At 42.7% G+C, this 144,179-nt stretch overlaps 2 protein-coding genes across 3 annotated transcripts; one reads left to right on the top strand and one right to left on the bottom strand.

Annotated features, from left to right (window-relative positions):
* Nucleotides 1-29,669: 29,669 nt before the first annotated feature.
* On the bottom strand, nt 29,670-31,447 carry fancf (FA complementation group F). The gene has a single exon (XM_078414862.1). The coding sequence runs from the start codon at nt 31,363-31,365 to the stop codon at nt 30,268-30,270; it is 1,098 nt and encodes a 365-aa protein (XP_078270988.1). The 5' UTR covers nt 31,366-31,447; the 3' UTR covers nt 29,670-30,267.
* Nucleotides 31,448-50,603: 19,156 nt separating this feature from the next.
* gas2a (growth arrest-specific 2a) lies at nt 50,604-135,764 on the top strand. 2 transcript variants are annotated; one of them, XM_078415493.1, is made up of 8 exons: nt 50,604-50,891; nt 52,311-52,466; nt 69,548-69,669; nt 86,029-86,170; nt 91,590-91,653; nt 109,037-109,175; nt 110,187-110,294; nt 129,536-135,764. In XM_078415493.1, the coding sequence occupies exons 2-8, from the start codon at nt 52,325-52,327 to the stop codon at nt 129,782-129,784; spliced, it is 966 nt and encodes a 321-aa protein (XP_078271619.1). In that variant the 5' UTR covers nt 50,604-50,891; nt 52,311-52,324; the 3' UTR covers nt 129,785-135,764. The 2 variants fall into 2 exon arrangements, with proteins under 2 accessions (XP_078271619.1, XP_078271618.1); XM_078415492.1 differs by lacking the exon at nt 50,604-50,891 and adding an exon at nt 51,684-51,815.
* Nucleotides 135,765-144,179: the final 8,415 nt, after the last annotated feature.

The following is a 144,179-nucleotide window of genomic DNA, read 5'->3' as shown; positions in this document are numbered from 1 at the left end:
ACAGTTTCAAAGTGAAGGAAGATGAGAGAGGGTTGGAGGCATTATTGCAAACCTCTGAAGGACAGGCCAACAAAGCGTATGGGATGCTAAACCTTATAAATATTAAATACAAACAGCAAGATCTAATGCTACATCTGCATAAAACATCGCTGTACCCCAAGTGGATTATTTCTGGAAACCGCTGCAGTGCAGCGGAGCGCACTGCAACCGCACAGTGGAGCAGCGGTAGAGTCGCTGCCTTACACCACCAGAGACCCGGGTCCAATCCTGACTACGGATGCTGTCTGTACGGAGTTTGTACGTTCTCCCTGTGACCTGCGTGGGTTTTCTCCAAGATATTCGGTTTCCTCCCACACTTCAAAGATGCACAGGTTTTTCGGTTTATTGGCTCGGTATAAATGTAAATTGTCCCCAGTGTGTGTAGGATAGTGTTAGTGTGCAGGGATCGCTGGTCGGCGCAAACTCGGCAGGGCCAATAGGTCTGTTTCTGTACCTCTAAACTAAACTAAACTAAACATTTTTTAAGGAAGGATATTCAGCCTAAAGAGAGATTGCAAGAACATCTATCAGAAAGGTTACAGGGATGAGGGATTAGAGTCAACAATACAGGCATTGGAATTTGGGCCTGTTTGCCTGAGGGGATTTGCAGGAGTGCTTGATTTATAACCAAGAAGGATTCTGATGGAGTAAGTAAGATAAATCACTTCCAATGAGTGAAGAATTGACCAGATAGCAGAGATTTAAGGTGATTGGCAAAAAAGCAAAAAGACAACACATGGAGAAATTTTTTATGCTATAAGTTATAAGAAATTTTTGGTCAGCCTGCTGTAGGAAGGATGTTGTTAAGTGGAAAGAGTGTAGAGAAGATTTACGAGGATGTTGCCTGGATTTAGGGAGGGCCTGAGCTTTAGGGAGGTTGAGCAGGCTAGGATTTTATTGCTAGTTGCACAGGAGGATCTTGTAGAGTAAAGAATCACGAGGGGAATACATACAGTGAATGCATTGAGTCTTTTACCCAGAGGACTTACCCAGAGGTAAGAGGGGAAGGACTTAGTGGGAACCCGAGGGGTAAATTTTTCGCATAAAGGGTGGTGGGTATATGGAACGAGTTGCCAGAAGACGTCGTTGAGGTAGGTGCAACAGCAACATTTAAATGATACTTGGACAGGTATATGGATAGGGAAGGTTTAGAGGGACGAGTGTCGATGGGCATCTGGTTGGCACATGGGACGAGTGTAGATGGGGCATCTTGGTCGACATGGGCAAGTTGGAGTGAAGGGCTTGTTTCTGTGCCGTATGACTCTACGAGTCTAATTTGCAATCTACCAGCAGTTCAGAGGTGGTTTGGTTCAAGTAGCAATTTTTATAAATAACGGGATAAATACTTGGAGAAGGAAAAATTCCAAGGATGAGGGAAAACAGCAGAAGTACGGGACGAACGAAATTGTTAGATTGAAGAAGCCAGCGCCAACACAATGGGCAAGACTAATTTTATGATTTTAAGATGCCTATTAATGTATGATATGTAAGTGTGAAAATTTAGGCTCTTATGCTAAATTTGCAGCAGGTGCTTTGGAAATGTGATTTGCAGATACCAGATTATGTTCAGTTTTGTCAGTTTGTGGGGGGGAGGTGCAAATTCTCTTGATCTGTGTTGTGTTTGCAAGAGGAATAAAAGCTAGCCTGGACTGTAAGGAACAGCCTTGGCTACTGAAGCAATAGGTGTTCAATCAATGTAGCCACATGATGGCTGTCTGCTGGATCAAACCTTGGATAAATCGATGCCACAACCCGTCTGCACGATGTTAGTGAGTTCATTTGTTGCCGTGGGAACGCGGGCCTTGGGAACTTCTCCAGTCACACGGTGAGCTCTGGGAGGTTCCCCTCATTCTCGGCGTGACACTTTCCCTCATGGAGAACTTACTTTCGTCGAGCAACAGATGGTGCATTGACTTTATTTGTTATTAATAAGAAATAGCATTTCCACAGAGCCACCACAGGACATAGGTTTCAGGTGAGAGGGGAAAGAAAGGTTTAATAGGAACCTGAGAAATAGGAACTTCTTCACACTGAGGGTGGTGAATATACGGAATGAGCTGCCAGAGGAGGTATGTGTAAGAAGGAACTGCAGATGCTGGTTTACACCGAAGATAGACACAGAATGCTGGAGTAACTCAGCAGGACAGGCAGCATCACTGGGGAAAAGTAATAGGTGACGTTTCGGGTCAGAGGAAGTGCCAGAGGAGGTAGTTGAGCAGGTACTATAGCAGGATGTAAAAGACAGTTGATCAGGTAGATGGATAGGACAATTTTAGAGGGATATGGGTCAATTGTGAGCAGGTGGGATCAGTGTAGATGGGGGAAATCTGTCGGCATGGGCAAGTTGGGCATAATGGCCTGTTTCTATGCTGTATGACAATGATTCTGTAGCAGCAGTTAAGGTTTTGTGATTGGCTTTAAACTGCTGTTGGTTTTTGATTACAAAGACATTTATACAAAACACGGGATGCAAAAGGAATTTTGGCCTTAAATAGAAATGAGGAAATCATGAATGGCTACAAGACCAATTTCCCTCTGGGGATGAATAAAGTTCTATCGTATAGTATCGGAACACTTCAAGACTTTGAAGAAAAATCATAAAATGCTATTGTCGCTGCTAATAACTTTATAGCTTTTTGAACAAGTCTGCATTTGTCTCGGGGACCATAATTTGGAATGGTCAATGCAAAAGTGGCATTAAAATCTAGTTTGAAGAAGGGTCCCGATTAGAAACGTCACCTATCCATGTTCTCCAGAGATTTTATGTTTAGTTTTAGACATACAGCATGGAAAGAAGCCCTTCGGCCCACCGAGTCCATGCCGACCAGCCATCATTAGTTCTATCCTACACACTAGGGACAATTTTCAGAAGCCAATTAACCTACAAACCTGCACGTTTTTGGAATGTGGGAGGTAACCGGAGCACCCCGGAGAAAGTCCCCACATTCACAGGGGGAACGTACAAACTCCGTACAGACAGCACCCGTTGTCAGGATCGAACCCTGGTCGCTGGTGCTGTAAGGCAGCAACTCTACCGCTGTGCCACCGAGCCGCCACAACATAATTGAAGTACTGTAGAAACTTAGATTCCCAGACAGCAATTGAATATTTCTTCAGGAGATTTTGTAATTGGCTCTAGAGAATTTATTTCACAAAGTTAGTATGATCAAAAATACGCTATCAAAAGGCTAGGAATTACATAGGTTTTATATAACAGAAGCAGATCACTTGGCCCAACACCCATGCATCCAATTTATTCATTATTAGGAGTAGGTTGGACTGAGGGAAGGAATAATTTAATGCAGTTGTATAACTGATAATAGGAATAATGAACTAGGCACACAGTAGAATTCCAACCCTGTGATCCTGCTTGACGATCACCTTTTAATAGTGATTTTTGAAACGTCACCCATTCCTTCTCTCCCGAGATGCTGCCTGACCTGCTGAGTTACTCCAGCATTTTGTGAATAAATCGATTTGTACCAGCATCTGCAGTTATTTTCTTATACTACCTTTTAATAGTCACCTGATTGCTGTCTTTTTACTCCTTTCAGACACCTTATGGGAACAAAACTTCAATTAACGAAATATGCCATTTAAAATATATCAATGAATCAAATCTTTGGCAAGATAAAGCAATCTGTGCGTTCATCTGACTATTACTTAAACCGAACAAATAGATGGAGAATTCCACTAATTCTGTATTCAAGCTGGATTTGACTTGCTGCTGCTCTCTAGTGGCAGGTTAGCTACATTACAGTTTCTTTTCCCCAACACTGGCTGTTCAGTGTGATCTCTTTGAAAGGGTAGCTGGGAATCATATGAAATGTAACTTCTTAAAAATATATTTAAGGTTATAATTTTTAGAACATAGAACAAGGGGCCACAGTTTAAGAATAAGGGGTAGGCCATTTACTAAAAATTCAAGACCAAATCTATTCTGCCTGCACATAATCCATATCCCTCTATTCCCTGCATATCTATATGCCTATCCAAAAGTCTTTTAAATGCCACTGCTGTATCCGCCTCAAACAAGACATTGTGACTTCTTGGTGCAAACTCTCTGAACAGCTTGCTTCAGTAAAATCCCCTCATTCCCCAATTATTCATAGAAAACTTTGCTTCCTGATCAAACCTAGTCCTTTTAGTGTAAGAAAATAACTGCAGATGCTGGTACAAATCGAAGATATTTATTTCACAAAATGCTGGAGTAACTCAGCAGGTCAGGCAGCATCTCAGGAGAGAAGGAATGGGTGATGTTTCGGGTCGAGACCCTTCTTCAAACCTAGTCCTTTGATCAGTCCTGGCATGTCAACTCTAGCCTTCCAATGAATCGCTTTGGTTCTCTAGTATTAAAGATGCTGATGGTGCCCAACCCAGGTAACTATTTGCGTGCTCATCACAGAGGCAGATCTACAATCACATAATACAACCGCTCCACATTTTTACACTGTAAACGGCTCGATTGTAACCATGTATCGTCTTTCCGCTGACTGGTTAGCACACAACAAAAAGCATTTCACTGTACCTCGGTGCACAGGACAATAAATTAAACTAAACTAAACTAAAATATCCTAGGGTTTCCAGAATTGTATACTTCTGTTTCAAATGTACATAAAAACTATTCACCAATTTTAAATCAAGTGTCTTCGGATGTTGGGATGCAAAAGTATAATTTATATAACCGATGCGGAAGAGATCAATTTAGTTTTTATTTTAAATCTTTAGATTTTTCTTCTTCCATTTATATATTAGGAACCAATTACCTCAGTCTAAGTCCCACTGGGGATATTTAGCTTCTTTTTTTTCCATTTTTAACTGCCTTGCACGTGCAATATGCTAAAATTAAATGATTAAATAAGAGATGTTCCCTAAAGTGCGATGGGTTCATTTCTGCCGAGCTCAAAGGCAGTGAAGCACACGGATTTTAATCGCATCCTTCGACAAATGCAAAACCCTTTATTTAATCCGAACCTGCTCTGTATGTGTGGGATGTCCTGTCCCCGTGGGACTGTTCCCTTTGCCTCGTGGTGTCAAAATCGTGCAGTTCCGCCTTCCGGCTAAAATAAATAAAATTACAGGGTGGAAAATCCAGGCTCACAACCATAAAAATAAATACAGCTTCAGCAGCCATGTTAATGTGTAAAGTGTCCCTCTGTAATGGTCTTACTCAATGCATTTCAAATTCTATGAACAGAAAAGATAACGTCCTCCAGTTGTGAGTGCTGTGCTTGCTTAACTAAGGACTTAAACTGAGAAAATTGCTTCTGTTGTGCAGTTACCGACTGGTCTCACATTCATATTGCTCATGTTTTGCGTTAGGTTTATTACCGAGACAGGAATAATCCATTTGCTGCAAATTTGGCTAATAAATTAAATCTGCTTCTGGAGCTGTAACATGCTGTGTGGTTAGAGAAGCTGGATGCTTCTCCCCAGAGCCAAGCAACAGCCTCAGCTCTGGCAACTGCCTTTCCATCGCCTGACGAGATTAATATTTTAAAACCCACCTACCCTCTCTTCAAGGAAGCAGGATGCTCAGAGTTTGCAAATGCAATGCTAACATTTATTTCGAGAGGGCTAGAAAAACTGGAATGTAATGCTGAGGCTTTATAAGGCACTGGTCAGCTACATCTGCCTATTCTTCAGTCTGAAGAAAGTCTCAACCCGAAACATCACCCATTCCTTCTATCCAGAGATGCTGCCTGTCCCGCTGTTACTCCTGCTTTTTGCGTCTATCTTCAGCCTATTCCAAGGCCCTCTTGGCAGTTCTACCTTTTTCCAATTTTAGGGTGAACATTGAATTCTGCTATTTACGTAACCCTTGAACCCCCCCCCCTTCTGTTCACTTTTCTCCCCCACAACCTCCACCTCTTCCCCCTATACCCCACCCTAGACACACACCTGTTTTTCCACTCCCCCTCCACCTACATTACTTCCTCTGGCTTTGCAATTCACAACTCCAGTCCTGTCTCACACCTTCTCACATCTCTGGCCTTTGTTCAACAATCAAACCCCCCCTCGTCTATGTTCACCTAATACCTGCCATGCTTTGTCCTGCTTCTCCAATCTTCCAGCTTCCACCCCCCCCCCTCCCCCCATCACAATCAGTCTAAGAGAAGAGTCCTGAACCAAAACATCACCTATCCATGTTCTCCAGGGATACGCATGACCCGTTGAGTTAATCTAGCACTTTGTACCTTTTTCTTGTAAACCAGCATCTACAGTTCCCTCTTTCTACCTAATTTAATTCTCCACAAACTTGAAATCATTCCAAACGTATCTGCCCATGTACTTGCTAATTAGCAATGGCTCATTGTTAAGCAATTCTTCAATTTTCTTCCTGTTGATTAAATCCATATTTGATCCTAATGCCCCCTCCTAATGGCCCCTTTTTGTAACTTCCTTCAGCCCACTGAGATATCAATGGTTCCTGATTCTGATCTTTTGTAATCCATGCCTTTAACTGCTAGGACCCTCTCTAACCCTTTCTGCCTTTCAATTTCTCTCTCTCTCTCTCTACCTTAACATTGGCTCGAATGTCTACCTGACCAAGTACTTAGGCACCTGCTCAAACATTTCCTTTTGTGGCTTTGCCTCATTTGTGAGGCACCTTGAGAAGCTTTGCCCTGTTGAAGGCGCTCTATTAATGGACCCTTGTGTTACTGCTGCAGCCGAAGTTAGATGACCCAAAGGTTTTCTCATTAGGATTGGAAAAGCAGCAGCTAACCAATAAAGGAGAAATTCCGGGGGTTTGATTAAAATCTTCATTAAAATGGTCCTCTGAGATTTGTAAAAACGGACAGAGGGAGAAAGGGTTAGACTGTGAATTCCATAGATTAGTGTTAACAACTGTGAAGGGTGTCGCATGAAAATGAATGCAGTTAATCAACAACAGAGCCTTGAAGATGATTACATTTGAATGAGTCAAGACTAAATTTGGTGAACGTGGAGGGTACTGCGATCTATTAAATTTACTTCTTCCTAAACTTACACATTAACCCACAGATCTATTTCTTATGTGACCATTTATTTCGGTGAAATTAAAATGTTCTAGTTTAATGGTAACGTTTTCACTGTCAAAACATTCTAAACTTTTGAAACCTGAATAATATTTCATTAATATTTATACTAGCAATGCTTAAATTTTAGAATATCTTAGAGAAAATGAATATTTATGATCTTGATACGCACTTGTACCAATTGTACACTTAACTGTTATTTAGTGAGTGAGTCTATCTTCAATAAAGAATATCTGTTTAAAGTTCAACCTGTCTAATTGTCTATATTTGAAGAAATATGTAGAAAATGTGTAGACTCTACAGCGCCCATTTGAAGATTTGATTATATTTCATAGCTCTCTGATGCAGAGATAAGCATCCGATCAACTGAGATAAGTGGGCAGAAGTCATAATGTTGATGAAGATTAAATAGACATGTATTGAGGCAACTATTCATAAGTTGTGTCACCTTTTAATGCAGAGGTTTTTGCTTGAAATCGTTAAATCTTATTTGAAAAACAAATTAATGCACTGCAGACCTTTATGGATTTAGATGATTTATTTGAAAATGGATTGTGAATCGATTATTCATAGTGAATTCATAGTGAATTGAAAGCTGTTCTGTGCTGTGGTGTTTTTACATATTAAATAATTCAATTCTAATATAAATCAAGAGTGAAATTTATTAGAACCTGTAGTTTTTACATTTTTTTGTGCATAGCATAGATGAATATCAGTTACTTTAAAATAAACTGTGCCTTCTATATATATTTTCCTGACACGTTTTAGCTAACACTCCAGAGTACAAACAATGAATTATCCAGACATCAGCTAAAGGCAGATATTGCTGTTGGAATTATTGCCTTCCCTTAACCCATAGAATGCACTTAGACATAGAAACAGAAAATAGGTGCAGGAGTAGGCCATTCGGCCCCGAGCCTGCACCACCATTCAATATGATCATGGCTGATCATCCTGTACCTGCCTTCTCTCCATACCCCCTGATCCCTTTAGCCACAAGGGCCACATCTAACTCCCTCTTAAATATAGCCAATGAACTGGCCTCAACTACCTTCTGTGGCAGAGAATTCCACAGACTCACCACTCTCTGCGTGAAGAAATGTTTTCTCATCTCGGTCCTAAAAGACTTCCCCCTTATCCTTAAGCTGTGACCCCTGGTTCCCAACATCGGGAACAATCTTCCCGCATCTAGCCTCTCCAACCTCTTAAGAATTTTATATGTTTCAATAAGATCCCCCCTCAGTCTTCTAAATTCCAGCGAGTATAAGCCTAATCTATCCAGTCTTTCTTCATATGAAAGTCCTGCCATCCCAGGGATCAATCTGGTGAACCTTCTCTGTACTCCCAGGGCCGTCTTAACGCATGGGCCTGATGGGCACTTGCCCGGGGCCCCACGAGCATAGGGGCCCCATGCTGATCTGTGTATGTTAAGTGACTTGCAATAAATAAATACTACTTTAAAAATGTAGGTTCAATAAGTGCTTTTTTCACAACATTTTCGGTCCCTAAGTGCTTCTCACAGCGATCTGTAAGTGCTTTTCGCAACAATGTAGCACCCTAAGTCCATCGCTAAGTGCTTTTCGGTAAGTGCTTTTCGCCGGCACGACAGGGGGGGGCTGGTAGGGAAAGGGGGGTGGGGGAGAGTAACGGTAGGGGCCCCAGTACACTGCTTTGCCCGGGGGTCCATAATGCTGTAAAAACGGCCCTGTGTACTCCCCCTAAGGCTAGAATGTCTTTCCTCAGATTAGGAGACCAAAACTGTACACAATACTCCAGGTGCGGTCTCACCAAGGCCCTGTACAACTGCAGCAGAACCTCCCTGCTCCTATACTCAAATCCTCTTGCTATGAATGCTAACATACCATTCGCTTTCTTCACTGCCTGCTGCACCTGCATGCCTACTTTCAATGACTGGTGCACCATGACACCCAGGTCACGTTGCATCTCCCCTTTTCTTAATTGGCCACCATTCAGGTAATACTCTGCTTTCCTGTTCTTGCCGCCAAAGTGGATAACCTCACATTTATAGTGGATAACCTCACATTTATAGTGGATAACCTCACATTTATAGTGGATAACCTCACATTTACTTATCGTTATCTTGGCAATTTAAGGCAAGACAAGGCAAGTTTATTTATATAGCACATTTCAGCAACAAGGCAATTCAAAGTGCTTCACATAAAACATTAAAGAGCAGTTAAAAGCAATTAAAAGCAGTCATTAAAGAGAATAGAAAATAAAAACAAGCTAAAATAAAATAAGACAGGTATAAAATACAAGAGTAATAGTTACAGTGCAGTGTAAGAAATGAATAATTATTTGATTTAATAAAAGGCAGCGTCAAACAGAAATTTAAGTAAGAGATAATGGTTGAATTTGCAAGGGAACTTTATGGGACAAGTCTTCAGGCAGTATCTAAAAACCGTTCTAAGTTGGGCATTGAACACTACCTTATCTTGACACAGATTTAAACTCTCTGCATTTAGCCAGTGATGGCCGAGGGAAAAATTGGCACAGTGCCTAAGTGTTCAACAAACAATTAAAATGTGAGATAGCTATCACCATGAGGGAATGTATCACAGTAATTATGTTACTAGTATCCAGAATCCAAGGTTTTTTATATGAAACCTAAAGTTTATATCCCGTCACGGCAAGTAGAGAATTGAAATTAAACAATTAATTACATAGTCTCGAACAATTACTACTGTAAATTCCTGGAAAATAACAATAAAGGCAAGAGTCACTGATACACCTTCCCTTCACCCAGAATAACTGAGTGAAACATAAATGAAGCTAAGGTTTTAGGTACATTGGCCATCAGTCAGGGTACTGACTATGGAAGCCAGGAGGTCATGTTACGGTTGCACAAAATGTTTAGTTTTAGTTTAGTTTAGGGATACAGCTTGGAAACAGGCTCTTCAGCTCACCGAGTACGTGCCGGCCAGCAATCATCCGTACACTAGTTCTGTCCTACACACTAGGGACAATTTACAGAAGCCAATTAACCTACAAACCTGCATTCCCTTTGGAATGTGAGAGGAAACCGGAGCACCCAGAGAAAACCCACGCGGTCACAGGGAAAATGTGCAAACTCCACACAGACAGCACACGTAGTCAGGATGCCCACTTTTATAAACCAGTCCAACTACCTTATTCTACAAGTATTGAAAATCTTGAAATTAGAAAAAATATATTAAGGCCACTTCAGAATTAATTGGATCCAGATGGTCACGAGTCCCTGGAAACATGGTATTTCCAATTACTGCACAAACTCACAAATACCTGATTTCACTGAGGGAAATCAATAGTCACAAATAAAACAATCAGAATCATTGATTTTTCTTCCCTCAGCAAAATCAATAGGGTGATATTTACTCCGTGATCTCTGTGTGCAGTAACAACTTTTACCCATTTCCCCATGAATTTCAGCATTAATGATTTTACTCAACTGATAGATAAAACCTAAGTTAGAACTGGAATACATTTTTGGAGACACAAGTAACTGCAGGCACTGGCTTAGGAAAAAAACACATAAAGTGCTGGAATAACTCAGTGGGTCCAGTAAACCTGGAGAAAATTAATAGGCAAGTTTTGGGACGGGACCATTCTTCTGAAGATCCGAAGAAGGGTCCTGACCAGAAACCATTTGCTCCATAGATGCTGCTTGACCCACTAAGCTACTCTAGCACTTTGTGTTCTTTTGGGGAATGAATTTCTATTCATTTTAACCATGCATTCTTCAATTCTGCAAAAATGTAATTCATTGAAGAGAGATTAACTTCAGCAACTCCGATTGAACGAGTAGCTACACAGGTGGAGTTGAATTTTGAGCCTGAACACTAGCCTGTAAAATGCTCCCTTTAGATTATATTTAATCATTCAAGGCTCCAGCCTGGTGGGCAGGAAGTATATGTACACGCCTGGAGTAAAGTGCTTGCTGAGGCATGTTTGGCAGCACCTATGTCTCTAAGTCGGGACAGTGGCGCAGCGGTAGAGTTGCTGCCTTACAGCGAATGCAGCGCTGGAGACTCAGGTTCGATCCTGACTACGGGCGCCGTCTGTACGGAGTTTGTACGTTCTCCCCGTGACCTGCATGGGTTTTCTCCGAGATCTTCGGTTTCCTCCCACACACCAAAGACGTACAGGTATGTAGGTTAATTGACTGGGTAAATGTAAAAATTGTCCCTAGTGTGTGTAGGATAGTGTTAATGTGCGGGGATCGCTGGGCGGCGCGGACTCGGTGGGCCGAAGGCCCTGTTTCCGCGCTGTATCTCTAAATCTAAATCCAAGTCAGAAAGGTGCAGACACAAGACTCACTCCAGGGAGTTAAGAACAAAGCTCCTGGTTCTTAGTCCAGTGTTGTAATGACTGTATGTTTTCTGAGAGAATGCAAAATCAGTGGGATGTTATGTTATTTAAGTTATGTTATATACCAGATCATTATTGGATCTTGCCATTATTTGTCGCCAATAAACAGATGGCTTACAATTCATAGATCCAAGATTGCCCCTTTACCTGAACTTTCAACCATGCGGAGATGCCCTTTTATGTCTTCAGAACTACTTACATTGTGATTAAGCTGCTTTGCAATAAGTTAATCCGCTCGACTTTTATGTTTAAATGTCATTCAAGTTATTCCCAATCTTTAATTAGCTCAGATCATCACTGATGTACATTGACCCAATTGCCTACAATTTCATCTTGGATCAACAGTTTAAACAAACTATGCTGTGGAAAATAAAAGACACAAGATGCTGGACCCCTCACCTGTGACCACCTATTGGCTGCTACGCTTTGTCCTGCCTCTCCTCTCGCCCAGCTTTCTCCCCCGCCCCACCTACAATCAGTCTGAAGAAGGGTCCCGAACCAAAACATCACCAATCCATGTTCTCCAGATATCCTGCCTGACACGCCGAGTTACTTCAGCACTTTGGCCCTTATTTAAAAAAATGTCTGTAAAACTGCAAATGCACATTTATAATTGAGATTTTAAACTGGAAAGTGTGCAGAGAAGATTTACAAGGATGTTGCCAGGATTTGAAAGCCTGAGCTATAGAGAGAGTTGGGGAGGCAGGGACATTATTCCTTACATAGGTGTATAAGATCATAAGGGGAATAGATAGGGTGAATGCTCATAGTATTCAACCAGAGTAGGGGAATCAAGAACGAGAGGAGTGTGTAAGAAGGAACTGCAGATACTAATTTAAACTGAAGATAGACACAAAAAGCTGGAATAACTCAGCGGGACAGATAGCATCTCTGGAGAGAAGGAATGGGTGACGTTTCAGGTCGAGACCCTACTTCAGACAGGTGACAGGTTTCAGGCAAAAATTGAAAGATTTAATTGGAACCTGAGGGGAAACGTTTTTACACAAAGAGTGGTAGGTGTATGGAATGACAGAGGATGGTGGATGTATGGAATGAGCTGCCAGAGGAGGTTGTTGAGGCAGATACTATAACAACATTTAAAAGGCATTTGGACAGGAACATGGATAGGAAAGGATTAGAGGAATATGGGCTAAACATGGACAAGTAGGACGAGCACAGATGGGGCATCTTGGTCGGGATGAGCAAGTTGTGCCAAAAGGGCTGTTGTATGTTGTATGACTACGACTCCATTCAGTGGAATACCAATTGCTTGAGTTGAGGCACTGAAAACAAATCTCCCCAAGAATTATTTTTGCTGTCACTGCTGACATTTCCCAATTGTGATGTTTCCTAGATTATAACATACAGTATATCACTCCCAGAACACACAGGATATATGCAATTGACATTCTGCCGTTTACACTCCATTTATCTTCATCCATCTGAGTACACTAAACAATTACAAATGCAGCTGAACTAATTTCTGCTCTGCTCATTACTGAGATAAATCAGTTTGATACCACAGTGGAGATCGCAGCCTTGATTCACGATGAAAACATCAGTCACCATGATTGATTAAACGCAAGACTAGTATATATTTAGGCTCAGAATATGTTAAAATCAATCAAATCAAAAGGTTCACATTCTATATGAAATAATGAAAGGCTTATATAGATTGGATGTGGGGAGGATGTTTCCAGTCGTGGGAGAGTCTAGGACCAAGGGCTCAGCCTCAAAATAAAAGGATGTGCTTTTAGAATGGAAATTAGGAGGAATGGCTTTAGCCAGAGGGTGGTGAATCTGTGGAATTCACCAAAGATGGTGGTGGAGACCAAGGCATTGGGTATTTTTAAAGCAGAGATTGGTAGGCTCTTGAGAAGGAAGGGCATCAAATGTTACGGGGAGAAGGCAGGAGAACGGGGTGGAGAGGAAAATATAGATCACCAATAATCAAAAGGTGGAGCAGACTCGATGGTCTAATTCTGCTCCTATGTCTTATGAAAATTTGATTTTTAAAAACTGGTTAGAAAACAGAAAGAAAAAGAACATTTTGCTGGCAATGCCCAGCAAAAAAGGATTAGTCATATAGTGCAGGAAAATTTAGTGCAATACAACAACAGGTTTTGAGAATTGACTCTATAAGATCAAAAGGTTCATGCTCTATATGCATTTCCAAAGTAAGCTTTTGCTGTCATTCCTTTCCCTTCCTGCAATGTATCCTGGCTATGGTTTCAGTAGTTTGTGGGTGCATAAATACTTGAAGGGGGCAATGATATAACAAAATACCAGATTTTCTTTTCGAAAATAGCACCACTTCGTATTTTTATTTAAATTGTAATTGTATACAAAATTGGCTTGCTGGTAGCAATCCGAGGTGGTTGAAGAGGGTTGTTTCTCAGAATGAAGTCATATGATCAGCACTGTGCCATAGGAATCCACTCTGGGTCACAAATCCATTATATGTCATCTTTAGTAACTATTAAATTCAGATTTAATAACTATTTGATCATTAGTTGGCATGATTAGTAAGTTTGAAGACGACAACAAAATTAGTGGTAAGGTGGATGGAGGAGAGATTGTCCAAGCTTGACCTTTTGGTTCACAAGTCCGTGCTGACCATCGATCACCCGTTCACACTAGCTCTATGTTATCCCACTTTTGCATCCACTCCCTTCAAACTAGGGGCGATTTACAGAGGCCAATTACAAACCCACAGGTTTGTTTGGAAATAGGGAGTGGTACAAGAGGATTAATGTGAAATTTGGAATTGATCTGTACTGTAGAATTCCATAGGGTAGCATTGGCCTTGACTATTGGTGTTGAACAATTGGTGCTAGATCTTTACAGTAGTCTCCTTCCATATTTTTATTCCATCGATTTCAATGAAACTAAATGTTAGGAAGGAAGTGCAAAGGGCAGACTTTGCATGAATGCTTTTATGTTGCTAGCCTTTCTTCAGTTCTGCCACTGGGTTGTTCAGGCACCAATCACTGTCAGCCCTCCTGTGACTTGCAGTGGGAATATCAGTCAACCATTGTCTGGCTGGGATGTCAGTCAGTGTCAGCCTTGCTTTGTCTCATTGCATAAATCAGCACCTCTGGGACACCATGTGAATACATGGCATGTGTTTCAGGAATCCTCTGTTGGTGAAAAATAAGGTGAAACTTTAAAGTTTGCTTTTTCAGTTCATTTAAGATCAGAGTTGCAATTGCCTTGAATTTCATGCCTGAAATAATAAGTTACTATAGCCTTGTCTGTGATATAATTTTTCTCCAGTTGCGAAGATTTGCTTTGTGCAGTCTGCAAATTTACTGATTTGGAGTTGAATTTATTGTCCTGTGTACCGACCGACGTACGGAACAGTGAAAATCTTTTGTTGCGGGCTAACCATTCCGCAGAACGGGCATTCACCAATTTTAGTTGGGAGATCCATTATCGGATACCACTCACCTGACGTCTGGCAATTTCAGTTTTGATGTTTAAAGAGATCGAGAACCTTGTGTCATGGTGTCAGGGCAATAACTTAGGCCATAACATAAGCAAGACAAAAGTTGGTTGTTGATCTAAAGATGTGAGTTTAGTTTAATTTAGAGATACAGCACGGAAACAGGCCTTTCGGCCCACCGAGTCCATACCAACCAGCGATCCCCGCACATTAACACTATCCTACACATACTAGAGACAATTTACACATACACCAAGCCAATTAACTTACATACCTGTGCATCTTTAGTGTGAGAGGAAACAGAAGATCTCGGAGAAAACCCACGCAGTCACGGGGGAACGTACAAACTCCATACAGACAGCACCTGTAGTCGGGATCGAACCCGGGTCTCCGGCGTTGTAAGGCAGCAACTCGACCGCTGCGCCACTGTGGCCGCCCATGATGGGGTAAACATAACCCTGTTCCCATCAATGGAGCCACTGTTGAGACGGTTGGCAGCTTCAATTTCTTAGGCATTCATATCACCAACGACCTAACCTGGTCCCTCCACAATGATGCAGAGATCAAGTGCATCACCATATTTACTTTGAGGCGCCTGAGATTTGGCATGTGCACAAGGATTCTCTCCAACTTCCACAGGTGTGCTAGTGAAAGTATTCTGACAGGAAGCATCTCAGCCTGGTGTGGAAACCGCTCTGCTCTTGACCAGCTGCGTCTGCAGAGTGGTGAACACACCCCGGTCCATCACAGGCTCAACACCTTTCTCCATCCAATCCATCTTAACGGTGCATTGCATCAGGAAGGCTGGAGGGATCATGAAGAATTCCTGTCATTCTGTCTATTCCCTTTTCTACCTTCTGGAGGAGCATGAAAACTCACATATCCAGATCCAAGAACAGCTCCGTTCGCAGTTATCAGATTCCTGAAGCAATCAACTCTTTCACATTCATTCCTGCTTAGGCTGCCATGTACTCTTACTCAAGTCTAACCCAATCCATTTGGTTATTGGTAGATGTTTATTATTGTCACATGTACCAAGATACAGCGGGAAAAAATCTTGTCACTGTGCTGACAAATCTTACAAAACATAAGTTTATTAGGAAGTAAAAAAGAGGGGGGGAAAGTGTTAGAGCTTCACTTTTTCCACATTTTGTTACGTTACAGCCTTATTTTAAAATGGATTAAATTCTTTTTTTTTTATCATCAATCTACACACAATACCCCAGAATGAAGAAGTGAAAACAGGTGTTTAGAAATTTTTGCAAAGTAATTAACAAGAAATAACTGAAATATCACATTTACAGAAGTATTCAGACCCTTTGCTATGACACTCAAAATTGAGCGTAGGTTCATCCTGTTTCCATTGATTATCCTTGAGATGTTTCTACAACTTGATTGGAGTCCACCAGTGGTAAATTAAATTGATTGGACATGATTTGGAAAGGCATACACTTGTCTATATAAGGTCCCACAGTTGGCAGTGCATGTCAGAGCAAAAACCAAGCCATGAAGAAGGAAGTGTCTGTAGACCGAGACAGGATTGTGTCGAGGCACAGATCTGGGGAAGGGTCTAAAACAATTTCTACAGCATTGCAGGTCCCGAAAAGCAGTGGCCTCCATCATTCTTAAATGGAAGAACGTTGGAACCACCAGGAATCCTCATAGAGCTGGCCATCTGGCCAAACCGAGCAATTGGGGGAGAAGAGCCTTGGTCAGGGAGTTGACCAAGAACCTGATGGTCTCACTAACAGAGCTCCAGAGTTCCTCTGTGAAGATGGGAGAATCTTTCAGAAGGGCAACTATATCTGCAGCACTCCACCAATCAGGCCTTTATGGTAGAGTGGCCACACAGAAGCCACTCCTCAGTAAAAGGCACGACAGTCCGCTTGGAGTTTGCCAAAAGATGCCTAAAGGACTCTCAGACCATGAGAAACAAAATACTCTGGTCTGATGAAACCAAGATTGAACTCTTTGGCCTAAATGCCAAGCATTATGTCTGGAGGAAATCAGGCACCGCTCATCACCTGGCCAATACCATACCAACGGTGAAGCATGGTGGCAGCAGCATCATGCTGTGGGGATATTTTTCAGCGGCACGAACTGGGAGACTGGTCAGGATCAAAGGAAAGATGAATGGAGCAAAGTACAGACAGATCCTTGATGAAAACCCACTCCAGAGCGTTCTGGGCCTCAGACTGGGGCAGAGGTTCACCTTCCAACAGGGCAACGACCCTAAGCACATAGCCAAGACAACACAGGAATGGCTTCGTGACAAGTCTGTGAATGTCCTTGAGTGGCCCAGCCAGAACCCGGACTTGAACCCGATCTAACATCTCTGGAGGGACCTGAAAATTGCTGTGCATCGACGCTCCCCATCCATTATGCAGTGTACCATACTTCTTGTACATTGCAGGGAATTTTCAAAAGCTGAGTAGCACCATCTTGTTGTTTATAACAGTGCACGTTAAAATGGACTCTGCGCGAGGCAAAGAAAATCTTAAGTATTTATTTAGATAATAGTTACACTTTTACTTCAAAAGTCATTAGCTCAACATTTATTAACAGCAGAGATTATTGCTGATGAAAGAATAAAAACTGGAAAAAACAACAAGACACATTTTCTACCATCCGTGAAAGATTTTATATTGTGCAGTCAATGATGTAGGATTTTTCTTCCTAGTTATATACAATGATCTATTAATATTTGAGCTAAACCCATTTCTTGTATTGGTGATATTTGCTGCTATGCTCCTGCTATCAAAATCAACTGTTTGAAATATAAACAGGTGTTTTTACACACAAATGTAATGTGATATCAGGCTTCTTTTGTTTCGATGTTCACCTCCATGTTTGTTTTATTCCTTGTTTACTGCAGTACAGCAGATGAGCTTCATGGTCTATATTGTTGATGCCAAAAAAAATATCTCTGAGGAACTGTTCCCCTAAGGGGAATAAAAGAGCGGAAAAAACCCCTCTTTTGAAGGACAATGGTTGGATTGAAGTTCTTGCTGATACACATCTATTTACAATGCTGAATAACACAATATCTTCCACACAAACATCCACTTTTATTTCTCTCATCGCCATTTAAAATGTACAAATCCTTTTGGAATTTCAGTAAAACATAAATACTAGTGATAAGGAAAATAAATTAGACAAAGCAAAAGATTTGGTGTACTGGGACTGTAATTAAATCACAGTATGCTTTGAGTGATAATATATCATTACAACAAACGATATGTTGAGAGATTTGGGGAATAAATAAGGCATGGAGAAATAGAAACAGTAGGCCACATATACCCTTGAGCCTGCTTTGGTTTTCACTGGTATCATAGCCGATCCTTTATTTCGACCTTATTGTCATCTATCCCTCATTCCCAACCCCTCGCACCAAATGATCACCGTAAATTAGAACTTGGATTGGAATACTTAGTGCTGTTTATTTTGAGATATTTGATACTGATTTTTTTTTAAAACTATTTTTTTGTAATTATTGGACACTTGTTGTAAAATGCAGTGCCTGGCTTCCCTAAAAAAGTACAACTCCAATCATGGATGGAGGTGTACTGTTAACAACAATACTCATTGTGATAAAATGGCTCTCACCCGCACGAGTCCAATTTGCACATACGCTGCTTGGAGTACAAATGTGTCATTGCCTCTTTTAAAAGTATTAGTTGCTCGTAGCTCTTGTTGCTATGGTGATACCTGATGCTACCATCTGTCTGTTGGCTGGCAAAATGAATCCTGCAGATTCTTTAATTGATCTTGTCGATCATGAATAATTAACTTTGGGGTTCAATTAGCACATAAAGAGCTGGATTTAAGGTGTGCTTGCAGCAGTGATGCTGAACTTTAGCATGAACAAAAGAACGTGTATTGCTTTTGAGGAATTATTCTGTGTTGCTGGTTTTTAAATATTGTTTTTAAACCCATATCAATATTTCATGTTGCCCATGCAGATGAAATCTAATAATAATATTTCTCTGAGGAGCGAAGGAGGAAGATTGTTTTGAGCAACCCACTGTAGAAGCCATTTTAAAAGGTCAGCAGCGACATATTAAGCAGCTTCAAGGCTCCTGGAACAGCCAAGAGCAGTTCTAATAGATTGGCACAGCCACAGTTGGAGCAACACATTTAATACATTTGTTGCCGTGGATGTTTAGCAATGCAGTTTTAAATCTTATGCATCTAATTCAAAAGAAATAATATTCTCAGTTCTAACTAAATCTGTTGCAATTGAATATGATGGTGTCTTCTTCAATGTAAAGGCAGCGAGAACAATAAAGGACATAAAGCACATTGAGACACTTACTAGTGAGTCATGAATGAGATATATCTGCTGGAAAGTGGATTTCAACAGACTAGTCAGTCAGATTGCTGCCATTTAAAATGTAATACCTTGGGGGTAAAATGCCAAGGATATCAGTTGTCAGGGAGCATAATGCAGATATTTAATGCAGTGTAGTCTGTATTCTTAGGGCCAGGACATATTTCTAAAAAAAACACAATACCTTAACAGTTGATGATGTCTGACAAGACATGCACCTCAAAAGTGAGAGAAACAGAGTAAAAAAACCAGCTTATTTATAGCATTCTTCTCCCAGAAATAACAAAGAGATGATGCTGATAATTTTTCCCTACATTTTGTTAACAATGTATACAATGACTCCTCCGCTGTCAGGCACTTTTTATAACCAAAGGACAAACTACCTATTTGACAACTGCATCGGGGCTACCTCCGGCATCCATGCAGAATTCACGGACTTCATTCACTCCACTACTAATTTCTAAACTGCATTCAAATTCACAGACCATCTCCCTACTGTTTCTTGATCCCCTACTCCCAATTCCTCCATCTACGCTGCATCTGCACCCAAGATGAGGAGTTCCATACTAAGATATCTGAGATGTCCTTTTAGGGAATGGGGGTCCTCCTCTTCCATCATAGACGAGGCCCTCACAAGGGTCTCCTCGATGTCTCGCAGATCTGCTCTCCTCCTCCCTCTCCCCCCCAGTCGCAACAAGGACAGAGTCCCCATCCTCACATGACACCCCATCAAGCGTTGGAGAATTGACTGCACAAGATTTTTGTGTGAACACACCTCATGCAAAAAGGTTTAAGTGCACAAGAGGCAAATTTGCAATGTTCTCCACACAAGTATATGCTGACCGTTGAGTAGTTTCAGAAGGCTTGCACACTGACTGAAGATAACCCATGGTAAATGTCCTGCTATTAATGGGGCAATGAGCTCAGATAGCAACTACTCTTAGAACTCGGTGAGCAGCGCTGAGAGGAAATACTTCAGCCGAGATCTGGAAATGTATTATTCATCATACACACCTGTTGCTGGATCCAAGTGAAAGGAGTACATGTAGATATATCGGTTAGCATGCTTGAGGGACCAGTAGTGATTTAGAACTAAAATGAAGAACCTGTGGAAGATGATGGTCAGATGTTAATTGCAGGCTGGATGCCCAGCAGAACTTTGTCTTTGGACACCAGTGATTAACATTCAAGTTTCATGAGGTATCAAGTATTTTTGGCTATGGACCAAATGCAGCTAAAAGTATAGACAACTACAATGGTGGACATAGGCATATTGGGCAGAAGAGCCTGTTTCTGTATTGTGCAGCGCTTTGATTTCATGATTCTTTGTATGGTATGCTTGCCTTCATCAGTCGAGGCAGTGAGTACGAGTCATTAAGTCATTTTGAGGTATTATAAAATTTTGGTAAATCCACATTGAGTATTGTGTGCAGTCTTGGTTGTCCCATAACAGGAAGAATGTGGAAGCTTTGGAGAGAGTGCAGAAGAGGTTTAACAGAATGCTGTCAGGATTAGAAGGTACTAGCTATATGGAGAGGTTGGACAAATTTGGATTGTTTTCTCTGGAGCACCAGGTTGAGGGGTGGCATGATAAAAGTTAATAAAATTATGAGAGGTCTAGACAGGATAGAAAGTCAGAACATTTTTCTCCCAGGGTGCAAAATGTCAAAGACTTTGAGCGCAGAAAGTTTAAAATGGATGTGTTTGGGGGAGGCTCTTTTACACAACAGGTGATGGGTGACTGGAATGTGCTACTTAGGATGGTGGTGGAAGTAGGTAAAACAGTGCTGTTTAAGAGGTTTTTAGATAGGCACATGGATATGCAGGGAATGGAGGGATATGGACCACACAATTCTATTTCTGACCACTAATTTATCTGAACTAAACTATCCAATTTTTCAACAAGGTTTCATCTTAATGTGCTCTAAAATCTTTAGAAGACATGAACCTCTAAAGTTCTAGTTTGTAAACTCCAATTAGTTTTTCTCCAACTGATGACCTTTTAAAAAAAATATATAGGTGCAAGGCTGTGCCTGATATAACGTGCAGCCCCACAGTGTTTGATAACTATATAAACACGTCACCTTTACAGAGTGGATCACCTTTACAGAATGTATCAAACACATTGATTGACATCAGTTCTACGGATTAATGCAAATGTATGATCGGGCCTTCCAGTTTGTATGAGGCACATTACAAACTGTGATATCCAATCTCTTTAAGACATAAATTCAGTTCTACAGCAGTTAAAAATGCATCGGTTACGTGCTTTATTCAGCCTAATTTTTAAAAAGCTTTCTTTCAAAATTGAGAATGACAGTATCCATTATAGTCTGAGTTAAAATCGTGGATATTTTAGTATAAAACAATATTTGGAAAGATGTCAATGCTCCAGTTAATAAAGAATTCAGCCAAGTGTAGCTGCCTGACAGACAAGTCAGAGAATGTGTTAATTTGCACCAATTAACACTTGAAATTTTGTCTCAATTGCATTTCATAGGTTGGAACAAGTCTCTATCTCATGTGACATTAAACTGCTGAAAGATGACCTTGCTACTACACTGCCTATTTTATGATTGATTACATGCTGTTACATCTTGACAGCAATCAATTGTTCTTATGTAACTCATTACAGCCATTGCTAATGATGTCTTCATAAATGGATTCAAAAACCACACAACTGCACAACATAAAGCTGATTAATATCCGGTTTATGTACATGCATCTCATTGTAATTATAACCTAGATGCAGATTATTGTTGTTTCAAAAGGCCATGCATTGTCTGGTTTGATAATCTGAAGATATATTCCATAGAGGATACTGCAAGATTGGTGTTCAAATTACATTTTACATAAATACAATTTTATGCTCAATATCCATAATTATTTTGTCAGTCTCGTCTGAACCAAGTATAGTTTATTTTGGCCAAAGGCTGAAATCAGGCACTAAATTGAAGCAACCAGTCAGAAAAAGAATAGCTTGGTTGAAAATTTGGATTTAGTGCAGAATTGCTATCCTTACTTCTGACTTCTATGATTTGAGTTTAGTGGATTTGTCAACCCAGAAACCTATCACCTTTATTTCTGAGCTTTCATGGATATCTAGATACCATCTAAGTCATTATAATCACCCTGAACTCCAAAAACTTGGTCACATACTACAAACCTGGAGCCTTTGCATGCAAATGCAAACACAGCCTTTCACTGAAGAATAGACCCCAACCAAGAATGCATACTTGTTGGGTGGACTGCACACGTGCAGCCCATGTCTGCAGACGAGGTTGGTTGAGGGATATACTAGAGAAAACAAGCAATGGATAGCCCCCTATGGAGAAAGGGGAAAACCGTGCACATGCATCAAACATCACGATCATGCATCTGCACCCAAAAGTAGGAACTGCCTACGAACTGGAAGACCAAATAGAACATGTGCCAGCAAAAATCAAGGCAGTGGCTGAAGGTAGGAAATGCTGCGAGATACAAAGGGTGCTGATGGACTAGTCCAAAAATTCTCTGGATTCTCAAGGAATTCTCTGCCTCAGAAGGCAGTGGAGGCCAATTCTCTGAATGCATTCAAGAGAGAGCTAGATAGAGCTCTTAAGGATAGCGGAGTCAGGGGGTATGGGGAGAAGGCAGGAACGGGGTACTGATTAAGAATGATCAGCCATGATCACATTGAATGGCGGTGCTGGCTCGAAGGGCCGAATGGCCTCCTCCTGCAACTATTGTCCATTGTTTAAAAACATTTATCTCAGGAATAATGGGGAATGCAGGAAGATTGAGGGGGAGAACCAATCATTGGTAAGAGGATGTTTGTTTATCTAAAGTACTCCCTGCCTTACCTTTAACCAAGCATGAAAACCAACACAGTAGATCAATCAATCTTTCAGTTTTCTAAGTCAGAGAAAGAATTCACTCAAAAATGCATTTCAGAAAGATTGCCTTAAAAAAAGTAATCATGGCAGAATGCATCACAAATAGATTGGGGATAGTGAAGTGTTAAGTGTCACCTTTAATCACAATGCTGCTTAAATAATATGACAATATATTCAAGTATTATTTCATGCAGCATCTTTGAAAACTATAAAAAGATGGTATTTCCTTAAGGGATAGTTCATATTGACAAGTCCTCTTTTCTTTCCTCCACATCCATAAATAAATGTGATTTAATAAACTTTGCTTGTTCTCACATCATACTCAGTTAATGGCTAACAAAAATAACAGAGGTGAAGATGTGGTAACCAGACTGGGAAATTAATGACATACCATCAATTACACCATCCCAAGTCAGGCCCGATGTACAAAACTGACCTCATCTTGACCTTTTACATAAGCATTTGTTCCTCTTTCCATAGATGCTGCCCGATCTATGATATTCTGTTTTAGTTTCAGATTTCCACCACCTGTTTTTTTTTTTTTAATTCCATGTTCAAGAAGTTGAATATGTATTTTTAGCTGTCAAAAATAGTTACATACATATTTCAGCATAAGTGCCCGAGTTTCATAACTACGAAAATGCGTTGCTCTGACACCATCAGGATACTTTAAGATTAATTCAGGGCTGAAACAATGTAGAAAACATTTTAGACAACTATGAGCAACAAAAATCCTACATCAAGTCTGTATGTGAGAGGTCTACAATGTGTACAAACAGACTGGCAGCAGGGTGTTTAACCAACCTAGTTGAACCTTAGTCTAACCCTTGCTGAGATAAACCATGAAACTGGTGCAGCATAATGGTGCAGCGGGTAGAGTTGCTGCCACACATCTAAAGACCTGGGTTCGATCCTGGCATCAGGTGCTGTTCATGTGGAATTTGTATGTTTGCCCTGTGACTGCATGGGTTTCTCCCAAGTGCTCAGGATTCATCCCATATCTCAAAGAGATGCAGGTCAGTGAGTTAATTGGCTGCTGACGTGCAGGTGAGTGGTAGAATCTGGGAGGAATTAATGGGAATGCAGGAAGAGTTAAACAAAAATGTAGGATTAGTGTAAATGGATAGTCAATGGTCAGCACAGATTCAGTGGACCAAAGGACCTGTCTCCCTGAAATGAAAGTTAGAATATTTTTTCAATGTGAAATCAAGTAGAGAAACAGATGAAATAGGAAAGATCGACAGATCAAATATATGACAAGCAAAATAAAAATCCCCAATAATAATGAAAATCTAGGGACTCCAAAGGAATGAAAAGTTGATTTTCAAAAATAAGTTGTTTGCAGTAATTCATTAATCATGGTAAAATTTACTTACATTTGCAGAGGAGCAGATTTTACCAATACACCTGCTAGATATCTAGAGAGTAGGTACTGCTACATCCTACTTTCTGCTTTTGATCACCAAGTCTCTCATTTGGGATGAAGCTCTTGGTGAAATTGGACACCTTTAAAATTCAGTGTTAAATGCACATGTGAGATGCTGGAATTGCTGACTAATTTAGTCTTTAACTTTGACACATATTGATTGGACTATTATTTTATACTGCAAGATGCGAAACAATATTAGTGCTATTTGCAAGGTCAAATCTCTATCCCTAATGCTTCTGCATGGAAAAATAGAAAATGTTGGGCACACAGATCAGACAGCATCTGTGCAGGGAGAAATTTGTTGCCTTTCTATATATGAATAGGATTGAGTATGAAAGAAAGTAGAACAGAGTATTCAAATTCTTCCAAGGTACATGGTGTTCTGCATTCCTTGAAGAACACAAGGGAAAAGCAGGAGTAAGTCAGCCAATCCTTCAAGTCTGCCTTATCATTCAATATAATCATGCCTGATCTGCCTCAGGCATCTACTCTAATATGCCAGTTTCACATAGTTCCCACTTTGATCAACCTCCTCCTCAAATATATCCAGTGGATAGCTTTCATGACCCTCTGAGGTAGAGAATCTAGAGATTCACCCTCCTTTGTGAGAAGTTCCAATACATATCAGTTTTACACGATGATCCCATGACTTGTAACTGTTCCAGCAACGGTTATCTCAATATGTGATTCAATGACATCACCCCTCGTTCTTCTAAACTCTCACTATACTTAATTATATGCAGTGCTTGAATTTTTCAGCTTACTTTGATTCAGTCCACAAAATCTTTTTTTTGTTCAATTTTATTATGGTCTGGAAGAAATAGGTATTTTCATTTATTAAAATCAGATACTTTATCCAGTCCAATGTAAAAATCCGTCTATGCTACATCCATGCCCAGGATGAGGTTTTCCATACCAAGTCATCGGAGAGGTCCTCATTCTTTAGGAAACTGGGGTTCCCCTCTTCCATTATAGATGAGGCTCTCACAAGGATCTCCTCGATATCCCACAACTCCGCTCTTGCTCCCCCCCATTCATAACAAGGAGTGCCCCTTGTCCTCACCTTGCCATCTCATCAGCCGTCACATACAGCATATAATCCTCCAACATTTTCACCACCTTGCAATTGGATCCCACTACTGGCCACATCTTCCCATCCCCATCCCTTTCTGCTTTTCGCAGAGACCGTTCCTCTGCGACTCTCTGGTCAACTCGGCCCATCCCACCCAAACCACCCGCTCCCCAGGTATTTTCCCCTGCAACCGCAGGAGATGCAACACCTGTCCCTTTACCTCTCCCCTCGACTCCATCCAAGGACCCCGACAGTCTTTCCAGGTGAGGCAGAGGTTCACTTGCACCTCTTCCAAGCTCATTTACTGTATCCACTGTTCCAGGTGTCAACTCCTGTACATCGGCAAGAGCAAGCACAGCCTCGGCGATCGTTTCGCTTGACACCTCCACTCAGTCAGCCTTAAACTACCTGATCTCCTGGTTGCTTAGGACTTTAACTCCCCCTCCCATTCTGACCTTTCTGTCCTGGGCCTCACTGTCAGAGTGAGGCCCAGGACAAGTTGGAGGAACAGAGTCTCATATTTCGCTTGGGTAGCTTACACCCCAGTGGTATGAACATTTGACTTCTCTAACTTCAAATAGCCCTTGCTTTCCCTCTCTCCACCCCCCCCCCCTTCCCAGTTCTCCCACCAGTCTTACTGTCTCCGACTACATTCTCTGTCCCGCCCACTCCGATGACATCAGTCTGAAGGGTTTCGCTCATTCCTTCTCTCCAGAGATGCTGCCTGTTCCGCTGAGTTACTCCGGCATTTTGTGTCTATCAATGTAAAAGTAGTCCGTTTAAGGAAAGCCACCTTCAAAAGGATAAGAACAAATTTGGACCAGATGAATTCAAAACTTGCAAAGCAAAAGTGTGATCTGACAATGAGATGTTTTTAAAAATGCAACATTTCAGCTCCTGTACAGATACATTCCTCAGCAAGAAGGGGAGAGAAATTAAAGCCAGAATTCTGTGGATCACCAATGTGATAGAGGAAAGAACAGCAAATCAAAGTACTGGACAGATGGCATCTTATTAACTCAAGTACAAACCAAGTTGATTACGGAAAGTTTAGGGGATAATTTTTAAAAATTAAAGAAAGACCGAGCATGAAAAAAACAAATGGTAAATGAAAGAGTGAATCCAAAGGTATTCTATACACACCCGAATAAGGGTTGAAAGGGGAGTGATAGGGCCAGTCAAAAACTGAAAAAGGAAACATGAAACATTTCATTAAATGGGGGCTATTTTTTAGTCCATGTCTGGAGAGGATATGAACTGAGAGAATATTGGTAAACTTCAAGGAAATAAGAAAAAAAGATAGTGAAAACAAAGGTATAGTCAGTAAGATAAATGTAATAACAATGTAATTGCATTAGGACGAGTAGGAAAGAATACAAAAGAGGGCACGAACATCAGAAAGATATATGGATTTGTATGTATACATAGTGGAAAATAACTGTCAGTTGAATCATGGGGATTTCAGATGAAAAAAAGGACCAAAAGGTGGTACAGTGGTGTTGCTAGTCTTGCCACCATCTCATAGCACCCAAGTTTAATCAAATACTGTGTTTCTCGATGACTAAGCCTATCAGAATGTGGCTCAAGAGAATAGCACAGATTACAAGAGCAAGGAAGCTCTGACAAACCTACATTACACAAGGTCTCTCATTTTTGCTTTATATCTCCCACAAAATCATTCTAAATCATGTAAGCAGGAACACCTTATATTTTGCATATCATTCCCACCAATGGTTTTACTCTTCTGTCTTTCTCATCCATGTTATGTCACTGGACATTGCACCACAACCTAAATTGGTCGGTGGTCTCAGAGCATTATGAGAACCACATATGGGATCCTCAAAGCAAAAATTTAAATGAAAGGCCTGCGTAGTTTATTTTTACTCCCAGTTCAGACTTTCAATAGTAAAATGAAAGTCTAGGTAGATCTTTTTGAGATGGGGAAGACAGTGCTTTGTAAATCGGTTAAAATGTGAAAATTCAAGCCCTGCTTGTATGCCAATTGTGTAATCGGCAATATCTTTGAACTGGGAAAACAAATTAATGATACAGACAGATAATGTATAAGAAGAAACTGCAGATGCGGTTTTAAACTGAAGAGAGGACACAAAAAGCTGGAGTAACTCAGCAGGACAGGCAGCATTTCTAGAGAAGGAATGGGTGACATTTCGGGCAGAGACCCTTCTCGACCCGAAACGCCACCCATTCCTTCTCTCCAGAGATGCTGCCTGTCCCGCTGAGTTACTCCAGCTTTTTGTGTCTATACAGCCAGATAATGTTGCATTAATCACTTTTGCATAACAAATGGCTTTTTAAATAAGCCACATCGTTTTTGCTTAAAATTATTCAAAACTTTTAAACAGGGAATGAAAATGGAAGGGATAATTTTGTAATTTATTTTCATGTAGCAATTCCATTTCAAAACCAGAAGATGTATCTTTCACATTGAAGTCTGGCTCAGCCAGTGGCACCTAGGAATAGACTGGGTGACAACCAAGAATAGTTTGGTGACTACTGGAGAGACAGTTGACGGCACGGAAACACGGCACCCAGGACAGGATGGGTTGGCACCCCAGTCTGTGTCTTTCGTGAGAAAGAAACCCAATAAGCTACGGAAAGGCCTTATGCCATCAGACAAGAATGAAATGCTCGGAGAAAGAGGTGCAGCGCACAGACCTTGAACCTGGTGAGACGCAGGAGGAGCCCGACCAGGACTCACCCCACAGAGCCCAGTCCCTCCACGCACCAGAGTCTCCCAACCCCTGCAGAGTAGTTATTAAGAGGGCTGATCCGTGGGCGGTTGCTACTGGGACGCAAGTCGTGGCCTGATCAACCCTGGCTGGGTAGCCTAGGCGAGGGTGTCTGATGTTGTGAGACCCGAAACACCCCATGACCCCAGGTCACATCACTGAGGATGCTTCACAGCGCATCCAGAAGATGTATCTTTCACATCATGTAGCAATTCCATTTCAAAACACTGATACGAATGAACAATTTGATAGACTATACAAAACAAAAAAGAATTGATTTATATCGAAAATAAATCCAACCCAAAGGATTTAATAGGCAAGTAAATTTGAATTAGACACGGTTGTTTGAAAAGAAAAAAAAGACCCATGTATAGCAAGGTTTCATAAATACAATTAATGTCTAAATAGATTTCAGATGTATCATACAGGAGAACCAATCTGCTCTTTGAATAAAGCCATGGATAGAGACTTTCAATTCTTTCATGTCTTTCCAAAAGGGAACTGGGCCTCGATTCAGTGGCGCCACTGACAGCACCACTTTCTTTGTAGTGCATATGGCATCAGCTTGGATTAGATGCTCACGGTTCTGGACTGGAAATGAATTGCACTTACCTCTGATTCAGAGCTGATATTGCCAATGTTCACACCTAATTTAAGGCTAGAAATCACAACTTGAATTTAAAAAGGATATTCAAAGCGAAAACATTACTTGCTGAAAATATTGCGTTCAAGACATAAACTAGAGCAATTTTAAGTTCAAAAATTCAATTCACTGGAGAAGGTGCAAAAATAAATAAAAGCATAATGCTAGAACTGAGAAATTAAAAGCATCTTTCGTAGATAAGAAAAGGCTGGGAATTTTTAACTAGAAAAAAGACATGAGGGACACCTTTAAAATTATGAAGTGCGAAAAGATGGAAAATGTGGATGCAATGTATTTTAAAACAAGGCTATAATTAGTGTTGAACAAGGAATTTAGAATAAAATTCTTATCAAAGGACCGATAGTAATATGGAAATAGTAATATGGCACAACTGGGTGTGAGAAAATGGTCTGGGGGAATGGACAGGACAGATCTTTTCCCCCAAATCACGGGGGTCTAGAACCAGAGGAAACAGGTTTAAGGTGAGAAATATAAAGGTGATCTGAAATCTGAAAATAAAAGTACTGGTAAAACTTAGCAAGACTGGGCTATCATTTCTATTGTCGTCCAACCTAATCATAAATTATTTTGTGTGAGAATCAAAAGTGGCTGTAATATGTAAACAGAAGCGCCCTGGGAAGTGCCCAGCGGGCTAGACTATACATACAGAATACAAATTGAGCCAAAGGCAAGCCTGAATTTTGCGAAGACTTTCTTCTTTTAATTCTGTTGAGTCATCGATTTGAACATACAACTGCTTCTCTCCGCAGAAGTTGCCTAATCTGAACATGTTCGGGACTTTTAGCTTTATCTCAAAAACATTAAATAATTTCAACCGGGCTCGCTGACATGAAATCATTACATAGCTGTGTAAATACATTACTATATAGTTTCCAACTTCTAAGTCAAGTGCATTTTAAAATGTAAACATAATCTCAACAGGTTTCTGCATTTTTACGGCAAGAGTAACAGATCTGTCCATAAACCGATCCCCACACTTCACACTCCATCCGTAGTCTTGCGTCTCCATCTGCAGTTTTCAGAGTTTAACATCCTCTACGTCGGCTCGGTTATATTTCAGACAATTTTCTTGTTTTTAATGCAACAGCTCTGTCTGTATGCTGATCCCCACATTTCGAAGTCTCCATCCGCAGTTTTCAAAGAGTTCAAAGTCATCTTTGCGACGACTCCTTGGTTAAATCTCAATTTACTAATGCAAGTAACAGATCTGTCAGCATACTGATCCCCACACTGCAAAGGCTCAGTCCATAGTAACGTTGGACTGCTTGGTTAAACTTCAAACAACTTTCTGCTGTTTTAATGCAAGTAACAGATCCGTCCACACGCTAATCCCCCACACTTCAAAGTCTCCATCCGTGGCTTTTAAAGAGTTTAACGTCCTTAGCGTCGGCTCCCTGGTTGCAGGTGGCCCCTGCAAGAGGCCGGCAAAATGCTGCAGCAGCTTCTCCCAGTCTTGCTCGGGCGAGTCCGGGTGCAGCCAGCGGCCGCTGCCGGCGTCGTACTGCATGCGGGCGGCCCAGCGTTGCAGGTGGGCGCTGTACCGGAGGCCGAAGGGCGGCCGGCGCGCCGCTAGCTCGCTCAGCAGCGGGCAGGGCAGCGCGCGGCAGGCGGCGTCTGCGAGCACGCGGCCGTCGCCTGGCAACCCTGGCCGGGCCGCACCGTTGCCAGGCAAGGCCGCATCGTTGCCAGGCAACCCTGGCTGGGCCGCACCGTCGCCAGGCAACCCTGGCCGGGCGGCCGGCGGCTCGTCGTCGTCTGCCGCAGTCAGTAGCGCGGCAAGCGGCCGCCAGCAGCCGGCATCGCCCGACACCGCCCGTCTCCACACCTCCTCCTCCTCCGGTAATTCCCCCCTCCGCTCCCTCCGGAGCTGACGCAACACCTCAGCCTGCGTGACCCGCGCTGCCCGCTCGGTATCGGGCCCACCGCCGGCCAGCTGAAGCACCCGCGCCGCCGCCGCCAACCTCGCCGCTCGCCTCAGCGCCGCCGCCGCCGGCTCCCGCTCCTCCCCGCAACCCGCTCGCCGGTACCAGGCGGCGGCCCGGTGGAAGGCGGCGGCCGAGGAGTCCGGGTTGCACAGCAGGGCCTGGCCGAGCATCTGTCGGCCGCGGCCCAGCTCCTCCAGCCGCAGGCCGCGGAACCGGAGCAGCGGGTGGGGCAGCGCTGCGCGGCTCTCCGGCTGGAGCCGGCGCCAGGCTTCCTCCTGCCCTTGCCCCTGCCCTTGCAGCCGGTGGCTGAGTTGCTCCAAGTACCGCGCCCATTGGAAAGCATGGCTCGCGGCCGCCGTATCCCAGTCGGCGGCCCAGGGGCTCTGCGCTACAGCCAGTACCTCAGAGAAACGCTGGGCGCCGGTCAGGGCCGCCGCCGCCTCCGCCATCGCGGCCCCAACGGACCGAAAAAAACCGCCCGGCGCGCGCCCGACCCAACGGCTCGCACATTCAAACCCGCCGCTCGCGCGCGCTTCCGCTGGCCAGCGGTCACCTGACCCGAGGGGGAGGGGGGGGGGGCAGACGGGCACGCGCACGCCGCCCCATGTGGCTCCAATTTGTCACTGCAGCCCACTTCGGATAGTCACAACAGAACGTGGCGGAGAAGGAACTGCAGATGCTGGTTTAAGACCGAAGATTATGGACACAACACACACATATACTATGCACACCGACGAGCCAAAACATTATGACCACTGACAGGCGAAGTGAATAACTGATCATCTAGGAAAGAAAACTGCAGATGCTGGTTTTAAATCGAAGGTAGACACAAAATGCTGGAGTAACTCAGTGGGTAACTCAGGCAGCATCCCTACAGAGAGAAAGAATGGGTGACGTTTCGGGTCGAGACCCTTCAGACTGACCAACAGCATATTAGGCAGGTGGTCACAATGTTTTGGCTCATCAGTGTGTATATATATTTATATATATATATATATATATATATATATAAAGCTGGTATTTATTCACAAAATGCTGGAGTAACTCAGCAGATCAGGCAGCATCTCAGGAGAGAAGGAATGGGTGACGTTTCGGGGTGAGACCCTTCAGTCTGATGTCGGGGCAGGACAAAGGAAGGATGTAGGTGGAGACAGGAAGATAGAGGGAGAACTGGGAAGCGGAGGGGAAGAGAGTCAAGTCAAGTCAAGTCAATTTTATTTGTATAGCACATTTAAAAACAACCCACGTTGACCAAAGTGCTGCACATCTGATTAGGAAAAAAAAAAAGAAACATACAGTGGCAGGCAGCCAAACACAACGGCGCGGCCATCTTGAACAAAATGTTTAACTAAAGCAGAATGGTGTCCCGCGCCGCACCGGGCGATGGAAGGCCCCGCGGCCGAGCCGCACCGGGCGCTGTTCAGTCCCGCGGCCGAGCCGCGCCGGGCGATGGAAGGCCCCGTGGAAGAGACCTAAAACTATCTAAAGTTGGGTCTCGACCCGAGACGTCACCCATTCCTTCTCTCCTGAGATGCCTGACCTGCTGAGTTACTCCAGCAGTTTGTGAATAAATACCTTCGATTTGTACCAGCATCTGCAGTTATTTTCCTACACTATATATAAAGCTGGAGCGACTCAGCGGGACGGGCAGCATCTCTGGAGAGATGGAGCGGGTGACGTTTCGGGCCGAGACCCTTCAGAATTCTTCTTATTCGGAGAGTCAAAGAGTGTGGAAGCAGGCCCTTCAGCCCAACTTGCCCATACCGGCCCAACATGTCCCAGCTACACCAGTCTCACCTGCCCGCATTTGGTCCATATCCCTCCAAACTTGTCCTATCCATATACCTGTCACATAACTGTTTCTTAAATGATGGACATTCATAGAAACATTGAAAATAAGTGCAGGAGTAGGCCATTCGGCCCTTCGAGCCAGCACCGCCATGTAATATCACGGCTGATCATCCAAAATCAATACCCCCCCCCCCCCCCCCGTTCCAGCTTTTTCCCCATATCCCTTGATTTCCTTAGCCCTAAGAGCTAAATCTAACTTTTGAAAACATCCAGTGTATTGGCCTCCACTGCCTTCTGAATTGGCCTCCACTGCCACTGCCTACCCTGAGAAAGATACATTGTGGGAACAGTAAAACTTACTCACACGAGCCCAATATGTCCCATCTACACTAGTCCCATCTGTGTTTGGTCCATATCCCTCCAAGGAATAGGTGACGTTTCGGGGTCGAGGCCCTTCTTCAGACGTTGAATTCTCCCAATGTTAGATACCTCTCTCTTACCTGTGTCCCACCTGTGACCTGGCATACCAATTTCCTCCACTATCCTGCTCCCCTTCTGTCTGTCTCTTCCATGTATTCTTATTCCATATCCCTCCCCCTATAGCCTCCCCCTTATCTCACAGCCTTTTCTTTCCATCTCTGACTTGTCCACCATCTGCCGAGCAACCCCCCCCCCCCCCCGTCACTTGTATATACCAATTACTTGCCAAGCTTTGTCCGTACCCCCACCTTTCTTCCAGTTTTCTCCCCACCTACTACAATCAATCTGAAGGAGTGGTCTTGACCTGAAATATCTCATCCATGTTCTCCAGAGATGCTGCCTGACTTGCTGAGTTTCCTAGTACATTGTGTCTTAATTACAATTACTTTCAAGTGGAGTGTAGAGTTAAATTGTGAGAAATTTAGTGTGTTATCTTAGTTTGTGAGAGTTGCAAATAGATTTTGAAACAGCAATAATTTGACTTTCATTGCTTGTAATGCAAATGTGAGGTGGCAAAGAAAAGTAACACACACTCTAAAAACCAATGCTCTCACACAAGGATTTAACAGAATAACTACAGAGGATGTACCTCCCCCTGTATTTGCTGCCTGCAACAACTTCTGGTCTGGCTGGAAAGTAATGGGTGCCTGAGGATGAGCACCTCATTCCCCATCTTAAAACGTGGCTGGAAGTAGAGGAAAAATAGCTCAGATTCACAGTATAGAAACAGGTAATTTGGCCCACCATGTCCATGATGACCAGTATTAACCCCTTCTTTCAGCACTTTGCCCATTAATCTTATGTATCTCTATTTTATTTTCTAATGAATGAAAGTTAGAATATATCTGACAAAATTATGCATAAAGATCTGATAATAATGGTTTTCTAGACTTTTTATTTCAAGTTTTCAACAGATGTAAAAACTCATCTAGTTTAAATTTTTGTTTTAGGAATATCAAGTTTATTCTGTTTCTTTCTTGCCTAGGTTGCAATGGTAAACTGGACCGTAGGCCAAAAGAGCATTCCCATTACATCTCATTATCCAGTGAACACTTTGAAGGATTTCTTTGATATGCCAGTGTTGAGACAGTGACCATGTATATTGTGGAGAGATTACTTAAGCAGGTTAATATCCTTTTCATTACTCTGTTGAATGGAATATTCAGTCAATGCTTGATCTCATTCCCACTGAACTAGATTCCAACGTGATCTGCAGCTTCATGTTTCTGCCCAATATGACAATAAACAGAGGTAATAGAAAACAGAGAATGATAGTTTCAGGCGAGGGAAATTGTGATGGTTTCTAAAGTAAATGATAACATAGAAGCTGTCAACAAAGCTATCCTAATCCATTAGAGTCAATGTGCAGTTGAAAAACAATATTTTATAGTAATTGGTTTCTATTATTAACATGATATAATAAACAATTCCAAATTTTCATTACTAATGAAGTTATAACAGTTACTTCATGATAAATATACATTGCATTAAATCTGCTGTATTGTCTTAAAGTCACGCAAATTGCTGTGAAATGTATTTTTGATTTATTTCTTCACTCACAAAAAAGCAAATAAGTACAGAAACAATATTATAGGAAAGAGATTTTTAAGTGGCATATTTATTACAATCTGTTTTAATTATGATGAAACCATCACAGTCCACGAGAGGCACAGTGGTGCAGCTGGTAAAGCTGTTGCCTCACTGTGCCAGAGATGGTACATGATAGCACAACAATTTTAGGCCCACCCTACTCACCAATTCCTTGTGGTCTCAATTGATCAATTTTTATTACATTTTAAAAACAATTAACTTAAACTTTAATAAATGCCCCCCCCCCCCCCCCCCCGCCGGGAGGACCGGCGCCCATCCCGACTTGCCCCGCATCTGACCTTCCTCCCGTGGTGCAGCGTGGCGGCATAGGGTCAAAGAAAATGGCTATCGCCGTCAAGCTGCCGCTGCCGGAGAGGTTTCCACCCAAAGGGTCCGCGGCTCGCTCTGGCCGACGCAATAGCCGGCTGGGGCAGGGGTGAGTGGCTCCCTCTCCCCTTTCCACTCCCCCCTCGAGTGCCCACGGCCCTGGGGGAGACTCCCCAGCCGGCAACGGGTCCACGGGTCGTCAGTTGGGGGAGGATTGCCAGACCCGCAGGAGAGGTTTTCACCCAACGGGGGTTGCCACGCCCGCAGGAGAGGTTTGGACCCAACAGGTTCACGCCAGTACAGTTGGCTTCTAAAATTGCCCCCAGAGTGGAGGGAGTAGATGAGAAAGTGGGATGATATAGGACTAGTGTGAATGGGCGATCAGTGGCCATCATGCACTCAGTGGGCCGAAGAGCCTGTTTCCATGCTGTATCTCTAAATTAAAGTAAATCAGGGAATTTACTATGAAGGGATTAACAAAAGAAAGGGATGTGTCAATATATTTAATCACATCTTAAATCTTGATGAGGCCTTGTTCAGTTTCCCAAGAATTCTACAGCAAATAAATTGTTGTAGATAATTTGACAAAAGTCTCTTAATCATGAGGATAGACTGGTCAGATGAGACATAATATAAAAAAGGTGGAAAACAAAATTGATATATTTTTTTTAGTTGCTGTTGGAAATGCAGCAGAGTAAACAGCTGTGTTGAGTGAAATGTTCTCATAAATTTGATCTAACAGGTTGAGAAAGGCCAAATATTTAAGGGAAGATCACCAGGATTTCTGATGTCTGATAGTTCACTAAGCCTTTTAACAGTTATGGCACAGTGAGAGGTAATTCTACAGATCCTACTGAGAAGGAGCTCAGTGGGCTCAATAATTAGACACCCAAATGATCGGAGAGGCAATGAAGAGGTGTAATTCCACACTCAGAGGGAAATGAAAGTGGAAACCATAGGAAGCTCAAAAGTGAGAACATGAAATCACATGTAGAATGACTTCCCACAGATATTCACGAGGAGGCCAAGAGCCCAGTGGTTTCTTCAAACAGAAATCTGAGGAAAGAATAATATGGACTAATACAATGGAATCCTGATTATTGGCAGGTGATATTTATTGCAGAATATTAAGATAGGCTACAGAGGAAAGTTATGAGGCTAACCCAAAACTCCATTTAATGTCAACATAGTTATATGATTATGAAATATTGCAGTTAATGTGGCTTTCAAGAGCCAGCGTAGTTTGGGAACATGTGATCACTTATGTGATTGTCAGACTAAACTGTTGGCCTACCTGAGAAATGTAGCAGAGTTTGTACGAGGCCCTAACTCTTGTATTGTTATCAGCAATGATGTCCTTAATTGTAATAAAATAATCCTTGTCACACTTCTGTTGATTCTTAGAGAATCACATCATATGATGCCTTTGAAATAATTAGAATGAGGCAATGTTGATGTCCTCCATCTCGGCAGTACCGTCTGATATATATGAGAGGGTGAGAACAGCAGGTGGAATTACATGTAGAAACATTTAAGAACCATTCCAGTGTACAAAATGGAAAATCAGTGTTTTTGTGGTGGTGTGAGATTGGGAAATGGTGATGTACAAAAGGATGGTGTGTCTTTGTACACAACCCATTGAAAACTAATATAGTTTCAATAAGAAAATAGATAAGAAAATGGTGTCTTGACCTTTACTGTGAGAGGATTTGAGTGCAGAAAGAGTAAAGAATGTCTTATTGTCTTTAAACAGAACCTTGTTGTGACTGCAGCTAGAGTGTTGTGTACAGTTCTGATCCTTTCACCAAAGAAAAGATTGCCAAGGAGAGAACTCGATGAAAATTCACTGCTGGTACCTGAGAGGTGGCTTGCCATATAAGGAGAGATTGAGTAGACTACTCTGTATTCTCAAGAGTTCAGGTGAATGAGAGATGATCTCTTGAAATTCACAAAATTCATATGGAGCTGAACAGGTTGACTGAGAGAGGATAATTCCTGAGGCTAGAACCAGGAGTCAGAAGCCCCTGCACCACATGGGTTTATTGCTACACCGCCATCAAGTGCACCATCGCTCCATCCTCTCACTTTGGCCAGTCTGATAATCCGTTAGTGCCATTTCTGCCAGCTTACAGACAAAGACTGAAACACAGGGTGACCAGCTCCACGTTCCTTGGCATCTAAATCTCCAACAACCTTACCTGGTCCCATCACATTGATGTGATCAAGAAATTGCTTCAACATATTTATTTCCTCAAGCATCTGAGAAGATTTGGCATTCCAAGAGAATTTTCCTCAAAGTTCTACAGATGTTTCTGCACAATAATGTATTCTGAAGGGAGACATCTAGGACATCTGCAGTGTGGCTACTGCTCTGCTCTTGACCACTTGAACCTGCAGAGAGTGGTGAACACAGATCAATTAATCACAAGCTTGTCACTTCCTTCCATCCAATCCATCTTCATGGTGCGTTGCATCAGGGTGGCTGGAAGTATCGTCAAGTTACCCTGGTCATTCACTATTCTTCTACCTTCTGGGAGAAGATACATGAACCTGAAAACTTGGATGTCCAGATTTAAGAACTACCTCTTCCCCACAACTGTCCGACTCCTGAACCAATCGCTTCTTTCACACTCCCATTTTCCAAAGTAGTGCCTCATACTCTTCACCTCATTCAATTATTCCAAGATTGCACTTTCACATTCTTTTGCACTGTTCCGATTTTTCAGGGTAAACCTGAACTAGTTTGCTGTTTTGCATGTACTGTTGTTCCATTTATCCATGTATACTGCTTATTCTGTGAGCTTCACATGAGCAATACTTTTCATTGCACCCTGGTGTATATAGCAATAAACTAATCTGATCTAATCTAAGAAAACTGCTTGATATTTGTGGTCACTTGGCTATGTATCTACCATGTGCTTTGTCAGCAGGTTGTACCTATTGAGTATCTGGCCGTCTGCCATAGGCTGTCTGCACCCTATTCTGATGGATAGATCCAAAATCATTCAGTCCTCACAATACATTCTTTTCCAATAATCTGTGTAGCATGTTTAAAAAAACTAAGTCAGTTTATCAAGCAAAATCGATATAATATGCTCACAATGCTTTTTGACAGCACGCTCTTTAATTCTATCACCGGTAGCTTCTTCTCTAATAAAGTCAGATTTGGTCAATTTGTGGCAAATATGTAAGATGTCTGTACTAATTTCAAGCCTGCAATATATTGTCCTTATAATACATTCTGACTTTCAGCTATGAACATTTTGATATTTATTATTCTATCACCATTAGATGGCACTACCACCCTTGCTCTCTCCTTCCCTTCCTTTACAACTTCCATAAGAGGGCTCTGGACCTTTTCATTTCCATTTATCTTTCTTACCTAGATACAGCTTTTTGAGGAATTGGAGCAAATCGATTATTTTAGCCTTGTTGCTTATCTGTTAGTATCCACATTGATCCCTATGCTGAAAGGATGCTATGAAATATGTGAATGGGTGGCACAGTGGCGCAGCGGTAGAGTTGCTGCCTCACAGCGCAAGAGAACCGAGTTCGATTCTGACCATGGGTGCTGTCTATATCGAGTTTGTACCTTCTCCCTGTGACCGCATGGGTTTTCTCTGGGTGTTCCAGTTTCCTCCCGCACTCCAAAAACGTGCAGGGTTTGTAGGTAATTGGTTTCCATAAATTGTAAATTGTCCCTAGTGTCTAGGATAGTGCTAGTGTACGGGGTGATCGCTGGTCGGCGTGGACTTGGTCAATAGTAGGCCCCCGTTTCCACACTGTATTTCTACAGTCTAAAGTAAAGTCAGAGTTTCCGCTAATGCAACAGGAATAGGGAGCTGAAGCCACATCTGTATTATCCATTCATTTCATCCAAATAACTGATTGAGCAACAACTGCGCAAGGGCATACACCCACTGCAATGAAACTATAGACATTTGCACTTAAATGAGCATCAGTGTACCTAATCAGAGACGGTATTAAACCTTAAAGTCAGCCAATGAGCCTCACAACTGACAATCTTATTTTTGCTATCTGTTATGCAAGCAGTCAAGTGCACAAACTTATGAAGCAGATAACATGATTAATGCTGATACTTATTTATGGGAACTACTGGGTAGGCTGCTGAGCAGTCTTTTTGGGTTACTTTGGTTAATTCACCCTCTGATATGTTATGATATTCCATTTGTGTTGGAGAAGAACAGATAAATGTGAAGTAATTCTATCGCAATCGGCGATAAAACATTGGCAAAAACTACCCCTACCCTGAGGAAAAAGCTTTTCCTCAGAAATAGATTAATTGCAGCACAATTTTTTCATTCTCACCGATAAAATTTTGTCTCAATTTACATACTTCCTGCTAAGATGTGCACGAATTAATAATTAATAAACTAATAAAAAATAAATTAGTCTGAGGTCTAGGAGTCTGAAGAAAGGTTCCATTCTGAAATGTCACATTCCTTTTCTCCAGAGATGCTGCTTGACCTGCTGAGTTACTTCAGCATTTTGTGTCTAAACTCCAGTGAATTATATTTCTTTAATTCCTCAACAATCATGAGAGGAATAGATCGGGTAGATGTACAGAGTCTCTAGCCCAGAGTACGTGAATCAAGGATACGAGGACATAGGTTTTAGGTGAAGGGGAAAAGATTTAACGAATCTGAGGGGTAACTTTTTCACACATGGGTGTATGGAACGAGCTGCCAGAGGAGGTAGTTGAGGCAGGGAATATCCCAATGTTTAAGAAACAGTTAGACAGGTACATGGATAGGGCAGGTTTTGGGGGATATGGGCGGGTAGGTACGAATAGTGTAGCTTGGACATGTTGGCCCTGGTGTGGGCAAATTGGGCCGTAGCTGTATCCATGCTGTATCACTATGACTAATCTTTTAGTTCATTTTTTGTAGATGTTACATAGTATAAATATTCCAATGAAGCAGGTAAGTTTGAAAGGAAATGTGGGAGCCAGTTCCATATTAAGTTTAGAGGCTGCAGGAGACTGGGTCATACTAAGTGAAGTGGAAGTGCTGAATCCAGGGCATCAGTGAGTAGAGAGGGAGCAAGGGAATTGGGATATAGATGAGTTTAAAGGGAACCAGAGCCCCAAAGAGTTGAATCATTACACGTTAAACATTGTCTAATGAGCTGGAAGCTGAACAGTCGGGATTTTTGAATAGTTGGATACCGATTATTGACGTTTAGCTCTATTCATGGTGCTAAAGACGGAAACAGGCCATTCAGCCCAACTTGTCCAAGCAACCAAGGTACCCCATCTAAGTTAGTCCTATTTGCTCGCATTTGGCTCATATCCCTCTGAACCATTCCTATCCATGTACCAGTCCAAGTGTGCTAAGTACTGTTATAGTACCTGCCTCAACTTCCTCTGGCAGCTTGTTCCATATACCCACCATATTCTTAATTATTTTTTGAGTGACACATATATATTTCTTGTATGCTTCTATTCTCCTTTTTTTCCCCCACACACACTGGAATATCCAACAATGTCATATACAATGTTGTATATTTCTAGCACCCTTGCATACAAATGTAGATGAAAGTGGAGTGTAGCATTAGAGAAACTTTCACAACTTTAACAATGCAAATAATACATGGAATTCCTACAACTAAAAGGTGAATCAAACCTTGTGGCTGACAAACAAATCCTGTTCTACATTGGTGTTGAGGGACTGAAATGGTACTCAGATGTTCAGTACTCAGCACTGGCACTGAAAAGCTGATTAAGATATTTGTTTACCTATAATGAACATGCCGGAGAATTGGTGCTACACTATCAAAAAATTAAGCAGCTCCCTACCTTGCCGTTATGTTGACAATGTACATCAAACCACTATGCAGGATAATAGAGATCACACACACCTGATGCCCATTAGCAAGACAATGGCTCAATAGCACACTTGCCACTGATAAAAGGTTATCTGTCGTAAGTATATATATGTGAGGAATCACTGAAGCAGTTAAATTTCAAAGATCATTCAGGTTTCTCCTTTTATTCTTTTAATGAAATCAAGAATTATTTTAAAAATCTGGAGTGACAAAGGGAAGCTTTAGCTTCTGGCAACATTGAATCAATAAATCTGCTTCTGAGTGCACACTTTGTTTCAACTCCCCAAAGATTATTTTTCTCTTCATCTTTGACTTGTGAATGTGGGTGAGTGAATACAGATAAATTGCCCCTGTTTAATGCTCAAGTGTAAAAGATGTTGGCTATCAATGCTTATGTCATTCTTTCAAATTTAGAGTGGCTGGCTAGAATCCTCAGGGTTTTGTAATATTAAAATATACCTCCACATTTTACCTGGACTGCACACAATACACCAAGGTGAGAGGGGCAAAATTTAAAGGAGATGTGTGGGGGCAAGTTTTTTTACACATGTGTGGGTGCATTGAAGACACTGCAAGGATGGTGCTGGAGGCAGATGTAATAGTGGCATTTAAAAGGTATTTTCAGGCCCTCCATAATGTTTGGGACAAAGACCCATCATTTATTTATTTGCCTCTGTACTCCACAATTTGAGATTTGTAATAGAAAAAAATCACATGTGATTAAAGTGCACATTGTCAGATTTTAATAAAGGCCATTTTTATACATTTTGGTTTCTCCAAGTAGAAATTACAGCAGTGTTTATACATAGTCCCCCATTTCAGTGCACCATAATATTTGGGACACATGGCTTCACAGGTGTTTGTAATTGCTTAGGTGTGTTTAAATGCCTCCTTAATGCAGGTATAAGTGAGCTCTCAGCACCTAGTCTTTCCATCTCCTTTGGAAACTTTTATTGCTGTTTATCAACATGAGGACCAAAGTTGTGCCAATGAAAGTCAAAGAAGCCATTATGAGATTGAGAAACAAGAATAAAACAGTTAGAGACATCAGCCAAACCTTATGCTTACCAAACTAAACTGTTTGGAACATCATTAAGAAGAACGAGAGCACTGGCGAGCTTACTAATCGCAAAGGGACTGGAGGTCCAAGGAAGACCTCCACAGCTGATGACAGAAGAATTCTCTCTATAATAAAGAAAAATCCACAAACACCTGTCTGACAGATCAGAAACACTCTTCAGGAGTCAAGTGTGGATTTGGCAATGACCACGGTCCGCAGAAGACTTCATGAATAGAAATACAGAGGCTACACTGCAAGATGTAAACCACTGCTTAGCCGCAAAAATAGGATGGCCAGGTTACAGTTAGCCAAGAAGTACTTAAAAGAGCAACCACGGTTCTGGAAAAAGGTCTTGTGGACAGATGAGACGAAGATTAAGTTATATCAGAGTGATGGCAAGAGCAAAGTATGAAGGAACTGCCCAAGATCTAAAGCATACCACCTCATATCGGATACACAGTAGTGGGGGTGTTATGGCCTGGGCATGTATGGCTGTTGAAGGTACTGGCTCATTTATCTTCATTGATACAACGGCTGATGGTAGTAGCAGAATGAATTCTGAAATGTATAGCACATCCTATCTGCTCGTTCAAACAAATGCCTCAAAACTCATTTGCTGGCGGTTCATTCTACAGCAAGACGACTCCAAAGACGTACAGGTATGTAGGTTAATTGGCTGGGTAAATGTAAAAATTGTCCCTAGTGGGTGTAGGATAGTGTTAATGTACGGGGATCACTGGGCGGCACGGACTTGGAGGACCGAAAAGGCCTGTTTCCGGCTGTATATATATGATATGATATGATGATCCCAAACATACTGCGAAAGCAACAAAGGAGTTTTTCAAAGCTAAAAAAATGGTCAATTCTTGAGTGGCCAAGTCAATCACCTGATCTGAACCCAATTGAGCATGCCTTTGATATGCTGAAGAGAAAACTGAAGGGGAGTAGCCCCCAAAACAATAACAAGCTAAAGATGGCTGCAATACAGCATCACCAGAGAAGACACCCAGCTAAAACTGGTGATGTCCATGAATCACAGACTTCAAGAAGTCATTGCATGCAAAGGATATGCAATAAAATACTAAACATGACTACTTTCATTTACATGACATTGCTGTGTCCCAAACATTATGATGCCCTGAAATGGGGGGGACTATGTATAAATACTGCTGTAATTTCTACATGGTGAAACCAAAATGTATAGAAATGGCCTTTATTAAAACCTGACAATGTGCACTTTAACCACATGCAATTTTTCCTATTACAAATCTCTCATTGTGGAGTACAGAGGCAAATAAATAAGCTTTGGGTCTTTGTCTCAAACATTATGGAGGACGCCGTAATATGCCTTTTAAAGGGTACACATGGATATACAGGGATATGGATTATGTATAGGCTAATAAGAGTTTGTCTTCACTTTATGTTCAGCACAGACATTGTGGGCCAAAAGACCTGTTCCTGTGCTGTGTTGTTCTATACCAGTTTGAGAAAATGCTTTCTAAAACATTCAAAAACATATCTGCCTGAAAAGAAAGCTGCCATTTATGATTCATCCTTGCAGAATAATAGAATGTTAACCTTATCTCAAGGACATGATTAAGAAGTGAGATGACCAGGCATCAGTTGTACACAGCTTTAATTATATCCCATCTCAAGTACTGTGCTCAACTTTTGGGCAACAAATCTCAGAAAGTCTTGGAAGGGATGATGAACAATTTACCAGGGTTAATGGATTGAATTGAGCCCAAGGTGGATAAATGGAGATCCAAGAAACAGCAGATGCTGTAATCTTGAGCAAAAACTGCTGGAGAGAACTCTGAGGGTCAGAGAGCATCTGAGGAGGGAATATACAGACAATGTTTTCAGGTAGGACCTTCTTCACACTGATGGAGTCGTAGAGAAAGTTAGAAAAGAGAAATCGATTTTTGGGACAAAGGGTGGATAAAATGGGTTTATGGGTGTATATTATGGCAGATGAGGGGCAAGGATGATGGTAATACATGTTTTTCAATCGATCTAGAAATTAATTACGGAAGATATAGAGGATGTTTCCTCTCTGTGCTAGGAATCGGGAGCAAATGGTACTGATACCTACAAATAGAATAAGTCATGGTTAGTGTCTTCTGTTACATATGGAATAAAATATATTTTAACCATAATCAACTGAGTAAGGAGAGGAGCCAGTAGAGGGGATGAATGGTCCAATTGTGTCCTTGCTTCATAATGCGGTTTGTCCTGCTTCGTACCAAATAACACTGCAAAGGTTTCAGACAAGTTCATTAATTGGTAAAGGGCAGAATGTCAAATTTCTCAAACAGTATAGTGTTGAAAAATTAAATAATTATCAGTCAGAAGAAGGGTCTCGACCTGAAACGTCACCCATTCCCTCTCTGCTAGATGCTGCCTGACCTGCTGAGTTACTCCAGCATTTTGTGATACCGTCAAATAATTATCTACGATGTGCTTGGCAGTATTGATTAATAAAAATTGAATGACTTTACTTGAATTACTTTGTTTTATATTAAGCCAAGCGTTTTAACTGTTGCAGACGGCAGTGTCAAAATTTAGTAGAACATCCCTTTTATAAGACATTTTTACTTTTATACCATAAGAAAAGAAACGTGTTAAATTGTGGTTTAAAACAGTTGGAAAAATGTGCACTGTGAATATGTGCACTTCTAAGATTCTCTTCTAGACTTGTAGGATCAGAAAATTATCCCAATAATGTAATCGTCTTACTTATTTTCTTTAACATGCAGAGTTAAAAAGCAGTCTTTAAATATTTTATGGATTTGAACCAACTTTCTGCGGTTTTGGATCCCATTACATCATAAGAAAAACCTTAATTTACTCAAGTGTCCATATATCAATATTGCTTTTTGGTCTCCATGGTCTGCAGCAATTTTTAAAAATATTAGTTTCATTCCCTACTTCCACATGTTTCCACCTGAATCAACTCCCAACAGCCTCCTTTCTGGCCTACACTCACCATTTTAAACTGCCAAAATTTCCTAGGCTAGTAATGCTAAACTTTACTTGTAATGTTATCCTTTCCCTTATTTCATTCCAATTCCTCTAACTTTTTCATTAAATTTATCCTGAGATTTAAACCAGGTATGTTATAATACACGTAACTGCACATTTTATTACATATCAGCATTTTCATATTATTCATTAATTTTACATCCAAAGATTTTAATTTGAAGATGCCATGTCAACCTTTATTAAAATATTGTAGTAAGCAACTTTCTAAAGTTCTTATTTGACTATCTTTTGTCCATTTTCCATTTATATTTCCCACCATATTTAACTTGGGCTTTTTTAAAATAAAGATTTCTTCTCTAATTCATTCGAAATACATTTTTATCAAACCCTTCTCTTTTCTAAAACTCATGGAGCTTTAGAGGATTCCTTCAATTTTCTCCAATTAAAAGTGATTTCCGAACCTAGATTAGGTGCATTTTTTCATATTTTATCCCGGTTACAAACATATCCATTCTGATATCTTGTTTCCGCCCCACAATGCAGTCTATTTGGCTTTCATTTTGAGTGTTGAGCTGATCTTGGTAAGATGTCACTATGTTGGTGTAATGGAACACTTTTTCTATCCAGTGCCAACAATGAGTGTTCCAGGTCAGTTGAAGTTCAGGCTGAGGTTAGAAGGAGTGTAAAGATCCTTACTGTATCAAAACCTACTTTCTTGTGTATGTATTTGCCAAATTAATGGGGTACTGTGACCAGTTTGATCAATTTTCATTCGTGGACCTGTTCCCAGAAGAAACTAAGTTAAACTGTTGAAATTGAAAATTGAGTTCTTCACATCAATCAAGAGAGACAACATCCATCTGAGCAGCTTGTGTTCAGCTTAGACCTAAAGATAAAATGTATTAAATCTACTAAACCAGTCAATTATACTAACCGAACCACCAAGCCATTTTCTTTTGTATTTTTTTTAAAGTTCCCATCTTGTCATGTCCATCATTACTGCTTCAGTGATATGTTCAGTTCCAATTCATGCTTCGCCATCATCAGAAGAAGCTCTATGTGAGCACTATTTTTTTATATGTTGCAAATATTTACACAGTCCTATTTGAATTACAGGCAGCTGTTTCAGTTTGATGTAACATGGTCATGGAACATGGAAACAGACCCTTTGGCCCAACTCATCCACGCTGACCAAGATGCCCCATCTAACCTAGTCGCAGTTACCTACATTTGACCCATATCCCTCCAAATCTTTCCTATCCACATACCTGTCCAAATGTCTTTTAAATGTTGTTATTGTACCTGCCTCAAGTACTTTCTCTGGCAGCTCATTCCATATACCTACCACCCTCTATGTCTAAAAGGTTACCCCTCATGTTGCACTTAAATCCTTCATCTTAAAGCAATACCCCTTCCTTCTTGATTCACCTATGACAAAATGAGTATGTGCATTCACCTTTCTTATTCCTGTCATGATTTTATACAATCTATAAAAACAACACACAACCTCCTATGCTCCAAGGAATAAAATCTTTGCTTGCCCAACTTCTCGCTGGCAACATTGTTGTAAATCTTCTCTGCACTCTTTCCAGTTAACAGCATATTTTCCATAACTGGGTGACCAAAATTAAACACAATACTCCAAGTGCAGGCTCACCAACATCTTTTTGGTTTGGTTTAGTTTAGTTCGCCTCTCAACTCATGCCCACTGAACGCAGCCAGGGACTGGGAAATGCGTGTTGACCTAGACTAGAGACTTTCCTTCCCAGTTGAAATCGCAGCTACCAACATGCGACCAGACCTCGTCCTCTGGTCCAACTCCTGTTGGTGTGTTTACATCATTGAGCTGAGGGTCCCCTGGGAGGCGGCTGTGGACGAAGCATATGAAAGGAAAAGGCTGAGATATTCCAACCTTACAGTAGAAACATAGAAAATAGGTGCAGGAGTAGGCCATTCGGCCCTTCGAGCCTGCACCGCCATTCAATATGATCATGGCTGATTATCCAGCTCAGTAACCTGTACCTGACTTCTCTCCATACCCGCTGATCCCTTTAGCCATAAGGGCCACATCTAACTCCCTCTTAAATATAGCCAATGAACTGACCTCAACTACCTTCTGCGGCAGAGAATTCCACAGACTCACCACTCTCTGTGTGAAGAAATGTTTTCTCATCTCGGTCCTAAAAGACTTCCCCCTTATCCTTAAGCTGTGACCCCTGGTTCTGGACTTCCCCAACATCGGGAACAATCTTCTCGCATCTAGCCTCTCCAACCCCTTAAGAATTTTATATGTTTCAATAAGATCCCCCCTCAGTCTTCTAAATTCCAGCGAGTATAAGCCCAGTCTATCCAGTCTTTCTTCATATGAAAGTCCTGCCATCCCAGGGATCAATCTGGTGAACCTTCTCTGTACTCCCTCTAAGGCTAGAATGTCTTTCCTCAGATTAGGAGACCAAAACTGTACACAATACTCCAGGTGTGGTCTCACCAAGGCCCTGTACAACTGCAGCAGAACCTCCCTGCTCCTATACTCAAATCCTCTTGCTATGAATGCTAACATACCATTCGCTTTCTTCACTGCCTGCTGCACCTGCACGCTTGCTTTCAATGACTGGTGCACCATGACACCCAGGTCACGTTGCATCTCCCCTTTTCCTAATTGGCCACCATTCAGGTAATTGCTTTCCTGTTCTTGCCGCCAAAGTGGATAACCTCACATTTATCCACATTATATTGCATCTGTCATGCATTTGCCCACTCTCCTAATCTATCCAAGTCACTCTGCAGCCTCCTAGCATCCTCCTCGCAGCTAACACTGCCACCCAGCTTCGTGTCATCCGCAAACTTAGAGATGTTGCATTCAATTCCCTCGTCCAAATCATTAATATATATTGTAAATAACTGGGGTCCCAGCACTGAGCCTTGCCTGGGGTCCCAGCACTGACCCCACTAGTCACTGCCTGCCATTCCGAAAAGGACCCGTTTATTCCTACTCTTTGCTTCCTGTCCGCCAACCAATTCTCTATCCACCTCAACACTGAACTCCCAATACCGTGTGCTTTAAGTTTGTACCCCAATCTCCTATGTGGGACCTTGTCGAAGGCCTTCTGAAAGTCCAGATATAACACATCGACTGGTTCTCCCTTATCCACTCTACTAGTTACTAGAGGCAGAGGAGCGAGGTTGGAGTGTAAGGGAGCATCCAGTGGAGGTGGGGTGCAGGGGCTTTGTAGCCAGTTCCACCGCAAGGCTCCTGAGGGAAGTAGGAGTCAGAGGGTAGGCCCAAAGGAAGGCAACCAAAGAACTTGCCAATGCTGCCGAACGGAGCAGTTATTGGTTGTGGCTGAAAAGAAGAGATGCTGTCTGGGCTGCCACGTGACCATCTAGAGGCTAACCATAAGACACACACCCAGGTCTGATCACCCTGCGGTGGGCCTGCCTCGGCTGAGGGTGCCTTGATAAAGGGCCAAAACACCCAGTGACATTGAGGTACACAACTGAAGATGTGTCTGAATGGTAGCAACTACACCTAGTGGTCATCCCCAAGAACAACACCATGCAAGTCAATTGTAGTGCAAAACTTCAGGGATTGTAACAGCCAGTCCTACTAATCAATCAATATTATTGTCATGTCTATCAAGGTACAGTGAAAAGCTTTTTTGTTACATGCTATCCAGTCAGCAAAAGGACTATACATGATTACAATCAAGCCGCCCACAGTGTACAGCTGCAGGATAAAGGGTATAATATTTAGTGCCAAGGTAATGTCCGATTAAGATAGTGCAAAGGTCTCTAATGAGGTATATCTAATGAGGTAGTTCAGGAACGCGCTCTAGTTGGTGAGAGGATGGTTCATAATCTCCCAACTTCTATACTCAGTTCCCTGACTTACAAGGGCCAACATGCCAAAAGCCGTCTTCAACCTTTTATTGCATTAAATGAAGAGACTCAGGAAATATTGATCAGGAAAAGAGATTTTTAAAATTTTTTAATAGCTTGCTACATAGGGTGTTGTAGGACGGCATGGTGGTGTAGAGTTGCTGTCTCACAGTGTTAGAGACCCAGGTTCGATCCTGTCTACGGGTACTGTCTGTACGCAGTTTGTATGTTTTCCCCGTAACCTTGCGGGTTTTCTCTGGGCGCTCCGGTTTCCTCCCACATTCCAAAGATGTACAGGTTTGTCGGTTAATTGGCTTCGGTAAAATTGCAAATTGTCCTATACAATTGTTATAGTACTAGTGTGCAGGGTGATAGCTGGTTGGCCTTGACTCATTGGGTCGAAGGGCCTGTTTCTGCACAGTATCTCTAAACAAAAGTAAACCATATTCACCTAAAACTTAATAATTTAGATTATGGAAACATAGTTGCATCAAATCACATCAAATCATTACATAGCTAGAAGGTTTGTGAATATTCAAATGTAGTAACCATTTTTTCCACAGCAAGATCACACAAAAACATTATTCGCAGAAAGTTAATCAGGTAATGTGTAAATGGTGAGGTAGTGATGTTCCCAAACGTTTGACCAGGAACAAAGGTGACTTCAATAAGTCATGGGCACTGACCTCCCCACCATCATAAGATCATAAGTGATAGGAGCAGAATAAGGCCATTCGCCCATCATCTACTCTGCCATTCGATCATGGCCGATCTATCTCTCCCTCCCATCCCCATTCTCCTGCCTACTCTTGATAACCTCTGATGCCCGTACTAATCAATCTATCCTATCTCTGCCTTGAATATATCTACTGACTTGCCCTCCACAGCCTTCTGTGGTAAAGAATTTTGCAGATTCACCACCCGCTGACTAAAGAAGTTCCTCCTCATCTCATTCCCAAGAGAACATCTATCAAAGGGGTCTATACGAGGCGCAGCCTCAAAAAGGCAGGCAGCATCATCAGGGACCCACACCACCTAGGCCACGTTCTCATTTCACCCCTACCATTGGGAAGAAGGTACAAGAGTTTGAACATCTGATGTCCAGTTTCAAAAAAGCTTCCCCCCAACAACCATCAAGTTCTTGAACACCAACTCCTCCGCCCGCCAACTGTGTTGGTTACACGAAGGACTTTGGGCTCTTTTGCACTAAAACTGTTTTCTTTAATTTATTGAACTGTTTGTTTATTTTGTTACCTGTGAGTACAGTGTTTACAGACCTGGTGTGCTGCTACAAGAATTTTGCTGTTGCCATTTCGGTGCAAATGCCAATTAAACACTTTTGACTCTTTAAAATAATGCCAGATCACTCCAGTGCAGCACTCGTACAAGTGGGGGGAACGCGTTGCCTGTTATTTGATCCATTATTACAAGTGTGTCAAATTCTGCCAAGTTTGTGCCTGTATAAATAAATTTTAAAAATCAGATAAAACGGATTTAGCACCAAACGGAAAACCAACGTGCAGATAGTCATAAGGTCTGAATTAACATTTATGAGCGCGGCTAAATTAATTGATACTTTTTTTTTCTTATGCTAAAAGATCACATTGCTCTCGTGATAAGTTAATTTCAAATGCGTCCGTCTTCAACGATAAGCCCCGATGTAAAGAATTGAGTTTCTTAAATCCTAGCTTTGCCAGATGCTGAAATGTATACGCGTTTCAGGGGATAGATCATGACAGCGAATGCCTGGCAATGGAGAGCCCATTGACTTCCCGTTCTCATTTGACAGGATGATGTGAATGTGGCGTTACTCCGTGGTCGGCGCTACTTGAATTCCTCAAACAAACATGCACACTTCATGAGCTGAAGAATCGGCCATGCCAGGAGCCCTTTGCGGGAGGTGCTGTTTGATCCGTGTACGCGCCCCAGCCAGGTCGACCTGCAGAGTGTTGCATTGCAGGGGAAACTGAGTGAAATCGTCAGGACGGATCCGCTTGACCGCTTGGAGTGGGTGAGGTGCGATGCAGTGATTTTTCTGCAGCTACGAGCTGTAGCTACACCACCAGTAAAGCAAGCATGAAATCATAGTGTAAACCAAGGAGTACCGACACAGTCGCAGATTGATCGCAATATACGATTTAAAACAATTAAGAGCTTTGCATGTATTCAAGCTAATGACACAGTACGAGGTGCCGTTAACCGAATACTTTAAAACCTAGAATGCCATTATTTCTAAACGCTAAGCAATCTTGGTTGTTTTAGTTTCTGCTTGAATTGATTAATTCGTTCACCTAATTTAATTTAATGAAATCTGGAAAACTATACCCCCTTAGAAGTAGAGTGGAATGATTTCTCCACAATCAGTTTTCTATAATTTATGGATGATTCTAAAATCAAAAATAGTAAAATAGTGCTGCAATTTCACAGCCGGTGCTACATTGTTTTATTAATCATCTCCGTTGCACAGTCGAATTCTAAGGGGAATTTTATTTTACGTAGTCGATATTTTTTTAATTTTCTGAATTACTGCTGATTTCATTGCAGATGTCTCTGTAATATTTTGTACTTTGCATGTGTGGCTCTTAATAAGTTTGAATTACAAATGATTAAAGACACTGTAACACTGCTCTCTATGCTAAGCCGCTGCTGTGAATGCATCTCTGTGTAGTCTTGTATAAAACCCTACTGTTCTGCTGGAGGGAGTGTATTGTGCCTTACAGTTGTGTTTGTTAAAAGGACCAGACTGCTTCATGCTCTTTGGCGTATTATAAATTGTGCTAAACCAGGTCACCAACGTTGAATGTGGTGCTTGGAACTTGAGATGTAAGCTCAAATTTAGGTACAAAAAGGGCTCTTCTGAAGCAGAAAAAGTGTACAATTAGAGGCTCCCTCAGCAAAAACACTGCAGACCCATTAGTAGCACAGTTGACTGGGACCAAGGTAAACAAAACATTCATATTCAGTGAACTGTGTTTTATTTTGAAAAAAAAACCTTGTACATCCTTTTTTTCAGCTGTTAGATTCCTTTACCAAGTGTAATAATGTCATTTTAGTTTTTGAATAATAATGCAAAGATAAAAACAGATTAGTGTTTATTTGAAGATAGACACAAAAAAGTGGAGTAACAGCGGGTGAGACTGCATCTCTGGAGAAAAGGAATAGGTGACGTTTTGGGTCGAGACCCTTCAGACGTATTTATTTGCTTTTGTTGAATTCCCATTCTTTCAACTGCTGAGTATAAATATTGATAAACTACTTAATGGAGATCTCCAGTTCATCTCTAAAGATGCTGCCTGTCCCACTGAGTTACTCCAGGTTTTTGTGTCTATCTTCGGTTTAAACCAGCATCTGCAGTTCCTTCCTGTACAGTTCATTCATGATACCGTGTATGTTGTAAATCATTACAACTTTTTTTTTCTCTGTTATAAATTACAGGTGGATAAAGGAAGATGTACAGCACGTTTAGTCCCAAAGAGCCCGGGCCAAGCCTCTCTGATGTGCACCAATATAGTCAATGGTTAGCAAGCAGGCATGAAGCTAGTTTATTACCAATGAAGGAGGATTTGGCTCTTTGGCTGACAAATTTACTAGGTAAGATTACAACAGTGATGACTTGTGTTTGATTAAAACAATTTAAAATGTCAGCAGTCTTTGGCTTTTTCATAGTCGTGAAAGTTATGAAGCAGAGCAGAGCTGAGCAGAGCTTTCTAGGAATAGCGTCTGGTTGGGTGACATGAAAGAAAGAAAGAAAAGAGTTGCATTTCCTTTGCACCTTCCACAACTTCAGCATGTCCAAAAGTGGTTTGCAGCCAATGGAGTACTTTGGATGCGCAGTCACAGAAGTAATGTGGAAACTTGGCAGTGGTGTGTGCACAGAAAGCTTCCACCTAGAGTAATGTGAAAATGATCAGATCATTTGTTTCTAGTGATATTGACTGAAGCACAAATATTGGCCAGAATGTATATTGGCAAAGACACCAGCCATAACTCTACTGTTCCTCGAAAATACCATGCAATTTAGAATGTACCTTAGGAGGAGCACGGAGGGCCCTCCTTTATCATCTTAGATTTAGATTTAGATTTTAGATTTAGAGATACAGCGCGGAAACAGGCCCTTCGGCCCACCGGGTCCGCGCCGCCCAGCGATCCCCGTACATCAACTCCATCCTATACCCACTAGGGACATTTTTTTAAACATTTGCCCAGCCAATTAACCTACAAACCTGTACGTATTTGGAGTACGTCTTATTTAATAAAGATCACTTCCAATAGTGCGGTACTGACTTTGAATATAAACAACGTAGCCTGTTAGATAGGAAATGATAATACTTCATCTTGTCTGTTCCCTCGCTAGGAACTTTTCACAGAAGTTCTTTTCACAGAAGTTTTAGTGGACTGATGGTGGACAACTTCAGCCAGAAGGTGGTGAATCAGCAGGATTCATTGGCACAAATGGATGTGGAGGCCAAGTCATTGGCTGTTTTTAAAGTGGAGATTGACAGGTTCTTGATTAGTACAGGTGTCCAAGGTTACTGGTAGAAGGTAGGAGAGTGGGATTAAGAGGGAAAGGTACATCAGCCATGATTGAATGGCGGAACAGACTCGATGGGCTGAATGGTCTACTTATGAACTGTCCTCCCTAGCAATGCTATTCTACCTGTTTTTTCCTATGACAACAAAATGTCTAGGTGCTACAGTTGACAAGGTTCCCTGGTTGGTTGGGCTGCAGTTATTATTACTTGTACTCAGTGATCTACCTGCTCTGCACACTTAATGCGCTGAAGGATGGGCCATGCCAGGAGCCCTTTGTGGGAAGTGCTGTTTGATCCCAGCAAAGGCCAATCTGCATGGCGTTGCATTGCAGGAGAAACTGAGTAAAATCATGAGGACAGATCTACACGTATGGCTGCAGGTGGATTGCTTCTTGCAGAGTTTGATATCGCTCTTAGAGCTAACAGAACCAAGCAATATGGGGCGAAAACAGGAACAGGGTACTGATTCTGGATGGTCAGCCATGATCACATTGAATGGCGGGGCTGGCTCGAAGGACCAAATAACCTGCTCCTGCACCTATTGTCTATGTTTCTATGTTTCTAACCCTTGGGCCATTTTCTGTATAACATACCCTTGACCATATCTAGGACCAGAGGCCACAGCCTCGGAATAAAAGGATTTACCTTTAGAAAGGAAATGAGGAGGAATTTCTTTAGTCAGAGGGTAGTGAATCTGTGCAATTTATTGCCACAGACGGCTGTGGAGGCCAAGTCAATGGATATTTTTAAGGTGGAGATTGATAGGTACTTGACTTTTAGGGTGACAGGGGTTGTGGGGAGTTGGCAGGAGAATGGGATTAGGAGGGAGAGATAGATCAGCCATGATTAAATGGCATAGACTTGATGGGCTGAATGGCCTAATTCTGCTTCTACAACTTATGTTAATGACCTATTTGTGTGATGCAGCAGAAATGCATGAATCCTGCAGATTCTAAGTTAATTTTCAGTATTGACTGTAAAACCTTTGAGTCACTGGCATTAGTGATTTTCTTTTCTTTAATAATTGGTGATCTACATTCCATATCAAAATATATACAAATATAAGTTGAACAAAGATCATTCAATTTAATTATTCTAATGTCCATTTAATACTAATGAAATACACCAGATTACTTGGTCATGATGACTACAGGTGTACCTTCCAATGTGTCTCTCTCTAACCCTGACAACAATGAGCAAAACTATTAACCACTGCAATATTTAGCCCTAGTTGGTTGGATTCTGTGGATTACAATTAAAAGATTTCCTGCAATATTTTACGATCATTTTTGTTTCTTCTTATCCGACTTTCACAGTTTCTAAAAACATTGTAATTCAGGACCTGTTCATAGCAATAATCAACCAACACATTATTTGAATGAAGATGTATTATACAAACCTGTTGCGTAATAAATATATTTTAATCTTTGGTCAAACGTGGAACAAAGTGTAGGAAGGAACTGTAGATGCTAGTTTATACCGACAATAGACACAAAATGTCAGCGGGACAGGTAGCATCTCTGGAGAGAAGGAATGGGTGGCGTTTCAGGTCAAGACCCTTCTTTGAAGTTTGGGGGGAAAAACTTCAAACTTTCCATTATTTTAAATTAAATGTTTTATTTTAATCAATAGGAATAAACTTTTTATTTGGCCAAAATGTAAATAGTTTCAACCTGCAATTAAACGTACATGTGACTATTTCTAGTAATGGCTTGATCAAGAAACACATTGATCAGCAGTACCTGGCAACTTAATTTGTTGTGGTCATTTAAAAAAATGTAGTTCTTCCGGCAGAGGGTGGTGTATCTCTGGAATTCTCTACCCCAGAGGGTTGTGGAGGCTGGATTATTAGAAGAATGATCATTTGATGAAGAAGTTGATATATTTGAAAGATTGGGGAATTGGGAGCAATGGGGAACTGGCACAGAAGGGAAGTTGAGGCCTGGGACACATCAACCACGATTGAGTAGAAGGGCTGGGCAGGTTTACGGGAGAAGATACAATGTGCTGAGTACCTGGTCTTTACTATGGAGTACTGGGGTCCAGGTTTACGGGACCTGATGTCTCACCCCGATCCTATTTTCTTGTGTTTTTATTCATTTTTTGATCTGAATTGCTTGGGCGCATAGTATGATGTCATTATTATGACACAAAAGGACATAAAGCTTTCTTCTCCCCCGTACAATCTGTCTGAAGAAAGGTCTTGACCCAAAACATCACCTATCCATGTTCTCTACAGATGCTGCCTGACCTGTTGAGTTACTCCAGCACTTAGTGTCTTCTTGTGTATTAGGCAGCATCTGCAGTTCTTTGTGTTTCTACACTCTTTGTCATTATAATGAAGTTGGATGAAGAGGTTGTAATGTCCATAGCAAGCTTTTTTGTAGATAAATAAGCAAATAACATTGGCATTGATCGGCATAATATTCCTTATTGAAGGCTTTAGCTCTCGACTAAATAGCAGTGTCTTGTGTCCACAGTTTACCTCCTGGTAACTTGATTCTTAACATAACTCTTAAAGGGACAAGCACACACTGCACTGCTTCTCCTTTTGTGGAAATGTAGCAAATAATATAAGTAGGAAAATATCTGCAGATGCTGGTTTAAATTGAAGGTAGACACAAAATGCTGGAGCAACTCAGCGGGTCAGGCAGCATCTCGGGAGAGAAGGAATGGGTGATGCCTCGGGTCGAGACCCTTCCTCAGGTCTCAACTAATTATAAATTCATTCAATCGCTTTGTCTCTGTTCTCTGAACTCTTCACTGCAAGCTGTCTTTGACGTCTTTGAAGTCTCCATGTGCTAATAACTCCAGTCAATCTCCTCACTAGGTAGGCTTCATGTGCACCTGGCCACATGTCTCGCTCTGCAATTGTTGCTTCAATATACTGTAAGTGACTTTATAATCAGAACTACATTTCTTGTCTTGTTCATCTGTGTGTATCAAACTTTTCACTAAATTTAGTACAAGCTACATTCTTATCAGTACCGACAGGAGATACTATTACACCACATTTAGTACGTACTTGAATGCCATGAACTTATTTGCAATAGTTACTACAATTTTGTTTTCAGACTCTCCATCCTTGTGCTTTTGCTTTCACAACTTCTTGCAGCTTGACTTTCTCATTAGCTTTCTGTAGATATTGGGTCTATCCTCTTTTTTGGAGTCCCTCTTGAAGTCTAAAGAGTCACTCCCTTTCTGTATCATCTCCATGGTTTTCCACTCTACCATGATGGGATATGGACCTAAAGTGGGCAAATAGGATTAGTACAGATGGGCAAAAAGATCGGCGTGGATGTGGCGGGCTGAAGGGCTTGCTTCTGTGCTGTACAATTCTGTGACTGATTTCAGCCTGTCTTGTTGCAGTTTGACATGTTTGGCAGACATTAATAAGTCCACATATTGTGATATCCTTCAAAGAATCATTACAGCTTTTGAACTGCTTCCACATTCCTGTAAGAGAAAGTTATATTGCCTCCAACTTGATCTGAACCTAAATTGCCCAGTCATAAATTCTGTAAACAGTAAAAGTCTTTTGGGCACTGGGCCAGCACAGTCTCATCTTATTTGCCATTAGTGTTTGTGCCAGACTTGGGCGTTACTACCTTGCTACAGAACCTGTTGCTTCACATCTATCCCATGGATCCTTGCAGCAGTGTAGCTGTAAACTGGCTATCCTGTACTGTACTGTTCAAACTGATTGCAGAATCTTCCCCGTTTGCTATCAAAGTTTGCGAACAGTGCCGCTGTTATTTAATTGCCAACTTACTATGAAAGTGCTTGATTACTCAAAATCGATTAACCTCTGCTCGCCTGGAGTCGAAATGCCATTTCCTCCAAAATATCTCATCTTTGTCTAATTTTCTATTTAGCTTGTTGCTTTGCTGGCCTATCTCTCAACTGTACAGTGCTTCTGTAATTGATATAATTAGGGTCCAAGTTGTGGAATCCTACTGGGATAGGCTCCGCATAACGTCGGTAAGTCAGGGAGAAGTACAACTCTCAAACGGGCCCTTTGACCCTCCAAGTCTGTGCCGACCATCTGCACCGACCTGCTTACATTAATCCCCATTTTTATTCTCCTCACATTTCCATCAACCTCCCCCATTTATCTGCAATTGGGGATAGTTTACAATAACCAGTCGACCTACCAACCTACACATCTCTTGGGTGTGGAGGGAACTGTAGCAGTGTGAGGAAACCTGCACGGTCACAGGGAGAAGGTGCACGCCCCACACAAACAGGATTGTACTTGGGTCTCCAGCACTGTGAGGCAGTGACTCTACCAACTGCACTACTGTGTCACTCGGGCACAGAACAATCATCTTCTTCCCCAGTATTATCTTTTGCCATCACGATGCACCTGCTTCAGTTATTGAGCTGTGCTGAGATAGATCAATGCCTATCACTTACTGTCATGTACACCCGCCGATAGCACTGTAAATCCATGAATCTCAAAAAATGCTCTTATTATTCCCTTTGCCTCTGAAGCTATATCCTTTGTGAATATTACCTACTCTCAAGGGAAAATATCTACTAAAGATATCACATCTTCATTAATTACCAGACCGCTTCACTTGGCGTTATGTCTGGTTACTTTCTTTCAAGTTTCTTGGTACATTTACTTGCTTTAGCTTAACTGCTGTCTTGCCTTCTCCAAGGAATGTCTCGCATTTATCCGTTTGGCTTCTTTTGCAGCCTGAGCTTCACATTCCTTGTCAGATGCATTGAGCATTCAACATGTCCGCTGCCTGCCAGGATCACTGCTCCACGTAGAAAAGCCCAGTAAGCCTCCAAATTCCTTGCACTGCATCACTTTTGTGTTAATCCCTCAAACTGCATCAATTTAAATTAGATGCCAGTCTGGTATCTGTTGTGTCTTTGAATTGCTTCAGGGATAATCAAACAAGGAGTAGAGCTATCCAAAAAACACGACTTGTTGTAGCCAGTAACTGTCAAATTCACAACTATTATGTATAAAAGTCATATCTGAGTCAGGTTTTAAAGATGGAATCTTGTTGAAAAGCTGTTGCTAGCCAGTCAGCGGAAAGGCAATACAAGATCACAATCGAACCATCCACAGTGTACAGAAACATGATAAAGAGAATAACGTGAATAACATTTAGTGCAAGGCAAAGTCCGATCAAAGATAATCCGAGGGTTTCCAATGAAGTAGATAGTAGCTCAGGACTGCGCTTTAGTTGTTGGTGGGATGGTTCAGTTGCCTGATAACAGCTGGGAAGAAACTGTCCCTGAATCTGCAGGTGTGCATTTTCACACCTACACCTTTTACAATGATAAAGCAAATAATTTTAATTATCGGACCTTCCACTTTATTTAATTGAGGAGCGAAAAGATTTATTTCTATACATTGCTTGTGAAATTTGGAAATGTGTATATTTTTGGCACCAGAGCTGCTCATTTGCTTCCAATTTTCTTTGGAAATTGAGTGCACATTTCTATCATGTGGAAAATTGTACACTGTGGCAGCAATTGCATCCTGTGTTAAACTGAAAATATGCAGAATAGGTAGCTGATTGTCAATCCTCGTGCAACAAGGATTTGGCAACAGCCCTCAAATTGGGCTGTCACGACCCAGCTACAAGCCTATGTTAAGCACATGCAGGAAAACCACTACTTCTACTTATGGTGTTTAAGGTGATTTTGATTTGTTGCTTAATTTGATTTAAAGTGGAGTTTGTGGGAGAAATTTATATTTATGAGTGAGGAGATTACAGTCTGTCAACTCCAGAGAAGGTGCTGTAAAAGGGGTGTGAGTTTACAAGCCCAAGTGTGTCTTCCAGCATGGAAACAAGCCCTTTGGCCCACCGAGTCAACGCTGACCATCGATCACTCGAACACAGCCCACTGCTGTCGATCCTTTTCTCATCCTCGATCATCATGTTGAAGAGTGAGAAGATTAACCACAAAGCCATCCATGTACTTGGGCTTCCAAACCCGTCTGTGGAGAAATGTCTACACATAGAGGTGATACGTATATAGAATGAGCTGTCAGAGGAAGCTGTGTAGGAAAATAACTGCAGGTGTAGGTACAAATCGAAGGTATCACAAAATGCTGGAGTAACTCAGCGGGTTAGGCAGCATCTCAGGAGAGAAGGAATGGGTGACGATTTGGGTCGAGACCCTTCTTCAGACTTTTTGTCAGAGGAAGCTGGTGAGGTGGGTACAATGGTGACATTTAAAAAACGTTTATACATTTAGATGTATAGAAGCCGTTTTGAGGGATATAGTCCAAACACAAGCAAAAGGGACTAGCTCAGTTTTATAAAACCCAGTCAGCATGCACATGTTAGGTTGAAGGTCCCGTTTCCATGCTGAATTACTCTATCTTTTCCGGTCCAAGTGCATCAGCATAACCCTGACCTCTCTGACATTTATGAGGCATGGAAGTGCTTATTGTCCTTGTATAAAAGCCCTTGATATACTTCACGTTTTAGCATTGTCACAATGTAATCAGATACTGAATAAGGGGTCCCAACCCGAACCGACACCTATCCATGTTCTCCAGAGATGCTGCCTGACCTGCTTAGTTACTTCAGCGCTTTGTGGGGTTTCGTTTTGTAAACCAGCACCTGCAGTTCCTTCTATCTACATATATTTTACATACGCATTTGTGTTTGGACACCTTTTTTTCTAGCCAAAACTATAAAGAAGAATCCAAAATCTGCATACTCCAGAATGTCCACGGAATTAAATAAACTTAAACCTTTCAGAATTTTTCAAATTAAACCATTTTGGAAATTAGAAATGGCCCACACTTCATTGACTATCTGAAGAGTACAACTGAGCTTGTAACAGGCCAACAGCTATAAGACGAAAATAATTTATTTTGAACTGAACTATTTTACACTTAAGATGAAAGTGTAGCATGGTCTATGTAATATTTTTATAGGTAGAGCATGAAAGTGTAATATTATGACGAAATTCTATTTATTATTATATAAATGCATACCCAGTTAGATTTTTAGATTGATCTGATGTTTGTTTGGTCCTATTTGATGATAGAATGCAGTTTTGTACAATATGATATTACCTTTAGCAGGAATGATTGCAGGCACCTGAAAGTTGATGCTTTATAAATTTTTCATTGACTGCATATGGGGAAGGAAAGGAGCCAGCTGGTTAGTTAAATGGAGATAAACAAGTGTAATTTTAATGCTTGTAAAAATAAGAGGTTTAAGAATAGAAATACCTTGCAATTACCTGTGAGTGTATGGAAAAACAGAGTTCAAAGTGGTTGATAACCTACACATAATACTAGTGACATTTTAAAAGGCCAAAATGTTAAAATTTATTACTGCTATTTCTCGGCAGTGTTTGCATTGGCATTCGACTTGAAAGTGAATTCAAAAATGTGCAATAAAGAATGCACTTATTCAGGAAGAATTTTTTTATTCTTGCTGTGTAGTCTCGTGGTGGACTTATTTCACAACCAAAGGAAATCAATTCAGTTTCGATTTTCAGAAGATTGGAAAACATAAAATAGTATTTTGTGGTATACCATTTATTTTTCAAACAAATGTTTATCATGTTTAAAAAAAAAAATCTTTTAAAGCGATTATAATTTTTCCTGTGGCTTTACATATCTCAGCAGCTTAAGGAATATCATCTAAATATAATTCTCTTCTCAATGGAAAATGAAAAAGTGCTTGAAGATGCTCACAATTTCTTTATTAGCATGGGGCTAATAAAGATTTACCACGAGCAATTTAAGTCATTTTCTACACGAGTATAATTCATAAATAGCATTAAAAAAATGTTGGAGCATTGTCATTATTAATTTTATATTTAACTGTTGGATTTGAAACACTGAACTATTTAAAGCAGGGCACGATGGACAATGAAATAAAAGCACACTAAGAACAAATTTAAACAGCTTCTGTATAGTTTAATAAACACATTTACAAATTGGGGCATTTAGCATGAACAAGGGCGCAGTGATAGAGTTGCAGCCTTTCAGTGCTTGCAGCAGCGGAGACCCGGGTTTGATCCCGATTACGAGTCCTGTCTCTACGGAGTTTGTATGTTCTTTCTGTGACCACGTGGGTTTTTTCCGAGATCTTCGCTTTCCTCCCACACTCCAAAGACGTACAGGTTTGTAGAAATGTAATTTGTCCCTAGTGTGTGTAGAGTAGTGTTAATGTGCGGGGATCGCTGGTCAGTGTGGACTCGATGGGCCGAAGGGCCTGTTTCTGTGCTATATCTCTAAAACTAAAAACTAAATTGATGGAGAAATGCTTTACATTAATGGATTGGATATAAATCCAATAAACAAATGTGATGTAAATATGATTTATTTATATGCTACAGCAAGTAGTTAAGAAAGATAGTAGAATGGCTTTTGTTGCTTATTGCCAGGGGAATTGAATCCATAAATGGAGACAATATGTTTTAGTCATATGGGCCACAGATGAGTCCATAACTGGTGTTCTACATGCAGTATTATTCTCCTGTATTTCTTCTGTATTTTATGGATTTCAATGCATTGGAAATAGTTTGGTGAAGGGTGAACAGACTGATATTTGGAATGGACGGGTCGTCTCTTAAGGAAAGATTTGACAGGCTAAGATTGATTCTGTTAACATAATGAAGAGTTGGATGCGACTGAATCAAAACAAATAATTCCAAATGGTCTTGAGTGGGTGGATGTGGAGAGGACGTTTAGTGCGTGGGTCAATCGGGAACAAAGGGTTATGGTTCAAAAATAAGGAATCGCTCGTATGAGGCAGATGATGTTGTTATTTCTCTGAGGAACTCTTTTCTTTAAAGAGTTGCGAAAGCAAACTTGAGCTGCCCACTGTATGTAATCAAGGTATCTGAAGCAGAAAGGAGGGCCAAAACTAGACACCTGAGAGATCATTGTCTTTTTTGCCAGGTCTGAGTTTTTGATCTTCATAAACCTTTTTCTGGAGGTTTAACTGATCAAATGAGGCTTGGTTGGAACTGGTTGTTTTGGCTAGGTTCATATCTAGATTCTCATTGGTATCAGCTGTGGCTCATTTACTGGCTCTCTCGACTATAAAATGAATATGTATAAGAAGGAACTGCAGATGCAGGTTCAAACGGAACATAGACACAAAAAGCTGGAGTAACTCAGTGGGACAGGCAGCATCACTGGAGAGAAGGAATGGGTAACATTTCTCTTCTCTCCCGAGATGCTGCCTGTCCTGCTGAGTTACTCCAACTTTTTTTGTCTATGAAAAGAATATGGTGGGGCTGAGGGATATGTCAAGGTTTTGAGCACAAAAATGTAAACTGACGCCCCAGAGCCACATGGAAAATAGTGATGTACTATTGAATGAGGCATTAACCCCCAAGTTTTGTGTATTTTTTGGGTGGAATTGAAGGTATTTTTGAGAAGAGATGGCAAGTTATTCCAGGTGACATGTATCATACTTAACCTTCATTCCATATGTTGCAACACCAATGGGAGCCAACAACACTTCATTGGTAATAAAGTTCAGCAAGGGACATAAAATGTGTTTTATAATTGTTTTTTTCCATGGAATTTTGCAACTGCACTCATGCAAGCAAATGGAGAATATTCCATAACCACCCTGATTAGTCCTGTTAGTTAGTCGGTTAGTCGGTTAGCTAGTTAGAAGATTTGGGGAATTTGGGAGCTGAACTACTTGTCTTACAGTTTCTGGTCTCTGTTCTGCTCAGTTGTGTGCCTGGATTAGTTGAATTTACAGTCAGCGGTGGTCTTCAGGATGTCGTTGGTAAAGTCTTTTGAAGCAGGGTTTCAATGTTGTGTGTCATGAATGCAGCATTGGACTGTTTTACAAGCCAAGATCAGAACAAGCTGAATGGTTTACGGACAGGCCTGCTTCTTAACCTGAGAAAGAGAGAAAGTCATTGATGAAATGTCTGACGACAGCTGACCTCAAAATGTTGTCCTGGGAATTCTGAGATCAATTGATGCTCAGGACAGAGTCAAATGGTCTCCAGTAATCAATGTGATGTGTTTTTTTTTGCCAAAAAACGATTACAGCCACTACAGAATTGTTTCTTGTTCCTCATTGATCTTTGCATTTGACCACGGTGCCACACTTGGTCAAGTGTTGATTTAGTGTCACAAGCAGCCATTCTCATCTTGGTCGTATTTACACCTTTATGATCTATTTAGTGATGAGATTTGGAGCCGATTGGCCCTGGAATCAAGATCAGCAGGTTGTTGGTAACTTCTATTTGATGGGACTGTTGTGATCTTTCATCAATCTGTGGGTGTCTTGGAGGAGGTCGAGATAATAATTAGCCAGGTTACTTCTGTCCTGCTTTATGTATACTGAAGACAACCTGGTCATCGAAACGTATAAGATTATTAAGGGGTTGGACACGTTAGAGGCAGGAAACATGTTCCCAATGTTGGGGGAGTCCAGAACAAGGGGCCACAGTTTAAGAATAAGGGGTAGGCCATTTAGAACTGAGATGAGGAAAAACTTTTTCAGTCAGAGAGTTGTGAATCTGTGGAATTCTCTGCCTCAGAAGGCAGTGGAGGCCAATTCTCTGAATGCATTCAAGAGAGAGCTAGATAGAGCTCTTAAGGATAGCGGAGTCAGGGGGTATGGGGAGAAGGCAGGAACGGGGTACTGATTGTGAATGATCAGCCATGATCACATTGAATGGCGGTGCTGGCTCAAAGGGCCGAATGGCCCACTCCTGCACCTATTGTCTATTGTCTATTGTCATTGAAATATGCTAATGTTTGTAACTGTACTGGAATAACTTGGTTAAATGTGCTGCTGGTTCTGTTGCAATATATTTGCAATAGAAACCAGATGTTCAAATCTGAATTGGACACTTGGTTGGATGGTTGTTCGGAATAAAATATACGTTGAATGGTTGTTCAGAATAAAATATATGTGTAAATACACGTTGTTGATGTATATAATTATTTTGCTGCTGACAGTCCATTTCATCTCAATGAAAACAGAGAATCAGTGCGGAAACAGACCCTTTGGCCCACCAAGTCCACACCGAACACTAACACTATCCTTCACGCTAGGAACAATGTACAATTTTACCGAAGCCAATTAAACTCCAAACCTGTACGTCTTTGGCGTGTGGGAGGAAACCGGAGCACCCGAGGAAAGCCCATGCGGTCACCAGGAGAATGTACATACGCCGTACAGACAGCACCTCTAGTCAGGATCAAACCCGGGACTCTGGCACTGCTGCGCCACTGTGCCGCCCCAACTGCTAGATTTGTTCATTTATCCCACAACCTTTGTCAAAGCTGTCATGGAATATGTATCTACAACTGAAAAGAGGACAAGTGGGACTAATCTGGCAGTTGTATTCTTCAGGACTTGTTTAGTGTTTGATGCCTTTGAACCATTCTTGAAGATTGCATTCTATGTTATTTTTCTCCTTTAAACAAAAAAGGTTATTGGGCAGGTACAGCAAGTAACAAGGAATGCTCGTGGAACATTACCTTTATTGCAAGGAATCTAGAGTGTAAAAATAAGGAGGTTTTGACAGATTAATACGGTGTTGGTGAGGCCGCATCTGGATTACTTTTACAATAGACAATAGACAATAGGTGCAGGAGTAGGCCATTCAGCCCTTCGAGCCAGCACCGTTTGTATAGTTTTATTCTCCATATTTAAGTACGGTTAAACTTTCTTTGAAGGCAATGCAGAGAAGGATTCCTTGTTAATTCCTGGAGTAAAGGTATTGATGTAAGAAAAGACACTGAACAGAAATATTGAGCTGTACATGGTAGTGGAGAAAAATGATAGGTGATCTTATTTGAAAGCTTTAAGATTCTGGGGGGTTTTGATAGGGTTGATGCTGCGAGGATGTTTCTCCTAGCAATAATGGCCAGAATTTGGGGTGGATAGGCCAGAGGACACGGAGTGGAATTTCTTCTCATAGAGGGATGTAAATCTTTGCAAATCAAAGTGCTGTGAAGGAGGGAAATTGGGCTGCCAACAGTGATAAAACACAACAAGATAGACAATAGACATAGACAATAGGTGCAGGAGTAGGCCATTCAGCCCTTCGAGCCAGCACCGCCATTCAATGCGATCTTGGCTGATCACTCTCAATCAGTACCCCGTTCCTGCCTTCTCCCCATACCCCCTCACTCCGCTATCCTTAAGATATGGTGGCGCAGCGGTAGAGTTGCTGCCTTACAGCGAATGCAGCGCCGGAGACTCAGGTTCGATCCTGACTACGGGTGCCGTCTGTACAGAGTTAGTACGTTCTCCCCGTGACCTGCGTAGGTTTTCTCCGAGATCTTCGCTTTCCTCCCACACTCCAAAGACGTACAGGTATGTAGGTTAATAGGCTGGGCAAATGTAAAAATTGTCCCGAGTGTGTGTAGGATAGTGTTAATGTGTGGGGATCGCTGGGCGGCGCGGACCCGGTGGGCCGAAGGGCCTGTTTCCGCGCTGTATCTCTAAATCTAAATCTAAAAAAAAAATTACAAATCTTTCTAAAATCTAAAGTGATGAGTGGAAAGTCCAGAATTGGGGACGTAAAAAGATGGGGGAGGGGGAGGGGAGTCAGTCTACTCCACGACAGAAGGGGGAGGAGTTGTAAAGTTTGATAGCCACAGGGAAGAAAGATCTCCTGTGGCATTCTGTGCTGCATCTTGGTGGGACCAGTCTGTTGCTGAAGGTGCTCCTCGGGTTGACCAGTGTGTCATGGAGGGGGTGAGCTGTATTGTCCAGGATGCTCCACCGTTTGAGGAGCATCCTCCCCTCCAAGACCACCTCCCATGAATCCAACTCCACCCCCAGGACGGATCATCTTGAGCTTCAGATGTTCCGCATATTGGGCGTCTGAGTTTCTATTGAGGATTTCGAAGAACAGTCTGTGCATAATTCTGTAGCCCTATTTCTGCTTGGTTTTATTGTTTAGAGATACAGCGCAAAAACAGGCCCTTTGGCCCACTGAGTCCAAACCGACCAGCGATCCCCGCACAATAAACACTATCCTACCCACACTCCGGATATATTTTTACATTTTTTTATACCAAGCCAATAAACCTACAAACATTTACGTCTTTGGAGTGTGGGAGGAAACCGAGAAAACCCACGCAGGTCGCGGGGAGAACGTACGAACTCCGTACAGACAGCTCCCGTAGCCAGGATCGAACCTGGGTCTCTGGCGCTGTAAGGCAGCAGCTCTACCGCTGTGCCACCACACTGTGCTATTCTTTTTCATGCTGGATTTACCCAACTGTGATATTTATTGATTAAATAGAATGAAAATGAACGGGTCAAGTAATTTTTAGCTCAGTATTCTGAATTTTGGAACCAGATTACTGAGCAGGAATGCAAGAAAAAAAAATTTGTTCTGTTTCGGGACATATGACAATAAAACACTTGACTCATGATGTTTGAGCTCTGTGAGTCTTTGTTGTGGTTGATGAGATGCCGAGCCCAGAAGAACGGTCCTTCTGGTATTTTTTGACTTTTTTAAAATATTGTGTCTCAATACAACCCAGGGCTTGGTAATATGTTAAGATAATTGAAAACTTCAAAGTTTGAAATACTCAGTTATAGATTTGGCAGAAAGTACCGCAGTATTTTAATTGTGTAGAAATCCAATTCTGAATGCCTTCACATGGTGTCAATTGCCTGGCGTTGTTGTAAAATCTCATTGCTTCATTTTTGTTGGAAAGCCTGTGTTCAGTTGTTACTTCACCCTTTTCCCAATGTGAGTTTTCATGAATATTAACTTGCAATTATACAATACTGCTTAATAGATCTGAGCACGAAATGGATGCCAAACACAATGGAAAATAAATGTCAGAAATTGAGCTGAGATGTAGAATGAAATGAGTAGTGGAAATATAAGTGTTCAGAGGCTTTCTGAAAGCTGTCTGGAGGAGTTGTGAATCTGTGGAATTTTCTGCCACAGAAGGCAGTGGAGGCCGAGTCACTGGATGTCTTCAAGAAAGAGTTAGATTTAGCATTTAGGGCTAACGGAATAAAGGGAATAGGGGGAAAAAGCCAGAATGGGGTGCTGATTTTGGATGATCAGCCATGATCATATTGAATGGCGATGCTGGCTCGAAGGGCCGAATGGCCTACTCCTGCTCCTATTTTCTGTTTCCATGTTTTTATGAGGTAAGGCAGAGAGTTATTTGAAGAGTTATCCAGGGTTGTATTAACAGAGAAGTGATTATAAGGTGGTGGCACAGTGGTGCAATGGTAGACCTGCTGCCTCACAGCTTCAGAGAACCCAGGTTTGATCCTGACTGTGGCTGGCTGTCTGTACGGAGTTTGTACGTTTTCCCTGTGACCGCGTGGGTTTTCTCCGGTTGCTCCGGTTTCCTCCCACTCTCCAAAGACATATGAGTGGGTTATTGGCCCTGGTGTGTTAGAATGTAAAAGTGGGATAACATAGAACTTTTGTACGGGTGATCAATGGTCAGAATGGACTCAGTGGGCCGAAGGGCCTGCTACAATGCTGTATCTCTAAAACTAAACATGAAACTAAGCCAGGAGTCACTCCTCAAGAAAGAACCATGGAGTGGCCGAGGTTGAATGAATATTGTAGCTGTGTCAGTAATTTATTAAACATCATTATAGCCTCAATTTAGTGATAACAGACTAAATTGGAGTAGGAATGAGTAAATAATTGCATTCAGTAAATTATGTTCCCCAGCATTTCCCAAATCGAGATAATAAATAGAGATAATAAATAGTATGAGAATAATTAACTTGGGAGCAAAATATTTTGAAGCACTGTGAAGGGAAATCATATGATGATAAAGTTGGTCTTAAAAATTGATCAATTTTAAGCCAAATATAGCAAAGAAATATTCTACAAAATATCCATCAAAAAGAATCCTCTATCTTTTTAGTTTAGATTACAGCACGGAAACAGGCTCTTCGGTCCACCGCGTCCGCGCCGACCAACCATCCCCGCACACTAACACTATCGCAGCGGTAGAGTTGCTGCCTTACAGCGAATGCAGCGCCAGAGACTCAGGTTCGATCCTGACTATGGGCGCCGTATGTACGGAGTTTGTACGTTCTCCCCGTGACCTGCGTGGGTTTTCTCCGAGATCTTCGGTTTCCTCCCACACTCCAAAGACGTACAGGTATGTAGGTTAATTGACTGGGTAAATGTAAAAATTGTCCCTAGTGTGTGCAGGATAGTGTTAATGTGCGGGGATCGCTGGGCGGCGCGGACTCGGTGGGCCGAAGGGCCTGTTTCCGCGCTGTATCTCTAAAATCTAAAAAAAAATCTAAAATCCTACGCACATCGAGGGACAATTTACAATTTTACCAAGCCAATTAGCCTACAAACCTGTACGTCTTTGAAGTGTTGGAGGAAACCAGAGCACCCGGAGAAAACCCATGCAGGTCACGGGGAGAACGTACACACTCCATTCAGACGGCATCCGTAGTCAGGATCGAACCCAGGTCTCTGGCGCTTTAACTCTACTGCTGCTCCACTGCAGGTGGGCATTTCAAGATGAGCATTATCAAATTGGGCAGCAATCCATAATGTGTATTTAATCTTCTGGCTTCCTTCAGTGGGTATTGGCTTTTAATTACTTAGCTGAGTACATTTTTACATCAATTATATTATAGCAATATTAAATATATCACTTTTTATCTACCAATAGCCTAATGCTAAAAGTAGAAAGCTCAACCAAACAGCGAAGCAGAATTGAAAATGCCACCAATAATTAAATGTGAATTAAAATTTATTAAACAATTATGACTCTTCTGATGGACTAGATCACACTCAAGCCAACCATGTGTAAACGTGCCAATTATATAAAGCTGAAGGTTGGGGTATCAAATGGGCAGATGTTGAGAACATGCTGATGGGTTCATTGTGACTTGTCAGCATTTGCCTGTGTAATTGCTGGATTAGTTTGACCCAATGTAAATAATAGAATCTGTATCATAACCAGAAGATGGACACGATAAGCTGGAGTGACTCAGTGGGACAGGCAGCATCTCTGGAGAGAAGCTTCTCTCCAGAGATGCTCCCTGTCCCGCTGAGTTACTCCAGCTTTTTATGTCTATCTTCGTTTTAAACCAGCATCCTTCTTATACACTGTATCATAATCAGTTGAAACATCGAGATGTTACAGAATGTACCTGCCACCTTATGTTATCATGCTTTTATTTTACACAGGAAAAGAGATTACTGTGGAAAGCTTTATGGGAAAGCTGGATAACGGAGCACTTCTCTGCCAACTTGCACAAACATTGCAAGAAAAGTTCAAAGAAAACAACAGTGAAAACAAAGTTGCTAAGGTATCTCTGAAAGCCATGCCAATGATCATTTAAAATTTTAACTGTTAAACGTGCAAGGCAGTGAGGTTTTGTTAATTTGGGTTAATTAGCATTTTTTTGCAATGAGAACTTGTTTCCAGCTAATTGATTTGATTCATCTGAATTTCAATTGGGTGTTTGTTACATTGCATTGAAAAATAGCCAATTCAAATCAACAACAACAACACTGACATTCGTAACCATTTGCATTTTCTTTTTGGATAATTTTAACCAGCTGATAATCTATATACTAAAACTCTCATTTGTTATTTTGTTTGTGACTGAACTTCAGCCAAAACGGCACACGATAGCATGGCAATTTTAGGCCCACCTTACTCACCATTGTCATTTAAGTGATAATGCAAGTAGTTTTATTGAAATCGGTCTTATTTTTTTTGTTATTCACATTTTAAACTTTAAATCTATCTCCTAGGGAGGGAGGGAGAGGCAGGTGGGGGGAAAGAAGGGAGGGGGGAGGAAGGTGGGGGGGAGGGAGGGAGGGGGGAGGAAGGTGGATTAGGGGGTTGAGGGGGATGGAGAAGGGGAAGGGGAAGTGGGGAGGGGAAGGGGAGGGAGGGGGGTAGGAGAGGGTGCTGCACCAATGCAGGAGAGGGTTGGGCCCAACGGGTCCACTTGGTCTTGTAATAATTAAAAATTAAAAGGTCTTAATGTTATTGTGGCATTATTGTGACCTTTAAGACATCATGATCTCCTCCTAATCAATAGCAATCTTTATTTCTTAAGAAGCTTAGTTTAATTTGGGTTATGCATAGATAGTGTGCAGTTCTGGTCATCCCATTACAGAAATGATGTGGAGGGTTTGAATGTAATGCAGAAGTAGTTGACCAGAATGCTGCAGGATTAGAAAGTATTAGCTATAAGGAGAGGTTGGATAAACTAGGATCATTTTCTCTGGAGAATTGGAGGTTGAAGGGAGATATGATAGAAATATGTTAAATTATGAGAGGCATAGACAGGCTTAACAGTCAGAACTTTTTTTTCTCCGGGCCGAAATGTCAAAGACAAGAGGGCATAGCTTTGAGGTCACTGGGTGAAAGTTTAAAGGAGATGTGTGGGGGCAAGTTCTTTTTTCAACAAAGTGCATGGTGGATGCCTGGAATGTGCTGCCAGGGGTGATGGTGGAAGAAGATACAATAGTGGTGCTTGAGAGGATTTTCGATAGCATATGGAAATGGAGGGATGTGGATCACGTGCAGACAGAGGAGATTAGTTCAACTTGACATCATTTTCAACGCAGACATTGTGGGCCGTAGGGCCTGTTCCTGTGCTGCTCTTAGTAAAACAGAAAATGCATGAAGTACCCAGCAGGTCAGGTGGCATCTTTGGTAATGCTGCAGGGTAAAGATCAGCTCTTGTTTGTAATAACATCAAAATGTAATCGTTCCTACATTGCCTTTTACTATAGTCGTAACTATAGACACAAGAATTGACTTATGGGACACCCTGAGGATCTTGCACAGGTAGACATTTCACCGTCTGGCGTGGCCTGAAATAGGCCACGGGATTTTTTTCTGCTCGGCGGGGGCTTCAATGTTGGGAGCCACGACTGCCCCGACGTGCAGCAGCAGCGGCAGCGTCTTCGCCCGCCCCGGATCGCGGGGCCTGGGTCGGCCCGCTCCGGACCTTTCACCGTCCGCCGCAGCCTGGAACGTGGCAAGTTCAACAGCCTGACCACGGGAGAAGACGGCAGGGGAAGAGAAAAGACATTCTGGCCTTCCATCACAGTGAGGAGGTGACTGGAGGAGACTCACTGTGATGGATGTTTCTTTTTTTTTTGTGTTTTGTGTTGGTTGGGGTTATGTAATTTGCTTATTTTATTGCTCTTATTGTTGGACTGTGGGTGACGAAATCTCGTCCAAAAGACTTGTTTTTTGGATGACAAATAAAGGTAATTCTGAATTCTGAATTCTGAGATTCTGTATAAAGGTCTTCACAATAGTTTTTACAGAATTTGATGCATTCTACTTTGGAATGCAAGAAGGAAGAGCTGGTATTAATCATAGGTAAAAGCTGTAAACCATGAAGCACATGGGTTTGTAAATGTTAAAATAAATTCCTACATCAAAACTGTCAGATAACTAGTGCAGAGAAAATCACACAATAGAACTGTAATCCAGTTCCATTAAATTGGGAACAAGTGTGGTGCTAAAGCAAAATCACTTTTGAGATTGGAATGGCACTATTATAAATAAGGATTACTGAGAGAAGTTCTTTGTTCTGAGAAGTGCCTTGGATATACCATGCCAGACAACGGGCGAATAGCAAAGGTCAAAATAACTCATTTAAAGCCATTTTGATTACACATTATGGATATCAGACATAGAACTCAGGCAATGCTACCAGATGAATATTTCATCAAATATTCCGACAGTCCAAATGTTTCCATCATATATTTTTGTAGTTCACTATTAGATTCATGTTGTAACTCTTGTTGGTTCAACTCGATGTATTGAGTTATGTACAGTGTCAACCTTTTGTGGTTAAAGGCTGGGTAACATTAAACCACCAAGATTCTAGGGACTAGTGATAATGTTAAACCTCTCCTTGTTTGGGATATAGTGCAGGAAAATGCCTCTTGTCATCATTAATCTTTGCTCTGCCAGATATCATTGAAGTGATGCCAGATGTAAAGCGCCACAAGAATATTCTCACCAATGCAAACTGTTACCTCTGCATTAGAACCCACTCTCAGTGTTACTGGTGGTGATACTGAACATTATTGTTCATAAGGTCATGTGATAGGAGCAGAATTAAGCCATTCGGCCCATCAAGTCTACTACACCATTGTGGCTGATCTATCTCTCCCTCCTAACCCCATTCTCCTGCCTTCTCCCCATAACCCCTGACACTGTACTAATAGGTATGTAGGTTAATTGGCTGGGTAAATGTAAAAATTGTCCCTAGTGGGTGTATGATAGTGTTAATGTATGGGGATCACTGGGCGGCACGGACTTGGAGGGCCGAAAAGGCCTGTTTCCGGCTGTAGATATATGATATATGATGATATGATAATCAAGAATCGATCTATCTCAACCTTAAAAATATCCATTTGACAGGTCCACAGCCTTCTGTGGCAAAGAATTCCACAGATTAATGACCCTCTGACTAAAGAAATTCCTCCTCATCCCCTTCTTAAAAGAACGCCCTTTAATTCTGAAGCTATGAGCTCTGGTCCTAGACTCTCCCACTTGCGAAACCATCCTCTCCACATCCACTCTATCCAAGCTTTTCACTATTCAGTAAGTTTCAATGAGATCCCCCCTCATCCTTCTAAACTCCAGCAAGTACAAGCCCAGTGCCAACAAACGCTCATCATATGTTAACCCAACATGTCATTGTTCATGACATTCTGTATTTTAAAATTCTGCCCTGTTGTCTGTGGGCTTGAATTACACTTATTAGGAAAGGATTTTTTTCATTAACATCTGAATAATTAGATTAGCATTTATATCTAGATTCACTTCCCATTTCTCTTAATTGTAACAAATTTTGAAGAAGGGTTCCAAACCGAAGTGTCACATATCCTATTTCTCCAGAGATGTTGCCTGACCTGCTGAGTTACTCCAGCATTTTCAATGATTCAACGATACTTTATTGTCACATGTACCTAGGTACAGTGAAATGCTTTGTTTTTGCACACAACCTGGTAAACTCATACAGCAGACCTCACCAAGGCAGTACACAGAGAGTCGCCACGTTTCTGGTGCTGACAAAGTTAATCGAACTGTCTATGCCCTCTCTTTGATCTTCAACCTCAGCGGCCGCGAGACCGTGTCTATTTTCGGTATGAACCAGCATCTGCTGTTCCTTCCTACACACTGCGACATATTCTATCTCCTTTTCTCTCTTTGGCTTTCCATTACGTGTGTCCCTTTAAGCAAGGAGCCAAGCAGGTGAGGTCTTATTCAAGACCTTAGCAAATGCTCCCCCTCGGGTTGCTTCCTGTGCAACGTGCCAGAGGAATTGGCTTTTTTTCTCTTGCTTTTCTTTCTTCCTTTTGGGGGAACTCCAGCCTCTATTTTATGTCTCTCTGCGCTCCGCGAGGCGGAAATTAAAAACATGCTGAATGAGGATCGGCAGAAGTAAATCTGTGTTCAGGCATTCTGCGACTTAAAGCACTGACACGGTACACCACAATGCTATTTCATTGTTTTGTGCATTGATATTCTACCAACATTTAGAGTTAAGCCAACCCACTCACCTTGCTTTTCACGCTACTTTCCTAAGGCAGGCAACAACCTGCATGTGGTGAAGACATTATTTTCTGAATCTAGCCTTCACCATCTGGAGAAGAGATTTTCTCAACTGGAGTAGTGAAATTCAATTCTGATCTCTAAACAATTGAAAACATAATATAGTCAATTTGCCTTTTCCCAACAGAGGTGCATGTTTGTACAAAAATTTGATTGTAATATAATTTTGTACGTCAGTTAGCTTGGTGTGATGGTTATTGCACATTTGAATGGTAATACTGACAGGCACCCAGTGTAGACAATTGTATCAAACTGTTTAACACCATTGGCTACAGCAGCCGTAAATATTGATTGATTGCCAGATACAGCATGGAAGCAGGCCCTTCGGCCCACCGAATCCATGCTGGCCATCGATCACCCGATCAAACTCGTTCCATGTTATCGCACTTTTGCATCCATTCCGTACACACTAGGGGAAATTTAGAGGCCAATTGATCTACAAACTCGCACATCTTTGGAATGGGGGAGGAAACCAGAGCACCCAGAGGAAATCGGTACGGTCGCAGGGAGAACGTGCAAACTCCACAGAGACAGCAAACGAGGTCAGCATCAAACCTGGGTCTCTGGCGCAGTGAGGCAGCAGCTCTATCAACTGCACCACTGTGCTGGTTCAGATATCGATGGCTAACATTGATTGTAATCATCATTTTCTGCTTGCAGCCCATAATACAGCCATCTTGAAGGCATAGTTCTTGCCTGCTGTGCAATGGCAGAGTAGAAGGAGAAGGGAGAGAATGGCAATGAATGAGAATGAAAGGGAGCTCTGTCTGAAATCCCAACATGCCCTAAAGGCCTGCCAATCTTCTGTTGACCCAACTCTACCAACTCTGGTCAAACGGAGTGAGACAATCTTAGTCCCAACTGAGGGACTGAGTTGGCCAGATTATAGTACTCTGATTTTGGATAGCTTCACCCTGTGTTGCAATGGAAATTGAGACCACTGCCATCAAATATTTTAACATGATTTAGTCCACAAGTATTTGACATGGAACTATCCACTATCCACAAAGTCAAACTGAAAAGATCTGTGGAAATTTGGATTCCACTTTCCTCCATCGAGCTAATGTTCTAGGCACAGACAATTCCCTTAAGTTTGCTGTTGTGAATAGAAGGTGCATTCAATCTGCCCATACCAGAAAGGGGAAAGTGTGAGTGAGTGTATTACAAATTATGTGTCACGAATTGACAGTTGAGTCTGTACATGTAGTAGTGCTAGTGATGGCAGATGGATTTGTTGTAGTCTCCATTGATCTTGACTGGATCTGCCAGGTCTATAAACTTGCTGTTACACTGAGAACAGACTCTCAGGCATTACTCCAGACTTTACTTTGTTTGACTGATTTTTAGCCGTTTCCAATGTGGAGATATCCCGGCGTGTCAGGCGGCTATGATATATCTGTAATTGTCTGCCACCTCCATGATCAGAAGAGCATGTGAAGTAGGAACACAAAGTATGTAGGAAAGAACTGCAGATGCTGGTTCAAATCAAAGGTAGACACAAAATGCTGGAGTAACTCAGCGGAACATCTCTGGAGAGAAGGAATGGGTGATATTTCGAGTTGAGACCCTTCTTCAGAAAGTAGTTCATTCTGTTCCTTGAGGTCAAAGCTCATCTTCTACAATCACTATTTTCTTTCTCCATCCCCCATAATACCTAATTCTGTTCATATCCACCAAACTATTGATTTCGGTTTCTAATGCAAATATGACCGATGCTCCAAAGTCTAGGGTGAATAATTCCAAAAATTCACCACCAACTAGGCTATCCCCTATAATGAGATGGCGATCACCTTAGACAGCAAAAAAAATCATCGCCAAACCTACCCTGTCAGTCCTCTAAACATTTTGATTGTTTAAACAAGGTCATTTATTGAACTAAAGACTAGGGGTGTTGGCTGATTGTTGTCAATGCTTATGATAACCTGCCATCTCAGGAACCAATCTGGTGAATCTCCTTTGTACTCCTTTTATAGAAGTATGTCTTCATTTAAGAAAAAAAGACTAAGTATACATAATAGTGCAGGTGTGGTCTCTTGGTATAATTATATGAAGAAACAAAAAGTGATGGAGGAACTCAGTGATGGAGGAACTCACAGCAGCATCTGTGTTGGGAAATGGACAAAAGGCGTTTTGGGTTGGGAGTCTTCTTCAGACTGAAGAAGGGTATGAACTGGAACATTGGCTGACCATTTCCCTCCGCAGATCCTGCCTGACCCATTTTGATCTTCCGGCACTTTGTGTTTTACTTGAGGTTCCAGCATCGGCAATCCCTTGTGTTTCTGTCATATTATTGTAGCAATTCATTTTCACACAAACCTTCTTGCAATAAAGGCCAACATTCCTTTATTCTACCTTGCTGCTGCATTCTCAAGTGTCAAGTGTGTTTAATTGTCGTATGTATCATAAAAAACATAGAAAATAAGTGCAGGAGTAGCCATTCGGCCCTTCGAGCTAGCACCGTATCGACCACGGAATAGTAACATTCTTATTTGCTGCAGCTTAACAGGCCTGTAAATGCAATAATATACAATCAATAATAAAAAATACAATAGACTAATAACTGTAATACCTGAAATTAGTCATGTTAGCTTTCATTGACATATGTACAAAGGGACACGGGTCTCCTTGAAGATCAACATTTTGAAAACTACTTTTGCAGTATTTCTGCTGCATTCCCCAAGAGGATAACTTAATTCTCTTCCACATTATACTCATCTGCCTTGTTATGACCTCTCACTCAACTTGGCTTTATTGTCTCCTTGCCAATTATACACCATCCATGATCTCTACCTGCTAGTACTTCCACAGATTCCACAGAATGAATTCCACAGATTCACCGCCCTCTGACCAAAGAAATTCCTAAAGGAACGTCCTTTAATTCTGAGGCTATGACCTCTGGTCCAAGACTCTCCCACCTAGTGGAAATGATCATGGCGTTGATGTCTCCACCTGTGAATTAGGTAGGTGGCCTGGCATCATGTCATACTATCATAATTAGTGCTTTGGTTCCCACTACGAACAGTGAAACACAACAGTGTTTGGATTCACTGATCCCTTTAGCAAATGGAGGAAGGAGGTCTTTCAGCAGTGATTGACCTCTGCAGATGTGGGGTATTCATGAAATCACGTGCTTATAGTTTGGAGAAACAAATGCAACTGATTTCTCCAATGGCACGTGGGTCTTCAGAACGTGCAAAATGCCCTGGGGCCAGCAGAGAGAACTATTGCAGTGGATACTTTTTTAGGAGAAATACAATTTCTAGCCTTCAATGCATTCACACGTCTGTGCTTGTCAGTGCACTCTGAAGACCATTAAAAGTTCTACATTTATTATTTTTGGAAATGTTGCTGAAATTCTTTTGTGACCCCAATATTAAAAATCTTTGCTGACATTTTCTTAAAGGCCTGCACAAGAAAACATAATCTAAAAATATAGAGAGAGAAGGAACTGCAGATGCAAAACACAGTGCTGGAGTACAGTTTAGATTTAGCTTTTTGTTGCATGCTATCCAGTCAAAGGAAAGACTCTACATGATACAATCAAGCCCACCACAGTGTACAGATTCTGGATGAAGGAGTAAAATAATTATTATAAGATAAAGTCCAATTAAAGATTGCTCAAAGGTGTCCTGAGGCAGATGGGAGGTCAGGACCACTCTCTAGCTGGCGAGAGGACATTTCAGTTGGCTGATAATATCTAGGTAGAAACTATCCCTGAATCTGAAGGTGTGTGTTTTCAAACTTCCATACCTCTTGCCTGATGGGAGAGGGCAGATGATGGAGTGACTGGGGTGAGACTGGTCCTTGGTTATGCTGGTGGCTTTCCCGAGGCAGCATGAAGGCAGCATGTAGATGGAGTAGACAACAAAATGCAGGAGTAACTCAGCTGGTCAGGCAGCATCTCTTGAGAACTTGGATGGGTGACGTTTTGGGTCGGAACTCTTCTTCAGTTCAGCGGATCCAACAGCATCTGTGGATGAAGTGCTTTGGGTTGAGACCCTTCTTCAGATCGATTGTAGTTGGGAGGAGAAAGTTAGAAAAAAGAAGTGGGGGTGGGAAAAAGTTGCCAAATAATAGGTGGATCCAAGTTAGGGCGATTTGATTGGAATGATAAAAATAATGAAACAAAGGTTTGAAAATATAACACTTTGGCTGGTGGAACGTTGGTTGCTCAGAGAATATTTTGTTAGGAGTTCACAACTGTGTAGCATTTTCAAATGAGTCTTTTTGTTTTATTGTCCTCAATTAGACATCCACCTTAAGATGCCCCAATGATAACAGAAGTACTTATTTACACCTGTGGCAAACATTATGCTGAATGCCATCCTTGTGAGAAAAGTAATGCACACTCTCATTCAGAGGAGGCAGAACAGTCCAATGCTGATCTAATGTTTGTGGTGGCAGAGTGGATGTCAACATTTCAGCAAATGTCACTTTTCACACAGCTGAACACATGCTTGGTAGCAGGAAAAGACCCATCCCCACAGTTGCTATTTACAGTTGCCAACCACAGATTAGTTTCCAGAAGGAACTGAAGATGCTGTTTTAAACCGATGATAGACACAAAATGCTGGAGGAAGTCAGTGGGTCAGGCAGCATCTCTGAAGAGAAAGAATGGGTGATGGGGTGTGAATGCAGGTCTCGACCAGAAACATCACCCATTCCTTCTCTCCAGAGATGCTGCCTGTCCCGCTGAGTTACTCCAGCATTTTGTGCCAAAGTAATTTGTCTTATCTTAAAGGCTCTTGGATAAATTGGCATCCTCCAGATCTGGATGTATTTCATTTGCCATGTTCCATTTGCCATGTGGCATGACTTGGCAAATGAACAGAGGGCATAAAGAGTAAAGCAACTCTGGAGAACATGGATCGTTGACGTTTCAGGTCAGGGCCCTTCTTCAGTGTGTTCTCCAGAGATGCTGCCTGACCCGTTGAGAGACTCCAGCAATTAGTGTATTTTTGTGATGCTTAGGGAGTAATTCTCACACCTGAACTTTGGAGTTCTCAATACTATAATAATCTGGCCCATCTCTAAAAACTTGGATTAAAAATACATGTCACTGTTGTAAAATAGTGTTGTGAAACCATGTGGCTATAGGTTTTGTATTTGTTCCATCCACATCATTGTGTTGGGTTGCAGTTAATATTGATCCAATATGTGACTGATGGGAATGGAATGATGGGAATGGAATAAAGAGCCTGATGACTGTGAATAGTAATGTTCTGAGGAGCATGTGGCAGCTAAATGTCTTTAATTTCAGTAAATATATGCTATGCTGCTGTAAAGTTATACCACAACAGACTTCCTAGAAAACACTTTCATTTTGTCGTTACTATTCATTTTAATTTTAGGCAGCATTTTTAGCTTTAAATTGTAATCTTTTGTATAGTAAGTCATTGCATCTTTATTGATGTCACTGCCAAGCCCTAAATAATTAAAAAGAGATTCATTATCCAGCATCATGACCGTTTTAATTTATTATTTTACAATAATTGCCATTATCATTTTCACTACTCATTGACTGTTGAAAAGTGATATTCACTGACTATTTTTAATATATGCAAATCATCTAATTATTTTAACATTTTTGACATAATTTGGGATACAATATAAACCTCAATATTTAATTTGAATACATCTTGATTTACAACAATAAATTCATTATTTTGTTGTCGCCTCTGACATGCTTTCGTGGATGTGATTTCCTCATTGGGTGGAAGAATTTTACTGTATATAATTTGTCCCATATTTAACCAGAGAAGCCTTGCTATAGTGTTGCTGAAATGCATTGTGTTTCATTGCTTAAAATTGTCATTAGTCAAGAAGAAGTGTCTCAGCCCGAAACGTCTCCCATTCCTTGTCTCCAGAGATGCTGCATGACCCGCTGAGTTACTCCAGCTTTTTGTGTCTATCTTCGCTGTAAACCAGCATCTGCAGTTCCATCTTACACAATGGGCTATTAATACTGGACATTAATACTGGACATTAATACTGGCAGCATTTTAGTTTGACTTTCAGAGCAGGCAGGGATCCATTACTCACAAGTATCCTTCTGTACGAAAAAGAAGATGATTTGCTCTAAATATTTTCTTAAACCAACAGAGGTGTATAAAAAAGATTAAACTAAGTGAGATTATACTGGATGACAGTTTAAACCTTTGTTACACAACACACTTGGTTGCATGCCAACAAAATGACCACACCTGGAAGTGTATTTTAAAGGTATTTGATATTTTTGCTCTGTATAAATTGCTAACATTGTGGATTTATTAAATGTAATTCAATAATCATGTCCCATGCGTGCACTTTAACTTCAGAAGAACCATGGAACGTCAAAGAGATGGCTTATACATTGCCATTAAAGCTGTAATCAAAGTTGTAGAGAACTAAGGGGTGCCAGTGAGTAATTCAGTGATACCCATCTACCCATTTCAGTTGCATACCGGTATAATGTGCTGGGTATGTGATTGAGCTTGTGCTGAGAAGCAGATAGTCATAGTGAATAGAAAACTTCTTCATGCTGACACTGTTTCATTGCTAAAATGGAGTTGGCATGGTTTAACCCCGTGTCCATCTAGCAAATTTGGAATGTGATTCCGTCACTCTCTACAAGGAGTTGATATTTGAAAATTAAAAGCCTACAAAGATGTCGTCATTGCCACAGATAAATTTGATCATTCTTTACAATATTCTGATTTCACCGTTCTAATGGAAAATCAAATGAATTTTTTACTGCATCTTTCTTCTACTGGCATTTGGTGTGTGAATATCATAAGGTCATGAATAAATCAAGTTGAACTTGGGTAACAATATCTCTTTTATTGGCCTGCATAATGTGATATTGTTGGAATATTCGTTGAGCATTCTCAGTTTAAAGAAATTGGCTGGATATCGATGTGAAATGGTGAAAGTCTGCACTCAGGCTTTCTGAACTTGCTGGCCATTCTTCATTGGTGATTTCTTGACTGGGCTCCAACAATGGGAATGTCATAGTCCAGTGAACTCACTGTAATTCCCCAGTAGTCACCCTGGGGCATCTGCACCTGTGCACAGACACTGAGCCCTTTCATCTGAATGAAGAATACATTGAGGAACTTGTGTACTTGATGAGTACGGGTGTCAGGGGTTATGGGGAGGAGGCAGGAGAATGGGGTTAGGAAGGAGAGATAGATCAGTCATGATTGAATGGCGGAATTGACTTGATGGGCCGAATGGCCTAATTCTGCCTCCTATCACTATAAACTTATGAACTTATGAAGTAATACACATTTTCCTTAAAGAATTAAATTTGTTTACAAGGTTCATAATTTTTTTACGATTTTTTAAAACTTCTTAACTGTTTCAAATATTAAATGTTCAATTGATTCGTAATAGATTCTGAATGTTTTGAAGGGTTCTGAATGCCAGAGAGATTCAGCAGCCAAAAATTTGACTCTTGGCACTTGGTTACGTCTGAGATGTAGGTCTAACCCAGGTCATGGTTTAAGCCTATTCTTGATTTCATGTTTTGAGGGCAGGGCCGCTAGTAGCTTACCCAGGTGATGGTATAGCATTGTGATCGTTTTGCCTTTGGATAGCAAGATAAAATCAACAGATCGAGGAAACGTATGTTTGAGCTTACCATGTTATGAGTGAGAGCTACTTATTACCAGTTAGAATCTCTGGACTAATGTTCCTTGGTGTAGTCTTTAGCAAGTAAAATATTAATATTATGAAGTATACATATACATAGGTTTTTGTGAATGAAGGAACTGCAGATGCTGGTTTAAACCAAAGGCGGGCACAAAAAAGATAAACACAGTCTGAAGAAGGGTCTCGACCCGAAACGTCACCCATTCCTTTTCTCCAGAGATGCTGCCTGTCCCGCTGAGTTGCTCCACCATTTTGTGTCTATCTATACATAGGTTTTCCTTTTGTATTGTAAATGTCAATAACAAGTATGACTCTGATATTCTGACTCTATAATCATTGAGCTATAGAGACACACAGCATGGAAACCGGCCCTACAACCTACATTCGTCGACCAAGAAGGCTGTCCAAGCAAGAGCTATTTTCCTGCGTTTGGGCCGTATTGGAAGGAGGGGGATAGACAATAGACAATAGACAATAGGTGCAGGAGGAGGCCATTCGGCCCTTCGAGCCAGCACCGCCATTCAATGTGATCATGGCTGATCATTCTCAATCAGTACCCCGTTCCTGCCTTCCCCCCTATATGCACTGACTCCGCAATCCTTAAGAGCTCTATCTAGCTCTCTCTTGAATGCATTCAGAGAATTGGCCTCCACTGCCTTCTGAGGCAGAGAATTCCACAGATTCACAACTCTGGTTATGGAAACAAACAAACAAACATCCCTGAGGAGAGGGTCATTGAAAATGAGAAGAATTCAATGTTCAAACCATTGGGTTCTCGACTACCCTGGCGAAATATGAGGCGTTGTTTCTTCAATTTGCATTGGGGCTCGTCCTGGCAGTGGAGAATGCTGAGGATGGACAGGTCAGCGTGGGATTGGAAAGTGGAATTGAAATTGGCAAGCAACTGGGAGCTTGAGTTGGCAACTGCCGACAGAGACCAGATGCTCAGTAAAATTGGTTGCCCAGTCTGTGCTTGGTCTTTCTGGCACGGACAAGGCCATATCCTCGGCCGAAAGCTACAGATGGGGTCGGGGGAGGTGGACTGTACTGGAGCTGGTTTAAAAACATTTCGAGTATCGGAGCATGTGCTCCCTTCTGTTTTAATATATTCCCATAGAAGTTGCTACTGCTGTGATCAGGCAACTGAACCATCCCACCAACATCTTGAGAGCAGTCCTGAGCTACTATCTACCTCATTGGAGACCCTCGGACTACCTTTAATTGGACGTAACTGGACTTTATCTCGCACTAAACGTCATTCCCTTTATCATGTATCTGTACACTGTGGACGGCTCGATTGTAATCATGTATTGTCTTTCCGCTGACTGGTTAGCAAGCAACAAGAACCTTTCACTGTACCTTGGCACATGTGACAATAAACTTATCTAAACTATACTGTAAATAATATCCTAATTTAAAATCCTCCCCATTTTGGTACTATAGTGGTTATTTGGTTTGTATATTCTTCTTTATTAAATGAACATATATTGTATAAATGTTAACATTCGTCACTGTGCCTGACCTTAATATACGTCCCAGATTCTTGAAAAACTTGTGTTGATAGCAATATTAAGCTATAATTACGACCTTTGATTCTTGTTTACACACACACATCATAAGGTTATGTTCAGTGACTTGCACCGTAGGCAGATGATAGCATTCAAATCAACAACTCTTTTATTTGAGTATTTATAAAATTAGAATCATAAGGCAAGATGGACTGCTTAGCTAAATTAGTTAAGGATTAAAGAATTGATATTTTTGTTAACTGTGATAAGGGCCTTTGGTTTTCTACTTGCCTGAGGAGATGTTTAAGAACGCAGATGTTGTGTGAATGCATTCTTCGTGAAATCAAGTCAAGTCAAGTCAAGTCAAGTCAAATTTATTTGTCACATACACATACTCGATGTGCAGTGAAATGAAAGTGGCAATAAATCTCTGCAATAAATTCTATGTTTGCCTACTTAGAAATTTTCAAAGCATAGAGAAGCCAGACTAAACCTACATGGCCATTGAGTTGCCAAAGACCAGGAGATGTTAACAATTGTTCAAAAGATTAGAGATCCACAAGGATATTTGGATGAGAAAGGATGAGGATGATGTGTGTGAGGGAGGTAATGGTAATTAATGGCTGATCTAACAGGACCTGCTGAAGTGATGGAGGGTAGTGGGTGGAGGTGGGAAATGGAGGGGAGGGTGTGGGTGAACAGTCACCTAGGGTCACCTTCAATGGCTGTGAAATTTTTGATCCTGAGAACCCATGAAATCAGACTGAATGGATATTGAGGTTTGCTTAAGGTTTGAGGAAAAAACAAACTCATCGTGAGGAAGAATAGTTCGCAGACTTAAATAACATTTGGAAAGATAGGAAAGTGAAGAATGGACTGAAGATAAGATCACCTCTGTCAAAGGTGTCCAGAGACCAAGGGATGTGAACTACTTAGCAACTGTTGCCTGCTGTTAAGTATAGAAATTTGTACTTAAATGGATTGTGTAAAATATCAAATGTCTTTGATTTTTAAAAAAACATTCCCTAAATTATTTACGACACCTTAAATGATTCCGACAATCTTTGCCTTTTAATAATCGACTTGACTTCCAGATAGTTGAAAACAATTCAAAAACCTTTGCGGGTGATGAGGTTGATGCAGGATTTGGGGACGGGGCTTCAAGATAAGAAGCACAGAGGCCACTCTGCCTTTTCACGGTACATCTCTCTGGTGTGAAGGGCCAGCTTGTTTGGTCTACCACATCCAGAAAATGGAGGATTTTAAATTAGGATAAGTTTTACAGTATAGTTTAGTTTATTGTCACGTGTGCCGAGGTACAGGAAAAGCTCTTGATGCATGCTAACAAATCAGCGGAAAGACAATACGTGATTACAATTTAGCCGTTCACAGTGTACAGTACTGGCAGGTAGAGATACGGATGGTGTATCCAGGCACCTGGCTGAATCCGAAATGGTTTGATTCAAAGTCCCGCTGAGTTACTCCAACATTTTGTGTCTACCTTCCAGCATCTGCAGTTCTTTCCTGCACATGGTTTGGTTCAGGATGTGTAATTCTCTCATCACCGCCACACAAGCTTGATAGCCTTTTCCTATCAAGCCTTTTGATTGTGATCTCCTGTCACAATCTTTTCCTCAGCCAATTTTTTTTCTTTGCATTAATAGAATTTTTGTTTTAAAGTTCTCGTAATATAAGGGCAAAAGCAGCACTGCAATAAGTCTGTTATCATTTTTCTCACTTCCTCTGCAGGCATTATCTCTGAAAGCCCTCAATATAAATTTTACTTCCAATAAAATCGCCTCTCTTTTTAAATTGAAGAGAGAATACTAGCCAGGAAATAAAAAGACTTTAGAAACATATTTATTGAGTGCAGCTGAAAGAATTGTACTGATGCAAACGAGGAAAATGAAGTGGACTACATAACTCGAGTTCAGCCCATAATGTCACAGGCTTGAGGTAAAACCAACAAAACATCAAGGTAAAAGCTTAGGCTTCAGGAAAACCAAGGCCTTAAGTCAATAAGAAACCAAGAGCTCGAGTGAATCAGCGGGTCAGGCGGCATCTCCAGAGAATGTGGATATTCATTACCACCGAAGGCTGTGGATGCCAAGTCAATTAATATTTTTAAGGCAGAGATAGATGGATTCTTGATTAATATGGATGTCAGGGGTTATGGGGAGAAGGCAGGAGAATGGGGTGAAGAGGGAGAGATAGGCCAGCCATGATTGAATGGCGGAGTAGACTTGTTGGACCAAATGGCATAATTCTGCTCCTCGCATATGAATATAGGCGATATTTCAGGTTGGGACCCTTCTTCAGATCTCCTTTTAAGTAATCCTCAATGGATTTTTTAGTTTGTGTACAGGGTCTTGCAGTCATTGGCAAGGTCAACATTTATCACATATCCTTGCTTGTTCTTGAGAAGGTGGTGGTTAGCTGTTGTTCCCCTGTGTTCTAGATATCTCCGATCAAAACTAAATTAAGTCTTCCGACAGTAGAATCATACTATTGTATATATACTAATAAATTTACATTGAAACTTGCTTTTATTTGCCTTTATTTTTGTTAAACCCTTATTTGGATGCTGTAAGATTGTTTCCTGAATAATTAAATGACATGATTTTAGTTTTTAACCCCCATGAAACAAGTTATGAGCATTGTTGGACTCTGCAGTAAACCGCAAAGCATTCAGAATCCAAACAATGTGGATAAATCCCTTAGATAGACACAAAATGCTGGAGTAACTCAGCGGGACGGGCAGCATCTCTGGAGAGAAGGAATGGGTGACATTTCGGGTCGAGACTCTCCCATTATTATTTCGGATATAAGAATTTACATTGTGGAAATTTGAAATGATAAGTGTGACAACAATAGTTAAAAAGCTTATGATATCTTTTACTGAATTGAAATCATGTTTGTATTCGCAGAGACTGCTTCTGAAGAAGATTCCTTGTCGAGCAAATGCCCCTCCAGGTTCATTCTTTGCCCGTGACAACACTGCTAACTTCCTCTCTTGGTGTAGGGAAGTGGGGGTGGATGATACTTGCCTTTTTGAATCCGAAGGTTTGGGTATGTAGTCAAACTCGTCTATATATATATATATATATATTTATTTTTTTGCTTGGGGATTATCTGTCACATGGGGTACATTTGAAGAAAGCTTTCGACCAACGATATCCACAATATGAAGCATTTTTATCCTTGGGCTGCATTGGTACCCTGACTTGATTTTGAAAAGCCCTATTTAGTTTGATGAATGCACTATCTGTACTGTCTGGGGGATAAGTGAGCCTTTGTACGCAGTTGAGTGACCTCCTTTCTGAAAAAGACAAAAGGTCACTTGAGGAAGACTGACTGCAGTGCTTATCTTTCATGTAACTGATATGCAATTTCTGTGTGTTAATGGCACTGTTTTGCACTATTATTTCCAACTGACAGCTTGACATATTATCGCTGTTTTTTTCCCTGACATTCTTTAATGCAAATAAAGCTGTTGCTGGTGATCTCCAGAGAAATGTTATCAAAGATTACAATCTGTGCTTTTGACACTATTGGCTCAAATATTGCTTTTTTAGGACGTGCCAGCAGTGGGAAGAACCTTCTTCATTGTATGACAAAGAAGAACTGAAGCAGGAATTTTTATAAAGGTTGCACCTCAGTCAGTGTTAGAGTGCTGTCTGTGATATCATTATATCGTATCCTCAGTGTTGTAATTGTCTTTCAGTTGAACTTAGTAACAATTCCATTCATGAACCATTATCTTTTGTTAGTTGCTGCATATAATACAACATTCAAATCTGTTTTTCATCAGTGCATGTGAAACAAATGTGTGTTAAAGTTCTTCAATTCCACAAATAATTGTCTGCATGATTTGTTTTTTAAAGGTACTCTTTGATTAGGAAAATAAACGAATTAATGATCCCCTTTAACTTGCACTGAAAACGGCGCGGTGGCGCAGCGGTAGAGTTGCTGCCTCACAGCGCCAGTGGCCCGTGTTCGATTCTGACTACGGCTGCTGTCTGTACGGAGTTTGCATGTTCTCCCTGTGACTGCGGGTGCTTTGGTTTCCTCCCACACCCTAAAGACGTGCAGGCTTGTAGGTTGATTGGGTTCTGTAAATTGTAAATTGTCTCCAGTCTGTCGGATAGTGCTAATGTACGGGGTGATGAATGGTCGGCGTGGACCCGGTAGGCTAAAGGACCTGTTTCCAAGCTGCATCTCTAAAGTCTCAAGTAAAGAGTTAATAAGGTATTTGGTTAAGTCAAGAGTTGATCAAAGTTTCAAAGTTTCGCAGTTGGTTCCAAATTTGGATGCAGTTCAACTTTAATGTATTTTTTTTATTATAACTAATTCTTTGAGCATTAAATATATCTTTTTCATTTTTAAAGTGTATGTGGTTGTCCTGCAAAACATAAGGGAATTTTGAATCAAAGTCATGAGTTGTTCTATCCTAGCCAGAGGACATTGAAATATTCCATCAGCACATTTCTTTAGATTATTCAGGGTGGTTCTGCAGAAAGGTTCTAAACATTATATAATCAAATTAACATATAAAAAATAATACTGCATTTATTTATTCGTGTGAATTCTCAACATCACAGCATATTTCTATTCATGATCTCTTGGTAGAGCCAGTAACACTTTTCTCAATGAGTTTAGCCACATGCTGTCTGCAATGAGGTCAGCTGCTTTTAAAAGGCAGGGAACAACTTAATCCATTCTGAAACACCACAGGGTAGAAATTGGACTGTTGGACAGACATAAAATATTATTGCCAGGACCAATTTGTGAGATTAATATCCTGTGCTTTGAAAATGCCTGAAAAACATCTCTTCAGGGTTGGCTATTTTGTCAGAGTCCTGGCTAAAACGGGTCTTAGGCTCTCGACCTCTTAAGTGGCCTAATGCCTATTTTAGAGCCCCTCTGTAAATCAGGTCGGCCTAAATGGAGCAGAGATTGAGATTATTCTGCTTGGATTTGAACATGGTCTAGCCAGCAGCAGCAAGGCAATTCTCTTACGGAAAACGCAAAGATGAGGAACCTTTACTGCAAGGTTGCTTCAGCCCAGGCACACATAACATCGCCTACATCATTAAATGCATTTTAATGCCATCAGAATGACTAACTATAAAATTTGAAAATGAGGAAACCGTAGAGGTTTACAGAAGCAGGTCACTTAGCAAGCAATGTCCAGCGGGGTGGAAAAAACAGTCAGATTAATTCTGCTTGGGTGAACTTGGTCCATCGCCTTGTTTGAGCAGGCACTTTGGGAATGATAGAGGTTGTTGCTTCCATCACCCTTTCAGGCTGTTAATTCCAGATCCCATCACACTGGTGGTTGTTTTCTTTCTTCTCTCTCATCTTCCTTGAAATGCCCTTACCAATTATATACATTAAATCTCGACTCCCAGTTACTTAACTTCACTTTTTCCGCCCTATCTGGGCCCCTTCGTAATTTCATCCACCTAAAACTGTTCATCAGTGGTAGGGAAGTTGTTGAAGATTCTAAGGAACAGGATGTATTCGCATTTGGAAAAGCACCGACTTATTAGGGATTATCGGCATGGCTTTTTGAGAGGGAGGTCCTGATACCCAAGTTTAATTGAGTGTCCTTATTTGAAGAAATTACAAAGATGATTGAGGGTCTTCCAGTAACTGTGGTCCACATGGACTTCGGTAAAGGATTTGACAAGGCATGTGGTCCAGATTAAGTCAGATGGGATTGATGATGTGTTAGGAAATTGGCTTCGTCAGCCCTGGCAACAACCTTGTAGATCGCCTTTGCATTATTTTTTCTACTAACATATCTATCTTTTAATATGGTGACCCAAATAATAAACACAATATCACCACATCCATGTGATATTCTTATGCACAGAGCGTGCTGGCATGATCTTCCCCTTCAGCATGATGTATTATCCAGTAAAGGCAAGTTTTGATTTATTATTGTTGCGTGTACCGAGGTACAGTGAAAAGCTTTGTTTTGCATGCTCTCCAAACAGATCAGATAGAGCTTACATAAAACAAGCAAGCCAAACTCAAGTACGATAGATAGACCAAAGGGGAAGCTATGGAGTGCAGAATATAGTTCTCCACATTGTAGCACATCATTTCCATAGACAAAGTCCAATGTCCACAATTGGGTACTGCAGTATCATCAAAACTGCAGGAATATTAAATGAAAATATAATTAGAGCATTTAGAAATGGTGCTGTACCTACAGGTAGAAAAGAGATTTAAGAGTCGAACAATTGTAGGGGATGGTAGGGTTGGGGTTAGGTTAGGGTTCGGTTACTCTTCTCCAGGAAGAGGACACAGACTCACCACACTCTGGCATATCTCTCATGCTACTTAACCTATCTGCTTACTCTGTAATCCTCACATGATTTATGGCAAGTCTCTGTGAATTCTGAGCTGTTTACTGTCAGCTAGTCTGCTCCTTCCACCTCTGTGTGCTATCAATGCAATAATGTTCTCAAATGCCATCTTTATTTCGAGTGGTAATGGGCTAGTGATTCTCAGTAATCGGTGGAGATTCAGCATTCTTTCAATGAGTTTTGGAACATCCAAGAGCCCTTTTCTTTTGTTGACTTGATAATCTAGTCCCATAACAGAGCTTGGAATAGAGTCTGTTTTTCTACCTTGGTGCCTAGCCTGCCCAGCCTAGCTGATAGTGTGACTGGGAGAGGGACTGACGTTGATTTGCTTACACACCTTCCTGTGCATTTGCATGGTATTGTAGTGACAGTGTTGGTGATATTTCTCCAGTGCCGTGAGATGCCTGCCCTCCCTGATATTCAGAAGTCACCATGTTAATTGATTTGTGCGGGAAAGATGCACAAAACTGCACAAAATGCAGGAGTAACTCAACGGGTCAGGCAGCATCTCTTGAGAAAAGGAATTGGTGACGTTTCTTCAGACGGAAAGATAGAGAAGGCTAGAACAAAACAGGTCGGCCTCCGATGACCTCCGGAAGGGTGGAGTCCATAATGTTCCATTGTTAGTTGATTTCCTTTCCTCGTCTCCCCTATAATCCACCTACCGGTTACCCTAGTTATTTAATGCCACTGATCGGAGAAGTAGGTCCTTGCGTTTTGCCCAGTCTGGGCATCTTCTTAATATTTAATTTCTCCAATTATCACATCCAATATTTCACATTCTACTTTCTTGACTTCCGGGAAGCTTATTCATAACTATAGTTTGGCTAGAAAATAAGAAAGGACCAAAAAATATTGGCATTTCTGGGATGTTATGTCATTTAAGGAAATCCTTTGCCATAGAAATATGAGTATTTGTTCTGACTGTAACTCGGTTTTATGGTAGTGAAGGAGCATTTTTATATTGTGTAGGAAAGACCTGCAGATGCTGGTTTAAATCGAAGTTAGACACAAAATGCTGGAGTAACTCAGCGGGACAGGCAGCATCTCTGGAGAGAAGGAATGGGTGACGTTTTGGGTCGAGACCCTTCTTCAGCTGCCTGTCCCACTGAGTTACTGCAGCATTTTTATATTGTTGTTTTGTATTATTAACGGTTCCATTCAGTTGAGTCATATGAGACAATAGATTAAATTCATATTGTTTTTTTAATGGATTTAATTAAAATGTAAATTACAATTGTGTAACCCACACACAATGACACAGAATAATGCAGCATGGAAACAGACCCTTTGGCCCAACACGTCCATTCTGTTCAAGATGCTCGTCTAAGCCAGTCCCATTTGCTTGCATTTTGCATATATCCCTCTCAATCGGTCCTATCTATGTACCAATCCAAATGTCTTGTAAGTGTTGATATTTCTAGTTAAGTTTAGTTTAGAGTTACAGCGCGGAAACAGGCCCTTCGGCCCACCAAGTCCGCACCGACCAGCGATCTCCGCACATTAACACTATCCTACACACGCTCGGGACAATTTACATTTTGTACCAAGTCAATTATCCTACAAACCTGTACGTCTTTGAAGTGTGTGAGGAAACTGAAGATCTCGGAGAAAACCCACGTAGGTCACGGGGAGAACGTACAAACTCCGTACAGACAGCACCCATAGTTGGGATCCTACCCGAGTCTGGCGTTGCAAGCGCTGTAAGGCAACAACTCTACTGCTGCGCCACCGTGCCGCCCAGTGTTGTTATTGTACCTGCCAAAGGGCTTATTTCCATGCTATATCTCTAAACCAAATTAAATAAACTCAATGCCTTCCTAAAGTCCATATGGACAACATCCACCATCATCAATCCTCTTGGTTACCTCTTCAAAAAAAAACACTAGCAGATTTGTTAATTGGATAAATAAATTTTACATCTGTAAGCCCCTGGTTACAAATTTAAAAAGCATGGTGTAAAATAATCATGTTATTTTAAAAGAATTAAATGTCAGCAATTATAACATTTAATTATTATATCTTAACTGAAGCATGTATGTTTTAATAAAGTTCTTTTGATCAATGCTTGTTATTAAATCACAATTGTTTTTCGTGTCCTATGTTGACAGTCCTTCACAAACAACCCAGAGAGGTGTGCCTGTGCTTGCTGGAGCTGGGGAGGATAGCTTCCAGGTAAAATTAAACTTTCCTGCTTTCTCTGTAGATGTAAATATGAAACGCATTTGCATTATTAATTAGGTAGGAAAGTACTGCAGATGCTGGTTTAAATCGAAGATAGACACAAAATGCTGGAGTAAATCAGCGGGACAGGCAACAGTAACACACCTGGAACAACGGAGGCAGCATCTCTGGAGGGAAGGAATGGGTGACGTTTCGGGTCGAGACCTTTCTTCAGACTTATGTCAAGGGAGTGGGTGGTACAGAGATAAAATGTAGTCGGGGACAGTAAGACTGGTCGGAGAACTGAAGGGGGAGGGGATGGCGAGAGAGGGGAAGCAAGTGCTACTTGAAGTTGGAGAAGTCAATGTTCATGCCGCTGGGGTGTAAACTGGCCAAGCGAAATATGAGGTGCTGTGCCACCAATTTGCGCTGGGCCTCACTCTGACAATGGAGGAGGCCCAGGACAGAAAGGTCAGTGTGGGAATGGGAGGGGGAGTTAGTGTGGAGCAACCGGGAGATCAGGTAGGTTTTGGTGGACTGAGCGGAGATGTTCAGCGAAACGATCGCCGTGCCTGTGCTTGCTCTTGCCGATATACAGGAGTCCACACCTGGAACAACGGATACAGTAGGTGAGGTTGGAGGAGGTGCAAATGAACCTCTGCCTCACCTGAAAAGGCTGTCGGGGTTCTTGGACAGAGTCGAGGGGGTGGGGGGGGGGGGGGGGTGGTAAAGGGAGGTATAGGTTGCAGGGGAAGGTACCTGGGGAGGTGGTGGTTTGGGTAGGAAGGGACGAGTTGTGGAGGGAACGGTCTCTGCGGAAAAGATTGATTACTTGAGCTCGTCTCATCCGCCGCAGACCAGTAAATACTAAAAAGAAATGCGATGTTCAAGTTCATATTCTGCAACATCTTGTGTGCAGGTTAAACAGCTGTTCATTATGCAATGATGTGGCATAGTTACTGTGAGAGTCACAAGAATATTTCTAACCACAATAGGGAAAGAAATTGGAAAGGATTATTTTTCTCGCTGCAGGTTGGGAAAACATTTCAATCGGAAACTACCCTATAGTTTGGAATAAATTCAAAAATGCATGCTCACTTTTTAAATCTTCCATGCACATTACCCACCGGACACTTGCAATGCACATGTAGCCAAATCCATTGTGTAGGAAGGAACTGCAGATGCTGGTTTAAATTGAAGATAGACACAAAATGCTGGGGTAACTCAGTGGGACAGGCAGCATCTCTGGAGAGAAGGAATGGGTGACGATTTGGGCCGAGACCCTTCTTCAGACTGATGGCTCTGGAAAGAAGGAATGGTTGATGTTTCGGGTCGAGACTCTTCTTCAGACTGATGGCCATCAGCATTTTGTGGCTATCTTCATAGCCAAATCCATAATGTACTTACAGAAATAAATTGTGAAGAGTGAGTTCAATGACACCATGAGTGTATTTTATTCAGTAGAAACGGAGAACTGCAGATGCTGTTTAATACATAAAATGCTGGAGCGGGTCAGGCAGTATCTTTGGAGAATATGGACAGGCAATGTTTCGGGTCGAGACTGAATAAGGAGTCCCAACCCAAAACGTCACCTATCCATGTTCTCCAGAGATATTGCCTGACCCCTTGAGTTAATCCAGCACTTTGTGCCTTTTTATTCACTAGTCAGCAGAAATCTATGAAAATAGAGACATTTTGATCTCCATGTCTAGTTAATCTACACCATAGTATAGTACCTGATTAGTTCTTGAGTTAGTTGCTGCTTGAGATATTTTTAAATGATTTATTACATTTTTATCACATTAGGTCATTGTGGTCACAGTGAAGAGGAGCCCCAATTTAAATTCCATTTTTATCTTGCCTCTGAATCTAGGTGTTATCTTTATGAATTTGCCTCTATGTACACTTTAGGCTTTTAGACTTTAGAGATACGGGCCCTTCAGCCCACCGAGTCCGTGCCGACCAGTGATCCCCATACTCTAATACTATCCCACGCACGGGACAATTTTACAATATAACTGAAGCCATTAACCTGCAGCCTGCATGTCTTTAGGCTGTGGGTGCAAACCGGAGCACCCGGAGAAACCCCATGCGGCCACAGGGAGAAGGTACAAACTCCGTTCAGACAGCACCTATAATCAGGGTCGAACCCGGGTCTCTGACGATATAAGGTAGCAGCTCTACTGCTGCGCCACTGTGCAACACTCACATATTTATATATGTAGAATATTTTCATCATGGTTTGAAACTAATATGGCAAGTGTATACATGGCTAGCGTTGAGATATTTTTGTCGGAAAGTAGTTCTTGGCGATATCGTCAAGGTCATGTTTATTGTTCTTTAAACTGCTGCATTACTAGAGTCCCAACCATAGAATCAATTAAAATGTTAATTTGGGGTAGGATGACTTTATACTGAAGCACAAAGGGCAGAAACGACATCCGTAACTACACTGCAACCAAAGATAAATATCCCCAACGTAAAAACATCAACCGGTTGTTTAACATTGTGTGTATATCAGATAGCTGTGAGATGGCTCACCATCTGAAAAACTCCGTCACATGTGGCTAATTGCTTTTCAAGTTCTGAAAGTAAAGTTCAAACAAAATGCAGGTTCCTTATGTGGTCAAGATAGACACAAAATGCTGGAGTAACTCTGCGGGTCAGACAGCATCTCTGTAGAAAATGGATAGATGACTTTTGGAGTTGTAACCCTTCTTCAGACTGATTGCGATCTAAAATCAGTCTGAAGAAGGGTCCCATCCTGAAACACCACCTATCCGTTTTCTTCAGGAATGTTGCCCGACCCAGTGAGTTACTCCAGCACTTTATGTCTTACCTTTGGTATAAACCAGCATCCGCAGTTCCTTTTTATTGCATATTCCATCTGTGCTCAAAGTTTTGAAGCCTATTATATCCTTCCTGAAATAAATGTATGTTCCGTAATCATAGAAAATAGTATTCTTTATTAAAATGGTGAGAAATGATAAATAGCTTGGTTTTTTTACTAAAATTTACATTGATTAGAAGATATTTTATAATAAACTTGAAGAACCTCAAGTGAAACTTGGCATTGCGACACATTGAAAATAATTGCAGCATTATCATCTGTTTGCAATTTCCGTAGAAAGGGATGAGTGCACATTAATGTCCAGGATATCGTGATTAGTGGAGTGCTGCCCAGGCTCGATGCTAATAAATGAAAGAGGTCCCTCTTTCCTAGTGCAACTTGCCCAACAGAAACATCCTAAGAGACGGAGGCCAGATCCATAACGTTAAAGCATTAGTATTCCAAGAAGAAGTAAAAGGGGTTCTAAAAAGATTAGAAGAATGAGGGGGGACCTCATTGAAGCATACAGAATAGTGAAAGGCTTGGATCGAGTGGATGTGGAGAGGATGTTTCGACTAGTGGGAGATTCTCAGACTAAAGGTCATAGCCTCATAATTAAAGGATGTTCTTTTAGGAAGGAGATGAGGAGAAATTTCTTTCGTCAGAGGGTGGTGAATCTGTGGGATTCCTTGCCACAGAAGGCTGTGGAGGACAGGTCGGTGGATATTTTTAAGGCAGAGATAGATAGATTCTTGATTAGTACAGGTGTCAGAGGTTATGGGGAGAAGGTAGAAGTATGGGGTTAGGAGGGAGAGATAGACCAGCCATGATTGAATGGGGGAGCAGACTTGATGGGCTGAATGGCTGAATACAATACAATACAATACAATACAATATATCTTTATTGTCATTGTACAGGGGTACAATGAGATTGGGAATGCGCCTCCCATACGATGCAAGAAATTAATTAGCTAGTCAGTATTAATTTAAACAACCCAATGAAACAAATTGTAACAGTTTTAAAACAGAATAAAGTGCAAGTAGATCTGTGCCGGTTCACTGTGTGATGTGACCATCTGGCTCAGCAGGACCGGTTCATAGCAGCTATGGCCCTGGGAATGAAGCTGTTCCTGAGTCTGGAGGTGCGGGCGTAGAAGGCCTTGTATCGTCGGCCCGATGGTAGAAGTTCGAACAGACTGTTGCAGGGGTGTGAAGAGTCTTTGTGGATGCTGATGGCTTTTCTGAGGCATCGTGTGTTGTAGATGCCCTCCAAGGCTGGTAGCTGTGTTCCGATGGTCCTCTGAGCTCTATGGACTACCCGCTGAAGAGCTTTCCTCTCTGCCTCCGTGCAGCTGAGATACCACACAGGGATGACATGTGTTAGGATGCTCTCTATGGTGCAGCGGTAAAATGTCGTCAGCAGCTGTTGGGGTAGACCAGACCTTTTCAGTGTTCTTAGGTAGAACAGTCGTTGCTGTGCCTTCTTAACCAGCGCAGCAGTGTTATTGGACCATGTTAGGTCCTCCGAAATTCTGCTCCTATTCCTTTTGACCTTATGAAAAGATTCTGGGTGATGCTTGCTTTGGGCAGGACTTGTCGAGGGAAGGTCCTTTTGTTTTGCATAGGCTGCAACATCCCATGTTAGGTAACAGAAGACCATGGAGCAGAATGGATTGCTGAACGGATTACACTATTTCTGTAGCCATTGGCATTCTATAAAATTATATAATAAAAAAGTCGAGGATGAAAAAGTTGTCAATCAAGGATCTAACAGTTAGGCTTTCCTGAAATTAGGAGCGGCACATTGGTACAGCGGTAGAGTTGCTTCCTACGGCAACCAGAGACCCAGGTTCAATCCTGACCATGGATGCTGTGTACACAGAGTTTGAACGTTCTCCCTGTGGCAGCTTGAGTTTTCTCTGGGTGCTCTGGTTTCCTCCCACACTCTCAAAACATATAGGTTTGTAGCTTAATTGGCCTAGGGAAAAAATGGTAAATTGCTTCCAGTCGGTAGGATAGTGCTCGTATACAGTGTGATCGCTGGTCGGCGTGGACTTGGTTTCTGCGGTGCATCTCTATAGTTTAAAGAAATCAGACCTAATTCTAAAGATAATTTCAAAATATATAAAAGTCACTTTTATTTCATCAAAAACTAGTTTTCTTACTTTTAAAATAAAACAAGAAGTGCTGGAGTAACAACAGCTCAGACAGCATCTCTGGAGAACATGGATAGGTGACAGTGTGCATTGGGAAGGGTTCCAACCCAAAACGATGCCTATCCATGTCCTCCAGCAGACAAGCAGAGATCGGAACCATTCATTTTGGGGCCCTAATGGGCTGAATTTGTCACCTCTTGATACATTAAGCTCCTGATTGTGCAATAGCTAAGGTGATTTCTCTTTCTCCCCCCTCCTGTCTATCCCCTAACCTCATTTGTGTTGCCAAAGCCACACTTCTGACTTGTAATATATCCAGTTACATGATTCATCTCTTCAAACAGCAAGATTTTGTGAGAAATGCAGATTTTTTCTGAGAATTTTCCAGGGCTATCGATTGCAATCCCACATTTTTTTTAGACGGTGAAAGTGCTTCTTCCACATGTGAACAGTTTGTTCCATTGGATGCAAGGTGTTCTTTGTTGTTTTTGCCTGATTTTTTAGATTTAGATTTAGAGATACAGCGCGGAAACAGGCTCTTCGGCCCACCGAGTCCGCGCCGCCCAGCGATCCCCGCACATTAACACTATCCTACACACACTAGGGACAATTTTTACATTTTACCCAGCCAATTAACCTACATACCTGTACGTCTTTGGAGTGTGGAAGGAAACCGAAGATCTCGGAGAAAACCCATGCAGGTCACGGGGAGAATGTACAAACTCCGTACAGACAGGGCCTGTAGTCAGGATCGAACCTGAGTCTCCGGCACTGCATTTGATGTAAGGCAGCAATTCTACTGCTGCGCCACCGTGCCGCCCTGATGTCAATAACCAGTCAGAAAACTTGAGGAGGCATTTACAAACCTACAAACCTGTACGTCTTTAGAGTGTGGGAGGAAACTGAGCACCCAGAGAAAACCCACGCAGGTCACGGGGAGAACGTACAAATTCTGTACAGGCAGCACCTGTAGTCAGGATCGAACCTGGGTCTCTGGCGCTGTGGGGCAGCAACTCTACCGCTGCCCCAAACGGGTATATCAGCACCACACATCCATGTGTTCAACCTACCGAGTCCCACCCAACCCACATCCCTCCAGAGCTTTCCGTCAGTGTCCCAGTCCAGGTATCTTTTAAATGCCGTCATTGTACCCACCGCCACATCATCTGGCTGATGGTTCTACGTACGCACCACTACTCTGTGTCAAAGTGTTAGTCTCTCGGGCCCCTTTTTAAATCTTTCATGCACAATCTCAGTTAACATTTAACGCCCCCCCCCCCCCTCCCTTATTTATCAAGAATTTGCCTCTAAAGTCGATATTGTTTCTACCGGCCTTTGAAAAAGAGAGTTTAAAAGATTTGAGCCTCTGAAGGGGAAACACATTGTTTCATTCCTTCCTTAAATGGCCAAACAATAGATTTGTAGCATAAGAAAATAACTGCAGATGCTGGTACAAATCGATTTATTCACAAAATGCTGGAGTAACTCAGCAGGTCAGGCAGCATCTCGGGAGAGAAGGAATGGGTGACGTTTCGGGTCGAGACCCTTCTTCAGACTGATGTCGGGGGTGGGACAAAGGAAGGATATAGGTGGAGACAGGAAGATAGAGGGAGATCTGGGAAGGAGGAGGGGAAGGGAGGGACAGAGGAGCTATCTGAAGTTGGAGAAGTCGACGTTCATACCACCGGGCCGCAAACTGCCCAGGCGAAATATGAGGTGCTGCTCCTCCAATTTCCGGCGGGCCTCACTATGGCACTGGAGGAGGCCCATGACAGAGAGGTCAGACTGGGAATGGGAGGGGGAGTTAAAGTGCTGGGCCACCGGGAGATCAGTTGCGTTAATGCGGACCGAGCGCAGGTGTTCAGCGAAGCGATCGCCGAGCCTGCGCTTGGTTTCGCCGATATAGATAAGTTGACATCTAGAGCAGCGGATGCAATAGATGAGGTTGGAGGAGGTGCAGGTGAACCTCTGTCTCACCTGGAAAGAATGTTTGGGTCCTTTGATGGAGTTGAGGGGGGAGGTAAAGGGACAGGTGTTGCATCTCGTGCAGTTGCAAGGGAAAGTGCCCGGGGTTAGGGTGGTTTGGGTAGGAAGGGACGAGTGGACCAGGGAGTTGCGGAGGGAACGGTCTCTGCGGAACGCAGAGAGGGGAGGGGATGGGAAGATATGGCCAGTGGTGGGGTCCTGTTGTAGGTGACGGAAATGTTGGTGGATAATATGTTGGATCCGCTGGCTGGTGGGGTGGAAGGTGAGAACGAGGGGGATCCTGTCCTTGTTGCAAGTGTGGGGATGGGGAGCAAGAGCGGAGCTGCGGGATGTAGAAGAGACCCTAGTGAGAGCCTCATCTATAATGGAGGAGGGGAAGCCCCGTTTTCTGAAAAACGAGGACATCTCGGAAGCCCTAGTGTGAAACACCTCATCCCGGGCGCAGATGCGGCGTAGACGGAGGAATTGGGAGTAGGGGATAGACTTTTTGCAGGGGACCGGGTGGGAAGAAGTGTAGTCCAGATAGCTGTGCGAGTCGGTGGGCTTGTAATAAATGTCCGTCACTAGTTTTTCTCCTGTGATGGAGATGGTGAGGTCCAGAAACGGGAGGGAGATGTCAGAGATAGTCCAGGTATATTTAAGGGCAGGATGGAAATTGGAGGTGAAGTGTATAAAGTCAGTGAGTTCTGCATGGGTGTAAGAGGTAGCACCAATGCAGTCGTCGATGTAGCGGAGGTAGAGTTCGGGGATGGGGCCAGTGTACGTCTGGAACAGGGATTGTTCGACGTACCCAACAAAGAGGCAGGCGTAGCTAGGGCCCATGCGAGTGCCCATAGCCACGCCTCTGGTTTGGAGGAAGTGGGAGGAGTCAAAGGAGAAGTTGTTGAGGGTAAGAACCAGCTCTGCTAGGCGGAGGAGAGTGTTGGTCGATGGGGATTGGCTGGTTCTACGGTCGAGGAAGAAACGGAGGGCTTCGAGACCATCCTTGTGGGGGATGGAAGTGTAGAGTGACTGGACATCCATGGTGAAAATGAGGGAGTGGGGGCCTGGGAACCGGAAGTTATCCAGGAGATGGAGAGCGTGTGAGGTGTCTTGGACGTAGGTGGGGAGGGATTTGACCAGGGGGGATAGGATGGAGTCGAGGTAGGTAGAGATAAGTTCGGTGGGGCATGAGCAGGCAGAAACAATGGGTCTGCCGGGACAATTGTGTTTGTGGATTTTGGGTAGGAGGTAGAATCGGGCCGTGCGGGGCTGGGGAACTATGAGATTGGAGGCACTGAGGGGTAGTTCGCCGGAGTTGGTGAGGTCGGTGATGGTGCTGGTGATGAAGGTCTGGTGTTTATCGGTGGGGTCATGGTCCAGGGATAGGTAGGAAGAGGTGTCTGATAGTTGTCGTCTGGCCTCGGTGCGGTAGAGGTCAGCACGCCAGACTACCACAGCCCCTCCCTTGTCAGCGGGTTTAATTATTAAGTCCGGGTTGTTGCGGAGTGAGTTGAGGGCTGCACGTTCAGGAGGGGAGAGGTTGGAGTTAGTCAGGGGAGTGGAAAATTTGAGGCGGCCGATGTCACGCCGGCAGTTTGAAATAAAAAGTTCTAGTGGGGGTAGTAGGCCATACTGGGGGGTAAAAGTGGAGGGGGTCCGTTGGAGACGGGAGAAGGGGTCATCAGTGGTGGGTCGGGACTCCTTGCCATGGAAAAAGGCTCGGCGGCGGAGGCGGCGGAAGAAGAGCTCCACGTCATGGCGGACGCGGAACTCGTTGATGTGGGGACGGAGGGGAACAAAGGTAAGGCCTCTGCTGAGGACAGACCGTTCGGTGTCTGAAAGGGGGAGGTCAGGGGGGATGGTGAACACCCGGCAATGGTGGGGGTTGGGGTCGGATGGAGGCAGGGGGGCAGGTGGAGGGGATGTATGGTGGGGGGGTGGTGGGTTAGCTGGGCAGAGGGGGGCATGAGAACCGATGTGGGGAGTACTGGGGGTCGCCTGGCTGGAGGGGGAAGGGGGAGACCCAGTGGAACCCCTGCTGCAGTTACCTGTAGTAGAGGGTGGGCAGTAGGACCCAGCAGTGCTGAGGGGCTCTGCCTGGTGGGGTGGGGGCTGTGGGCCCAGCGCGGTGTGTGTGGGCCAGGTGGAGCTGCAGCCTGTTGTTGGTCCCGGGGGCCGGGTACAGCGACGGCTGTGACCTGCTGCTGGGCGGTGGAGCGGCGCGGGTCAGCACGGTCGCTGGGGGAGGCCCGCGGGGACCTGGAGTCCGGGTGAGTGACGGTCGGCTCGGTCAGCGGATGGCCGGGGAGGGCGTGGGCGGCGGTGAAGGGGTCGGGAAGGACGTGGGCGGCAGCGGTGAAGGTGTCGGGAAGGACGTGGGCGGCAGCGGCGGTGCAGAGGCCTCGCTCGTCGACGGCAACGGCCCCGGGGAGGCGGTGGAGGTCGGCGGCGGCAGCCTCAGGTGAGCCTCGGCAGTCAGCGGCCCAGGGGAGGCGGTGGAGGTCGGCGTCGGCGGCCCAGGGGAGGCGGTGGAGGTCGGCGGCAGCGGCCCAGGGGAGGCGGTGGTCGGCGTCGGCGGCAGCGGCCCCGGGGAGGCGGTGGAGGTCGGCGGCGGCAGCCTCAGGTGAGCCTCGGCAGTCAGCGGCCCAGGGGAGGCGGTGGAGGTCGGCGTCGGCGGCAGCGGCCCAGGGGAGGCGGTGGAGGTCGGCGTCGGCGGCAGCGGCCCAGGGGAGGCGGTGGAGGTCGTCGTCGGCGTCGGCGGCAGCGGCCCAGGGGAGGCGGTGGAGGTCGTCGTCGGCGTCGGCGGCAGCGGCCCAGGGGAGGCGGTGGAGGTCGTCGTCGGCGTCGGCGGCAGCGGCCCAGGGGAGGCGGTGGAGGTCGGCGGCAGCGGCCCCGGGGAGGCGGTTGAGGTCGGCGGCAGCGGCCCCGGGGAGGCGGTTGAGGTCGGCGTCGGCGGCCCCGGGGAGGCGGTTGAGGTCGGCGTCCCCGGGGAGGCGGTGGGTGGTGATGGCCTCAGGTAGGCCTCGGCAGTCGGCGGCCCCGGGGAGGCGGTGAGGAGCGGTACTGCACCTGGTGGCAGTAATGGCGCCGCAGGCCTCTGCCTCGTGGTGTGCCGGCCGGCCGGCAGTGCGGAGCAGCGGTGGAGTAGCGGGCCTGCGGGCGGTCGAGTCGCTGCCGAGGAGTGTCGGTGGAGGCATCCGTCTGGAGGCGGGATAGTTTGCGAGCCTTCGTGGAGTCCAGGTAGGTGAAGAATCGAGTGTTGAGGGCGTGGATCCGGCGTAGGATGAAGTACAGTTGGGGCCCGTTGCAGGTGTGGGTGAATGAGGCCCGGAGCTGTGGGAGAGTCAGAGAGAGGGCCTGCTGGTGCCGGCGCATCCCAGCCAGGGTACAACGCAGGGCACGGAACGAAAACTGTTCAGAGAAGTGGCAGATGGTCTGTTGGAGATTTGTAGCCCTGCCCGCCTGTGTTCGGTCCATATCCCTCTAAGTCTATCCTATCCATATACCTGTCTGAATGTTTCTTAGATGTTGTGATCATATCTGCCTCAATTATCTCCTCCAGTAGCTCGTTCCAATTACCTACCACACTTTGTTTTAAAAAAAATGCCCCACAGGTTCCCATTAAATCTCGCCCACCCCCCCCCCCAGCACCTTAAACCTCTTATTCAATGGCACATTCTTATGTGGGCAGCACTGTGGTGCAGCGGTAGAGCTACTGCCTTACAGTGCCAGAAACCAAGGTTTGATCCTGACTATGGGTGCTTGTCTGTACGGAGTTTGTACGTTCTCCCCGTGACCTGCGCGGGTTTTCTCCAAGATCTTCAGTTTCCTCCCACACTCCAAAGACGTGCAGGTTTGTAGGTTAATTGACTTGGTACAAATGTCAAATTGTCCCCAGTGCGTGTAGAGTAGTGTTAACGTGCGGGGATCGCTGGTTGGTGCGGACTGGATGGGCCGAGGGGCCTGTTTCCGTGCTGTTGTTCTAAACTAAACTAAACTAAATTAAACAATGATTATCGAAAAATTGGAAGAAATGACTCTATCTTTTATTGACACCAATTATTTGTTTTCTGCACAAGAGGCAATTAAAAGTTGTCGTGTTTATTAAATCATAAAAAAAAGTGATGCTAAGCAGGCTCCTGCACAGAAGCAGACTGTTTAGTGCAATAAGTGAGTGTGATGCCAGGTACAGGAAGGGGTCCGGTGAGAATAAGAAGATTTACAGCATGTCAGCCTCTCCAGACACACAGGAAAGGAATATATCCAGTTTAAGCAATCATGGCGATGCTGGATGGCTTTTCATTAAACAGGCCACATGAGCTGGTTACTGAGGAAAGCAGCTCGAATTTCATTTATGCAGGAATGAAATGCATTTGGACAAATATGATTTAAACTAGTTATTGTTTTATCCCTATTTACTTTTCACCCTAGCTACCATTAATGATGAGCCAAACCAAACTATTTCTTTTATTTTCTAGCTGTTACTGTGCATACCTTTGATGTGAATCACTGGCCATGACAGGAATCTCTCAAACTTTGCCTTTTACATTCTGTGAATTTTAACACATCTCCAGCTTATACTAATTTAAAAAGCATTACTTTTCCAGCTTGAAACCAAACGTGAGGTATCGCTGGGTCGCTTTTTGGTGCTCTGTCTTTTCCTTTCCTGTTTGTACAGCTTTCCCTTCGCAGATAAGTTGATTGAAAATCTAATCCCCTGCTTATATTCACATTCAAAAGTCAAAGAACACCAAACATCTGCTTGCATTCAACCTCTGGAAGTTTAAAGTCACACATCCTGTGCTTCAGATAGTCCCTGGCTTAGAATAAACTCAGTTCTTGGGTAGATTGTGTTGTACTCAGGGAAGGATGGCTGAAATCTTATTGAGGCGTATAAGAGGAATAGATTGGGTAGATGCACAGAGTAGGTGAATCCAGAAGCAGAGGACATAGGTTCAAGGTGAAGTGGAAAAGATTTAATAGGAATCTAAGGGGGTCACTGTCTCACAAAGGGTGGTGGGTGTATGGAACGGATTTGGCGGGATATGGGCCAAACGCGAGCAGATGGGACGAATAACTGGGACATGTTGCCCGGTGTGGGCAAGTTGGGCCGAAGGGCCCGTTTCCACACTGTATCACTATGACTCTATATGACTCTAAATATAGAATTGACTAATGTACAAAAACTTCCATTATATTTTGTGCAGGAAAATAACTGCAAATGCTGGTTCAAATCGCTGGTAGACACAAAATGCTAGGATAACTCAGCGGGTCAGGCAGCATCTCAGGAGAGAAGGAATGGGTGACGTTTCGGATCGAGACCCTTCTTCATTATATTTTCTAATCACTTTTCTGGATTTGATCCCTTCTCTGCTATCTTTTCATTCTGTGGATGCCTGAAGGAAGATTGATAACCAGATTATTTATCATTTGTAGCACTGTGTTGTACTATTCTACCAAAGGGAAATGAAGAGAAACTAACAATTCAGCATTTGAGCCTCACTTAAGGAACAATAGCTTGGGTTCTGGTTAAGTTGTGCTGCTGCTCTGAGACTGGTACCAGAGAATTGATTCATTTACAACAAAGCCTTTTGTGGTCAAATTACATTGGATTTTGAATATTTTCGTATCGTAAGTATGACATTTTTAAAGAAAAATAAAAACTCTCTGCTCAGGTTTAAAACCGCAACTTGGTCTCTGCTGAGAGAAGTTTTTTAAATTTTCTTGAAAAACATCATACGCATGATGTAAAGATATTCAAAATACAGTGTAAATTGTGAGGTGTTATTTTAACTTTGCTGCCAAGAAGAACTCGGTTTGCAGTGACATGTGAAGTGAAGTTAAAATACAACTTCAGTAAAATAAACAAACTACTTTTTTGGTTAGACATAAATCAAGGTAATACTTGCATTTATACACTGCTGTTCGTTCACAATAAAGACATTTGAGAAGGATGTTCAACAAGTATAACCGGATTTTGGGGGGAAATGGAAATTTGGCAGGGAAATAGCTTGACAAAAGGTTCCACATTGTATTCTCCGTTATCACCAAAGTTTATGCAGTTGATGGAGTATCATTAACCTGGTTAGATTGGTTGCTCGTGAAGACTGCACAGGGAAAATGTTTGTAATCAACTTGAAAATGAACCATGTTGTTTTGTAAGGATCAATTATTCACTATATTTATTAATGACGTATAACAGTGTCGAGTGCAATGCATCGAAGTTTGTGGACAGCTCAAAGAAAAATGGCGCAGTAAACAGTGTAAATAGTTACATTAACAAAGTAGTATTTATTGACAAGTTGTCATTGGATAAAACTGTGATAATGGATTTTAATGCAGATAAGGTGGCACGGTGGCACAGCGGTAGAGCTGCTGCCTTACGGCGCTAGGGATCCAGGTTTGATCCTGACCACAGGTGTAGTCTGTCTGGAGTTTGTATGTTCTCCCCGTGACCTGCGTGGGTTTTCTCCGGATGCTCCAGTTTCCTCCCACATTCCAAAGACAAACAGGTTTGTAGGTCAATTGGCTTTGGTAAAATTGGAAATTCTCCCTAGTGTGTGTAGGATAATGTACGGGATTGTGTACGGGAATCGCTGGTCAGCACGGACTCGGTGGGCCGAAGGGCCTGCTTCCGCACTGTATCTCTAAACTAAACTGAAGTTTACCAGTTGTTTAGGGCCCTAGTGAGACCGCACCTGGAGTACTGTGTGCAGTTTTGGTCTCCAAATTTGAGGAAGGATATTCTTGCTATTGAGGGCATGCAGCGTAGGTTTACTAGGTTAATTCCTGGAATGGCAGGACTGTCATATGTTGAAAGACTGGAGCGGCTAGGCTTGTATACACTTGAATTTAGAAGGATGAGAGGGGATCTTATCGAAACATATAAGATTATTAAGGGGTTGGACACGTTAGAGGCAGGAAACATTTTCCCAATGTTGGGGGAGTCCAGAACCAGGGGCCACAGTTTAAGAATAAGGGGTAGGCCATTTAGAATGGAGATGAGGAAAAACTTTTTCAGTCAGAGAGTTGTAAATCTGTGGAATTCTCTGCCTCAGAAGGCAGTGGAGGCCAATTCTCTGAATGCATTCAAGAGAGAGCTAGATAGAGCTCTTAAGGATAGCGGAGTCAGGGGGTATGGGGAGAAGGCAGGAACGGGGTACTGATTGAGAAGGATCAGCCATGATCACATTGAATGGTGGCGCTGGCTCAAAGGGCCGAATGGCCTACTCCTGCACCTATTGTCTATTGTGTATTATCTAAGTATGTGGTCATTGTGTCATGCAGCATGGAAACGGCCTCAGCGGCGCAACCTGATAATGTAGTAGAATGAAAAAAATGCACAACACTAAGATATAAGACCACTACAAGCAAATTCAGATTATAATTATACGGTCATCCACCACAGAAACGGGCTCTTCAGCCCAGCCCATCCATGTTGACCAAGATGCCCCTTCTAAGATAGTGCCAAATGCCTGGTAAACTGTTCTTATCCATGTACCTGTCCAAGTGTATATTAAATGCTGTTATAGTACCTGCCTCAACTACCTCCTCTGGCAGCTCGCTCCATATACCCACCACACAATGAGCGATAAATTTGCTAGTCATGGTCCTATTAAATCTCAAACCTATGTCCTCTGGTTGTTGATTTCCCTACCCTAAGTAAAAGACAAACATTTATATGAAGTTTTGAGTCGGTGCCCTTTAGTCTGAAGATGTTCACGTAATCAGTCTGATGAAGAGCCCCTTCATGGTCACCTATCCATGTTCTCCAGAGATGTGGCCTGACCCGCTGAGTTACTCCAGCACTTTGTGATTCCGAAGATAGACACAAAATGCTGGAGTAACTCAATGGGACAAGCAGCTGCTCTGGAGAAAACGACTAGGTGGCTTTTCGGGTCGAGACCCTTCTTCAGATTTGAGGCTCCTCTCAGTCTGAAGAAGGGTCTCGACCCGAAACATTAACTACTCCTTTTCTCCAGAGATGCTGCCTGACCCGCTGAGTTAATCCAGCATTTTGTGTCTATCTTCGGTGTAAACCAACATCTGCAGTTCCTTCCTACGCATTTTGTGATTCCTTCAATTTGTTCTTCTTAATGCATATAGAACAAGTGATCAGAAACAAGTCATCTCAAAATGGCAGATCGTCTTCAAATCTATTTCTTAAAAGGGTTGGCTCTCCATCTCCATGACTGAATTGTAGATCTAGATGTATGGTGGTGCTGTGCCATTGTCAGGCTGCTGTTTTAATGGATAGAAAGAAGATATGCACTCTGTACTTCAGCTACAGTGAGAGTATCAGGCAGATTGAAATGCTTGAATCAATGCCATATGTCAAAGCCATTTTGGTTAGCGTTCAATAGTGGAGAGAGGCACCAGACATATGTTAAACTTCATTTCAGAAACGGATATACAATCGGTTGTTTGGACTGGGGAAGTGATAATTAGGAGATGCAGTCTAATTCTGAATTAATAAGAGCAACAAACATTTTGCATTTATGCAACGGCTTCTGACAGTGCATTTATGTTGGTTCGAAGTTGCGATATTTGTGACATTAATCCAGCAGAGTTAAGACGTAGACTCTTCCAGTGGCATTTCAAAGGAACTGACAGGTGTTTCTCCCATCATTTTCAAAGCTGAACAAAAACAGATTGGTCAGGGAGTTCATTGGCAGTGTGCCTTGACTTCAGGCTCAAAGCAGGAAACCGTGTTCCTTAAGCTACTTAACCACCATTTCTTAAAGGGATTGCTGGAGGGTGTCGTAAAAAGGGTACAATATCACAAAGAATAAACTGGAATGAGGAGCATTGTCAGCACCCCTTATTCCTGTCACTTCGGCTCCCAGTCTCAAGATCTATCACGGGCCCACTGTCAATTGACTATGTGGACCTATGTTTCTTGCCCTCTTTAAATGGCCTTAATAAACCTAAAATGCTGCTGGTTTCTAAAGAGATGTATTAAGCACAATCCCCTGTGTTTGTCCGGAGCTTTCAAAGAAACGGTGGCGCAGCGGTAGAGTCGGATCCTTTACAGAGCCAGAGACCCGGGTTCCATCCTGACCACGGGTGCAGTCTGTACAGAGTTTGTACGTTCTCCCCGTGACCTGCGTGGGTTTTCTCCGGGTGCTCCGCTCTCATCCCCCACTCTAAAGATATGCAGGTTAATTGGCTTGGTTTAATTGTCAATTGTCCCCTAGTGTGTGTAGAGTAGTGTTAGTGTGCGGGGATCGATGGTCGGCGTGTACTCGGTGGGCTGTCGAGCCTGTTTCCATGTTGGATCTCCAAAGTAAACTAAACTAAACTAAAAGAACATCTTATGTGTGAGGTCATCCTACAATTGCTCACAGTTTATTATCAAAAGCAAAAAGATGACATTTTTTCTCTATACTATGGAATAATGTTGCCACTGTGACATTGTCGTGCATATTGCAGTACCGTTTTCATCTTCAGCTTGAAAAAACATTTTAACCCTTCAGTTGAAATGCTTTTGGTGCAGCCATCATTAATTTGACAATGAGGTTTAAAATTTATGAACCATTTTATTCTCCAGCTTGCACATTTTTGTATAATTGCTTCCATCCCCGTGGAATGTATATCATATCAGTATCACTGAGGTTTCAAAGTTAATGTGAATTTTGGCAAGCATTGCATATGAATAGAAACAATTAAATTAAAATCATACGCTTCAGCACAAACGCCATACCAGTCCGTACAATCAAATAAAGATTGAGCTAAAAAAGGACACAGAGTGCTGGAGTAACTCAGCGGGGTCAGGCAGCATCTCTGGAGAACATGGATTCTTGATTAGTACATGTGTCAGAGGTTATGGGTAGAAGGTACGGTATGGTAGAAGGGCGGCACGGTAGCGCAGCGGTAGAGTTGCTGCTTTACAGCGAATGCAGCGCCGGAGACTCAGGTTCGATCCTGACTACGGGTGCTGCACTGTAAGGAGTTTGTACGTTCTCCCCGTGACCTGCGTGGGTTTTCTCCGAGATCTTCGGTTTCCTTCCACACTCCAAAGACGTACAGGTATGTAGGTTAATTGGCTGGGTAAATGTAAAAAAGAAATAAAATTGTCCCTAGTGGGTGTAGGATAGTGTTAATGTGCGGGGATCACTGGGTGGCACGGACTTGGAGGGCCGAGAAGGCCTGTTTCCGGTTGTATATATATGATATGATATAAGGCAGGAGAATGGGGTTCGGAGGGAGAGATAGATCAACCACGATTGAATGGCAGAGTAGACCTGATGGGCCGAAAGGCCTAATTCTACTCCGATCACTTATGACTTTATGACCTTACGATAGGTGATGTTTTGGGTCAGGACCCCTCTTCTCGAACTACCTTTCTTGAAAGTGGAATCTTAAATGTATGTATCTCAATTCATTGAACAACATATTTATCAACAACATATGACATGAACTGCTTTCATTTGCCATCCAGGTTTGGAGTCGAACCATCAGGGCTGGTCAAATTAGAAAAAGAAATTGAACAGGAAGAGTCGCATTCTACACCATCCCCGTCTCCGTCTCCGACTAAATCCCCTGGAAAGAAGACTGTAGGGAAGCTGCTCGATGATGCAGTAAGTAGAACGAAGCAAAAACTGCTCTCAAAGTAACAAGGAGGCAGTTAGATCTTCTCTATTAGTCTGTCATTATTCTCATCTTTGAGAGGCATTCTTTCTGCTCCGGGTGATGGTCATGGTATTCAAAGTCAACAATCGTAATTCTTACATGCGCTATCTGAGGAATCAGAAGGTCTCCTCAGTCCAGTCTGAAGAAGGGTCCCGTCCCGAAACGTCACCCATCTATTTTCTCCAGATGCTATTTCCTCATCCGCTGAGTTACTCCAGCACTTTGTGTCTACCTTCGGCATAAACCAGCATCTGCAGTTCCTTCCAACACACGTGAGGAGTGTTGGCTAGTTGCTGTAGTGCAACCTACGGGTGGTGCAAAGTGCTGCGACTGTGCAATGGTGGTGCGGAGTGAAGGAATGGTGTGCCTATTAAACCGGCTGCAATATCCTGTGTGATGTTGAGTTTCCATAGTGTTACTGAAGCTGCACTCATCCCGTGTACAAAATCATGAGAGCAGTAGATTGTGTCTCTTGTCCAGAGCAGGGGAATCGAGACCCAGAGGATATAAGTTTAAGGTGAGGGGGGAAAGATCTAATAGGAACCTGAGGGGTAACGTTTTCACACAAAGGGTGATGGGTGCATGGAACAAGCTGCCGGAGGAGGTAGTTGAGGCAGGGACCATTGCAACGTTTAAGAAACATGGAAAGGACAGGTTACACGGATATGGGCCTATCACAAGCAGGTGGGACTAGAGTGGATGGGACATGTTGGTCAGTGTGGGCAAGTTGGGCTGAAGGGCATATTTTCACGCATTATGACTATTTAGTTTAGTTTAGTTTTTTTAATTTAATTTAGTTTATTGTCACGTACAGTGAAAAGCTTTTGTCGCGTGCCATCAAGTCAGCAGAAAGACAATACGTGCTTACAATCGTGCCATTTACAGTGTATGAAATGATTGTCATGTTAAATATTCCTGCTCTAGGATATGATTTTTTAATACGGTTAATGTCATTTCAGGTGAAACATATTTCAGAAGATCCTCCTTGCAAATGTCCACAGAAGTTTTCTGTCGAGCGACTTTCTCAGGGACGGTATCGTGTTGGAGAAAAGATTCTGTTCATTCGGGTAAACCTTTAGATTCACTTTTGCAAAAGACAATGGACACTTGTGTCTCCCTGTGACACAGAAACAAATATTGTGACAGAGCACTTATTTTTTTCCAGTTTGCATGAAATGGTAACGAGAATCACACTCAACACTTAATTTTCAATGATTCAATGATATTTTATTGTCACATGTAGATAAGTACAGTGAAATGCTTTGTTTTGCATACAACCCGGTAAAAGTCTAGATCGGGTAGATGCTCAGAGTCTCTTGCCCAGCGTAGGTGAATCCAGGACTACAGGTCATGGGTTTAAGGTGCAGGGGAAAAGATTTAGTAGGAATCTAAGGGGTAACGTTTTCACACAAAGTATGGTGGGTATCTGGAAAAAGCTGCCAGAGGAGGTAGTTGAGGATGGGACTATCCCAACGTTTCAGAAACAGTTAGACAAGTACATGGATAGGACAGGTTTGAGGGATATGGGTCAAACGCGGGCAGGTGGGACTCGTGTATCTGGGACATGTTGGCCGGTGTGGACAAGTTGGGCCGAATGGCCAGTTTCCACACTGTATGACTCTGTGACTCTGAAATCGTACAGTATACCTCAGTGAGGCAGTGCATAAGAATCATCACGTGTCTGGCGCCGACAAAGTTATAAAAGTTCACCATCTTCTACCTGTTGCCGCAGGTGTCTGTCCCCGTCCCCCCCTGCTGGGTCCCCCTTCATTCAAATTTAAATCTTAAGCACTTCCAATAGTGATCTGATGATCTATCTTTCCATCGTGTCCACAAGTGGAAATAAATGAGCTCGTCTACGATCCAAATGAGAATTATGTTTTAACTGTAATGCAAGGGAATGGATAATATAGTAGAGTTAATGCTGCCATTTTACAAACTGGGACTTAGTTCTAATCGTTCAATCCGTAAAAAGCAACAAAAAAAAGGATAATTGCTGAAAAAGTCTTTGAAAGATATGTGACTGTGGGGAAGCACAAAGTTAATGGCTCAATAGTTTAATCTTACTTCTGTTTCCTTTGTTCTTGTGTTCTGCCTTCCCATGCTTTGTAGCAGCAATGAAAGGAGGCTGTTGTCTATTTAGGCAGCACTGGTTGGGAACTGCCCAGATACTGTTTTAGTTTCACAGTCACTTGAATCAGGCTCAGAATCACCCACAGGGACTTTACTTCCAAATTTCCCAATTGGGCAGCTGTGCCACAAAGCATGTCCTTTTACCGTAACATGTGAATTCTAGATTCACGGCATGCTTCACCTCAGCAGTTCATCCAACCAAACTCCAGTGTGGTGTTGGAAAACCTTGGTGGTTAGTCACAGAACTGTATGGCACGAAACAGGCCCTTCAGCCCACAATGTCCGTGCCAAACAAGATGCCAAGTTAAACTAATCTCCTTTGCCTGCACATGATCCATATCTCTCTGTTCCCTCCCTGCATATCCATCTGCCTATCTAACAGCCTCTTAAATTCCACTATCGTATCTGGCTTCACTACCACTCCTGGCAGCACGTCCCAGGCACCCACCACCTTCTGTGTAAAAATCTCTTTTAAACATTGCCCCTCTCAACTAAAAGCATTTCCCTTTTGTCCTTGACACTTTCAACCTGGGCGAATGGTTCTGTCTGCCCACTCTACCTAAGTGCCTCATAATTGTATACACTTCTATAAAGGTCTACCCTTAACCACTGGTGTTCCAGAGAAAACAATCCAAGTCTATCCAACCTTGCCTTCTAATTCAGGCAGCATTCGGCTAAATCTCATCTGCACACTTTCCAAAGCCTCCACATCTTTCCTGCAATGGGCAACCAGAACTGCACAAAACCGCTATAACCGAGTAAGGGGGGTAAAGTTTACAGTATACTGAAACTTAGCATCTCACTGAGAATTCAAAGACACCATTTATAAATAAATAATCACAGTATATCTGAAGTTTATCGTGCATGGCTTAGTTGTTCATAAGTTCGTAAGTGAAAGGAGCAGAATTAGGCCATTCAGCTCATCAAGTCTATTCCGACATCCAATGGTGGCTGATCTATCGCTCCCTCCCAATCCCATTCTCCTGCCTTCTCCTCATAACCCCTGACACCCGTACTAATCAATAATCTATCTATCTCTGCCGTAAATATATCTATTGACTCAGCCTCCACCGCCTTCTGTGGCAATGAATTCCACAGATTAACCACCTTCTGACTAAAGAATTGCTTCTATATCTAATTTCTAATTGTTCTCTTAATTTTGCAACTACTAATTCATAAGCAGCTGAATTTGTCATTTTATTTTGACAGTAAGTGGAAGCTGGTGACTTAATAACCTGGCATTGTCCAAGATTCCAGAATATATAGATATATATATATATATGAAAAAGAATCTCTGCAGAGAATAGCAGAATACTGTCAATCCTGGTTATATAAATACCAAACTATTGCAGCCCATACATAACCTATAACAGAGAGGACTAAAGTATTTTCAATTTGTTTAGGTAGATAGAAACATAATTTAATCTTAGTTTCCAGAATCCTTTTGTGTCTGGGATAACAGACATGATTCATGATGAGTCAGCAGAGCCCAAACCAACAGGGGTGCTTCAAGGAATGGTAAAACCATCAAAAGTTAATGTATGTAACATTCACTCTGATAAAGCGTAGCTTTGCCGAAACTGTTTTTCTTGTTATAGACTCGAGTATGGAACCCTAGACAAATAATGTTTCATTGTTCTTCTGAAAAAAAATGTAGTTGCCAAGAATTGCAATGATCTCAAACAAAAGCACTCTGCCCATTTTAGGGGGGGAAAAAAAATTAAATCAAAATATAAGTACATTATCTCAGTATGAATTTCTCAAATTCCTTCCCAATTGCCAAGGACATACTGCTTTGATTCTGTGTCTCTGCAATAATATGACTTTTATCAATTGCAATATTCTGTATATTGTTGACCGCTCATACACTCACAAGGTGCTGAAAACTGGTACAATATAATATTTTAATACCTATTCTCAAGTTTGCTTGCAAAGTTGTATTTTATTCCCCATCCTTTTGAATGCATGTTGCTGTACCACCTTCTTGAAACGTTGTTAGCACACCCTGGTTGCAATTATGTTGAAATTTATAGGACTTTGATCTGGGGAAGAATGAAAGAAGGGTGACTTATCTTATGTTAGGATACAGTGTGACTGAAGCAATTAAATTACAAAGTATTTGCTGGTGTTGTCCTTAAGGAGGTGAAGTTCACTTCTTCAGAGATGTAGAAACAAAGAATCCAGATGCTGGTTTATAGCAACGGTAGACACAAAGTGCTGGAGAAACTCAGCGGGTCAGGCAACAGCTTTGGAGGAAAAGGGTCGGGACTCTTCTGAATTCTGGAGTTTGAAGAAGGGAACTAACTGGAAACGTCGCCCATCCTTTTTCTCCAGAGATGCTGCCTGACCCGCTGAGTTACTCCAGCACTCTGGAACCTCACCTATCCATGTTCTCCAGTGATGCTGCCTGACCCGCTGAGTTACTCCAGCACTCTGGAACCTCACCTATCCATGTTCTCCAGTGATGCTGCCTGACCCGCTGAGTTACTCCAGCACTCTGGAACCTCACCTATCCATGTTCTCCAGTGATGCTGCCTGACCCGCTGAGTTACTCCAGCACTCTGGAACTTCACCTATCCATGTTCTCCAGTGATGCTGCCTGACCCGCTGAGTTACTCCAGCACTCTGGAACCTCACATATCCATGTTCTCCAGTGATGCTGCCTGACCCGCTGAGTTACTCCAGCACTCTGGAACCTCACCTATCCATGTTCTCCAGTGATGCTGCCTGACCCGCTGAGTTACTCCAGCACTCTGTGAAATGTCACCTGTCCATGTTCTCCAGAGATGCTGCCTGACCCGCTGAGTTACTCCAGCACTCTGTGAAATGTCACCTATCCAAGTTCTCCAGAGATGCTGCCTGACCCGCTGAGTTACTCCAGCACTCTGTGAAATGTCACCTATCCATGTTCTCCAGAGATGCTGCCTGACCCGCTGAGTTACTCCAGCACTCTGTGTCCATCTTCAGAAGGTGAAATTTATAGGCTTTTGTACCTTTTTGAAATGCATCCAGCATATGGTACACATGTAGTATCATCTACTGTGGAGGGTCTGGATACTGAAGCTAGTGGATGGATTCTTTTTCAAATGGGTTACTTTGTCGTAGAAACCTGTCAGTGTCCACCCAATCAAATAGAGTTTATGACTCTTTGACACTAACCTTTGTAGTTCAGTTTAGTTTAGAGGTATGGCATGGAAACAGATTTTTCGGCCCACCGTGTCCACGCCGATGATCGATTACCCATTCACACCGGTTCAATATTATCCCACTTCCGCATGCACTCCGGACACACCGGGGGGCAATTTACAGAGGCCATTTTACTTACAAACCTGCCCATCTTGTGCAGGATGTGGGAGGAAAGCAACGTGGTCACAGGATGAACATGCAAACTCCACACAGGCAGCACCCAAGATCAGAGTTGAACGCTGGTCTCTGGTACCGCAAAGTGGCATCTCCATCACTATTTTGTCCTAACCAGTAGCTGTTTAGGTACAGTTAATTTTTAATGGATGTATTTGTTATTCTGGATCCAGAAAATCAGGGAAACCTTGCGAAATTTATGAATTGTTTTGTTTAGAGATGCAGCAGGGAAAGAGGCCCTTCGGCCCACCGGGTCCGCATCGACCAGCGATCCCCGCACATTAAAACTATCCTACGCACACTAGTGACAATTTACAATTTTACCAAGCCACGTAACCTACAAACCAGTACGCCTTTGGAGTGTGGGAGGAAACCAGAGCCCCCCGGGGAAAACCTACGTAGGTCACAGGGAGAACGCACAAACTCCGTCCAGACCGCACCTGTAGTCAGGATCGAACCCGGGTCTCTGGCGCTGAGAGGCAGCAACTCTACCGCTGCTCCACTGCGCCACCCCTTGGTTGTAATTTAGTTTTAATTTCTTCCACCTAGACTTTCAGGAACCAATAATAAATCTTGCAGTTTTACAGAATTTCAGGAGCCCAAAGGACATTACGGATGAAACGAAGTGCAAAAATATGCAGTTTTACTTGCTCAGCATCAATATGCTTCACGGCAGAACATGACATCTGATCTCCTTCTTCAGCTAGAGGCTGGCACATCCCCCATGAAGAAGTAGGAACAGGAGAAGCTTAATTGGGCCTGAGAGTTTGCTGCATCACTTAGTAAGATTGCAATTGAACTTCTAACTCAAGTCCACTTTTCAATCACATCTCCATTGATTACCTTACCAGAGTCCAAAAATCTATCGATTGCAGCTTGATGTATATTCAACAATTAAGCATGCACATTTCCGTGGCATAGGAAACTCTTAAGGTTTGCATCTGTCGGAGTGTAAAACATTCTGTTCTTCTCATTTCTAAATGTCTGACCCGTTAACTAAACCCTGCTCCCTCACCATAATCTTTCTAGCCAGAAGAACCAAATACCCAGTAGATGCTTTGCTGCGCTCTGTTAGAATTTTGAGATAGAAGGAACTGCAGATGCTGGTTTACAAAAAAAGGAGACACAAAGTGCTGGAGTAACACAGCGGGTCAGTCAGCATCTCTGGAGAACGGATAAGCACATTTTGGGTTGGGTCTGAAGAAAGGTTCTGACCTGAAATGGCACCTGCTGATGTTCTGCAGAGATGGTGCCTGATCTGCTGAGTTGCTTTGTGCCTGTTAGAGTCATGCTTGTTTCATAAGATCACACTTCACTCTGCTAACTGCATTGTGTGTAAGCTTATCTAAATTAATATCTCATCATAGCACAATCCCTGCCAGCAATTAATTTAGTCACCCAATTGTATCACCAAGGAAACGTTTTTGTTTTGCCCTTCAGAAATCAAAATTACACATAATAACCTAGTTTGATAGATTCATGGAGTCAGAGAATGATACAGTGTGGAAACAGGCCCTTCGGCCCAACTTGCTCACACCGGCCAACATGTCCCAGCTACATTAGTCCCACCTGCCTGCGTTTGGGCCATATCCCTCCAAATCTATCCTATTCATGTACCAATCTGCCTCTTAAATGTTGGGACAGTCCCTGCTTCAACTACCTCCTCTGGCAGCTTGTTCCTTACACCCACCACCCTTTGTGTAAAAAAAGGTACCACTCAGATTCCTATTAAATCTTTTCCTCATTACCTTAAACCTATGTCCTCTGGTTTTCGATTCACCCGTTCTGAGGAAGAGACTCTGTGCATCTACCCGATCTATTCCTCGCATGATTTTTGTACACCTCTATAAGATCACCTCTCATCCTCCTGCGCTATTTTGTGTCTGCCCAATCTCTCCCTATAGCTCAGACCCTCGAGTCCTAGCAATATCCTTGTAAATCTTCTCTGTACCCTTTCCAACTTGACAATAAATACCATGACCTCATCAAACCCTGTTTGATATCAGCAAGACTTGCATACTCTTGTACTCCAATCCCCTTGAAATACTGTTTCTTCAGACCATTTACTTTCCTAATTACTTGCTGCAGCGGCACCTTTACTCCCTGTGGTTTGTGTGCAGTGTTGCGTAGATTCTGCTGAACACTGATATTCCCTATTTTCCCCCCATGTTAAAACAATCACTTGCCCAGAATTTGCTCAGGCAATGGGCCAACTGGACTCTCAGCACGGGAGCAGCCGGAATGTGTAGGAAGGAGCTGCAGATGCTGGTTTACACACAAGATCGACACAAACTGCTGGAGTAACTCAGCGGGACAGGCAGCAGCTCTGGGGAAAAGGAATAGGTGACGTTTTGGGTCGGAACCTTTCTTCGGACTGAAACATAGAGAAGGCCAGAACAAAATGAGGCCGGCAACGGATGACCCCAGGAAGGGTGGAGTCCATAATGGGCCCTTGTTGGCTGGGGAAGATGTGCTAACAACAGGGATACAAGGATGCCAACAGAGGAACTAGTTGGTCAACAAGGGTGGGGCATGGACGAGAAAGGGGGGGGGAGAATACAATCTGCAGATAATAGTTGATACAATAGAAGACCCAAAGTGCTGGAGTAACTCAGCAGGTCGGGCAGCATCTCTGGAGAACGTTGATAGGAGATGCTCCTGTACCTCTTGCCTGATGGCGGAGGGGAGAAGAGGGAGTGACCAGGGTGACACTCGGCTACGATTATGCTTAAAATCTGCTGTTGTAAGTAGAGATACTCAAGAAGCAAGTTGGACTAAAGGGCCTGTTTCCACGCTGTATGACTCTATGACTCTAGGTCTTTATAGGTTGGGGTACATTGCTAGGACAGAGGGAGGACAATGTCAGGACTTGGGGCAAGGTAGGGTTTAGAAAATGTTAATCAGAAGGAGGCAAAGTTTAGGGGCTTACTTGGAAGACCGTTGGGGTACTCTGCGTTGGATAAGCAAGCAAAGTATTCTTAGATATTCCACTGTCCACTCTGCACCAATTTCCATATTATCTGCAAATTTACTAGCCTACTAACCAAGGAGAAGGTGTGGGTGAGTTTTTTTGAGTATTGGTAAATGGAGATTGGCTAGTTCTGTGGTCGAGGAAGAAACAGAGGGCTTCAAGACCATCCTGGTGTGGGATGGAGGTGTAGAGAGACTGGACATCCATGTTGTTTTTTTTGGAGTATTGGGTAGATTGAGATTGACAGGTTCTGCATTTTATTTTGAGACTGAAGAAGGGTCTCAACCCGAAACGTTACTCATTCCTTCTCTCCTGAGATGCTTCATGACCCGCTGAGTTACTCCAGCATTTTGTGTCTACCTTCAAGGAGAAGGTGTGGTGTAGAGAATAGTGAGGGAGAGAGAGGGAGTTTGTGAGTGATAGATAGGCAGAATTTGGGTAATGGTCGATGCTCCTGGCATCTACAGTCTTGACCACAGCTATGGCCCACTGCATGCCATACATCTTAGTTTGCAGGAGGGGTGATCCACAAAGCTGTCAGGACCTGATGGAACTAATTAGGTTTGCAGTACCACTATTTAGTGAGTGCTTCCAAGTCTGAACCAGTAGCAGTGATTTGGCCGCATATCAAGTTGGCCTCCAACACAATTTTTGTTAATGGAAACCGCAAGACAAATGGAAAGAGGTGGATTGCACACAAGCTAAGAACAATTGCTTCAGCGAATCCAAATGAGAAATTCAGGGTTAAACTTTCACAGATCCTGAAGCATGCCGGCACAGAAATCTCAAGCAATTAGTTGAATTGCTAATTGCTGATCCAATTTCAGTGGATATTTTTAAGGCAGGGATAGATAGATTTTTGATTGATATGGGTGTCAGAGGTTATGGGGAGAAGGCAGGAGAATGGGGTTAGGAGGGAGAAATAAATCAGCCATGATTGAATGGCAGAGTAGACTTGATGGGCCAAAAGGCCTAATTCTACTCCTATCACTTATGACCTTATGAGCTGGAAGAATTCAACCACTCGAGTAGCATCTGTGGGGGAGAAAGACATTGCTGGTGTTTTGGGTTGAAGCCTTATGTTTTGACCTGAAACATTAAGAATTCCTTCCCGCCAGAGATGTTGCTTGACTTTCTGCATTTCTTTAGCAAATGTTTATTGCTCCAGTTTCCAGCAAGTGCAGTGTCAAGTGAACCGCAAGATGTTGGTCTGTCAGCACCAACATCTCAATTGTTTATTAATGTTTATAATTCTCTGTCACCAAAGTTAACCTCTGAGTAAAAGTGCCCAGTTCTAATTCGATGATTATTCTGTCAAAGCTGTTATCACCTAGGCAAATATAATGAATGAATAAATACTTTATGGTCACATGTGATAAGTCACAGTGATAGTCTTTGTTTTGCATGGCCCAAGGAATGCAAAGGGTGCCAACAAAGGATTATAGATTTTATAAAGAATTTATAAAGAATAAAAGCAATTATCAATTTCTATATCTGCCAGGCCCACCCCTGACGTACTATCCAAATTCTCCACTCTATCCACTCTAACTGTATATGACGTGGACCACGTTGGAGGAGTCAATCTTCGTCCTTCATTGGGCATTCACTATTGACCAAAGTGCCTAAACGATGCACAATTCAACCATTCAATCATCACAGTCAAAAGTTATTCATATATAATTGAAACACATTTACTCTCATTAGTTCTTCTTCTTTCGTGTCCATCATCCATGTTTCAAATGTTACATCACTGTCATCGTCCGTCCTGAAAAGGGCGCAAGCTTCCAGAAAGAACCATATTTATATCAAGGTTACACAATATTTCGTATAATGAACTAATCCTGGAAAGTTCATGACCCTGGAGAATGGTGCTGTCTTCATTAATTTGACAAAGATAAAGCCAAAGATGAAGCCAATTATGTGGGAAAGAACTGCAGATGCTGGTTTAAATCGAAGGTAGACACAAAATGCTGGAGTAACTCAGTGGGACAGGCGGCATCTCTGGAGAGAAGGAATTTGGTGACGTTTCGGGTTGAAATGAAGGGTCTGAAGAAGTCTTGACCCGAAACGTCACCCATTCCTTCTCTCCAGAGATGCTGCCTGTCCCGCTGAGTTACTCCAGCATTTTGTGTCTACCTTTGATGAAGTCAATTGTATCTACTCATTAAAAAAAATAGAATTGAAAATTGAAATAGAAAATAAATTTTGGACTAAATGCAGACCACTGCCAATATAAATGACCTGATCGTACTATGTTAAGTTCAACCTTGATAAGATGGTTAGAGTTATCACCTCTGCCTTGGAACAATGTGCAATTTAATCTGTACCATCAGGAGCATGTGTATCATTTACCAAATCAAATATGATGAACCCCATTTTTTAGACAATTAATTCAGTTAATCATAAGCAAGAAAACACTATTGTTAAAAAAAATTCGATACGCGAAACCTGAAAGACGTATATAAAATTATGAGAGGCATAGATAGGTTAGACAATAAGAGTCTTTGACGGAAACATCAAATACGCGAGGGCATAGCTTTAAGATGAGAGGAACAAACTTTAAAGATGTACGGGGGAAGTTTTACACGCAGATGGAATGCGTTGCTGAGGTAGGTCGTGGGAGAGGCAGATATGATAGTGGCAATGAGGAGACTTTTGGATAGACACACAGATATGCAGGGAACGGAGGGATATGGATCATGTGCAGGCACATAAGGATTGGTGTTAGCATCATTTTCGGCATAGATATTGTGGGCCGAAGGGCCTGTTTTTGTGCAGTACTTTACATTCTATGTTCTAACAGGTGCAGTGTTTGGCACCGACACTCCAATCAGGAGACCAACGACAAAATGTGAGGTTGTAAAAATGTACTTTTAGGCGATCTTCACCCTGATTGCTCCCATGAAGAACTACACAGGTTGCAGAGATCTTTTGATCAGGATTCAACGATTCAATAGTTCAATTATATGTTGTTGTCACATGAAAGACTGGAGTGACTAGGCTTGTATACATTGGAATTTAGAAGGATGAGAGGGAATCTTATTGAAACATATAAGATTATTAATGGGTTGGACATGTTCCCAATGTTGGGGGAGTCCAGAACCAGGGGCCACAGTTTAAGAATAAGGGGTAGGCCATTTAGAACGGAGATGAGGAAAAACTTTTTTAGTCAGAGAGTTGCGGATCTGTGGAATTCTCTGCCTCAGAAGGCAGTGGAGGCCAATTCTCTGAATGCTTTCAAGAGAGAGCTAGATAGAGCTCTTAAGGATAGCGGAGTCAGGGGGTATGGGGAGAAGGCAGGAACGGGGTACTGATTGAGAATGATCATCAATGATCACATTGAATGATGGTGCTGGCTTGAAGGGCCGAATCGCCTACTCCTGCACTATTGTCTATTGTCTATTATACCTAGGAATCATACAAAGAATGTCTCAGAACAGGGATATAGTAGATGGTGCTCCTGAACTTCTTGCCTGATGGGAGTGGGGAGAAGTGGGATGAGACTCGTCCTTGATTATGCTTGAAATCTGCTATTGTGAGTAGAAATATTCAAATAGAAAGTAGGGCTAAATGTTTACAGAGATATTTTGATCAGAATTTAATGATTTATTGATACTTTATTAATAGTCAAATGTACCTCGGTACAGGTACCAATAACAACTATAATCATAGGAAGAGTGTCCCAGTCTTAAAGAGCAGTCTCCAAGGCAGACACATAAAAGATAGCCACAAAATGCTGGAGTAACCCAGCGGGACAGGCAGCATCTCTGGAGAGAAGGAATGGGTGACGTTTCGGGCTGGGACCCTTCTTCAGACTCGACCAAAAATGTCACAAATTCCTTCTCTCCAGAGATGCTGCCTGTCCAGCTGAGTTACTCCAGCATTTTGTGTCTATCTTTGATTTAAATCAGCATCTGCAGTTCCTTCCTACACAGACGCATAAAAGGCTGGTGGGAAGGGAAAACGAGGAGTACATACCATGCATGACTTTCAAAGTCTGCAATCGCCTCGTGAAATCCAGCAAATATGTGACAAATGTGTGAAACATTGAAAACGCAGACAGGCGGTGGCTAGCACCCAGAAGTTGGCAATTAAACCAGCATCCACGCAGTCTCATGGCTTCAACGATATACCATGCAGTGATCTGAAAAAGTCATCAACCTTTAAAGGCATCCTCCTCACTGCAGCCCGTCCCCAGCTACAAGCAATGGCTGTAGGGGATGGATAAGGGGGTTTCCATGTACGTGCCCAGCAAAGGCTTGTATGGAAGGAGAAGGGGCAGTAGTAAGAGAGACCACTGGAAGACCCTGGCAGGGAGTGACTGCAACTGAGTTCAGTTTGGTTTAGTTTATTGTGACGTGTACCAAGGTACAGTGAAACGTTTTTGTTGCGTGCAAACCAGCCAGCGGAAAGACGACACATGATTACATTTGAGCCATTCACAGTGTACAGATACATGATAAAGGAATAACGTTTTGTGCAAGGTAAAGCCAGTAAAGGATGATCAAAGATAGTCTGAGGGTCCCCGATGAGGTAGATAGTAGTTCAGGACTGCTCTCTAGTTGTGGTAGGATGGTTCGGTTGCCTGATAACAGCTCATAAGGTCATAAAGAATAGGAATAGAATTAGGCCATTTGGCCCATCGAGTCTACGCCACCATTCAATCGTGGCTCATCTATCTCTCCCTCCCAACCCCATTGTCCTGCCTTCTCCCCATAACCTCTGACACCCGTACTAATCAAGGATCTATCTATCTCTGCCTTAAAAATATCCACTGATTTGGCCTCCACAGCCTTCTGTGGCAAAGAATTCCACAGATTCACCACCCTCTGACTAAATAAATTTCTCCTCATCTTCCTAAAAGAACGTCCTTTAATTCTGAGGCTATGACCTCTAGTCTTGGACTCTCCTAATAGTGGAAACACCCTCTCCACATCCACTCTATCCAAGCCTTGCACTATTCTTCATTGCAAGCTGGGAAGAAACTGTCCCTGAATCTGGACGTGTGCGTTTTCACACTTCTGTACCTTTTACCTGATGGGAGAGGGGAGGAGTGGCCAGGGTGCGACTGGTCCTTGATTATGCTGGTGGCTTTGCCGAGGCAGCGTGAGGTATAAATGAAGTCATTAGAAGGGTGGTTAGTTTGTGTGATGGTCTGGGCTGCGTCCACAATTCTCTGCAATTTCTTGCGGTCTTGGATGGAGCTGTTCCCAAACCAAGCTGTGGTGCATCCCAACAAGCTGACTGCTGACTTCTCCATGGCAGAGAAACACACTCATTCTAACGACGCAGAAATAAATGTCATGTCCTCACAGGATATGTCTGGTGAGCTACCCCATAGCATAAAACAGTCGTAACAGGAATGCCAGCATCCAGCAGCACATCCCTCTCAATAGACAATAGACAATAGGTGCAGGAGGAGGCCATTCGGCCCTTCGAGCCAGCACCGCCATTCAATGTGCTCATGGCTGATCATTCTCAATCAGTACCCCGTTCCTGCTTTCTCCCCATACCCCCTGACTCCGCTATCCTTAAGAGCTCTATCTAGCTCTCTCTTGAATGCTTTCAGAGAATTGGCCTCCACTGCCTTCTGAGGCAGAGAATTCCACAGATTTACAACTCTGACTGAAAAAGGTTTTTCCTCATCCCCGTTCTAAATTGCCTACCCCTTATTCTTAAACTGTGGCCCCTGGTTCTGGACTCCCCCAACATTGGGAACATGTTTCTTGCCTCTAACGTGTCCAACCCCTTAATAATCTTATATGTTTCGATAAGATCCCCTCTCATCCTTCTCGGACTTATTCCCATCTCAGTTCCTACTTAGTCTCAAAATTCAAGTGTTTTGTTTTTCGTTCAGTTTTAGAGATACAGCGTGGAAACAGGCCCGATGGCTCACCGAGTCCGTACCGACCTGCGGTCACCCCGTACACTAGGTCAATCCGACACACTACGGACAATTTACAGAAGCCAATTAAGGAAACAAACCTGCAAGTCTTTTGAAGGTGGGAGGAAACCCGAGCACCCGGAGAAAACCCATGCGGCCACAAGGAGAACATACAAACTCCGTACAGACAGCGCCCATAGTCAGCATCAAACCCGGGTCTCTGGCGCGGTAAGGCAGCAACTTTGCCACTGCGCCATCCCAAAACTAAACTAAAAATCAGATTTGTTGCATATTTTCATAGCCTCTTCAAGTAACTAATGCACTGATTTTATTAACGGCATTTGCACCAAGCGTGGGCCAAAGACATATGACTCTTAATAGCAACAGGAGGTACAATAGTGTATCATAAGTTATACCACATGGCTTATTCAGTTCTTTAAAGTGCTCTCGTACTGAGTTGGGGGATGTAGACTTCATGGGCAATTAGTTACATTCCTCGCACATAGCTTGAGCAGCAAGGGGCTGTCTCGGTTTCCTTCTCTCCTTTTCCTTGTGCTCCTATATCTCATCTGCCTGATGTCTTGCTGGTGCCATGGGCTATTGAATTACAATGGGAAGTCTATGCTGCATTCCACACTTACTCTACCTAGTACTGCTATATTGCTATAGAAAGGATGTTGTTGAGCTGGAAAGGGTGCAGAGAAGATTTTCTGAGGATGTTGCCAGGACCTGAAGGCCTGACCTATAGGGGTAAACATCAGGTAAGCTCGGACTTAGGAATAGGGCTCTTCCTTAGATTGCAAGAGGCTAAGGCTAAAGGTTTATGAAATCATGAGGGGAATTGATATGGTGAATACACAGAGGTTTTTACCCAAGGTAGGTACCCAAGGCATCAAGAACCAGGGGACATAAGTTTTTAAGGTATGAGGGGAAAGATTTAGTAGTAACCTTGAGGGACAACTTTTTCACTGAGAGGGTGGTGGCTATATGGAATGAGTCACCATAGTTTAAGCGGGTCGAATAACTACAATTAAAAGATGGCTACATGGATAAGAAGGGGTTAGAGGAGTATGGGCAAAATGCAGGTAAATGGGACAACTTTAGATGGGGCATCTTGGTCAGCATGGACGAGCTGTGCTGAATGGCCTGTTTCAATGCCATATCTCTCAACTCTCTAAACTAAAAACATGAAAAAATAATCTGTCAGAGGGCGTGCAGCGTAGGTTTACTAGGTTAATTCCCGGAATGGCGGGACTGTCGTATGTTGAAAGACTGGAGCGACTAGGCTTGTATACACTGGAATTTAGAAGGATGAGAGGGGATCTTAGCGAAACATGTAAGATTATTAAGGGGCTGGACACGTTAGAGGCAGGAAACATGTTCCCAATGTTGGGGGAGTCCAGAACCAGGGGCCACAGTTTAAGAATAAGGGGTAGGCCATTTAGAACTGAGATGAGGAAAACCTTTTTCAGTCAGAGAGTTGTAAATCGGTGGAATTCTCTGCCTCAGAAGGCAGTGGAGGCCAATTCTCTGAATGCATTCAAGAGAAAGCTAGATAGAGCTCAATGATAGCGGAGTCAGGGGCTATGGGGAGAAGGCAGGAACGGGGTACTGATTGAGAATGATCAGCCATGATCACATTGAATGGTGGTGCTAGCTCGAAGGGCCGGATGCCCTACTCCTGCACCTATTGTCTATTGTCAGAAAATAAAGACTGCTTGAAGTCATGCTGGTGATAGCTGGAGCCAGCAACATTCACACCATAATCCACCTGATCCAAATATCCTACTCAATATTTACTGTGCCCTCTAATCAATATGACAATCAGGCATCTCGGCATACATGACTGTGGCCTTTTTGGAGATGAATGAATACTTTATTGTCCCATGTGACAGGTCACAGCGAAACTCTTTGCTGGCATATATCCAAGGTATACAAATAGTCGCCACATAAAGGGCGCTTACAAAGTACCCCCGCACCAGGTCCCCCTTTGTTCTCCTCTCCCCCGTTGTTCTAGAGGGTGCTCCTCACAATCAAGATTTTTTTTTTATCCCACTATTTTATTTGTTGTCTGTACATATTTAGCTCAACTTCAGGCACAGTTTGATGGTATTATTGCTAGCGTTTGACTTGGTGTGTAGCTTTTAGAAATGGCGAAAAACCTGACTGATTTCATTGCCCATAGAAATCTCGGTAATATTTTTATCAAAAGCATATTATCAATTTCCACAGTATTTTTAATTGCAACACTACCAGCTCTATAATCATACATTTTCTTTTTGTGCTTTATAATTGCTAAATAACATCAGTTTGGCAACTGGGAAAAATAGATGTTGCCCCTTTCAGAAGGGATTCTTTTGAAATATTACCCAATACTGTAATATAGTATAACATTAGCGAATCGTCCTTTTTTGGCAAAATAATTGCTAGCTGCGGGCAATATTTTCATTCAGTCCGACATTTGAAATGACACTTGTTTGTTGGCATGTCTCTGAAGTCACTGAAAATTGTGAGACATTTGCATTGATTGCAAAATTGTCACTGCCCGATACAATTATCTCATCATTTTGAAACTGGAGGAATGAGAAATCTCCAGACAGAAAACACAGAAACACAGCAGGATAATTAGTCTCTTTCCCTCTGTATGTGATGGTAGGTAACGCTTGGTTCAAAGTCAAAATTTTCTTTCAGCACAAATCTTCCATGCCAAGGAAGAATTTGCTTTGAAATTAAACTACGGATAATATTGTCAACTCACAATAATAGTCCAAGGTTACAAACGAATTCAGCAAGGTCATGATTTTCTCAAGAGCGTTGCATTATAAACATGTTTATTTAGTTTAGTTTAGAGATACAGCATGGAAACATGCCCTTTGGCCCACAGAGTCCACAGCAACCATCGATCATCCGTGCACTAGTTCTATCCTGCACGCGAGGGACAATTTACACGTTCAATTAACTGCACATCTTTGGAATGTGGGAGGAAACAGGAACACCCAGAGAAAATCCATGCGGTCCCAGTGAGAACGTATAAGCTCCGTACAGACAGCACCTGTAGTCGGGATAGAACCCGGATCGATCAGTGCTGTAAGTCAGCAACTCTATCGCTGTACCACCATGCCACCCCACTTGTGTTTTTTTAAATCTATGGTCTTCCCTGTAAGGTATGTTGTGAAGTTTGAACACTTGGTTTATATGCATTCCGGATGACACACTGGAAAGAGAACAGACTGGCTTCACCAATAAGGTCTGATGGCCAAAGTCAGAAGTGTTCTCCTAGTATGGACTTCAGGTGCTATCTGTGTGGAGTTTCCACGTTCTCCCTGTAACCGCATGCGTTTTCTCCAGGTGCTTTGGTTTCCTCCCACATCCCAAAGATGTGCGGGTTTGTAGATTAATTGGCTTCTATAAATTGCCTCTATTGTGCAGGGAGTGGATAAGAAACATAGAACTAGTGCGAACAGGTGATCGATGGCGGCATGGACTTGGTGGGCTGAAGGGCCTGTTTCCGTGCTATATCTCTTAAAAAACAAGTATCCAAATATTACTCAGACAGCGTGAAGCACGGTGGCGCAGCGGTAGAGTTGCTGCCTTACAGCGCTTGCAGCGCTGGAGACCCGGGTGTGATCCCGACTACGGGTGCTGTCTGTACGGAGTTTGTACGTTCTCCCCGTGACCTGCGTGGGTTTTCTCCGAGATCTTCAATTTCCTCCAACACTCAAAAGACGTTAATTGGCTTGGTAAATGTTTTTTTTTAAATTGTCCCGAGTGTGTGTAAGATAGTGTTAATATGCGGGGATCGTTGGCCGGCACGGACCCGGTGGGCCGAAGGGCCTGTTTCTGCGCTGTATCGCTACACAGTTTAGTTTAGTTTAATGAAACAAATTTCATCGATTAGCCTTCTGTACCTGAAATGAAAAAATACACTTGGATTCAAAATATTCTGGGATCAGATCTGTGGGTTAACATGCCACAGGTGTTTGCTCAGTCACAAAATTTCCTTTACTTAGACAGGGGTGGCACAGTTGCGCAAGGGTAGAGTTGCTGTCTTACAGCACCAGAGACCCGGGTTCGATCCTGACTATGGCAGGATCGAACCCTGGGTGCTGTCTGTATGAAGTTTGTATGTTCTCCCTGTGAGTTTCTTTTGGGTGCTCTGGTTTCCTCCCATGCTCCATAGACGTGCAGGTTTGTAGGCTAATTGGCTTCAGTAAAAATTGTAAATTGTCCCTAATGTAGTATAGTGCTAGAGCACAGGGTGGCGCAGAAACGGTGGGCCGAAGGACGTGTCTCGCAAAAATAAACTAAACTAAACTAAACTAGACATACTCAGCATTTCTGTTTGGAAGCAAATAAACACAAGGTAAGTAGCCGCACTATAATGTTTGGTGGGTTATTAATAATATAAAATGTTAATAATATTATAAATTAATTGGTTTTAATGTCCTTTAAATAAATGATTTCTTGAAGGGAGCCTAAGGTATAAGACTCACTGTCATGGAGAATATCCTCCAAGGCTAGACACAAAAAGCTGGAGTAACTCAGCGGGACAGGCAGCATCTCTGGAGAGAAGGAATGGGTGACGTTTCGGGTCGAGTCTGAAGAAGGATCTCGACCCGAAACGTCACCCATTCCTTCTGTCTGACCCACTGAGTTACTCCAGCTTTTTGTGTCTACCTTCGATTTAAACCAGCATCAGCAGCCCCTTCCTATACATATCTCCCAGGGCTCATGGGGAAAGGGATGCGGAGAATAAAACAGTGCTTCACTTGGACGTTTTGCCATAGCAACACAGCAGAATGAGAAACGTCGGGTGTTGCAAAACAGACTGATATTTTGCCTTAAAAACATTAATGAATCGTAAGAATAATACCTTATAAATTAGCTCGTTTGTGAGCAAAGATAGCAAATAAATTTTTAGTTCATATCTTACAAATTTTTTAAGTCACCTCCATAATCTTATGGGCAGCTTGTGTAGTAGATGAACCGGAGGAAAGACTTGAATTTTGATTTCTTGCCTGTGAAGGTTATTCATTTTCAAAATAATATGCAATATCATGCCGCTTCCATGACAGCAAGTCCCTGTGGATTAGGAACGTGCATGGCTTGTTTCAAGTGAAAATATGCAGTTTAAGTCAATACTCATACTTGATATTTTATTCATATTAAATGTTATCCCTCTGTTAGAAACAAACAACGTTTTCCATTTTCATGTCAAGCAGTTTTAAAATGGGTAGGGCGCTATCTCATTACTAAGTTATAAAACTCGGTGGTGCAGCGGTAGAGTTGCTGCCTTACACCACCAGTCACCCGGGTTCGATCCTGACTACGGGTGCTGTCTGTAAGGAGTTTGCACGTTCTCCCCGTGACTGTGTGGGTTTTCTCCAGGTGCTCCGGTTTCCTCCCACACTCCAAAGATCTGCAGGTTTGCAGGTAATTGGCTTCTGTAATTTGTCTCTAGTGCGCAGGATAGAACTAGTGTGAATAGGCAGTGTGTGATCAGCGCAGACTCGGTGGGCCTAAGAACCTGCTTCCATGCTGTATCTTTAAACTAAACCAAACTATCTACAAGAGTGTTTAATTGTCATATCTACTGACAATGGATAATGAAAGTCATTCAGCAGCTTACAAGGCCTCTAAAAAACACAAGACTTACAGATAACATATAATAAACAAAAAGGATAGAACTAGTGTACAGGTGATCGCTGGTTGGTGCAGACTCGGTGGGCCAAAGGGCCTGTTTCCACGCTGCATCTCTAAACTCCAACAAGACATTCTGAAGAAGCCAGCAGTGCTACCAGCCTACGAGTCTGAAGTAGGGTCCCGACCCGAAACATCACCTATGCCTTTTTTTCCAGAGAGGTTGCCTGACCGCTGCTACTCTAGCACTTTGCATCCATCGTTAGCTCTGTCGGCCTATTTGTTTGCAATGTTGTTCAATAACTACTCTTGTGTTGCAGATGCTTCACAACAAGCACGTGATGGTGCGTGTTGGAGGGGGCTGGGAGACCTTTGAAGGTTACCTGCTGAAGCACGACCCCTGCCGGATACTACAGATCTCCAGGGTGGACGGCAAGACTTCCCCAGTCCCCAACAAGTCCCCGACGATCAAAGATCCAAGCCCTGATAGCTACCTCGTGGTGGCTGCCCACTACAGGAGCAGAAGAGAGAATGCAAGTACCAATAGTGGTAACTGGGGAACAAAATGATCGCAGAGTATTTACCATCCCAAGCTATTATCTCAACTAACACCAAATACCAAAAGTACCATGTACTACCCCTTCCAAACTGAGCAGTCCCACAGTAATTCTACCCAATCACCCATGACTGAATTTTTGGTGAAACTAGAAAGAACCAAAAATTGCAGATAATAAGACGGAGAAAAAGAATGTCGCGACAAAGCTGTAGTAGATTTAGAGAGAGTGATTGGGACTTTAACGACTTGAACAATTTTACTTCACTGGTTTAAATCTCAGTTTGGGGAAATTCAAAGTGGTAAGATTGTAACTGTGCCTATTTTAATTACACGTTGCTTGACTATCATACTTCCTGCCTTGTTAAGAAAAAGAAAAGCTCAGTGTTAAACTCAGTGTAATATAAATGCCATTCCTGTGCCACTGACAGACCAAATGGGCTCAACCTCTCTGCAAATCCTTTGGATGCACTGGTCTGAATGTCTACACATTACCGGGCAGCTTTAACTGCACTAACGCCACTCTGCCATCCATACCAACATTCCCTTAAACTATTGGGATTTGACTCCCAATATTGAGCATTCCAAATTCACAGTAGTTGAGTGATTCATAAATGATAGGAGCAGAATTAGGCCATTCGGCCCATCACGTCTACTACGCTAATCAATTGTGGCTGATCTATCTCTCCCTCCTAACTCCATTCTCCTGCCTTCTCCCCATAACCCCTGACACCCGTACTAATCAAGAATCTATCTATCTCTGCCTTAAAAATATCTATTGACCTGGCCTCCATAGCCTTCCGTGGCAATCAATTCCACAGATTCACCACCCTCTGGCTAAAGAATTGCTTCTATTTCTAATTTCTAATTGTTCTATTCGTTTTGCAACTACTAATTCATAAGCAGCTGAATTTGTCATTTTATTCTGACAATCAGTGGAAGCTGGTGATTTAATAACCTGGCATTGTCCAAGATTCCAGCGATCAGCGATCAGCCAAAACATTATGACCACCTGCCTAATATGCTGTTGGTCCTCCGTGTTTCGCCAAAACAACGCCGACCCGCTGAGGCATGGACTCGACAAGACCCCTGAAGGTGTCCTGTGGCATCTGGTACCAAAATATTAGCAGCAGATCCTTCAAGTCCTGTAAGTTGCGAGGTGGAGCCACCGTGGATCGGACTTGTTGATCCAGCACATCCCACAGATGCTCAATTGGGTTGAGATCTGGAGAATTTGGAGGCCAGGGCAACACTGTGAACACTTCATCATGTTCCTCAAACCATTCCCGAACAATGTGTGCAGTGTGGCAGGGCGCATTATCCTGCTGAAAGAGGCCACTGCCATCAGGGAATTCCATTGCCATGAAGGGGTGTACCTGGTCTGCAATGATGTTTAGGAAGGTGACACCTGTCAAATTGATGTCCACATGACAGGACCCAGGGTTTCCCAGCAGAACATTGCCCAGAGCATCACACTCCCTCCACCGGCTTGTCGTCTTCCCAGTCAGTTCGGACCAGACGGGATAGCCTTCGTTTCCCTCACGCATCGATAAACCTTGCGCACCCAACACCCTGCTGTTTGTGGTTTGACCCTCCTCGGACCACTGTCGGTAGGTACTCACCACTGCTGACCGGGAGCACACCACAAGCCTTGCCGTTTCAGAGATGCTCTGACCCAGTCATCTGGCCATAACAATTTGGCCCTTGTCAAAGTCGCTCAGGTCTTTACTCCTGCCCATTTCTCCTGCATCCAACACATCAACTTCAAGAACTGACTGTTCATTTGCTGCTTAATATTTCCCACCCCTTGACAGGTGCCGTTGTAACAAGATAACCAATGTTATTCACTTCACCTATCAGTGGTCATAATGTTTTGTCTGATCAGTGTATATATGAAAAAGCAGGGAGTAGAAGAATACTGTCAATCCTGGTTATATAACCACCAAGCTATTGCAGCCTATACATAACCTATAACAGAAAGGGCCACAGCTTTCTGTGGCAATGAATTCCACAGATTCACCACCCTCTGATTAAAGATTATTTTAGCCAGGCAACTAACACTTGGTATTATCCGTCTTTATTGTAGTTGGAACGTTCTCCCAATGCGATTTATTCTGCTTTCCATTATTTTTTCAGTCGTGAAATTTGCACATTGTGTGCCTTGTAAAAACCATCTTCCTAACATCACGTTGTTTCAAAAGCATCAGATTGCATAAAGACCCATTTTCAACCAGGCAGAATACTTAAAAGGATGATGAGTGACTCTGAATGTGTTTGGTAGCTCATATTCTTAATTTATTTCAAACAAAACACTTTGAAAGCAATGCCGCCTCAGCTGCGCAGTAACATTGCTAATCCGGTCTTGGCCTCCCCACCACTTTCCCTGCACTCTCCCGATATCCCTTGCCTCCCTTGTTGGGATCTATAGATTCATTTCAACTACACTCAAGGATAAAACACTGCACTGGAAGCTGGGCCGAGAGGGAGAACAAAAGCTGCAATAATTCCCCTTCTGTTCCGAATCCTGGACGTTGAATTCTAGCTTTATGAGCTTTTGCAAATTCCCTCTCCAACATGTAGACCAAAAAAAGTGACCAGATTTGCTGCTGAGATTAAAGAATAGCAAAACTCACTCCCCACATGCATGCCTATACGTTGCATCAAATTCACCAGTCAACCTAAAGGGGTATTTCCCCTCATCTCAGTAAGGTGCGTGCAAATATTAACATTTTACTCATACAGGTGGACAGAAATAACAGCAAATCATTAAACTTTGTGCATCGCAACACGGTTTTGCTGTATTTCCCTTGGCCCTATACCACTGATGTGTCAAACTTATCAAACAAGTAGCAAGAATAGTGCTGACTGTTAACTGAAAGACTGGGTCAGATTGTGCTGTATCAGGCTGGCTGCCTCGAACAACTGGAGAAGACAAGCTGAACTGCAGCGGCTGGTTTTCAAGAAAAGACACAAAGTGCTGGAGTAGCTTGGCGAGTCAGGCAGCACATTTGGATGGTGTGGAAACGTCGCTCATCCATGTCCTTCACAGATGTTGCCTGACCCGCTGAGTTACTCCAGCACTTTGTGTTCCATGGTGATATTTAACATAACTTTTGTTAAATAAAGAGGAAAAAAACCCCTATTCATTTATTGCCCCAGCTCAAGATGAGTTTAAGTGCAGCAGACGCTGAAAAGCATAACAGAGAATGCAAAATGGTGGCAAGTGTTCCAGTAATCAGACAGAATCAGAAACCATTCTTCAGACTGAGAGTCAGGAGACAGGGAGACTAGAGGTATCGCAGGGTAAGGTGCGAAAATGACAATACATTTCCTTGATCGTCGACTGCTTTGATCTGTTGTTTTCACACCTCACCCTTCCATATCTCTAGACTCCATCTCCCCTGACTCTCAGTCTGGAGAAAGGCCTCTACCCGAAACGTCACCCATTCCTTTTCCCCAAAGATGTTGTCTGAGTTACTCCAACTTTTCGTGTTTATCTTCACTTTAAAAAGGTCGTTTTGTCCGTTTAATAGTTCCTATACAATTGTGAAATGCATAGACACATCTACTTCTCTTTATTCAATGAGATGATTAAAATATACACTGGTTTTACTTACGCAAAATTATCTAAATCACCAAGAATATAAAGCATTTCATTTTGGTTCAATGTCACAATTATACGTGGAGTTATATCATTCATTTGACTTAAATCAATGGAGAAGCCATGTTTTTTCTGGATAATTTATGCAATTGTGTTTGTCAGTGAATTGCTATCAATACATATGGGCGACCCAGTGGTGCAACTGGTAGAGCTGCTGCCTCACAGCACCAGAGACCAGAGTTAAATCCCAATCTTGGTTGCTGTCTGTATGGAGTGTACACGATCTCCCTGTGACCTCATGAGTTTATTCCGGGTGCTCCGGTTTCCTCCCACATCTGGGAGAATGACCTGCAGGTTTGACCCTCTGTAAAATTGCCCCTGACGTGTAGGGTCTGGATGAGAAAGTGGGATAACATAGAACTAGTGTGACCGATGGTCGGCATGGACTTGGTAGGCCTAATTCAACGTTGGAACACTAAAACTAAAATACATATCTATGAAGAACTGTGAATATATATATATGTAATACATGACTGGAAAATGTCCCATCAAATGGACCATCAGATACTGCACATGTGGGTTAAATGTTGGAAATCATGTTAGGCCACATTCTAGTAGTATTAGGTAAATGCTCTATTTTGTACGAAATATAAATTCAAGTGCCTAATTAATTAATTGATTCTCATTTCAAGTCTCAACCAATAACAATCTCAATCAATCAATTTGTATGTTCAAGTGGATATGGGCCAAACGCAAGCAAATGGGACCAGCTTAGATGGGGCATCTTGGTCAGCATGGATGAGATGACAAATGGGCGTGTTCCTGTGCTGTATAACTCTATGCATTTTTTATTTCAGTTTAGTTTAGTTTATTGTCACGTGTACCGAGGTACAGTGAAAAGCTTTTGTTGCGTGCCAGCGGAAAGACCAATACATGATTACAATCGAGCCGTTTGCAGTGTATAGACACATGATAAGGGAATAAACGTTGCTGTAGGAGTGTGGAGCGATTGTAATATGTGATTGTAGATCTGCTTCTGTAACTAGCACTCAAATAGTCGCCTAGATTGGGCGCCATCTTAACACAACATAATACTGGATATAAATCATCACAAGGTGCTAAATCTAACAACAAAATTATTGCGTAGGAAGGAAAAAACTGCAGATGCTGGTTTAAACCGAAGGGAGACACAAAATGCTGGTGTAACTCAGCGGGATTGGCAGCATCTCTGGATTGAAGGAATGGGTGACGTTTCAGGTCGAGACCCTTCTTCAGGCAGTGCAGTGTAGGTTCATGAGATTGATCCCTGGGATGGCGGGACTGACATTTGAAAAGACTGGGCTTGTATTCACTGGAGTTTAGAAGGATAAGAGGGATCTTATAGAAACATATAAAATTATAAAAGGACTGGACAAGCTAGATGCAGGAAACATGTTCCCAATGTTGGGCGAGTCCAGAACCAGGGGCCACAGTCTTAGAATAAAGGGGAGGCCATTTAAAACTGAGGTGAGAAAATACTTTTTCACCCAGAGAGTTGTGAATTTGTGGAATTCTCTGCCACAGAGGGCAGTGGAGGCCAAATCACTGGATGGATTTAAGAGAGGGTTAGATAGAGCTCTAGGGGCTAGTGGAATCAAGGGATATGGGGAGAAGGCAGGCACGGGGTATTGATTAGGAACGATCAGCCATGATCACAATGAATGGCGGTGCTGGCTCGAAGGGCCGAATGGCCTCCTCCTGCACCTATTTTCTATGTTTCTATGCTTCTATGTCACCCATTCCTTCTATCCATAGATGCAGCCTTTCCCGCTGAGTTACTCCTTCATTTTGTGTCTAACAAAATTAATGCCATCAGGGAGGATTGTTGGGAGCTGTTCATTCTGCCTGAAGTTAGCATTGAATCAGCGATGATCTGAACTATAACCAAGTCGCGACTATCCTTAAAGTTATTGATGCCTAGCAGGTCCCCAGCAACCTATATTACTGAGCCCGTTTAAATGAATAGTAGATAAAACATGCATACTGTATATCTCCCAACCCAAATTTCCATTCTTGTAAGCATCGTAGCGCATTTTTAGTAAGCATGAATTATTTTAATTTTTCGAAACCTAATGAAGGGCTCCATTTGATGCAATGGCGTAGAATTTGCAATGGGAATAACATTGGGGTTATGACGTAAAGTTCTAGATTGCACTTGTGTGGTTATGTGCAGAAGCTGCCAGTAGTGATCAACTACTCTTATACAGGGCGAGGTTATGTTTTGCAGCCTTTTCAAGTGTAAAAATATCTAAATATGTTACACCTTGTTGAATGAGTTTTTAATAGTTGTACAGTTTCATCAGTTTATAGGTTACTGTTTAATAACTTTGTTGGACCTTAAATCTGTGAATGCCAATTCCACCATTATTTTAAAACTCCATGCTTTTAAAAAAAATCAATAAATAAAGTTTATGATATTTCCGCTTCAGCCTCAATCTCTTGTGTCTGTCTCAATCCTCACACTTTGGAAGGTTTTCAAAATGAGGTCAGACTTCATCTCCTGGAAAGTTGCCTCTGCAAATACTCCAGTCTAATCGGCAGCTCAGCCAGCGCGGTGGATTCACTTTGAATGGATATCAGCAATTCTCCCAAGCAGACAGTAGAACAGAGGGGCACAGGAACAGCCCCTTAAGACCACAATATCTGTGCATTCATGGTGCCAAGCACAACTCTCATCTGCCCACACATAATCCATATCCCTCCATTCCCTGCACATCCAGCAGATTGTGCTGCAAGACTCCAGCACTTGCAGTTCCTTTTGTCTACATCTTAAATGTCAACTACCTTTTTAAAGTAATTTATCTAGATGCAGGAATTTTTTTCCCCAATGTTTGGGGGCAGTCCAGAACCAGGGGCCACAGTCTAAGAATAAAGGGGAGGCCATTTAAAACTGAGATGAGAAAAAAACATTTTCAGCCAGAAAGTTGTGAATTTGTGGAATTCTCTGCCACAGAGGGCAGTGGAGACCAATTCACTGGATGAATTTAAAAGTGAGTTAGATAGAGCTCTAGGGGCTGGTGGAATCAAGGGGTATGGGGAGAAGGCAGGCACAGATTACTGATAGTGGATAACCGGCCATGATCACAATGAATGGCGGTGCTGGCTCGAAGGGCCAAATGGTCTCCTCCTGCACCTATTTTCTATGTTTCTATCTATGTACTTGACAAGGGAATAAGAAGGAGGTGTTATAATCAAATCATGCCAACATGACCTTAATTTGCCAAATGTATGGTGAAAAGTTAATTGAGTAAGTTAGACATTTATAACTATCTAACTACCTAACCGTTACATAATCCAAGATAGGTAGATTCATTATATAACTCCTCCTTTGATAATAGACATTGTCCAGCATGGCTGGGCCATGTCCACCGCACGGAGGATGGCCGTATCCCAGAAGACATCCTCTATGGAGAGCTGACATCTGGGAGGAGAACCATCGGCCACCCCCAGCTACGTTTCAAGGATGTCTGCGAGAGATTTGAAGGCGCTCGACATCGATGTGGAGTCCTGGAGGGCCTTGCAGTTGACTGCACGAGGTGGAGAGGTACCCTGAACCAACATCTCAAAACGGGGGAAGAGAAACTGATGAACGCAGCGGCAGAAAAGCAGGCACGCAGAAAGGAGCGCAGCAACTTCAACAGACCAGAGTCCACACACAAATGTGACCTTTGCGACAGAGACTGTCACTCCCACATTGGTCTCTTCAGCCACAAGCGACGCTGCTCTGGCTGAGGTGTGGAGCAAGCAGCCAACTAGGATGCATCGCCCATGGTCAGCCATGACCGAGGGGGCCTAAGAAGAAGAAGAATCCAAGATAGGTCGATTCATTATATATCTTCTCCTTTGATAATAGACATTGTCCAGCATTGAAGAAAAAGTAACGTTACTGGCTAGAAACGCAAATCTAACTCACTTCTACAAAAATGCCCTGATATGTTAGTTAAAAAATTATAAACCAGTTATTGTCACTTCAATAAATAGACACAAAACTCAGCAACTCAGCAGATCAGGCAGCATCTCTGGAGAAATGGGAAAGGTGATGTTTTGGGCCAAGACCCTTCCCCAGACTGTCTACTGTCACTTCAATTATTGGCAATACACGATGTCATGCAACATGGGATGAAATACCAAAATCAGTGTATATGAATCGATAAACCAGAAAAACGAGATAAAATGGAAGAAATAGCTCTAGTTTAGTTTTGTTAGCGATACAGCGTGGAAACAGGCCCTTCAGCCCGCAGAGTCCACACCGACCAGCGATTCCCGTGCATTAACACTATCCTACACACACTCGGGACAATTTTTGTATGCATACACCAAGCCAATTATGTTACATACCGTAACTTTTTGGAGTGTGGGAGGAAACTGAAGATCTCAGAGAAAACCCACGCGGTCACGGGGAGAACGTGTAAACTCCGTACAAACAGCACCCATAGTCGGGATCGAACCCGGGTCTCCGGCGCTGCAAGCGCTGTAAGGCAGCAACTCTACCGCTGCGCCACCATGGCCACAATTTTAGATATAGTTAGCACACTGCATCTATCATAGAAGATTATCAAAGCAGAGGTAAAGGTGTACAATAGATCCAAGAACTGTGAATTTATAGAAGTGGCAGGTTGCTTTCCTGTAAGAAGAAATAAATTTAAGATGACAAAGATATTTACAAGAGATCAGTTTGGTTTGGCAATCATCAACACACAATCCATGAATTACTCGAAAGAGAATTAGGTGCTTTAAATGGGAATGGCAGTGGAATTAGACTCAGCAACTCATTTAGATTTTTTAGATTTTTTAGAGATATAGCGCGGAAACAGGCCCTTCGACCCACCGAGTCCGCGCCGCCCAGCGATCCCCGCACATTAACACTATCCTACACACACTAGGGACAATTTTTACATTTACCCAGTCAATTAACCTACATACCTGTACGTCTTTGGAGAGTGGGAGGAAACCGAAGATCTCGGAGAAAACCCACGCAGGTCACGGGGAGAACGTACAAACTCCGTACAGACGGCGCCCGTGGTCAGGATCGAACCTGAGTCTTTAGACTTCAGAGATACGGTGTGGGAACAGGCCCTTCGGCCCACTGAGTCCGCGCTGACCAGTGATCCCCGTACACTAGCGTTACCGTACACGCTAGTGATAATTTATAATTTTACCGAAGCCGATTAACCTACAAACCTGTACGCCTTTGGAGTGTGGGAGGAAACCGGAACATTTGGAGAAAACTCACGCGGTCACGGTGAAAACATACAAACTCCGTGCAGACAGCGCCCGTAGTCAGGATCGAACCCGGGTCTCCGGCGCTGTAACGCAGCTACTCTGCCACTGCGCCACCGTGCCGCCCATTTCTCTGGTTTAATATTCCATGGTCTAAATTTTGGAATAAAAATTGTGCATTTTTGTTTTTCTGGATTCCATAATTTGATTTGGAGTGTCTTGAATTATCAGACATACTGCCTTCAGGTCATATGAATTTCTTCCTTATAACACCTTTAAAACCTATACAACTTTGAAAAATAATTCCCAGACCCGCCAGCACATCAACTTTTTTTGACGTGCATTTTGAGAAATATATGCACATCCTGAATTACAGACAAGACCAAAGAAATCTAAAGTTACCAAACTATATTTTTATTACAAATTCCAATAGTTAATGGAACATTGAGAAACAATAAAGGATAATTACATGTCAAACAGGGCAGCCACATGACAGTTGTGATATTTCTATTCAATAGAGAATTACGACACACTATTTCTACAAAGTCAATGGAACGCAAATTTTTTTTAATAAACATTGATAATTTTATCTATTATTTCATGAATAGGAGTGAATTAATATAGACATTGGGCAGACTGTACAACTAGTAGGTAAAGAAGTTTGCAAGGAAAAGTTGACTACTTGCAATCAAGAACCTTAAATGTGTTAAAATGGAGGTGGAATGTAAGGGGAAGCTATATGGCTGGTGGCAAGATCCTTACTTCTTAGGCCCCCTCGGTCATGGCTGACCATGGGTGATGCATCCTAGTTGGCTGCTTGCTCCACACGTCAGCTAGAGTAGCGTCGCTTGTGGCTGAAGAGACCAATGCGGGAGTGGCAGTCTCTGTGGCAAAGGTCACATTTGTGTGTGGTCTCTGGTCTGTTGAAGTTGCTGCGCTCATTTCTGCGTGCCCGCTTTTCTGCCGCTGCGTTCATCAGTTTCTCTTCCCCCGTTTTGAGATGGTGGTTTAGGGTACCTCTCCACCTCCACCAGATCCTTAACAGCATTGACTTCTTGGGGTCCAGGTCATATTTCACTTGGGCAGCTTACACCCTCAACGGTATGAATATTGACTTCTCTAACTTCAAGTAACCCTTGCTTTCCCTCTCTCTCCATCCCTCCCCTAGTTCTCCAACCAGTCTGACTGTCCTGCTGATTAAATTTTATCTTTGTGTGCTTCGGTGTTAGCTTCCACTGGCTAACAACGATCTATTCTACATTTTCCTTGAGCTTTGTCGCCTTTGATGTTTCGTTTTCACACCTTACCCTTCCATATCTCTGTGTCTCCCTCTCCCCTGACTCTCAGTCTGAAGAAGGGTCTCGACCTGAAACGTCACCCATTCCTTCCCTCCAGAGATGGTCACTGGCTGGAGCACTGAGTTCTGATCGCCCCATTGCAGGAAGGATGTGGAGGCTTTGGAAAGTGTCCAGAAGAGGTTTACCAGAATGCTCCCTGGATTAGGGGGTATTAGCTACAAGAAGAGATTGGACAAACTTGCATTGTTTTCTCTGCAATGCTTGAGGTTGAGGGGAGACCTGATATAAGGAATGCATAGATAGGATAGACACTCTAAACCATTTGCCCTGTTGTAAATGTCAAAGAAAAATTTAAGATTATTCAGGGGTTGGACACGTTAGAGGCAGGAAACATGTTCCCAATGTTGGGGGAGTCCAGAACAAGGGGCCACAGTTTAAGAATAAGGGGCAGGCCATTTAGAACTGGGATGAGGAAAAACATTTTCAGTCAGAGAGTTGTGAATCTGTGGAATTCTCTGACTCAGAAGGCAGTGGAGGCCAATTCTCTGAATGCATTCAAGAGAGAGCTGGATAGAGCTCTTAAGGATAGCGGAGTCAGGGGGTATGGGGAGAGGGCAGGAATGGGGTACTGATTGAGAATGATCAGCCATGATCACATTGAATGGCGGTGCTGGCTCGAAGGGCCGAATGGCCTCCTCCTGCACCTAATGTCTATTGTCTATTGTCTAAGACTAGAGGGCATTTAAAGTGAGAGGGGCACAGTTTAAAGATCTGTGGGGCTGTTTTTACTGCACAGAGTGGTGGTGCTGGATTGTGCTGCTAGAGGTGGTGGTAGAGGAATAAATGATAGTAGCATTTTAAAGAAGATTTTAGATAGTCACATGGATATGCAGGGAATGAGGCATAGAGTCGTAGTGTGGAAAAGACCCTTCGGCCCAAATTGTCCAGGCCGACCAGCATGCCCCATCTACACTAGTCCCATCTGCTCGCTCTTGGCTGAAATCACTCTAAACCTGTCCTATCCATGTACTTGTCCAAATGTCTCTTAAATGTTATGATGGTACCTGTCTCAACGACCTCCTCTGGCAGCTCGTTCCATGCACCCACCACCCTTTGTGTGAAAAAGTTACCCCTCCAATTCGTGTTAGATCTTTTCCACTTCACCTTGAACCTATGTCCTCTGGTTCCCGATTCCCCTATTCTGGGTAAGACTGTGCATCTACCCGATCTATTCCTCTCACGATATTGTACACCTCAAAATGGAGGGACATGGATCATGTGCAGGCAGATTAGTTTGTCTTTGCATCAAGTTCAGCACATTGTGGGCTGAAGAGCCATTTCATGTGCTGTAGTGTTCTATGTTATATTTTGCAAATTCAAATGTGGAGGAAAAAAACTGCAGATGCGGGTTTAAATCGAAAGTAGACACAAAATGCTGGAGTAATTCAGCGGGTCAGGCAGTATCTCTGCAGAGAAGGAATGGGTGACATTTCGGGTTGAGACACTTCTGACTGAAGAAAGGTCCTGACCTGAAACATCACCCATTCCTTCTCTCCAGAGATGCTGCCTGACCCACTGAGTTGTTCCATTATTTTGTGTCTATTTTGCAAATTCAAGTACATATTGCAGAGGCTGATAGCAAAGAACGTCAAGTTCTTTTCATGAGATATTACTGGCCCTATTTAACCCCCCTCATTAAATTAAAATGCTTTGAAAACTAAGACAATTGCCAATGTGATATTGTTAGATAATGAAAAATAGAATGAATTATGAACTCAGCCTGCAAAAGAAAATCACATGGTAACACTGCCCCCAAGTGGATAATCCATCAAACTGCGATCTTCATGAAAACAAAATGTTGGAAACACTCAGCATGTCAGGCAGCATCCATGGGGAGAGAAGCTATCGCAAAATGCTGGAGTAACTCAGCGGGTCAGGCAGCATCTCAGGAGAGAAGGAATGGGTGACGTTTCGGGTCGAGACACTTCTTCAGACTAATGTCAGGGGAGGGGGCGGGACAAAGAAAGGATGTAGTTGGAGACAGGAAGACAGTGGGAGAACTGGGAAAGGGGAGGGAAAAGAGAGGGACAGAGGGGCTATCTAAAGTTAGAGAAATCAATGTTCATACCCCTGGGGTGTAAGCTGCCCAAGCGAAATACGAGATGCTGTACCTCCAATTTGCAGTCGGCCTCACTATGATAATGGAGGAGGACCATGACAGAAAGGTCAGACTGGGAGTGGGAGGGGGAGTTAAAGTGCTGAGCCACCTATGGGAGGGGGGGTTGAAGTGGAGAGAAGCCATTAACGTTCCAAGTAAAAGACCCTGTCAGAAGGACATCCAACATATCCCTCTCATTAAACTATTGAGCTGTTGACCAAGGGAATTGCCAACAGTTTAGTTCAGAGATACAGCTGGTCGGCACCGACCAGCGACCCCGCACCCCAACACTATCCTACACACACTAAGGACAATTTTTACATTTATACCAAGCTAAATAAACCTACAAACCTGTATGTCTTTGGAGTGTGGGAGGAAACCAATGTTTGTCGAGAAAACCCACACAGGTCACGGGGAGAACGTACAAACTCTGTACCGACAGCACCCATAGTCAGGATTGAACCCGGATCATAAGTGATAAGAGCATAATTAGGCCATTCGGCCCATCAAGTCTACTCTGCCATTCAATCCTAGCTGATCTATCTCTCACTCCTCACCCCATTCTCCTGCCTTCTCCCCATAACCCCTTACTCTGGTGGGTCTCTGATGTTGTAAGGCAGCAACTCCACCGCTGCACCATCATGCTGCCCAGTCTTAAAACTGTCCCAGTTGTGTTCATAAAACCTACACAGATCAACTGGCTGGAGTTTCCGTTGACATCTTCAACCTCTCACTACGTCGGCCCAAGGTCCCCTCACCTGCCTTAATGGTCATCCACAATACCACTCACTGCCCAAAGAGCAAGGTGAGTAGGAAAGAACTGCAGATGCTGGTTTAAAATGCTGGAGTAACTCATCGGGACAGGCAGCATCTCTGGAGAGAAGGAATGGGTGACGTTTCGGGTCGAGACCCTTCTTCAAGACATGTCTCACTGACTACCGAACAGTGGTACACGTGTCTGCTGTGAAGTGCTTTGAGAGGTTGGTTATGACGCATATCAACTCTACCTTAGTATGGAATGTTTGGTTCAGTTTTAGTTCAGAGATGCAGAGTGGAAACAGTCTTTTCAGGCCACCGAGAATGTCTAAGATTAGTTTAATTTAGATTAGAGAAGCAGCGTGGAAACAGGCCCTTCAGCCCATCGAGTCTGTACCGACCAACGATCACCCATACACTAGTTCTATCCTACACACACTGGGGATAATTTACAAAAGCCAATTAACCTACAAACCTGCACGTCTCTGGTGTGTGGAAGCCGGAGCACCCAGAGAAAACCCACGTGGTCGCAGGGAGAATGTATAAACTCCACATAGACAGCACCCGTAGTCAGGATGGAACCAGTCTCTGGCGCTCAGGCAGCAACTCTACTGCTGTGCCACTGTACTCACCTCAGTCAATTGGACTTGCTACAATTCATCTCCCAACAACAGATGAACAGCGGATGCAATCCTGCTGCCTCCCCACTCCGCACTGGACTACTTGGGCAACACATGCATCAGGCTGTTGTTCAACGAGTGTGGTTTAAAGCTGCAGGATTGAAGTAGGCACTTTGACACACTGAGTCCACGCTGAATATTGATCACCAACCCACACTAGTTTTGTTACTCCAGTTTCTCATCCACTCCCCACACACAGGGGGCGACTTACGGATACCAGAGGGGGAACATGCACACGGGAACAACCACAAGAACAGCTATGGCATCCATCCGCAGTAGCGGACTGCTACCGAGACGAGCCGCTCGAAAATAAAGCTGTGGGATTATAGAACTGCTTACGTGACGATGTAGAGGCAGATATTAGCTTAGCCTGGTATTGTATTCCACAATAGCCTTGTGAGATGGACTGGGGGGAGGGAGTCCACGACTGGGGGAGAGAGAGGGGAGAGGAGGGGAGGAGAGCGGGGAGGGAGGGGGGAGAGAAGTGGGTGGGGTAGATCTGGGGGGGAGCGTGAAAGAGTGCGTTGGGGAAGGGGATGGAGAGAGAGACTGGAGGAGGGAATACTAATTAAATGTTTGACAAAAGCAAGCGAGATGTTTATTGCTTGAGATGTGGATAAAGCTTTTTATATTTATATATCTTTACATTTATATTGTTT

Source organism: Rhinoraja longicauda, chromosome 18 (assembly GCF_053455715.1).
Source record: "Rhinoraja longicauda isolate Sanriku21f chromosome 18, sRhiLon1.1, whole genome shotgun sequence".
Taxonomy (NCBI): Eukaryota; Metazoa; Chordata; class Chondrichthyes; order Rajiformes; family Arhynchobatidae; genus Rhinoraja; species Rhinoraja longicauda.
This window is presented reverse-complemented; position numbering and strand designations above follow the sequence as displayed.

Bases quoted from the DNA above. Each gene is read 5' to 3' on its own strand.
- fancf (XM_078414862.1), bottom strand. From the start codon at position 31,365: ATGGCGGAGGCGGCGGCGGCCCTGACCGGCGCCCAGCGTTTCTCTGAG.
- gas2a (XM_078415493.1), top strand. From the start codon at position 52,325: ATGTACAGCACGTTTAGTCCCAAAGAGCCCGGGCCAAGCCTCTCTGAT. The intron at 86,171-91,589 runs GTATGTAGTCAA...CTATGTTGACAG, and splicing joins TTTTGAATCCGAAGGTTTGG to TCCTTCACAAACAACCCAGA. The intron at 110,295-129,535 runs GTAAACCTTTAG...CTTGTGTTGCAG, and splicing joins AAAAGATTCTGTTCATTCGG to ATGCTTCACAACAAGCACGT.